Source organism: Misgurnus anguillicaudatus, chromosome 21 (genome assembly GCF_027580225.2).
Source record: "Misgurnus anguillicaudatus chromosome 21, ASM2758022v2, whole genome shotgun sequence".
Lineage (NCBI taxonomy): Eukaryota > Metazoa > Chordata > Actinopteri > Cypriniformes > Cobitidae > Misgurnus > Misgurnus anguillicaudatus.
Genome location: NC_073357.2, coordinates 51,727,228 through 51,856,481, shown reverse-complemented (window position 1 = coordinate 51,856,481; position 129,254 = coordinate 51,727,228). Strand labels below are relative to the sequence as shown.

At 37.4% G+C, this 129,254-nt stretch overlaps 2 protein-coding genes across 2 annotated transcripts; one reads left to right on the top strand and one right to left on the bottom strand.

The window, feature by feature from the left end:
• Positions 1-25,354: 25,354 nt before the first annotated feature.
• On the bottom strand, positions 25,355-78,023 carry adgra3 (adhesion G protein-coupled receptor A3). The gene is made up of 19 exons (XM_073859355.1): positions 76,927-78,023; positions 66,803-66,874; positions 57,455-57,526; positions 54,268-54,339; positions 50,335-50,406; positions 49,732-49,892; positions 47,425-47,638; positions 46,838-47,002; positions 44,569-44,770; positions 44,183-44,332; positions 40,256-40,417; positions 38,585-38,778; positions 38,142-38,356; positions 37,498-37,706; positions 35,254-35,378; positions 34,932-35,055; positions 34,610-34,755; positions 31,275-31,370; positions 25,355-27,182 (listed from the first exon to the last, which is right to left on the bottom strand). The coding sequence occupies exons 1-19, from the start codon at positions 77,145-77,147 to the stop codon at positions 25,715-25,717; spliced, it is 4,140 nt and encodes a 1,379-aa protein (XP_073715456.1). The 5' UTR covers positions 77,148-78,023; the 3' UTR covers positions 25,355-25,714.
• A 1,405-nt stretch (positions 78,024-79,428) lies between these two features.
• Positions 79,429-84,963, top strand: gba3 (glucosidase, beta, acid 3). Its single transcript, XM_073859354.1, has 4 exons — positions 79,429-79,652; positions 81,562-81,786; positions 82,169-82,968; positions 84,814-84,963. Exons 1-4 carry the CDS (start codon positions 79,577-79,579, stop codon positions 84,946-84,948), a joined length of 1,236 nt encoding a protein of 411 aa, XP_073715455.1. The 5' UTR covers positions 79,429-79,576; the 3' UTR covers positions 84,949-84,963.
• The last annotated feature ends 44,291 nt before the right edge of the window (positions 84,964-129,254 follow it).

Genomic DNA, 129,254 nt, shown 5'->3' with positions numbered 1-129,254 from the left:
GGCTGGGAGGAGCAGCTTAAACCACCCTACTGAAAAAAACTATAAAACCATTACAGAAAATTCTAATGGTTTCCATTAAAACACCAATAGAAACCATTAGCTTTTACCATTAAAACTACACTGTAGTGTGTTTTGGGCCATTAGAACCAATAAAATTCCCAATAAAACCAATTGAATTTCTGTAATGGCGTCTATTGTTTTTTTTTAGCAGGGCAGCTACTTCCATCTTAAACCAGCTAAGACCAGCCAACCATCTTAGCCAATCTGGCCAAGCTACCAGCCTAGTCTAGCTGGTTTAAGATGGGGAGTCAGCTGGTCTTCCAGCTAATAAGTGTCCAAAAATCCTCTAAATCCCCCCTGCTACACTAGCTTAACCAGCTAAAACCAGCCAACCAGCTCGGTTTTTGCTGGTCTTTTCTCAAAAATTTGATGTGACATACAACTATAGTTTTTTTTTTCAGTTTGAGACTTGTTACTCAAAGCTGCCAGTGTTGACAATGTGCATGCTGCCACTTTTGAGCTTGATATCTTATTTCATGAAGAACGGAGCCGAATATAAAAAGACTGCTCAGGAATCAACAGATCGGAACTGACATTTTTTTCTCTGTGTTATCCATCAGCTTTGTTCCCGATGACGGACTTCATATTAGATCTGATATTATGTGACTATTCTGCGGATGATGAGCATCAAACTAGTTTTACATTACAAACTACATGTCACAAGATCAATAAGAAATAGCTTTTATTAAACATTGTGACACCACCATCACTTACAGGCTGATTTTTGTAATGATAATTAAGTACCACTGGCATTCAGCATCCAATATCAATTTACATAGATGCTGTTATCTAAAGTAGCTTACAGTACATTCATTTATCAGTTTTTAGCATTTTCTCTGGAAATCAAACCCACAACATTTGCATTCAATGCAATGCTCCAGTCCCAAGCTGTAATACAGAAATGCTGGTGAAATAAAAATTATACATGATAATAACGTGTAGGAGGAAGAAATACTCACCAGAGAAATTAGAGAAGTCATAAGCAAACTTTATGCCTTTCAGACCTGAGCTTCTAGAGAAAGATTTGCTTCCCTTTGTCACTCCATCCCACATTTCACTACTGTATAGTGGGTGAATATAGGGAGATTGTAGCCTGGAGACTAAGATAATGTGTGAGCTGTGAAGTGTGATGAGCTTATATAACTAGAAGTTCACTTTTGTGCCCATGAGAAGCAAAGCGTTAGGAGAATCTGTAAGCGACACTGAGACAAACGATACATGTTATGAATCGTTCTATTGTTAGCTGGAGATGACATCTTATTCATCCTTTAATGCATATCAATACATCCACGCAAAGATATTGGATATATAACAAGACTAAGCACACACGTGACATTAATATTGAACAGGGGACAATGCAATACTCAATATGGCTACAAGTCCCGCCTTCCAGTTAAAAGAACCAATCATCAAATATAGCTGCAAGCAGCAATGCCGGGGTCAAGCCGAAAAGGGCAAAAAAGGATGTAAAATTGAGATTGGATAAGCAGATTGAAGAACCTAGGTAAACCTAATAATTTTAGATGAAAAAACAAAAAAGTTATCAACAAAAATAATCTAAGTTCTTGTCTACTGCAATCGTCCTTCTGTCATTGACAATCATGGAACATTAGAGCACTGAAGGACATGTGAGTGGTGTTTGCAGTGGCAAAACATGGGTCACATCATGTTACAAGAAAGTTTAATTAGTCAAAAGAGACCATCCCCGTCTCTCTACGATGTTCTGATGCAGAGATATAGCTCTTGCAAAAATGGTTGATAAGGTATTCTCAATGGTTCCTAGGGAGTAAATTGGCAACCACCAGTGATTGTAGTCAAAGCCATGAAAAGAATAATCCATGATGACTCATGGTTTTAGATGTGTTGTTGCAGTAGTTTTAGGCAAAAATACCATATTCTATCTCAAAACCAGTAGGTGGCGCAATGAAAAAATTGTGCATGCAACATCAGGTCATGATTGTGTTACATCTAGCTAGTTTTATGACAATACACTTTAGTTTAGTTAAGAAACAGTTGTATGACCATAAGGCTGGCTTGTTATCAAAGGTTTGTTCAATTATGAGGCCATCTAGTGGTGAAAGCATACCATTTTTTTTGTGTAGCCTCAGAATGTGCTCATGCGTCAGCGTATCAAATCTGGTGAAAAAATATATTTTCGTTACGAAGTTACAACCATTTATGTGTAAAAAACACAAAATTTGAATGTAATTTTTCGTTTTTTGCAATTTTCGGCCATTTCTGATGAAAATTTTAATATAACGCCAATAGAACTTTTTGTTCAGAAGGTAAGGTTAGTTTCTTCCTATGGTGTTTTCGAGTCGATCAGAAAAACGCTCGCGGAGATATTCACGCGTGTTTTTTAAGCGCTATTTTACTGTGCAGGGTTAACCGTAAGGCGAATTCTGGCATGTTTGGTATCGTTGGACTCGGCAACTATTCAGAACTCTAAAGAAATAAGTCCCGTGAAAAAACGTCGATCGAAGCCAAAGTTATAGGCATGTAAAGCATAAGTCTGACCACTAGGTGGCGCTGCGACGAAACTCTGCATGCACCCTTAGTTCCTGACTGGCATCACAAGTACCAAGTGTCATGTCAATAGGCCTAAGTTTGACGAAAATACAGCCTAAAATCTGTTTTTTTGCGCTCTACATAAAATTCGTTAAGGCGGTTTACGAGAACGGATTGATGTATCGAAATTCTTTTAATAACTTTTTGCCATGAGTATCTCAAGATGATACATACCAATTTTCGTGGCAATCGGACAAAAGCTCTAGGACGAGTTCGAAAAAGTAGGTTTTTTTATTAATTCAAAATGGCGGGAAAATTTACATGACGGAAAATAACATCATAGGGTCCAATCGAATCGTCTTGAGCCAAGGAATCAGAGGAAACAAGAATTTCGTTTCTAGGACTTACGGATCAGAAGTTATAAACAAAAACATAAGTGCAACTTTGGACTGTTGGTGGCGCTAGCGGGTTAGACATGTGGGGACACATTGGAGTGTCCTTTATCAGTGTGCCAAATTTCATAACTTTCCTACGTACGGTTCTATGGGCTGCCATAGACCGCAATGGCGGAAGAAGAATAACTAATAATAAATATAGCTGCAAGCAGCGATACCGGGGTCAAGCCAAACATGGCAAAAAATGATTCATACGTGATGACTGTCATGATTTAAGATCTAAGTTTGCATTAGTTTTATGAAAAAATAGCCATTTTTTCGTATCTTGAGACCACTAGGTGGCGCTGTGCCGAAACAATAGATGGTGCCTCAGGTCATGACTGTGATGACACATACCAAATTTAGTGTAAATACGATAAACCGATACGGAGATATAGCCTTAAATGACTTGACCACTAGGGGGCACTGACCAAACAATAAATTGTAACTCAGGCCTTGATTGTGATGACACCCACCAAATTTGGTGTAAATACGATAAAGACATGCAGAGATATAGCTTCAAATCTCTTGACCACTAGGGGGCGCCAAAAAGTTTACAAGTCCTCCCAGAACATGTTGCTGATGAACCATACCAAGTTTCATAACAAAACCCAATTGCGTCCTGAAATACTTGAACTTAAAGAAAAAATTCAAAATGGCCGACACACAAAATGGCCGACCAAAAACCATTTGGTATCGTTTGACTCGGTATGCCTCAAGAAATCTAACAAGACCACTCTCATAATTTTACATTCAAGTTTGCAGTAGTAATAAGCAAAAATAGACATTTTTTATGTCTCGTGACCAGTAGGGGGCAGTGTGACGAAATGTTGCATGCACCCTCAGGTCATCACTGTTATGACATATACCAAGTCTCATATTAACACGCAAAAGTTTTGCAAAGATACAGGCTCAAACACATTTTGGCGTGCTCGCCCTCGCATTCTTTGATGCGTTATACGACAACGGATAAGTCTACCGAAAAGCTTTTGATAACTTTTTGTCTGGAGTGTCTCTAGATGATGCATACCAAAAATCAAGCCAATCACACGAGCGCTCTAGGAGGAGTTCGAAAAAGTAGGTGTTCAATTCAATTCAAAATGGCTGACAGGAAGTAGGTTTGACTCAGACATATTTGGTACAGTCGGACTCAGCATGAGCCAAGAAATCAATAGAGTGAAGTCTTATGTCATAGTGGCAATTTAATAAAATGATATAAAGATTTTAAACAATTTCTTTACATATCCTGACCACTAGGTGGCGCCGTCCTAAAGATTTATAGGTACGCTCAGAACATGTAACTGATGAACCATGCCAAATTTCGTAGCGATACGCCATTCTGTTTGTGAAATACTGAACTTAATGAGAAAATTCAAAATGGCCGACACCCAAAATGGTCGACCGAAAACCGTTTGGTATCGTTTGACTCGGCATGCCTCAAGGAATCTAACAAGACCACCTTCATGATTTTAGACTCAAGTTTGAAGTAGTTATAAGCAAAAATAGCAATTTTTCGAATTTCGTGACCACTAGGTGGCGCTGTGACGAAACGTTGCAGGCACCCTCAGGTCATGACTGTAATGACATATACCAAGTTTGGTGTCGATACAATAAAGTTTTGCGAAGATACGGCCTCACGTCCGTTTTGGCGTGCTCGCCGCCATATATGTTGTCAATTTATATGAGAACGCATTGGTCTATCAAAAAGCTTTTGATAACTTTTTGTCTGGGGTGTCTCTAGATGCTACATACCAAAGGACATGCAAATCGGACAAACGGTCTAGGAGGAGTTAGAAAAAGTAGGTTTTACAAAAAATTCAAAATGGCGGAAAGATGTGCATGACACAAATGACATCAATGTGTGCATTTGAATCATCATGAGCCAAGGATTCAGAGGAAACAAGAATTTAGTTTCTAGGACTCACGGGTCAGAAGTTATAAGCATGAACATAAGTGGATTTTTGGACTGTTGGTGGCGCTAGAGGGTTTGAGTCAGACACACCAATGTTGCTATAGTAACTTCTAAGTCCGTCCTCTACATGTGTGCCAAATTTCATAACTTTCCTATGTACGGTTCTATGGGCTGCCATTGACTTCAATGGCGGAAGAACAAGAAGAAGAATAATATATAATAATAATAATAATAAGAAAACTAACAATAACAATAGGTGTCTACGCCACTTCGTGGCTTGACCCCTAAAAAGAAAACTAACAAATACAATAGGGGTCTTCGCCCCTTCGGGGCTTGACCCCTAAATATAGCTGCAAGCAGCAATGCCGGGGTCAAGCCGAAAAGGGCACAAAAGGATGTAAAATTGAGATTGGATAAGCAGATTGAAGAACCTAGGTAAACCTAATAATTTTAGATGAAAAAACAAAAAAGTAATCAACAAAAAAAATTTAGGTTCTTGACTACTGCAATCGTCCTTCTGTTATTGACAATCATGGAACATTAGAGCACTGAAGGGCATGTGCGTGGTGTTTGCAGTTGCAAAACATGGGTCACATCATGTTACAACAAGTTTAATTAATCAAACGAGACCATCCCCGTGTCTCTACGATGTTCTGATGCAGAGATATAGCTTTTGCAAAAACGGTTGATAAGGTATTCTCAATGGTTGCTGGGGAGTGAATTGGCAAACACCAGTGATTATAGTCAAAGCCATGAAAGGAATAATCCATGATGACTCGTGGTTTTAGATGTGTTGTTGCAATAGTTTTAGGCAAAAATACCATATTCTATCTCAAAACCAGTAGGTCGCGCAATGACAAAATTGTGCATGCAACATCAGGTCATGATTGTTTTACATCTAGCTAGTTTTATGTCTATACACTTTAGTTTAGTGAAGAAACAGTTGTATGACCATAGGGCTGGCTTGTTATCAAAGGTTTTGTTCAATTATAAGGCCATCTAGTGGTGCAAGCATACAATTTTTTTTGTGTAGCCTCAGAATGTGCTCATGCATCAGCGTATCAAATCTGGTGAAAAAATCTCTTTTCGTTACGAAGTTACAACCATTTATGTGTAAAAAACACAAAATTTGAAGGTAATTTTTCGTTTTTTGCAATTTTCGGCCATTTCTGATGAAAATTTTAATATAACACCAATAGAACTTTTTGTTCAGAAGGTAAGGTTAGTTTCTTCCTATGGTGTTTTCGAGTCGATCGGAAAAACGTTCGCGGAGATATTCACGCGTGTTTTTTAAGCGCTATTTTGCTGCGCAGGGTTAATCGTAAGGCGAATTCTGGCATGTTTGGTATCGTTTGACTCGGCAACTATTCAGAACTCCAAAGAAGCAAGTCCCATGAAAATACGTCAATCGGAGCCAAAGTTATAGGTGTATAAAGCATTTCTCTGGCCACTAGGTGGCGCTGCAACGAAACTATGCATGCACCTTCGGTTCCTGACTGGCATCTCAAGTACCAAGTGTCGTGTCAATAGGCCTAAGTTTGACGAAGATACAGCCTAAAATCTGTTTTTTTGCGCTCTACGTAAAATTCGTTAAGGCGGTATACGACAACGGATTGGTGTATCGAAATTCTTTTGATAACTTTTTGCCTTAAGTGTCTCAAGATGATACATACCAATTTTCGTGGCAATTGGACAAAAGCTCTAGGACGAGTTCGAAAAAGTAGGTTTTACGAATAATTCAAAATGGCGGAAAATTTTCATGTCGAAAAAAGACGCCATAGGGTCCAATCGAATCGTCTTGAGCCAATGAATAAGAGAAAGCAATAATTTTGTTTCTAGGGCTTACGGATCAGAAGTTATAAGCAAAAACATAAGTGCAACTTTGGACTGTTGGTGGCGCTAGCGGGTTAGACATAGAGACTCCAAATTTGCTGTGGGGACACATTGGACTGTCCTCTATCAGTGTGCCAAATTTCATAACTTTCCTACGTACGGTTCTATGGGCTGCCATAGACCGCAATGGCGGAAGAAGAAGAAGAAGAATAAATATAGCTGCAAGCAGCAATGCCGGGGTCAAGCCGAAAAGGGCACAAAAGGATGTAAAATTGAGATTGGATAAGCAGTTTGAAGAACCTAGGTAAACCTAATAATTTTAGATGAAAAAACAAAAAAGTTATCAACAAAAATAATCTCAGTTCTTGTCTACTGCAATCGTCCTTCTGTTATTGACAATCATGGAACATTAGAGCACTGAAGGACATGTGAGTGGTGTTTGCAGTTGTAAAACATGGGTCACATCATATTACAACAAGTTTAATTAGTCAAAAGAGACCATCCCCGTGTCTCTACGATGTTCTGATGCAGAGATATAGCTCTTGCAAAAACGGTTGATAAGGTATTCTCAATGGTTGCTAGGGAGTGAATTGGCAACCACCAGTGATTATAGTCAAAGCCATAAAAGGAATAATCCATGATGACTCATGGTTTTAGATGTGTTGTTGCAGTAGTTTTAGGCAAAAATACCATATTCTATCTCAAAACCAGTAGGTGGCGCAATGACAAAATTGTGCATGCAACATCAGGTCATGATTGTGTTACATCTAGCTAGTTTTATGACTATACACTTTAGTTTAGTGAAGAAACAGTTGTATGACCATAGAGCTGGCTTGATATCAAAGGTTTTGTTCAATTATAAGGCCATCTAGTGGTGAAAGCAAACAATTTTTTTTGTGTAGCCTCAGACTGTGGTCGTACATCAGCGTATAAAATCTGGTGAAAAAATCTCTTTTCGTTACGAAGTTACAACCATTTATGTGTAAAAAACACAAAATTTGAAGTTAATTTTTCGTTTTTTGCCATTTTCGGCCATTTCTGATGAAAATTTTAATATAACGCCAATAGAACTTTTTGTTCAGTAGGTAAGGTTAGTTTCTTCCTATGGTGTTTTCGACTCGATCGGAATAACGCTCGCGGAGATATTCGCGCATGTTTTTTAAGTGCTGTTTTGCTGCACAGGGCTAACCGTAAGGCGAATTCTGGCATGTTTGGTATCGTTGGACTCGGCGACTATTCAGGACTTCAAGGAAACAAGTCCCGTAAAAATATGTCGATCGGAGCCAAAGTTATAGGTGTATAAAACATTTATCTGGCCACTAGGTGGCGCTGCAACGAAACTGTGCATGCACCCTCAGTTCCTGACTGGCATCACAAGTACCAAGTGTCGTGTCAATAGGCCTAAGTTTGACGAAGATACCGCCTAAAATCTGTTTTTTTGCGCTCTATGTAAAATTCGTTAAGGCGGTATACGACAAAGGATTGCTGTATCGACATTCTTTTGATAACTTTTTGCCATGAGTGTCTCAAGATGATACATACCCATTTTCGTGGCAATCGGACAAAAGCTCTAGGACGAGTTCGAAAAAGTAGGTTTTATGAATAATTCAAAATGGCGGAAATATTTTCATGATGGAAAATATTATCAATGGTCCAATCGAATTGTCTTGAGCCAAGGAATCAGAGGAAACAAGAATTTCACTTCTAGGACGTACGGGTCAGAAGTTATAAGCAAAAACGTAAGTGCAACTTTGGACTGTTGGTGGCGCTAGTGGGTTAGACATAGAGACTCCAAATTTGCTGTGGGGACACATTGGACTGTCCTCTATCAGTGTGCCAATTTTCATAACTTTCCTACGTACGGTTCTATGGGCTGCCATAGACCGCAATGGCGGAAGAAGAAGAAGAATAACTAATAATAATAATAAGAAAACTAACAAATACAATAGGGTTCTACGCCCCTTCGGGGCTTGACCCCTAACTAATAATAATAATAAGAATATAGCTGCAAGCAGCGATACCGGGGTCAAGCCAAACATGGCAAAAAATGATTCATACATGATGACTGTCATGATTTAAGATCTAAGTTTGCATTAGTTTTATGAAAAAATAGCAATTTTTTCGTATCTTGAGACCACTAGGTGGCGCTGTGCCGAAACAATAGATGGTGCTTCAGGTCATGACTGTGATGACACATACCAAATTTAGTGTAAATACGATAAAGCGATACAGAGATATAGCCTTAAAAACTTGACCACTAGGGGGCACTGACCAAACAATAAATTGTGACTCAGGTCTTGATTGTGATGACACCCACCAAATTTGGTGTATATACGATAAAGAGATGCAGAGATATAGCTTCAAATTTCTTGACCACTAGGGGGCGCCGAAAAGTTTACAAGCCCTCTCAGAACATGTTGCTGATGAACCATACCTAGTTTCATAACAATACGCAATTGCGTTTATGAAATACTTGAACTTAAAGAAAAAATTCAAAATGGCCGACACACAAAATGGCCGACCAAAAACCCTGTGGTATCGTTTGACTCGGCATGCCTCACGAAAACTAACAAGACCAGTCTCATAATTTTACATTCAAGTTTGGAGTAGTTATAAGCAAAAATAGACATTTTTATATCTCGTGACCAGTAGGGGGCAGTGTGACGAAATGGTGCATGTACCCTCAAGTCATCACTGTTATGACATATACCAAATCTCATATTAATACGGAAACGTTTTGCGAAGATACAGGCTCAAACACATTTTGGCGTGCTCGCCCTCGCATTCTTTGATGCGTTATACGACAACGGATAGGTCTACCGAAAAGCTTTTGATAACTTTTTGTCTAGAGTGTCTCTAGATGATGCATACCAAAAATCAAGCCAATCACACGAGCACTCTAGGAGGAGTTCGAAAAAGTAGGTGTTCAATATAATTCAAAATGGCCGACAGGAAGTAGGTTTGACTCAGACATATTTGGTACAGTCTGACTCAGCATGAGCCAAGGAATCAATAGAGTGAAGTCTCATGTCATAGTGGCAATTTAATCAAATGATATAAAGATTTGAAACAATTTCTTTACATGTCCTGACCACTAGGTGGCGCCGTTCTAAAGATTTATAGGTGCGCTCAGAACATGTCACTGATGAACCATGCCAAATTTTGTAGTGATAGGCCATTCTGTTTGTGAAATACTGAACTTAATGAGAAAATTCAAAATGGCCGACACCCAAAATGGCCGACCGAAAACAGTTTGGCATCGTTTGACTCGGCATGCCTCAAGGAATCTAACATGACCACCTTCATGATTTTAGACTCAAGTTTGAAGTAGTTATAAGCGAAAATAGGCATTTTTCGAATTTCGTGACCACTAGGTGGCGCTGTGACGAAACGTTGCAGACACCCTCAGGTCATGACTGTAATGACATGTACCAAGTTTCGTGTCGATACAATAAAGTTTTGCGAAGATACGGCCTTACGTCCATTTTGGCGTGCTCGCCGCATTGTATGTTGTCACTGTATACGAGAACGCATTGGTCTATCAAAAAGCTTTTGATAACTTTTTGTCTGGGGTGTCTCTAGATGCTATATACCAAAGGACATGCAAATCGGACGAACCCTCTAGGAGGAGTTCGAAAAAGTAGGTTTTACGGAAAATTCAAAATGGCGGAAAGATTTGCATGACACAAATGTCATCAATGTGTGCATTTGAATCATCATGAGCAAAGGATTCAGAGGAAACAAGAATTTAGTTTCTAGGACTCACGGGTCAGAAGTTATGAGCATGAACATAAGTGGATTTTTGGACTGTTGGTGGCGCTAGAGGGTTTGAGTCAGACACACCAATGTTGCTATAGTAACTTCTGAGACTGTCCTCTACATGTGTGCCAAATTTCATAACTTTCCTACGTACGGTTCTATGGGCTGCCATTGACTTCAATGGCGGAAGAGGAAACATAATAATAATAATAATAATAATAATAATAATAATAAGAAAACTAACAATAACAATAGGGTTCTACGCCCCTTCGGGGCTTGACCCCTAAAAACTAACAAATACAATAGGGTTCTACGCCCCTTCGGGGCTTGACCCCTAATAATTATTATAAATATAGCTGCAAGCAGCAATGCCGGGGTCAAGCCGAAAAGGGCACAGAAGGATGTAAAGTTGCGTTTGGATAAGCAGACTAAAGAAACTAGGGAAACCTTATGATTTCAGATGAAAAAAACGCAAAAGTAATCAACAAAAATAATCTATGTTCTTGTCTACTGCAATCGTCCTTCTGTTATTGACAATCATGGAACATTAGAGCACTGAAAGACATGTATGTGATGTTTGCAGTGGCAAAACATGGGTCACAACATGTTACAGCAAGTTAAATGAGTCAAAAGAGACCATCCCCATGTCTCTACGCTGTTCTGATGCAGAGAAAAAGCTGTTGCAAAAACAGTTGATAAGGTATTCTCATTGGTTGCTAGACAGTAAATTGACATCCACCAGTGATTATAATCCAAGCCATGAAATGAATAATCCATGATGATTTATGGTTTTAGATGTGTTTGTTGCAGTAGTTTTAGGCAAAAATTACAATTTTCTATCTCAAAACCACTAGGTGGCGCTGTGACAAAATTGTGCATGCAACTTCAGGTCATGATTACGTTACATTGAGCTAGTTTTATGTCTATACACTTTAGTTTAGTGAAGAAACAGTTGTATGACCATAGGGCTGGCTTGATATCACAGGTTTTGTTCAATTATAACGCCAACTAGTGGTGCAAGCAAGCAATTTTTTTTGTGTAGCCTCAGACTGTGGTCGTACATCAGCGTATCAAATCTGGTGAAAAAATCTCTTTTCGTTGCGAAGTTATAACCATTTATGTATAAAAAACACAAAATTTAAAGGTAATTTTTCGTTTTTTGCATTTTTCGGCCATTTCTGATTAAAATTTTAATATAACGCCAATAGAACTTTTTGTTCAGAAGGTAAGGTTAGTTTCTTCCTATGGTGTTTTTGAGTCGATCAGAATTACGCTCGCGGAGATATTCGCGCATGTTTTTTAAGCGCTATTTTGCTGCGCAGGGTTAACCGTAAGGCGAATTCTGGCAAGTTTGGTATCGTTGGACTCGGCAACTATTCAAAACTCCAAGGAAACAAGTCCCGTGACAATACATTGACCGCAGCCAAAGTTATAGGCGTGTAATACATTAATCTGACCACTAGGTGGCGCTGCGACGAAACTGTGCATGCACCCTCAGTTCCTGACTGGCATCACAAGTACCAAGTGTCATGTCAATAGGCCTAAGTTTGACGAAGATACAGCCTAAAATCAGTTTTTTTGCACTCTACGTAAAATTTGTTAAGGCGGTATACGACAACGGATTGATGTATTGAAATTCTTTTGATAACTTTTTGCCATGAGTGTCTCTAGATGCTACGTGCCGATTTTCGTGGCAATCGGACAAAAGCTCTAGGACAAGTTCGAAAAAGTAGGTTTTACGAATAATTCAAAATAGTGGAAAAATTTTCATGACAGAAAATGACGTCATAGGGTCCTTTCGAATCGCCTTGAGCCAAGGAATCAGAGGAAACAAAGATTGTGTTTCTAGGACATACGGACCAGAAGTTATAAGCAAAAACATAAGTGCAACTTTGGACTGTTGGTGGCGCTAGCGGGTTAGACATAGAGACTCCAAATTTGCTGGGGGGACACACTGGAGTGTCCTTTATCAGTGTGCCAAATTTCATAACTTTCCTACATACGGTTCTATGGGCTGCCATAGACCGCAATGGCGGAAGAAGAATAACTAATAATAATTGTAAAAAGAAAACTAACAAATACAATAGGGGTCTTCGCCCCTTCGGGGCTTGACCCCTAAAAAGAAAACTAACAAATACAATAGGGTTCTACGCCCCTTCGGGGCTTGACCCCTAATTAATAAAGACTGATGATTCTCTGGGGTAGGGGCTCCACAAACCATACAAAGGTGTGTGAGGTGCTTGACAACTTGTGCGCATGCTCAGTATCTAAAACGACCTCAAAAGGGTGTTTTTAGTGGAATTTCAGCGATCTGAAATTATGTTACAATTGATGCTTAAAGCAACACTAAAGAGTTTTTGCTCTTTGCTCCCCCTACAGATTGGAAGCGGAATTGTCCATTACCAATGTCGTAAATAATTTAGCCTACTGCAGCAAAGCTGGCTCTGATTGGATTGTAGGTCTGCTGTAAAGAAAGATTTTGTAGTTTTTACTCGAACTACAGGACCGCGACCCAACGGTTGGAAACTTCTTTAGTGCGGTTTTGGCCGATAGAGGGCTGCAAAGCGAATGTGAAAGTGCCGTTCACCCTTTCGAGGTGATGAACGACTGAAACTTTTTTGGAAACGTTATTTTAAGGTAAAAAAAAAAAACTCTTTGGTGTTGCTTTAATTGTTGGCCAAAAATACATTGTTGAATTGTGATTTTGGCACACAATTTTTTTCCATATCGCGCTGGCGCGTCACAGGATCGGAGATAGATAAGAAGCTGTGGTTAAAAAGTGCATATTTTTTATTTTTCTTGTCAAAAATGACAATCGTTTCATTAGATAAGACCCTTATGCCTCGTTACTCAATTGAAACTTCCATTTTAAACTGCATTAAAACTGTTACATGTTGGGGTCCATTAAAGTCCATTAAAATGAGAAAAATCTTGGAATGTTTTTCTCATAAAACATAATTTCTTATCGACTGAACAAAGTAAGACACCAACATTTTGGATGACATGGTGGTGAGTAAATTATCTGGATTTTTTTTTTTTTAAGAAAATTGACTAATTCTTTAAGAAGCTTTGCCTGCATAAGTTGTTATGAAGAGAGGTGTATCTGTCTCTGTATATGGACATATAGTGGACATATAGGTTCACTACCATCAATAATGGTCAAAAAATGTCTCTAGTTGTCACTGGTACCTCTTCAAAAAGCACACTTTTGCACCTTTAAGAGTTCATTTTAGTACCTTAGAGCTACATTTTGGTACCAATTAGAGCATGGTAGTACCTCATAAGTACATATATGTACCAAATGCATACATATCTGTACCTAAATTGTACATTTTAGGACTTTAAGATATTGACAGCATTGGACCATTTTTAGACAATATTTTTCTGACAGTATACCATAATGACAAACCTAATCTTAATATTTTTCAAACCTTTATTGTTACTGATTTAAAGGGGACATTTCACAAGACTTTTTTAAGATGTAAAATAAATCTTTCGTGTCCCCAGAGTATATATGTGAAGTTCTAGCTCAAAATACCATATAGACAGTTTCATCGGACGCACGTGATACACGTCTGGATCCGAACCTTACTTCCGGTTTCGTTTTTTTAATGGTCTGACTAATTGCTAAACTGATCTCTTGAACAAATGCCTTGTCGAAAATAAAATGTTTTGGTTTCCTAGGTAATCTATGTGTTGTTTTTTTGCTTGTTATATAAATAAACGTTTAAAGAACTTTGTTGTTATTTATTCTTAGCGGAGTTTACCGGAAGTTACGTGCGGACCGCGACAGCCGCTTGTTTATGTTGTTACCGCTGAAACGGTCTATAATTTATTATAGCATGTTAAAATGGCCACTTTGTAGGGCACTTTGTGTCAAAAATGTGAAGTTTTTGGGTGTGTCCTTTTAAATGCAAATGAGCTGATCTCTGCACTAAATGGCAGTGCCGTGGTTGGATAGTGCAGATTAAGGGGTGGTATTATCCCCTTCTGATACCACAATGAACCATTTTTTCACATGCTTGCAGAGAATGGTTTACCAAAACTAAGTTACTCGGTCGTTCTTATACACATTTTATAGGTTGATAGAAGCACTGGCACCCAATTATAGCACTTAAACATGAAAAAAGTCAGATTTTCATGATATGTCCCCTTTATGGAACCAAAAAATAATGAATCCATCAAATTATTCATTTATTTTACTTAATTACAAATCATATAACTAAAAATATAATTCAGTATGAAATATTATTTTTCATTCCTAGGATGAAGAAGCAAAAGTTATAAAGATTAGATACAAGCTGTAATATGGCAAACACAGGCACAGACAAATGGTCGCTCGCTATGAATCATTAAAACATCTTTTACATTTTACAGATATACAACTTTTAAGAAAAACAAGTAAAAATCCTTCAAATTGTGTGAGGGACAGATATGAAATGAATAATTAAGTATGATCCAGTGAAATATTATTTAGTTTTGGTGCGTGAATCTATCTTAATTACATCAGAAGTCTAGACTGAAGAAAGATCCAAAGTGTTTGTATTCCTCCATGTGTTAAATAAAATTATAAAAGATCTTGAACTTGATCTTGCGTATCACAGTGGAAGTTTAAATAAAGAATGAAGTGCACTCCAAAGAAGTTAAAGATAAAATTAGTATAAATTGAAAATATGAAAAAAATTGTTTTTCTAGTGGGCACTGGTGGTTTAATGCTTAGTAAAGCTACATCAAATTATCCACCATGTACCAGGTGTTGCTTACATTCTCATGCAAGAATATATAGGAGGCATATGAGATAAGCCACGGAGAGGCAACAATCACTTCAAGTATTAAAGAAAACAGAAGAGGTGCACCAGTCAGCTATAAAGAAACACTGAACTGTATAATGCCCCAGTGGTGTAGTCTACGTGATACGCAGGTATACGCCGTATACCCACTAGAAATTGTCAAGGATTTCCGTATACCCACTAAAAATAGCTTGAGGATGCGTAACAGCATGGTTTTCTGAAATTTCAAACTTTTAGTCATAATTCAGATGTAAAGCACTGACCAGTAGCATGCTACACTTGCTATTTTAGCGGGTTGAACTGCATATATATTAGGCTAGATGTATTTGGTGTGTTTGAATTCCTGCCGAACTGCGCGATCCGATTCGCGTATATAATCAAATTACCATAGCGGCGCGAAAGTGACTGGGGAGCAGACTGGTGTGGCACCAGAAGAACCCACAAGCGAGTGACAGCAAAGTACCGCGAGAGCGATTACATTTATCACATGGAGAAATCTGCTTTGAATCGCTCTCGCGGTACTTTGACATCACCAAAGGGTCTGCTTAGCGCCAAATGAAGTCGAACCTGCAGTGTAGCTGCTCACGCGACACTGTAAACAAACAATCCATGTGAAGTGAACGAGCTGCTGCAATATAAAATCCGGAGAGTTAACAACGCACATGTGAGTAAACAACATCAGTCCAGTTTATTAGTTTATCTGGAGGTAAGGCTCCAAATGCAATAAAATAAGCCCGTAATTATATCCTGATGGTTTTAGCTTTCAGCATGTTTGCTTGTGGTTCATAGTGTTAAACTTTCCTTCTCTGTGTTAATTTATATATCTACGTTCAAGATGTATATGATCTTAAACTTTTGTGAGGAAAATCATGTCTGCGTTGATGTTCAGTTCAGACTTGCAAATTAAAGATAATTTTCTTCACTTTGGTTTGGGTGTCTAATGTTAGGCTACATTATGGTCTTGTAATAATAATTAAGTAAAAGCCTATTTTCATTTTTAGACTCTGCTTGTATTATAAGCTTTTATTTCAATGACTATGGAAATTAGAGTTAATTCATGGTCATCTTAAATGTGTATTAATTAAAAACATTTACACCATTAAATTACACATGGTAATGTTATCAATAGTTGTCAGATAATAGCTATTGAAAGAGTGGATTTTTTTTTCTCCTTCAATGCATGTGTTAGCCACGGATTGAAGATTGTAAACAGTTTATTTAATTTTAATTAACAGTTGAGTAACTTTTGGCCCTGAGTTAGATGTTGATTAACACTAAACCAGTCTAAAAATCCATCCAGTTTCCCCAGCTGTAAACCCATTGACTGTTAAAGTCTTTTTTTCTTATAATAAACTGACATGTTGATAACACATTCAGTTTATGTGTTTATGAGTACACTTTCAGAATGCTCTCGATTACATGAAGATCCATACTGTATGCATTTGTAAGTGTGGTGGTGCTTATGGGGTGTCACTCTGGGACGAGTGAGCATAAGGGTGATAGGGAAAAATCACAGTATACTCACTACAAAAATCTAGACTACACCACTGTAATGCCCTTACCCAAAAGACCCATGTTAAATTCAAGATGAAATGTTAAAAGGTCAAAATACTCAATTAAGCCCTTAGATAACACCATACCAACTGTGAAAACCTTTTAATCCTAAAAGACACTCTTCATTGGTGTAAAACAAAAAAAGTAAATAATATTTAAAAAAATTACAATTAATCCAAACTTAAAAGTGTATATTTCATTGTATTTAATATTTATGTATACTATACTTCAAACTACTATTTTACATCAAGTCATGTATCGTTTTTGGGTGTGTCCTTTTAAATGAAAATGAGCTGATCTTTGCACTAAATGGCGGTTTTGTGGTTGGATAGTGCAGATTAAGGGAGGGTATTATCCCTTTCTGTCATCACAAGGGCAGTGTTGGGTAAGTTACTCAAAAAAAGTAATTAATTACTAGTTACTAATTACATCTTTAATCATGTAATTAGATTACTTTACAAATTACTCTTTCCAAAAAGTATTTAACTACTTATTAGTAATTACTTTCTAAATCCTATTTAGTACATGATACAGCTTGAAATGGCTCAAAAAATAATTTATAAAGTAGCCATCAATTATTCTGGTCCCACTTTAGGGTCCAATCATCTCTATTAACTAACTATTAACTACTTTTGCCTCAATATACTCCAAATACTGCTTATTAATACTAAAGAAGTTGTTAAGTATTGGTAGAAATTGGGAGGGTTAAGGACGTATAATAAGGTTTTTCAGAATCAGATATGTGCTAAGCATTAATAAACAGCCAGCATCTCATTAATATTAATGCTAATAATCAACCAGTTAATAGTGAGAATTTTAAACTTAAACCATGTTAAATCCACCTTTGCATTACAGTTAACATGTTAGTTTTAGAGTCCATACACAGTATTTAGTTACATCAGAAGTAACTGTAATTAGATTACAAGAAAAATAAGAGTAATCCCTTACTTTACTTTTTCAAGGGAAAAGAAATTTAATTACAGTAACTAATTACTTAGTAAATAGTTACACCCAACACGGCACAAGGGGGCCAGATTTCAATTACCTATTTTTCACATGCTTGCAGAGAATGGTTTACCAAAACTAAGTTACTGGGTTGATCTTGCAAAGCATGCTGGAAAGTGGAAATCCACATCAACCAATCGTGTTGATTTAACCCTTAAACTGAAGTAAATTTGCAGTGCCAAATCTTTCTTAGCCTAACTGGCAGATTGAATACCATAAAAGTCATCACAACCACCAGAAGTTTGTAATTATTTGCAGGGTTTGTTAAAAATGTTCAAGTTAGCAAAGTTCTTTGACCCATTTTATTTCAGTTTGTGGGACTCAAAGCGGTGAAATCGTTGAACACACATCACTCTTTTAAATTGAATAAACTTTTTTTTACTGGCTTGAGTACAGTTTTACAGTCATTTTAAATGAGTACATTGTACTGTTCGGGTTTGGCAGAGTGCATGGAGGTTTAAATCATATTCTCACAATCCCACTCCGACTGTCTGTCAAAGGCAAGAACCCAATATCAATAAATTACAAACTAAGCACTGCTTAATCCTTATGACATTATCCCAAAAATTATAATATGGCTGATAGGGTGAAACATCAACTCCTTACCGTACTTACTTATGCAAACAAAACAAAAAAACTCTGCCAAAACAGCCATCTGTGCAGTTCAAGACACAAACCCCACAAAACAAACTAGATCTCCAGTCAAATATTTGTTTTCCTGATGCAATCTTGTCTGCTGTTAAAGTTTATGGATGACACCAAACACATAACAAAAAACAAACTAAAACAAAACTTTAAATGTTGTGATGGGCACGATCAGTCTATTTCGATTGTGGCAGTGTTCACAAATAAAATTATATAGCACAATAGCTGTTGCACTGCATCATGTTACAGTCTGACATCTGCTGACTGATAGTAAACATGAGGAGTTGGGTTGCGATATATTACCATATACAACAACAGCCTACTTTATCCCACTATCAAATGCATCTACTAACTTCAAGCACTTTAAGACAAATGATCAGATATATAATGACCTCTCTGGATCAATTCCAGCATGTTGTATGTGTACTAAAGCAGATGGCACCTATTTCCCGGTCTGTTCACCTGTGATCTCATTCCCATTTCATAATGCTCAAGTAATATCCTTATGGGAGTCAAGACCTCCATAATAATGGTGTCAGGTTCCTGGAATCATTGTCCTTGACCTCTGGACCGCCTTCAGGCAGGTTATGGTGTTTTGGTTGAGGGCTTGTTTGTGAAAACATGGTATCATTAACCTCATCATTAATTCATTTCAAATCCATTTATTTTCCCATATCTAATGCATGATCCTGATTCAAGACCCGCCTCCATTTCATCTCATCCTGCTTCTCAGGTCTGCTCGGTTTAACAGAGCATTTGTCTAATTTTCATCATCCTAAGATCTTTAAGTGCATAATGTCACAGCAAATACATCTTTGTGCATAAAGACATATGTGATATTAGATTATACGTTTGCCTTTTGTGATGCTGTGCCTAATTAATCAAATGTAGGAAGGACATTAATTTTTCTTCCTAGACTTTAGCCAAACTGTTTTTACCAAGCACAGATGGTATAACTTTATGGAAGATATCAATCTTTTTCAGTGAATCAAGTCTTAAAGACACTGCCAGATGCTTGTTAAAAAGGCACATGGCAAAAATCAAAAAATGAAATGATTAATGCTATTCTTATCCACTATGATATGAAAAACGTTATTTCTAAAGTTTTTACAAATGAGGATGTCCCTAAAGGGAGGATTTTCCTGGATCAGGTTTTGCTCACTTTCCGAAATAGTTACGTACACACACACACACACACAGTTGTATTTTCTACCCCCTTTCCCTAACCCAACCCCCCCAAACATTTTGTTTTATAATCAATTTTAATCATGGAGACCGGCCAGCAGTCCCCACAATGTAGGTTAAGACTAAACTACCATTTTGGGGAAATTGGGACTCTGCCATATCAACGTACACATGCACAAAATGAGGTATAAACTTAAAAAAAAAAAAAAAAACTAAAAAAAGAAAGGCCTATATTTAGCTTTTTCAATAAATATGTAACTTTTTAAAAGGTGCTAATATGTACCATTTTGGTACAGATATGTACTCTTTAGATACCAGTATGTACCTCTAAACTAAAGTACCAATGTATGCATTTAAAGGATTAGTCCATTTTCTTAAAAGAAAAATCCAGATGGTTTGCTCACCACCGTGTCGTCCGGAATGTTGATGCCTTTTTTTGTTCAGTCGAGAGGAAATGTTTTTTGAGGAGGGCATTGCAGGATTTTTCTCGTTTTGATGGACTTTGGTGGAGCCCAACATTTAATACTTAACAGTTTTTTTCAACGGAGTTTCAAAGGTCTATGGGCGATCCCAGGCGAGGCATGGGGGTCTTGTCTAGTGAAACGATTGTCATTTTTGACAAGAAAAGTAAAAAATATGTACTTTAAACCACAACTTTTGTCTAGGTCCGGTCCAGCTCGACCTAACGTAAATGCGTGGTGACGTAGGGAGGTCACGTGTTACATATATAAAACGCACGTTTGCGGACCATTGTAACAATAAACTGACACAAAGACATTAAATAGTATCAGTTGACATACAACAACGTGGGAACGGTCCTCTTTGAAGACACTTGTAAACACTGGGGCGGAGTTTCGCGTTCGTCCTCTGTGACCTCTTGACGTCATGACGTATTGCGTGGGGTCAGCTGGCGCATCACGGCCGTTTCTAGACGAGAAGTTGTGCTTTAAAAGTGTATATTTGTTATTTTTCTTGTCAAAAATGACTATCGTTTCGCTAGATAAGACCCTTATGCCTCGTTTGGTATTGTTTATAATCCTTTGAAACTCAGTTGAAAAAAACTGTTAAGTGTTGAGTTAAGTATTAAATGTTGGGCTCTATTAAAGTCTATTAAAATGAGAAAAATCCTGCAATGTTTCTCTCAAAAAACACAATTTCCTCTCGACTGAACAAAGAAAGACACCAACACCCTGGATGACATGGTGGCGAGTAAATTATCTGGATTTTTCTTTTAAGAAAATGGACTAATCCTTTAAGGTACCATTATGCACCTTAAGGCCGGGATACACTGCACGATAATTGGCTGTCCCGGATGAAAGATTGCCATCGTGAAACTCCATCGGTGGTCCTATGTCGTACAGTGAGAGAGGTTCAAAGACGGCCGTTTTCTCGGTCTTGCGTCCAAAGATAGCCTACGATAGTTTTCTGGCAGTGTCAGAAATTCAGCATGATCACCGCACAGTGTGTTTGCTGCTACGACCTGCGCGCCGGTATTTGTTTACCACGAGCGCATGCTGGTGACGTTGCGCAACGTGTGACGCAGCCGCCGAAGCTTCGTGTAATCATCGTACAGTCTACATGCCTCTCGTACCCGAGTTTAAACGATACATGTCGCACAGTGTGATAAGGTAATGATCTTATAAGAGGACAAAAATCGTGCAGTGTATTCCGGGCTTTATAGGTACAAAACTGTACTTTTTGAAAAGGTACTGCCCCAGTGACTTCTTTTTTACCTTTGTGTACCTTTTTTTAAAGTGTAGATTTTAGCGCCCAAAACAAACACCAGCGACAATTAAAGGATGAAACACTGATGAATTTTAAAATAATGGCATATGGGACATGCAGTAGAAGAGAAATTCCTTTCAATAACCCTTAAAAAAAACGTAAAAAAGCACATTCGTTGATTCGTGACATTGCTATTACATCTATCAATAATAGTCATTTATGATAGTAAGTCCTCCATACATAATTCAAAGCCTTATTTCATTGTCACATTCAGGTTGGGCAGGCATACATCTCTGTCTATAGGAAATATGGGTTTAATCTATCATTAGTGGGGTGAAAATTAAGAACATCTTGTCTCCTGTTCTTTCGCTTTGTCCCTTCATGACCAGAAACAGCAGATGATTGTAATAGATAGGCTGTCTTTTGAAAATTTCCAAATGAATTATTTCAGCATGACCTTCATACAAAGGCTTTTCACATTAAATGGATGTTTCTGGTGGTGGTAAGGGACAAAATGCTGCTCTTTAGTGATGCCTGTGGATGTAGATTTCTGGGTCAAGACAGTGGCATGTAACCAAAAATCCATCTGGACACCAATTTAAAAGGGATTTAAAAGTGGCATCATTTATTTACCCATACGTTGTTCAAAACCTGTATGAAATTATTTATTCTGTTATACACAAAGAAAGATATTTTGATCAATGATGGTCGCGGTACCCATTAACTTCCAGAGTAGGAATAACAAATACTACTAAGTCAATAAGATACCACCAGCTGTGTGGCTACAATCATTTATCAAAATATCTCAGTTTGTGTTCGGCAAAATAAAGAAACTCAAATAGGTTTACAAAAGAGAATGAAATTGCCCGATCTCAATCTCACGACATTCAGATTCCGATGCCGGTCCTTTTGTTGCAAGTTCTGCAAGCCATAACAATGCAAACAATAATGTCACAGTGCACATGCACACTCACAGTGGAAGCAGTTCCCGACCTGTTATCCAACAGTTACATTAATTTTATTCCATACCTGGAAACGTGATACGTTTTACATAGACCGCACCATAGTATGGTAGTTGGAGAAACTAATTAGCTTGTCACGACCAGTGTTGGGGAAAGTTACTTTTAAAAATAATGCATTACAATATTAAGTTACTCCCAAAAAGTAACTAATTGCGTTACTTTCATGGAAAGTATTGCTTACGTTACTTTTTTGTTACTTTTTCTTACTTTTCTGAGGTTTGATCTCTTTCAGGCCTTGCAGGTGTTTTTTATGACTGAAAAGTTTTGCATTCAGAAATTGCATATAAATCAAAAAAATTTCGAGCTCTGGTCGGCCATCTCAGTTTCTGACTCAAACTGTTCCTACACAGGCGTGTACGCATAAAGTGCATAATGTGACTACGCTTAGAGCCTGTTTACACAAGAACGCTCAAGGGTGAAAACGTAAAAATATTTTATCAGATGTGCCTTTCGTTTACATGGTGACTGCATTTTTGAGGCTTAAAAACACAAAAAAGTGGAACCACCCTCCAGAGTGGAAATCTTAAAAACGATCTACCCTCGCGTTTCCATCTGAAGGGTAAAAACACAAAAGTCTGGTCTTGTCGCGTACGCGTCAAAGGCATGCGCCAGTTCCGAAAAAAACAACAACAAACATGTCTTTTTTTCCATATGTTGGACCTTTAAGTTGCCATAGCAGCTCTGATAAATATACAAGTCTTTCCAGCAGTTGTACAAAATATTCACAGCTAGTATTTCTGATCAGGGAAGGTGCATTAATTACCTCCATCAAATTGTTGATGTGCCAATTTGTCTGAGGCAAACCAGACAGCTTTGGACGAGACCTGGGAGAACAAGGAAGAGGGTTGTACGCAGGCGGGCAGGCTTGGTGTTTCTGTGTGTCAGTGCTTCACATTGCCACCTAGCTGCCTGGAGTGCATACTACATCGAATATCACACACTTTCGCGTCACCATATGCATGCAGATTTCCCCCCGAAATGCTTGTATAAATGCGAAATTAAAAGTAATAACGCAACTTGCATTACTTTTTAAAAAAAGTATGTGTGTATATTTAAAAAGTAATGTGTTACTTTACTCGTTACTTCAGAAAAGTAATATTATTACGTAATGCACGTTACTTGTAATGCGTTACCCCCGACACTGGTCACGACTCACGACTGTTTCCTTAAAACATAACTTTGTCGCAAATCCGTCATTTGAATGTTGGTTCAACAATATTGTTGTTGTAAATTACGTACTTTGCTTTTTTGTTGTTGTGTTTAAGTTCCCTGTTGTTTTAACAATGTCAGTGAGCCTGACCGAGTTTAAGAGCACTTTATTTGAGATCTTGAAAGAAGATCATGTAATTATAAATTATAAACTATAAACAAAAAATGATCGGAAATCTTGTGTGTTTAAGTGTTTAGGGATTACATGATATGGGAATATTTTTCTCATTTCTATGTAAAGCACTTTGAATGACCTCTGGGTACGAAATGATCTATACAAATAAACTTGCCTTGCCTAATATATGTATATTGACATACATATGTGTCTGCAAAAGGGGGTGTGTAATTGTGCACTTCAATTACAAACAAAATGCTTTCTTGCAAAATCAGCATATCAATTCAATCAAACAAAAAGAAGAAACAAAATGATATCTTCCGTAAAAAGAAATGTTGAAGCAAAACACTCTTCACACTATGATAACATGCCTTTCAACAAATTATGCACTATAAGCTTAAGTCCTACACAGCAGTTTTTTGAAATGCACCCCGCCCCCCTTGGGTACGGCACATCCCTTTGTGGCCCCCCAAAGAATATTTATAACATAAAACAATTCTAAAATGTAAAATTAAAAATAAACAAAACATTAAATTATACATTTTTGGTTATTATCCTTATTTTTTAAGGATTAATTACACAAAATGTATGATAAATAAATGTTTTTTATACCATGGGGCTGTTATTCTGATTGGCTGAGAAATGTTCCATGGGTGTTAATTATTTTTCAATAACCGCACACCTAACCTTTAAAATGTCTTAAAAATAAGCACCAGAGCAATATTTTTGGTAACCGTGGTTCAAGCGGAATAATTGACTCCGGTCCTTTGAAATATTCGAAAATAATGCACACCCGCGGTGTAACGGCACGACGCGAATAACCACCTTGGGTGTGCATTATTTTCTTATAATTCAACGGCCCACCATCAATTATTCCTTACTTGTAAAATGACGTAAAACTGGGGGCCTCCTGGCACAGTCTCGCAGGCACCCCAATTTGAGAAACTCTGCTATACAGGCCCTCGTACCATAGCAAGAAAATTACTTCTATAACTCGTGCAAAATCGCAAACTCGTTATTAAAGCGAAATTTTCTTCATTGCGTTGAAAACTATTGTGGCCAAATTTAACAGAGAGAAGCCCCGATGGACTTCATTAGCATCAACAAAATTTCGTTTTTTAAAGGACACAGACAGACTGAAAGTTGCATGTTGATCGACTATTCTTAGCTATGCGTGTTTGTGAATAAAGCATTATTTTATTTTTCCCCTCACACAAACGCCATCCTGTGCTGCCCGGTTTAAAACAGCTCGACAGACTCGTGGCAAGTTAGACAAGAAGAGGGGAGGAAAGGTGAGCCAGAACTGCGGCAATTATATTCCCGTCATTGCTAATGATGACAGGCGGCCCGACCTGAAAGTCAGCCATCAATCACAGCGTGGGTGAGCGCTCTGGAGACGGTGGCCCTGAATTTTTTGACACTGTCCATCGAACCAGTTCCACCAGAATGGGAAAAACACCGATAGATACCTCGACCTGCACCTCAATTAGAGTCTGAAGTCTCGATGTGCTCCCAATTATTTGAAACCGCAAAGCCTAGAGGAAGATCACGGATGAAGAGGGTTTGAACTCGCCTTTAAACTCAGATATGAGATGAAGTGGGCTGTAAAGGTTTTTTTTTTATTAGTTGACATCTGCAACTGAACACAATCTTTCTTTATATGTGAAAACACATCAGAAGACTAACTCAGTATATCTTTAAAGGGTGGCAGCACATCACACCTCTTCACAAAGTGTAAGAATGAAATACAAAATGGGCTTAAATGATACAAAAATAGATCATTTGTAGGTCAATCTACTACCGTGATTCACAGCCATGTGGAAAACAAGTATTTTTTCCAATTACGAGTATAAACAATTAAAAAGGCATAAAAACTATTTTTACAAACTGTACCGTTAGGATTAAAATAATAAAATTCACAGTTACATGGATAAAAGTCTGAAGTAGAGGAAATCTTGCTACACAGTAGTTTCATGTTTCCACAAGCCGGTTTTAATATTCGCAGAACTCTCCACGTTCAGAGGTGACAAATTCTGCACCCTCTCCGAGTCTTTGGCAGGTCCGCTTTGGCACGCCAAATTCAACCCATACGACTTTGGCTGGACCTCGAGTTCAACCGGGATGGGCTGTTTTGGACAGTCAACAGTTTGGCTGGTGACATCAGTCCCTGATCCCACCCCCGATCCCATTGCACCTCCATTACCTACGTGCCCAAAACCGTTACTCAGGCCGTTGCCCAAACTGTTTGTTAGGCCATTGCTCAAACAGATGCCTGCACCTTTTCTGGCCCCCTTATCGAGGTGCCGTGAACGACGGGGTAAACTGGTGCTGGCATCACTGCTGTCCTGTTGTAACTGGCTTTGCTGGCGCTCACGGTAAGCCAGGTACGCTGCACGTCGACTGTTGCGCGCATGTATGCTGTCGTGATGGTGCTGGCGCTTGTGTGGGACGCTCTGCACGCTACCCTCGACGCTGGTGGGGACGTCGTAAGAGTACTCGCGCAAAACGGTTAACCTGCTTGCGCGATGCGCCCTCGACCTGTTTTTGTGATGTCGCCCAGTGTGTCCATTAAGGCTGCCTCCTGTTGATGGGAGGTGGTTGTTGTTGTTGACTGAACTGGGCCGATATTGGACTTCAACAGGTGCGACGTGCATCTTTATCTCATTGTCCACTGAATGTTCAGTCAAGCTGTTGTCCAACAAGGCGGCCCCATTGGTAACCACAGGGGCCGCTCTGCACTGGGCGGCTTCTACTTGCAGATTGGTCAGTTTACAGCCCTGGGCGGAGTTGTGCAAACTTGGCGCGCTCTTATTGGTGCAGGAAGATTCCGCACTGCTGGCCGGACATTTGGCTCCCTCTACGTTTTCTCGGGGTGGCAATGTGGATCCGCTGGCATCCGGGAGAGGCATAAGTAAAGAGTCAACTTGTACAGCATAGTTACGTTGGCCCAAGCAACAAGCCCGTGACCAATGATGCCGCATGTCTTGTCGATTCACGCAGTGGTGAGCCACAAGAAATGCCCCAAGGGCCAGAGCTGCAGCTCCAAACAAGCAGGTAAATACCAGATCAGCTGGATGCTCCTGGGACACGGCAAAGGCTCCAAACACCCACAGCGACGCATAAAGCGCCAGTGATCCCGCGACGCCGAGGAGCTGGGCCGCAAACGTATGTTCGTTCTCCAGCGCCGACATCGGTACCTGCTGCGTGGCACCCAGAGATGAGGACTCCAGGTGGCTGGGGGTAACTTCAGTCACTTCGGCGACAGAAAGACGCTGCTGTTCTTCAGACAGCTCCTTGAGTTCGAAGCGCCGCTCGGGGTGTCGACGGAGCTGAATGAGGATGCTGAGGAAGTACATGCAGTCCACAAAAACGATAAAAGCTGCCGTTCCGTAAAAAGCAAGACTGGGCTCCCATGCCATCCAACAGCTGTGAACAAAAACAACAAAACATTATTCCTAAATACCAAAATACCTCAATTGTTTCAAGTTCACATTACACAACTGAAATTGAGATCCGCAATAATTCAATAAAGCAAGGGTTTGCAAAAACATTTCTAGGACTCAAGGGGTTTCATTCAGGGTTCCCACTCAAAGTCAAATGTTACATTTCTTTCAAATGATTTTCACTAACAAGTTAAATTTCCATGACCTATGTCTGGGATGCCGTAAGCCTGGATAATGTAGTGTACACCGTGAGTTTATAAAAATGTAGCTTAAAGGCGTTTAATGAATAAACAATGCCGATAAACAATGGTTTAAATTGTAGTGAGAGGAGGCTTGGACCAGGAAATGGTATTCCTTACATCCCAAGTTAACCAGAGGATTACATTTTGATAAATGGAATAACTGTATGTATTAAAGCAACAAACAAAAATCTTTGATATTCCATGATTTGGACAAAAAAATATAAAATCCCTGACTTTCAACCTTTTAAAATTCCATGATATTCAGAAATTCCATGACCCGTGGGAATTTGAATTTTTTGGATGGTACTGTTGATCTTTACCATTGATTTCAATCTTTGACATGACCTTACTTAGTCAATATTAAATAAATCAAGGTTATTTTTCACAGATTGTTCTTTACATAATGTAGGATACGGTGGCGGCCGGTGACTTATTTTTTCGAGGGGGCTTGATGCAAAGTTCGTCACAACTTGTATGTAGGCCGTCATGTGTGTGGTTCGTAATTTCAAAATATGTCTTCTGCGCGTAAAGTGATCCTATGTGCATTACGTGTCTTGTCAAAATAAGTGCCTGGTGCAAACGTGTCTAAAGGGTTTATTGTAAAAGAGATGCTCGCGTTTGCCAGATACTCCCATAATCTCGTGTGTAATCAGAGTTTACTCTTAAGAGAGTGTCTTGCGTTTATTTTGTGAATGTGTGCGTCTCTTTTATCATAAACGGTTTTGACACGTGTGCAGCAAGAACTTATTTTGACAAAACACGTGATGCACACAGAATCTCTCAAAGCGCAGAACACATATTCTAAAAAAAAGGAACCACACATGACTTTGAAAGCTGCAGGTGTTTTGACATTTTCTGCCATTTGGCTGAATGGCCGTATATGGCAGACAACTGGGCAGTGACAACTACAGCAGCGGCAGAGGAGGTCGTTTGACGCACACAGAGGTATTTTATGGGTTTTTAAAATATCGATAGTAGAGATCGAAATATCGATACACTATCAATATTTTTGCACAGCCCTAATGACACTCCAAACACTTATTTTGAATTAGCGCCCCTCGGATGAGCAGTCACGAGCTGCCACTGGTAGGATATCTTTATGTAGAAAACAGTACAAAAATCACAAATTTACCTGGATTTTTACAGACTTCACAATGTTAAACACAGTGGCGGCTTGTGACTGCTCTTCCAAGGGGCGCAGATTCAAAATAAGTGTTCGGAGTGTCGTGTGTGTTGCTTGCGTTTTCAAAATATGTGTTTGTTGCGTCATGTGAACCATGTGCATTACGTGTTTTGTTAAAAAAAGTGCCTGCTGCACACTCGTCAAAACCATTTATGATAAAGCGACGCTCAATTCACAAAATACACGCAAGACACTCCCTTAACAGTCAGGCGCGGATTAAGAGGACTTTGGGCCCTGGGGCTATAGCAACATCAAGGGCCCCCTTTCATCCGATTGTCAGCAATACATATTTGTTCATATTAATCAGTGTATTTAATTAATGTTTTTCTTTATCATGATTTATTATTATTATTATTTTTGCACAATAAAAAGTTCAGGCTATTTAACACAGTAACCCTCTACTGCACAGATTTTGGGAACATTTTATTGATAAAACATTTGTACCCCATGTAGTGCCTACCCAGTCTCACAAGGTTTCATGATATAGTCATGTAATTTTTTTTATTCTTTTTTGAAATTTGGAAGTACTTTACCATGAATAATTTTAGGGATAGTTCAATAACATCACCCTCATGTTGATAGCATGAGGGTTATTAACAGCCTACATTTACACTGCATTTACAATAACACAAATGCTATGATTGTTATTTTAGAAGAGTTTATTAAAAGCTGATATACGAGGTGATTTTGGCTAGATCAGTGATTTTCAAACTGGGGGCCGCGAGATGGTGCCAGGGGGGCCCCAGCTTTATGACATTTTATGAAATACATTAATTTATCATGAATTCTGTGTAATTAAACCTTAAAAAAAATAACGCTACTAACCAAAAGCAAAATTTTTTGTATAATTTTATGGTTTTTTTATTAAAATTTTGAGTTTTAGAACAGTTTTTTGTCACAAATTTTCTTTGGGGGGCCGCGAAGGAATGCACCGTACACAAGGGGGGCCGCACGCTAAAAAAGTTTGGGATACACTGGGCCAGATTACCTGTGTGCCTCACGCAGTGCAGAGCTTTACTGATGCTCTTCTCTTGTTGTGTTTATGAGCGCTTTTAAATTTAAATGCAAGTGATAGTTTAATTGTAGATTGCGTGTAGCGCAGACAATTCAGCGCAAATTCCAAAATATGAGAGAATACACTGTTACACAGAACGCGCGCATACCGCACCATAGAGGGAGAGAGCTCTCTCACAGCAGAGCGTGCGTGCACGAAAAAGGCGCCACATGAACGCTAGCAACAGTGAATGAAGCCGTTTTAAAAATTTAAATAAAAATGTAAATGGTAATCATGAAAAATCTATTTGTGGCAGCCAGTTTTGATTCTGTGGCGGCGCGCCACAAATAATGTATGGAAAAAACTGCTTTACCATCCACATAGTGCTTAACTCATTAACTTCAGCTGCCTGCTTACCTTTTTCGATGTATAACACGAGGGGGCCGATGCATGGGGGGGGGGGGGTTAAGCTTGTTTTTCCTATTTTTGTGAACCATTATCACTTTTTTCATCATTTTTGAACTCCAGCGAGCGATTCATAGGCCTACCAATGTTTTACATGAAAGCATAACGAAAAGAGGCGTTTCCCAACGTCATGGCGCAAATTGTAGAGTTAATTTGATTGAGCGGTAAATTATATCAGTCAGGCACATTCTCCAATAACTTCTTGTTATTTTATTATACACAAATCAACCAACTATGACTTGCCAATCTCATGTCCTCCAGCCAATCACAGCAAACGCGAGCGTCTCTGTTATCATAAACCTCTTAGACGCATCTGCAGCAGGCACTTATTTTGACAAAACACGTGACGCACACACGTCCACTCGACGCGCAGAACACATATTTCGAAATGACGAATGCAAAGTTATTGTGACGAACTTTGCAAAGAAGTCACCGGCCGCCACTGATTAAACACATTCAAATGGTTTACATTGTAAATAGTTAACATTATAAATAAATAAATCCAACTCAATTATCAAATACCAATCTTTATTGATCTAGAAAGTAAGAAGTACGTATCGATTATAATGTATCAAGGGCTTTATGTCACTTTGGACCGTCTTCTATTTTGAGATTAATTAAGCTCTGATGATCTCAAATGATTTGGATTTTTAAATTAAACCGTGTCGTTTCACAATCCAAACAGCTGCCACAAGCGAGAGAGAAAAATGGGAAGCTAACAGGCACAAGGTGGAGAGACTTCTACCCAAAATAGCACACCATAATTAGGTTAGCGCACAACTTCAGAGCACCTAAACTATTCTCCTCCATAAAGTATTATTCTGCACTTTGCAAAGCGTGGGCATTAGGCTCCATCGATAGCAACAGCAATTTCTCACGGCACAGAGACTATGAAATGACAGAAGTGTTCACTGGGGGATTCAGAAAGTGGCCTGAGGCAGATACAGGCTGTACGTTTCATGAGCCTCTTGACATGTGCAGTTTATAGAAATGCAGTTATGGGATCCTCAATATCAATACATTTCAGCTAATGTTACATAAATGTATTAAAAAGCCAAGGTATGATCAATCATACAAAATGTGTTATATTCATTTTAGAAAATAAAATACTATCAGCGCATCTTCAAAAAAAAAAAAAAAGACTTGGATATAATAGTTTGAGTTAATAATTTCTTAACTCTTAATACTTACTAAGGTGCACTGGGTTGGTTGCCATAGTTTTTAATGTTAGCAGCAGCTGTTATTCCACAGACAATAATTGGTATCCCACCACCGATTAAGTAAAATCTGTAAAAAAAAAAATCTGATTAGAGAAAACTTTACATTTAGATGACAAAAATATTTTCTTTTAAAGGAAAACTTTTATTATTAATAATCCATGATTAATAAACCGAGAAAAGTTGTTTTCTCTTTACTGACATCTAGTGAACAGAAGGTAAACCGAATTCAAAAGCATATGGTCTTGTCTTTAAAGCAAAGCAAGGATGAATCTCCCATCTGTCCAAAATAAATGTCTATTCATGTGTCCGTCACCACAAAATACTTTCTTGGAAATCTTAAAACCAGGACAAAGTAAAGCCAGCACAACTAGTGCAACCATATTGTATTACATTTGGTTTATAACCACTAATCCACAGCCCTGACACATTTGTGACCCTGGACCGCAAAAGGGGACATTTTTGGAAATTGATGATTAATATATCACCTGAAGAGGTGAATAAATAAGCTTTCAATATATGGTTTGTTAGTATAGGACAGATTTTTCCAAGATACAACTATATGAAAATCTGGAATCCAAGGCTACAAAAAAGTTTAAAGTTGTCTAAATGAAGTCCTTAGCAACACATATTACCGATAATAAATATTTTGTCATATATTTACAACAACAAGATGTTTACTTAATATCCTGATGATTTTTGCCATAAAAAGTCGATAATTTATTTTAGACCCATATAATGTATTGTTGGCTATCGCTACTTTATACCCGTGTGACTTATGATTGGTTCTGTGATCCAGGGTCCTTATTCTAGAGCTGACAAAATTAAGGTGTTAATAATGCATCAATGTAAATTCATTTTAACGACACTAATTCAGCGAGCAATTTCAGTTTGACCCTTGGCCTAGCCCGTTGTTGGATAAATTGAGACGCAGCCTTAGACAGTAAATGTGTACCGTCCTAAATGCTTAACTAATATAATGTGCGTCTGAGATTTTGGTTTTGGTTTTAAAACATGCAGTTCTTCAGCTTGCAGCTTGCTTGATGTTAAAATAGTCACTAAGAAAGATAAAGTTCGGAACCTGATTGATGTTTAAAGAGTTATTAAGAGCAATAAGACTCGAAAACGACCTAGTGCTGACTGACACAGCTGAAGCATGCACACAGTGTCTCAATGTCAAAAAAATAAAAAAAAATTTGTTTACATATTAAATGTGTGTGTAAAGTGTATAATAATTATGTATATAGCACAGGTGAATATATATATATATATATATATATATATATATATATATATATATATATATATATATATATATATATATATATATATATATATATATATATATATATAAATATATTCACAATTTATATTTATTTATTCAGACTTATAACTATATATTCAGATTTACATTTATATATTCGGACTTAGATTTATATATTCAGATTTACATTTATATATATTCAGACTTATATTTATATATTCAGATTTATATTTATGTATTCAAACTTATAACTATATATTCACAATTTGCATTTAAATATTCAGACTTATATTTATATATTCATGATTTACATTTATATATTCAAAGTTATAAGAAAAATTAAAATATGCACTTTTAAACCACAACTTCTTGTCTTCCTCCGGTCCTGAGACGCGACCTCACGTAATTGCATAATGACGTCAAAAGGTCACGTGTTACATATATGAAACGCACATTTGCGGACCATTTTAAACAATAAACTGACACAAACACATTAATTAGTATCATTCCACATACAACAACATTGGAACGATCCTCTTTCTCCACACTTGTAAACACTGGGGCGGAGTTTCGATACGTCATCCGTGACCTCTTGACGTGATGACGTATTACGTGAGGTCGCGCTGGCGCGTCACAGGACCAGAGGAAGACGAGAAGTTGTGGTTTAAAAATGAATTTTTTTTTCAAAAATAACAATTGTTTCGCTAGATAAGACCCTCATGGTGTTTGCTCCCTCGTCACTTCTTAAAAAAGTTGATGACTTCACACTGGATGTGGATGGCTGCTCAATCTCAGCATCTTCGCAAGTACGCAACCTGGGCGTCATTATGGACTCTACTCTCTCTTTTCAGCAACACATCAAAAACACTACCAAAATTGCCTTTTACCATCTAAGGAACATCTCAAGACTCCGACAGTATCTCTCCAACTCTGTCGCTGAGACCCTCATTCATTCTTTCATCACCTCACGACTTGATTATTGTAATGGCATCCTTTTAGGTCTACCTAGTGAGGCTACTGACAGACTCCAGTATGTACAGAACTCTGCAGCTAGGATGCTTACACACACAAAACTTGAACTTCATATTACTCCAATGCTGAAGAAGCTTCACTGGTTGCCAGTTAAGTCCCGGATCACGTATAAAATCCTTCTTCTGACGTACAAATCTCTTCATGGACTTGCACCTCAGTACCTCAGTGATCTACTACAACCATACAATCAAGCACGATCCCTGCGGTCCTCTGACAAGGACCTGCTCGCTGTCCCTAAGTCCAGGCTAAGGACGTTTGGAGATAGAGCTTTCTGTGTGGGTGCTCCATCACTCTGGAACAAGCTTCCTTATGCCATTCGCTCTGCCTCCTCTTTAACAACCTTCAAAAAGCAGCTAAAAACTCATCTCTTCACTGAGGCCTATGGCCTGTAGCCCCCCCCCCTTCTCCCCTCCCCATGTTTTTGTTAAGCGTCCTTGGGTTTTTGAAAGGCGCTATATAAATTAAAGTTATTATTATTATTATTATTATTATGCCTCGTCCTTTGAAACTGCAATTTTAAACTGCATTAAAACTGTTAAGTGTTGGGGTCCATTAAAATGAGAAAAATCCTGGAATGTTTTCCTCAAAAAACAATTTCTTTTCGACTAAACAAAGAAAGACATCAACATTTTGGATAACATAGTGGTGAGTAAATTATCTAGATTTTTTTTTAAGAAAATGGACCTTTAAGGTATGGATGCTGTGTGTTTGTTTTTGAACCTAAAAAAAAATATTTTTTTACTGGATTTTTCTCAAAAATAACTTTGCTGACTCTTTCACTAATAATATATATACATTTGCATAAAGCATCCATGTGTGTCCATTCCTGTGTTGATTAAAGTATAAAAAACTTAAAAAGTGTTAAATTACGGTTAATGCAGAACAGATAAAAATTTGCGATTAATCATGAATTAACTCATGACAACCATGCGATTAAACTAGAAAAAAATTAATAGATTGACACCCCTTATTCATATAATTCATAAACTTTGTCTTGAAAATATAATCGATACCTCAGCATCGGCCTTGGTGGAGGTGGGGGTTCGTCCAGCTCTTCGTAGTCTTTGGCTTTCCGGGTCACCTGCTTATAGATGTTGCGTGCGGTTACTCCGGACCACAAAGCCGTCGCCAGTGTGGAGTAATGGAGCAGTATCCCCACCTTTACAACATCACATACATCCAAGATTATAAAACATACTTTTTTTTTTTTACAAAAATAAGTAATGTATTTCAACAACCACAACATTCAACATCACCAAACCATAAATGTTTAATGCAAGTATGCCTCCCAAACCATACAAACAGTAAAAGGATGAAAAAGCAAGTGGCTCGTACCGCTTGACAAACACTTGCGTTGTACGTTTGGTTGATGCCGCCCACAAACACAACACATGTGAGGAGAACATGCAAGCAGAGGTTAACCAGCATGTGCCAACACTTCTCACTGATCCGCACCGACCTGCAAAAACATCAAAACACGAGCACCTATTTCATCAATACTGTCATTTCATCTGACATCATGACAAATTAGCTTTAACTAAAGTGTCTTGTAACTCCGACTGGCGTTTGTTGTAACAAATTGGCCTTCTCTTATATTTAATGAGACTCATTTATTATTCCCCTTGCTTGTATAAAGAGGCAACGTTTTAGCGCTTACTTGTGGTGGTAGATGTAACTGACAATGACAGACAACAGACAGACCACCAGTACGACAGCCGCGGCGTAGATAACTGGGTGAAGAGGTTTAAAGCTGTACGCGTCGTACCCGGTCCTGTTAAGATCCTGTAAGACACAAGTACCAGAAGATTACATCTTGAAATGGATTTTTTGCTGTTCTGGAAGCTACACAATGAGTGTTGAATGCAAATATCTAATTACAAACAGGTTTACTGTCAAAGGCTCATGGTTTATGTCAAACACGAAGGAAAATCAGAACAAAATTACACAGGAAATCAATCCACCGCTACAAAAAGCCCTGAAATCCAAAGTAATTACATGACAAGAGGTTGACAGGAACACTAGAATCCTTTAATAATTCTGCACATCCTTATTGTTACTTCTGGCTGTTAGCTTAGTAAAGCGACAGTATTTCTCCTTAGAAATACACATAGATAGCATCCTTACACAACTATTGTCTAACACCATTTGTGATGTGTTGCATCCAAAATCAACATGCTACACTGTACTCACACACACACGTATACATGTAAGTGTACAGATCAAGCCCTCATGTTGCTTTAAATCTCAGTCCCTCCAGAAAAACGAATCATGCGATCGCATAATCGCAATGCATAATCAGCCAAAGTCCGCATATTATGCGGGGGGCAGCATTTTTTCATCATTCTTTCGCCACATAAATTGCAGATTTTTGCGCGCAAAATATGCGAGGCTTGCATGATTTCATACTCCCTGCATTTTCGTAGCAAAAAGTCACATATATCTCAGCAAAAAGTTGAATATTTTTGCATTTCATTCACACAAGCGCAGCCACGTCCACTGTTGCTATGGGACTGTTATGAAGTAACGTAATTACGTGACGTGAACGTCATTGAAAGCTGCAAACCCCAAATGCAGTTTTTGCAAGTTCCCGCAATTTCAGCGCATAAAATTGCATAAATATCCTGCATATTCTATCGCATTTTTTACAAAAACGTGCCGCAAGATTAAGTATTTATGCCCACAACAATCACAAAAAAAAGGATTTTTCTGGAAGGACTGAAATCTGTACAATGCTTCATTTTCCATGCATAATGGTTGTCAATTCATTTAAAATAATTTTTAACTTGGTTAACTTGTTCATTTTGCTACCTTTTAACAAATGATAACCAGTTTTTGCAAAACAGTTTTTCTTTCCTTTTATCTTCTATGGCTATGCTCATAGCAGGACACATGCAACAAATCCCGGACACACTTCTATGTATTTTCCGTAATCTGTGTGTGAAAAGGGCTTATAACGGACTATTTAAAGGACTATAATGCCAAGTCTCCTTTCAATGTAACATACATTGAGGAGATACCTCTACTGCATCAGATACATCCCTGTGGTGAGCTATGGGGTGAGTGATGGGGACAAAACTGACCACGACCAAAATTGTGATGTTTTATTCAATACAACCATTAAAGTAGCTACATACAAATTAGCTCCTAAAACTAGTGAAGTACAGTAGTGAGAAAGTCTTAAAAAGGTACATGGGGCGAAAGCGTTAACGCTTGACGAAAGGCTTGCCTGAAGCATGATCAATGGCCAATGGGCCGCAACACATGCTCCGGTCTTCCATAAAAGTAATTGGCTGGCTCTGCCTAGATTATTTGCATAAGGCGATTTGATGGATGACGCACGCGTTGCCGCTTAAAAAATTAAGAACATAGACTGTAAAAAAAGATGGACGATGCAACGTCGCCTCCCTCCATTGTAATGAATTCAAGCCAAAAATGTCCGACCATGGTTACCGTCATGTTACGTAAAAACGTTAGTTTGGAGCCAAGGCATGCGGAATCATCTGTGGAGCCAGAGGCGGAGCCGCGGTATCAAACTTCTTGTATCACCTTCCACCTCTATAATGGGTTTATAGGTGCACAGGAACAATCCTTCCTAAAATACATTAAACTTTCGTTTACAAAGACGTGAAACTCACCGAGTGGTCAGGGGTGTTCACTGATATGCTCACACAAAAATCGCTGCAAAAGACCCAGCAAGGTCCTGATTGGTCCGCCGAAGTTCAGATTTTTCAACTCACGCGTTTCCCGCTGCAACGCTCAATTTGCGCGGAACGTGCCATTCACTCCGCAGGATGCCTAACTGCATCTTTGCATTGACGTAACATGTAAATCACTCGCGCTTGCCGCGTCTACCGCGTCTGGTGTGAACCCTGCATAATGATCTATGGTAGACTTCTCTCACCATCAGTAAAGCGTAGTTATTAAGTGAATCGCAGGACATTGTGGTGAAGTTGTCATCGTGATGGGTGATCCGACAGCTGTCGCTTTGCCAGCCTCCCTGTCCTCCCAGAAGACTGAAATTCCAGCAGGCGGGAACAGCATCGGATCCCTGCAGGAAGCGTCTCACAGTCACGTTCACTGGACTCTGCAGGTTCCTCAGTGGGATGCCCTCTGAAGAACAGGAAAACGTATGCTTCAATCAGTTCACAAATCACAAAGACAACAAATGTGTAGAGGAATACTTTGAATACCTGAGAGATTTCAAATTCAACTCATTTGAAATGTATAGAGAGTAAAAGAAGCAGGATTTGTTTATCTGTGGAACTTTAAGTTCGCACAAAAGGTTTTGGCTTTTTGCATTGTATAAGGAAGGAATAGTTCACCCGAATATAATAATTCTTGTGTCTAGTTGTAATATACTTGTTTTGTTTTGAACAAATGAGATCTCAAGTTACTGACTTACTGTGTGTTTCCATAAATATGTGATGTATCATTTGCTAAAAAAGCTAAACATTTCGAAGACATAAACCTGAGATTGGATTATAAAGTAAATTATGAGTAAATGAGTAAAATTATAATTTGTTTAATTTTAATCAGTGTTGTTACCAATCTTCGTGAGGATGACAGGGGTGACGACACTTCTCCTCTTGCTGCTGTCGCTCAGGAGGGTGGAGTTACCAGTGGGCGGGAACAGTTTGCCGTTGCGAAAAGCCAGTAGGTGGAGCTTATAAACGATCTCTTCAGCCTGACCCAAGTTTCCGAGCGATGAGAAGAGAGACGGAGGAAGCTGGAGTGACGCCTCCACTATGGTGTTTTTGAGATATGGAGATGCAATAACGTTACTGTCAAAACATGATGGATATATTCTCTCCTTCACAAGATTATGGCGTTATTGGAGTTCACCATTTGAGGAATTGCTCATCTCACGCTCTCTGACAAACCAACTACAAAACCATACGATGCTGCACGACTTGGAAATCACGGCACACGTTGACGCACAACAGGCAGCCCCTGAGGGGAACGGCTGATGTTCTTGACTTACTTTGAGAGCGAGAGCTGATAGGTTGCTGGTGACGTTGCATTTGAAGCTAAGTTGACGCTCTGGGTTAACGTCAGGGTCTCTTGGGTTAAAGTGGGCCATGACCGCACGGTCTGGCGAAAATTTCTGGAACAGCGTGCAGGTCATTCCATTAAAACTGCTGGCTTTAATGGCATGAGACTCCAAAGCAATGTTATGAGAGTTCTGTTGAAGCACAGAAGAAAAATTATGAATGGCTTTCATACGGATAAATAGATGGGCCTCCAAAAAAAAAATCTTATTTAAAGTGCTACAAAAGATTAAGTGTAAAAAATAACACATGTACACATATAATTATGCCCATTTTTACAAGATGTAATATAAGTCTCAGGTGTGCCTAGAAAGTGTCTGTCAGGGTTCTGCTCAAAATACCTCACATATAATTTGTTATATGTCCAAAATGGGAGCAATAAAGCACTGTTTTCATGTGTGTATCTTTAAATGTAAAGGAGATACAGTTTCTCACTCCCTTACCAAGAAACAGTGAGAACTTTTGGTTAAAAATGTATGTGATTCCTGTGAATACAGTCGGAGATAATAGTAAATTTAGCCGCACTAGCGCCACAACATGCTAAAAAACACAATTTTTGGGTAAAATCATCCAGTCAGTGGGCGGGGCTTTGTTTGTGTGATGTCACATTAACAAGAGAATAAAAACAGCATGTCAATTGAGACTGCTTTGGTATAAGGGGATCAAAAAAGAAATTGAGGGTGGATTTTTTTCATTGTAGGGTTGTTGTGTTCATACACTGCTGACACACATTTATGTCCAAACACCTTGTAAAGGTGCCCTTTAAGCCTCACTTACAAGGTTCATCGCAAGAGGCAAAACTGAAACTAGATAAGCTGTTTAAAGGAAAACACCAATGTTTTTCAACATTTTACCATGTTCTTAGCTCAACCCAGACGAACCAATACATACCCATCCTTATTCAATGCGTGAACTCAATCTCTGTACAGTGCGTTGTGAATGTGTTAGCATTTAGCCTAGCCCCACTCATTCCCCAGGATCCAAACAGGGATGAATTTAGAAGCCACCAAAAACTTCCACGTTTTTCCCATAAGAAAAGAGTAGTAAGTATGGTGGCGCAAAATAAAGAGTGGCGATTTTTTTATCGAATAAAAAAATTTTAACTATATTGAATGGCGTAAAAGCACTTAGTTTGCAGCACTTCGACCTCGGCGCCACGTTTTATTTTGTGCCACCATACCTGTGTAACCACTCATGTAACAGTCTCCAAATAAAGAAAACATGGAATTGTTTGGTGGTTTCTGGATTCATCCCTGTTTGGATCCTGGGGAATGAATGGGGCTGGGCTGAATGCTGGCACATTCACGATGTGCTGTGCAGGGATTAAGTGCATGCATTGAATAAGGATAGGAGTGTATTAATTCGTCTAAGTTGAGATAAGAACACAGCAAAACATTGAAAAACTGTGGTGTTTTCCTTTAAGATTCAGTTTTATCTAAAAATCGTTAGAAAAAATACCAAATGATGCTGGACCCTTACAAAGAACATTTCTAGCCATTTTAAAAACTTTTAAGCGTGGTAAGTGTCTAAATACTTTTTTGGGGTTGTTATATGTCCTCTTCATACAATCTTTACAAATCATTCATAATGTTTGACTTTGGTAATACTCACAGTTGAATAAGCCAGCGCTCCATTGCTAAGCCTGAGAACAGGAATTCTCTGTAGACACTCGACGATACGAGAACAAGCCCTGGCCTCTCTCTGAGCCATCCATAACACTCGCTCATCAGCCAGCATCAAATTACTGGAGATATCCACCATCACATCTCCCAGCTGAGGGAGAAAATGCGGTTAGAGACAATGCATGCACACCCACCCAAAGATCATTGTGAATCCTCGGGGCGTACATTAGATCCACAATCAGGCAATGCACACATGAGCAAACAAGCACAGGTACACAAAGGATATTTTTGTTAGACTCCTACACCAGATGGAAAACCTCATGACTTTATTTCACAACTGCACACATACGTGCATGGTCAAGAATCTAAACAGTCATATGGAATGGAAGAAAAATTTAGACTCGGAGATCATTGAGTTAAATGGGATTCATTGGATTCCCACACTGCAGGAACACAGTGCCTATGTTGTTTATAAAATAAAAGATAAGGATTCAGGATGTTTAAATAGACAGTTTCTTGTTACCGCTATCATATGTTAAACTAGTCTTAAATTCCAATATAACCAATGACTAGGCATGGGCCGGTATGAGATTCTGGAGGTATGATAACCTTAAGCAAAAATAACACAGTTTCACGGTGTTGCAACACTAAAAAAAATTTATTTTCCAATGTCTGCGTATACAAACCAACATTTTTCAACTGGACACAATACATTTTAATTTTAAAGGGGACATTTCACAAGACTTTTAAAAAATATTAAATAAACTTTTGATATCCCCAGAGTATGTATGTGAAGTTTTATCTCAAAATAACATATAGATAATTTATTATAACATGTTAAAATTGCCATTTTTGGGTGTGTCCTTTTAAATGCAAATCATCTGATCTCTGCACTAACTGGCAGTGCCATGGTTGGGTAGTGCAAATTGAGGGGTGGTATTATGCCCTTCTGACATCACAAGGGGTGCCAAATTTCACTGACCAATTTTTTTCACATGCTTGCAGAGAATGGTTCACAAAACTAATTTACTGGGTTGTTCTTTTTCACATTTTCTAAGCACTGGGGACCCAATTATACCACTTAAACATGAAAAAATTCAGATATCAAAATTTCATGATATGTCCCCTTTACACAAAATAATCAAATGTCAGGTAAAAATAAAGTCTTTAAATTATAATATTCTTTCAAAAAATATTTTGTAATATATATTAAATGTAAACATCAAATTAATTACATGACTTGATTTAATTCATTTTGTGTATACCTCATACCTTGGAAACGGTATCACAGAAAAATGTAGTGGTTTTGAAACCTTGACTCTTTAAAACCTCGGTATACAATGAAACCGGTAACCGAAACATGCCTACCAACGACAAGTTTCATTTTATAATTTCTTCTACCGAGGGTTATGAATACCATAACTTTAAATATTACACTTTTTTGTGATAAGTAGCCACCCATAGTAGCCCAGAAACTTTGCTAAAAATCAAACAGATCACCTCAGCAATGTCTTTGTAACCAACCTGACACCATAAAATTGTGATGTCCAGCTAAGCAAGGGTAGCAGCACGCATATTTTTCCAGAAAATGTCAAAAAGGTTTTTTTTGCAGCTTAAAGGTATAGCGGAGGATTTTCTTTATCCGGGTGGATCATCAAGGCTATTGGTCCTCCTAGTTGTCAATCAGGAGTGTTGTGCAATTGCATTTTTTTAAAAAGTGAAAAAGGCGTTTTTTTTCTTCTAAAATTCGATAAAATCCTCCGCTACACCTTTAAGTACAAAAAATTAATGTGTCCTGGTAATATATGAGATGCTGAATGATAACATTTTCCCCTCAACAACAGGAGTAAGGTGAAACCTGACACTGAAAAGTACACTCCACGTTCCCCTACGGACCCACATCCAAAGCCCTCCATTCTGATCCTATCTTCTTCTCTTTCTTTCCTAGTCTCCTTACAGATTAAACTGTAAAAGCCGCTTTGTTCATCATACAGAAAAAGAATCACAAAAAGGGAAAATAGTTTGTTTTGTGACTCGTCTGCTAACTATGACTGCAGCAGTGCTTGCGTAAGAGAAGCGGATCACAGATTTCCGTATGAGAAAGCTTTCATGTAAACCTATTTCTCACAGCCAAGATGAAGACTTTTATATACTGCTTCGACAATGCAAAAGCATTCAGCAACAAATAGTGACAGTTTTTGTGTCATTTTGAGTGATTATTTCTTTTAATGATCAACTGATTTGGTTCTGTAAATGGTTAATGACAATACTATTATCAAGAATGCATGGTGACCGATGGCTGGTATATAGAAAATACAATGTGCAATAAAATGTTGATATTAAATGAATGCATATTTTAACAGAATATTTTCACAAAATTTGCAAAGGCATGAAGTGCCCATTGAGAAGACCGTAAGAAAAAGTTGACACTATCCTGAATGATCACTTCTGTCAGCCGACCAATCCTGCACAGCTATGAAGTCCAGGGGTGTCAAACTCAATTTCATCCCAGGCCACATAAGCATTACGCTTGCTCTCAAAGGGCCGGTTGTATTTGTAAGACTACGAATGTATCAACTCTATTATTACACTGCATAATTACTTCTGCATTTGATTACTATTGGTTTTGTAAATAATTAATACCTAGCATTTAAAGTAGAAGCCCAGGACAAATAATGACAAAGTGTATTTAAGTGTGCAACTATTCTACAGGTTATCATCAAAATAAATGGGGTTATGATTTCTTTGTTATCCTTCATTGAGCAGGTAATAAAATGAGAGGCATTTTAAGATACCAATAAAGACATCCTCCACCACATTATATATTGGCCATGCATTTATCAGACCCAAACACCTGTCACTCTCACTGTCATCATTTCTTTCCCTCTTTGCAAAAAGCTATTTTTTTACCTGGCTTCGAGCGACTGATTGAGAGATGTCACATGAGTTCATTGTTTAACAGATCAGTACTTTCAATCGTTTTGCGAATCAGACATTAGCGCAGAGAGAGAGAGAGAGAGAGAGAGAGAGAGAGAGAGAGAGAGAGAGAGAGAGAGAGAGAGAGAGAGAGAGAGAGTGTGCTTAATTTGGAGAGTGCGAGCGTGTGGGGCTCTGCTCATTCTCTCTCCTGGAACTATCAACTTTATCATTATCAAAAAAGACTTTGGCGGGACAAAACCTCGTCTTGGCGGCCACTTAAAAAAAATCAATGCAGGAAATACCCTGCAAAAATAAAAACTTATAATAACAATAACATACTTTGTAAGCTCTCGCGGGCCACATTATAAACATTTTTTGTTAGCTCTCGCCACATAAAATGAGGGGGTGCGGGCCTTTACTTTGTCACCCCTGGTCTAGTATATATAGACCCTTTTACTGTTTGTACACAATGATGACGTGGCAACGTATGCGCGCGCATATTGGCAATGGAAGTACGGCAATAATCAGCAATGAAGCAACACAGACAGAGAAAGTAATTATAAAAAGTTAACTTTATCAACTTTTTCAACACAGCTACCAGATCCGTGTACTATAGTGGAGTGCGTAGAAGACATTAGCAGATGGCCAAATATAAAGTGGCCAGACACATATATACGTATATTAGTATATTATATTAGTGCAATCAAACGCAACAACCAGACATTTTGATGCTGGCAAACCGTTTTAATAAACTTTCTGAGTTGCTAACATGTTAGAACCGCTGGGGAACAACACCACTTCTGTTGCCAAAATGCGCGCGCAGGCTATTTGATCACGTGGCCTGTAAAAGGGTCTATATCGACTTTATTCTAGTATATGTAAAGGGAAATATATGTTGTAAACACACCTGCTAATACACCAGCACTGTAATGATTAGTTGTTAATACTAATACAGAAAACTTAAACAACATCAGATTTTCTCAGCATGATGACTTACTTCTTTGTATTTCTCAGCAAACTTGCCAATTTTTTCAATCATCTCTGCTACAAAGATCACATCCACCTTGTCTGTGAAGTTGGGCGCCTCTGCCGTGTAAGCCAACAGCTGCTGTGCTGTCTGAACGGCATTGGTGAGATTCAGAGGCATCTGGGCACAAGAAAAATCATGTATGTCACATTATATTTTAAACCGCTACCAACCTGTACCAAGTAACTGTATAATAAAATTAAATATTGAAGTAGTGGAAAAAAAATTATATATATATATATATATATAAATGTATTAATATTATAGTGAAATAAACTGGTTGTAAAATGATAAATGAGTAAGCACCATGTATTACAAAGAGTTTTGGCAGAAAACATCCTAAAGTGACTGTCTACCTGATTGATGATGTAAAGCACACGTGTGACATCTTTGGTATATTCACAGCGCGAGTAGTCCTCCTCTGCCCATTGGCCGCTCCGGTCACAGCGTCTCCAAGCTCGCCGCTCCTCCACCGAGCTGCCAGAATAGATGCCTGCACCAGTCGCTTGACGTTTACAGGGCAGGTACGCCGTGATCCCAGCTAGTGTACGGGGCCATCTACAAAATAACAATAATAAGTGGGTTAATGCAACTAATAATGTTGTTTTCACGACTGGTACGCACGCTACACTCCCACAGTTGCCTGTGAATCCCAGCAGGATGTTGGAGATGGTCAGAGCGCTGAGCCAAGACAAATCCAGTGCACTCAAATCCAATGTTTGTGTTTATTCAATTAGCAAAATTAAACTTTAATCTAAAGTTTTACAAATTACATGAATGCAAACAATAGAAGTACTTGTATGAGGCCATTTCTATTGGAAAATAGGAAACGGCAATAGGCTGTTGTGCAAATCACAGTGCTTTAAGTTTTCAGGTAAAAATCATATATTCATGTATAAATGTAAGTGCACAAGCCGGAATAAACACTGTAAGCCCTATTTCACTTTTTTAATTATAACAAAGCAGATCTATCACCACCAGAGGGCAGCGAAGAACTAAAAAATTTAAAGGAGGACAAAATTTTTTTTGATAATGATAATCTGTGGATTATATACATATATGTACTGTACATACTAGCACAAGTACGTACTATTCAGTCAATTAAATAATCCACAGATCTATGTATTTATACCGAGTTCAATACAACTTACCAACCATAGACACATAAAAACTAAGGAAAATGATACTTGGTGAGTGATCAGACTTTTAACACCTTTACTAGTGCCAGAGGCTTGGGAGTTACTACCTCTCTTAACAATATATCATCATATGTCAAATATAATAACCATTTAATTGCAATATTATATGTCAATATAGTATTAAAGGTAAAAAATAATGTTAGCTTTATTTTTATGACATAAGGGTATGAAGATATGCCCATCACAGGACTTATTTTGAGATTAAAAAAAACGCACTGTATTGAAAAGTCACCTGAAACAAATTAAGCCAACATTTTTGAATGGCCTAAAGCCAGAATAAATCAGATTTGAGCTTAAATATTTGATGAACATACAATACGTGGCAAGAGCATTCGGTCAATATGATAATTACATTTTTGACCGAGGTGGTGATAAGCGCAGGGTTCCTACACTTTAGTTAACTTCAAATTTAAAGACCTTTTAAGGACTTTCCAGGTCCAATACGCTTAAATTCAAAGACTAAATGTGTGACACATTTCAAGTGAGAGCAATGTTACATCGTGTAACCTTTTAAGATACATTGTTACAGTTCCCTTTCGCGGGAACTCACTTTGAGTCACTGTGGTGACACTTTGGGGACACCTCCAGGGGTAGGTGCGTCTGAATGTGTATATCAAATTCAACCAATGGTGAGACTTAACGACAAAGACAGGGTGACGCATGTCGCTATCTGAAATATTGCCAAAGACGGCGTTACAGGGATGCAAGAAGTATGGCAAGGAAGACGCAGCGTCTCGTTCCCTTCTCAGGGAACAACAGTTACATACTGTACGTAACCCAAGACGTTTTCACGTGTCAAACACAACTATGCAAAAAAGCATTTTGGTATGAATCAACATTTGCATAGATATAAGCATTTAAAGCAGACAGTTTAGCACGTTTGCTTAAAAAGTCTAGAATTTTTGTAAGGAATAATTGACGACGGGCCATTGAATAATAAGAAAATAATGCACACCAAGGTGGTAATGCACCGCAGGTGTGCATTATTTTTAAATAATTCAAAGGACCGGAGTCAATTATTCCTCATATACCACGGTTACCACAAACATTGCTCTAGTGCCTATTTTTAAGACATTTGACAAGTTAGGTGTGCGGTTTACAGAAAAATTATCAAAACCCATAGAACATTTCTCAGCCAATCAGAATGCAGCATTTAACAGACCCGTGGTATAAATTATATTACCCTACACTACACAGGGAATAATATGATTTTTTTTCCAGAAAACTTCTTGCATAAAATTTATTCAAGCACGTTCAATGACCTGTATCTATGTATGTATATTTTCAAAAACTTCCCAGGGCCTTGACCCCCCCCCCCCAGATTCACAAACTTTCAAGGATGTCAAGGACCCGTGGGAACCCTGTTAGCAGCTTTTGCATCTAAGCAACACTGAAATCCCTCCGATTATGCATTTATTAGACTCACCTATACTCCCCCTTGTTGTTTGACACCCGGTCCGGCAGGCAGTATTTGGCAGAACTCTCCAAAACCACAATGCGAACCCTCCTAGTGTTGTTTCCACGACTGGTTCGCACGCAACACTCCCAGTTGCCTGTGAATCCCAGCTGGATGTTGGAGATGGTCAGAGCGCTGTGCCAAGACAAAACCAGTGCACTCAAATCCAATGCTTGATTCAATTAGCAAAATTAAACTTTAAAGTTTTACAAATGACATGAATGCAAACAATAGAAGTAGCACTAGCATATCAAACGTATTCAAGCAACGCAGAGCAATATGTAAGTGCATAAAACGCTCAAGGCTTAGGATGTAGTATCTGTTTGATGAACAGATTTTTGCACTGTACATATATTTAAACTGTCACTTGGTCAAATTTCCCTCATTAAATTCTGGGAGTTTCCTGCACAATGTTGGTAGATCATCTGTCATTTCGTATTTCTGGCATATGCAACTCATGCTCCAAGGCAAACACCATTTAAAGTTAGTGATTTATGCATTTCTAGTGTGCAGAAACCGTATTGGATTTAATCCTCATCGCAGCTGGTTTCCATTACCTGGCGATCAGCGAGCAGTTCTGCACCATGCGTTTCTCTATGTAGATGCCCTGAGTGGCATCGGTTTCCACCATCTTCCCATCCTGATACCACAGAACCTGCATGTCTTCGTCCACGTAAGAGGCCATGCATTGAAACGGCAAGCTGTCGCCTTGGAAGACGATCTGGTGTTGGGACGGCGTCATTTGGAAGGAGGGAAGCTCAAGGGGAGCATCTGAACATGAAATGGATAAAACAGAAAGAAAATGTTTCATCAACTTCAGGTTCATGGAAAAAGACTGCGGTGAGCCACAGTCGATTGCTACGTGTTGAATTTTACAATTTACAAGTGATCTGAGAGCGCTTTCGCTGTTCTTGCACAGATTCTGGTTAGAAAGCAAGTCCAAGATCAACATAAATGTGAGGCCTCAACCAAGGCGGAGGAGCTTTTATTGCCTCTGAGTTTTTAGTGAATGCCAGAGCAAATGTATTGGTCTCAAAACAAGAAATCTCTAGGTTTTGGGACACTCGATTGGTGTTACTGTACTACAAAATTGATAAGGCTCTGCACCATGTTGTAAATCACGGATTTTAGACTTAGCTACACTTATCTGACTTCGTATTGCACGAGGTCACCAGAAGATGATGAAATAGACTGCTTATCTCAGTTATTCTAGGCAGTCTGTTGTTGGCATAAAGGAGCTGTAAGGGAGGTAACAGTATGTTGCATATATTTGCTGGCGTATGTAATGTCCTTAAAGTGACCTAAACTTACTGTATTAAGCCTGGAGTATAGCTTGTTTTTACGTGTATGCGAACATACGTGCACGGTTGAACGCACAGTCTGGTAACTCATTCCCCGCCAGCCTTTTTTTTTATAAGTTGCCCGCTAACATTTTTTGTGATTTTCACAAGTTTCACAAAATGCCTTCCAGGAAAATTTTCTTCTAAAAATCTATAAACATACAAATATATCAAATGAAAGAACAGACACTCTGCTTTCAAATAAATTATAAACCATTAAACAAAACCAGAAAAAAAGTTTTTATCCTATCTATATTTTTTTTCTGCTTATAAACTCTTAAATACGGGTATTTTTCTTTAAAAATATAAAAAAAAAAAAAGCTGAAATACTTGCATTTTTGTGAAGAAATTTGTTAAAGATCATATCATAATTAACATGAGATTCTTAAAAAACTGGTTAATAAATGATGATAATTTTGTGCAAGAGACAATCTGCTTTATTAAAAATATATGTAATATACCAATTGGGGAGGAGGTCATGGAGCTTTTGCTATGATTTTGCGGTCCTTACCAATCTGAAGTTTGGGAAGCTCTGATCGCAGTATTACAGATTAACATAAAACCTCATCAGGAACACTTTTTTATGCAAATGTTTTTTCTTAATTGATGAGTCATTTAAAACTGACGAAATAACTTGTCAATGGCGGGGAAAGAGCTAACATACAAGACAACTTTTTGGGGTCCTAAAAACGCAAACGTTTAAAGACATGTGAAGATTTCAACGTGCAAGTTTTTTATTAAAACGTCTATGATGTCTCTATGTAAATTTGTGATTCACTCTATAGGCATGCGTGAGTATAACCAAAGAAAATTTGGGACCTACTGGACAGTGTGTTGTGCTGCTAAAGATACTAGTTTATTAACGCTTCTCTTAACAAATTGTAATAGTCCTCTTAACAAAACCGTTTGATGCTTTCCAGGGCTCCAGACTAACTTTTTTCACTAGGAGCACAGTGGCCCCCAACTGAAAATTTTAGGGGCGCAACCAGAAAATTTAAGGGCACACGCCGTAAATCAACATGCTAACCAAATATTCACATTTCTACTTATTTCCACTGTATTACTAATATTGTATTACTGTTTCAAATTCAGTGTCAATCACAAAAAAGTCAAATTTACTGGTCGCACATGTGCGACTGGATGTAAAATTCAGTGGCACACTCTCAAATTTTGGTGGCAAAATGCCACCATTTGGTGGCAGTCTGGAGCCCTGCTTTCTCAATCTTGATTTTCATATTTATCTCTCTGTAGACAAACGCGTACGTGCACAAGCGTGTAGTGTTAATTTACAAAGAAAGCATTGCCGCGTGTACATGATTTTTTTTTCAAACACGCAAGAAGAAACAAAGTTGTCATAGCCTTAAACTCTTCTAAGTTTGGGCCAATGATCCAAACAAGAAAAATGGCTTATTAAACATATTAGATAGTATCTTGTCTTATGGTATAGATTATATCATTACCTCAGTACAAAATAGCAGACCATGATAAAAGCAAATGTGTATGTGCATGTCTGTGTATTCTTACCACAGGTGAGTGTTCCAGGTTTGATGGTGGTTATAAGTTGCCCCTGCAGGGAACGAGGGAATGAGCAGCGGGTTTCCTTCACTCCCACCCCCTTCTCTTTGATCCAGACCACCAACCATTGCAAGTTACAGTCACACAGGAGATAAGGGCTATCAAACTCCCTAAACACATGTATACATGGTATGTTACAGTATAATCGCAAAAACACCACCAACCACATCAAAGCCTAAAGATCATAAGAAAGTTCCTTCCTGTAAACAGATATGAGGGTCATTTGATAAATTACATTTACCTTTTCCAGGATCAACGTGTTTGAAGACATAACAATGATGCCATACATTTAAGTTATAAAGTGGGGAGACCAGGGCTAGCTGTCACACTTTTACACCTAGGGAGTACTTCCAGAAGGTTTGTTTTGAAAGCGAATTTAATGTTAAGACATAAAAGCTATCAAACAGTTATTGCCCACTAGCCCAGGTCTTACCCATGATGCATTGCTAACGCAAACTCTTGAGAGAACTGGAGCTTAGAATGTAATGGATATCTGATTGTGCTTTATGTGTTGCATTGGGCCATTTGAGTTTCGACTGCAATTCCACTTACAGTATTTTCAAAGACGTAAGGCTATCAAAGATCCCTTGTGAGAGCGAAGAAAACTTGTTCTCTGAAAGATTCCTGTAACAAAAAGGCAAATAATTCAGATGTACCATGTTAAATAGACACTTATTACAAGTTAACACATATTGAATACATGTATGTTATTTGCATTTGTGCATAGTTTGGATCCTATATATTAATAAAAAAAAAAAAAAAAATGCAGTTTAGCTAAATAATGAACACAGTTAATGCTTGCTGTACAGTGTGTTGAGCTTGACATTTCTAGAAAACGTTCTTGACTTGTATCTGGTGCAAAGTTATAATAAACGACAGCGCTAGTATATGCTTGGAGAACATACAGCATACCCAACACACATACGCAACAAACTTCACACACCACACAAAATAAAAAACAAACAGACTGCTTTTGTCAACCCTTATGAAAATGAAACAAGGTTTTATTATTACCCGTTTCATATCCCTATCGTGTTTATATACATAAATATATATGTATCTCTCTCAAGGGTTTTTCTCTGTATTATTTTCACTGTATACGTTACATTATTACTACGCTCGTTTGTACGGTTTATTATTAGCCTCTGTATTCTACTTCTTATATTATGTATCGATTATTCTGTGTTTTCCCCTACATCTATTAATGTAAAGCTGCTTTGAAAGAAATGAACATTTGTAAAAAGCGCTATATAAATAAAATTGAATTAAATTATAGTAAGTATAGTGTCCATGGTTTTTGGCAGATTGATTGTTATGGTTTTACTACAAACACCATTGTAAAGCAATACTCCAGCGAAATATCAATCTTAAGAGATAATTTATTCACCCTTAACTCTTTCCCCGCCATTGACGAGTTAACTTGTCAATTTAGAAAAAAAACCTTCCCAGCAAATGAGTTTTTCTGGCAATTCGTATTTCCGCTATTATCCATTAGGTGGCGATCTTACACAACTTATAAAACCCGAATGTATTCCCTTAGGGCAAACGGTTCAAACTCGTGTATGTTTTGAGGATCGCTCTGTATCTGATCTTTATAAAAAGTCCTTCACAAATATTTATTTATTTTTAAAGAAACCTACCCATATTTGAGAGGTGATAAAAAGAGAAAAAAAAAATAGGATGGAATGTTTTTTTTTGTTTGAAAGCAGAGGGTCTGTTCTTTCATTTGGTATATTGTATGTTTATATATTTAAAGAAGAACATTTTCTGGAAGGCATTAAACTTTTGTGAAAATCATAAAAAATGCTGACGCTGGCTAGCAACTTTTTAAAAAACACTGTCGGGGAAAGAGTTAAGTAATCCAAGATGCACATATCCATCATTATTCAGACGAACACATTTGGAGTTGTTTTAGTAAATGTGCTTGCTCTTCCAAGCTTTATAAAGGTAGAAAACAGTAATCAGGGAAGAACTTCTGATTTACAGAAGTAATCCACGCGACTCCAAGGGGTTAATAAAGGTCTTCTGTGGGTAATCGATGTGATTTTGTAAGAATAATATCCATATTTCAAACTTTATAAAACTAGCTTCCGGCTACGACACCATCTTGGACTTCACAAGTCACTGGACGGCGTATCCATGGCAACCAACGCTCACTAAGCTAAACACTCTCGTGAATCGCGTGAGTCCAAGAAGTCGTTGTTAACATTACTATGGCTTATAAAGTTTTAAATATGGATATATTTCTTCCAAATCCCATTGATTTCCAGCAGAAGACATTTATTAACCCCTTGGAGTCGTGTGGATTACTTCAGTGAAGGATGAATGCACTTTTTGGGGATTAAAGTTAGAAGTTGTTCCCTGATCTCTATTTTCTACAATTATATATAAAGCTTGGAAGAGCAAAAACATTTACTAAAATAACTCCAAATGTGTTTGTCTAAAACAGGGGTCTCCAACCTTTTTGTGAGCCAGGGCTATACCGCAATGGATACAACAATCTGAAGGACTACTTTTTTTTAATATAGTCTACTCAAAACTTTTTTGTTGTACGTGTTGATATGTTTTTCATTGTTTCAAATGTTAACATACATAAAAAGCCAAGCTAATATAAAACAATATGTAATAGATAAAATTAAGGCTATTAATAGAATGTGCTTTGGCGGGTAGCTCACAGACTCCATGCGGGCAACCATGTTGGAGACCACTGGTCTAAAAGATGATGGACTTGTGTATCTCGGATTGCTTGGGGGTAAGCAAATCACGGGGTAATTTTGATATTTGGCTGGAGTATCCCTTTAAACTATGGTTACTTTGGTGAGACCATAGTACATTTGTGGTAACTATGGTTTTACTACAAATCAAATAAAAACATGGTTAACAAAAAGTAATCATAGTTTAAACATGGTATTTGGTTTAAAACTGTGGTTATACAAATTGTAATCAATTTGCAAAAAACACAGTCACTACATTTCAACTGTAATAAAATCATGGTTAACGTTCCTAAGAGAAACCTCTGGTCCTACTTATTGAAGTGATATTTATTACCATATTTAACTAAAAGCCTCATGACAAATAGTTTATGTTTTTAATTTTCCTCTTTATACCCTTGACATCACTTCTGTTTGGGGTGAAATCTGCCCTAATTGTTGTCATAATTAAAATGACTGGATCGGTTATAATCTCCACCTTTAACTGGTGAAGTTGACACACACTAATATAATCTGCAGCTGTTTCTGAACCCATGGGAAGTCAATGATAACAGGCACATCTAACAACACCTGTGATGAGTTTTGCATTCTGTGAAGGGTTATTAGGTTAATGAAACTGAGTCAAACCCCACCAATGAAATTTTTGTCCTTTTTACCGCACTTTAAAGGTGCTCTAAGCGAATTCACGCATTTAAGACCATACATTTTTTTTTGTTACATAAAGCAAACATCTCCTCACTATCTGCTTGCTACCTTACCACTGATCAAACTGTAAAAAAATGCGAACTATTAACCTTATGTTAAGTATAAGTGAGGGATTGGACATAGACATGATTTTTTTTATCTTTTCCCATTTTTTCCTTTAAAAGTGCCATTGTGTGGATGGGTGGACTCATCTTCTTATATTGTCACTAATATGGGAAGTATGAAAGTATGGAAATTAGTATGGTCATTTGCTGGTAGGCTATGTGCCTTATTACAATGTTTTACGCTACATCCAACAACTTTAAAGCTGTGTGCTGTGTATATCTTGTGTCTGTTTGATTTATAAATATACAAAGAACAAGATTTTCTTTTTGTTGTTAATATGAACATCTGATGGGAGATGCCATCTCACTTTAAATTATTATTAATCCCTGACCGCATTAATGAATGCAGTTTATTAATACAAGTTAGTTATATTAATAAATTTATATATTGCATTTAATTTAATTAACCAGATTCACATTGCCAAAAACACTCCACTCATACGTTTTTATGCATAAATATGCACTATGTATTGTTTAATAGCCTCTCTAATTAATAAATCTGCATTAAGAAAACGAAATTTACCATTAAAGGCTGTTTTAATGTGTTTGGTATGTTGCTTACATTATTTTTATTTTTTTACTTTTTCAGTCTTTATGACAATGAGATTATATTCATTTCTTTGCATATTACTGTAACTGTTTAACTAGTTGATGTCTTCATGCAACAGTTATTACTGGAGTTCTGGAGACATTTTCACTGTAAAGTCATAACAGATGTTTTCTTCACCTGAACCGTTTGTATGTCTTGGAAATGAATCAATCGCTTCGCATACATCAGCAATCTCATTCTTACAGTTCAATATAAACCATGTACTGTGTTTAGTGTTATTAACTTGTCAAAGTCATTTGTACTCACATTTGCTTCTTGGCAAGAGTTAATTTAGGATCTCGGAAATACTTATTTTTTACTATGCTACACCATAAGAAAACCATCAATTCACAGCAGAAATAAAAACATGACTTACAGTTTAACAAGGTTTGAAAGACCTTTAAATACATCCAGATGCAGGCAGCCAATCAGGTTTTTAGACAGGTCTCTGTGAAATATGAAAGATAAGGCAACGTGTTATGTTTAACTTTAAACTCATTCACATACTGGTAATATCATATAGTCTGTTAACTTGGTTGGTTATGCTCATAACATGGCAAAATATGAAGAATTTAACAACACTGTTTTAGTGTTTAAAACCCAGCTAAAGTAAAGAACTTTGTGTGAAAAAATATAACCTTGATATGTTTATCATTGACATAAGGTCATGTCAAAGTTTGAAATCAATGTGAAATCAAATTCAAAAGCTCTTAATCTCATAATTTCACTGTCAAAAATGCTGTAGTAATGCAGCTGTTTGGCAGTAACTTACTGTAGATTTAAAATTGATGTTATTTACTGGCAACAGTTGTTCAAAAATAAACAAGTCTTTGGCTGCGTCCGAAACCACATACTTCCATACTATATAATAGGGGTGGAACGGTACATGTATTCGTTTCGAACCGAATCGGTACGGGGGTCACGGTTCGGTGCATGAATTTAAACGGAGAATACACGGTATGAAAATAAAAAAAACTTACGTGCAAAATAATTAATGTAATGCGGAACTACTGTTAGATCCGCGGGTTCTTTATGGACAGCTAATATGTTGCCCCGCTTTAGCTCTGAAGCTCTGATTGGCGCCGATGCAGCCAAGCTCCGCCTATGTATGCGATCTATCAGAGCCCGTCTACATTCTGGCACTCTGCAGTTTTTTGTCAGGTCGACGCCAGTCCAGTCAGTTATTGAGCAGCGATAGCGAGGATGGCAAGTGGTGTTCCACAAGAGTTAGACGCTCCGCCGGCCTCTTTAAGATCGCAAGTTTGGCAAAACTTCAGTTTTCCAGTCAGTTACAATAGTACAGGCGAGAGAGTGGTGGAAAAGACGAGAACTGTGCGTCGGCCGGTATGTTAGTGGAAATACATCTAATCGGGGCTCTCAAGTCTCACGCATTCACCTTGACACACACGCATTTCAGTCAGTTCACACGCGACACTTTGTATTTCTCATGCTGAGAAGTAGGAGATAAATTGTCCTGCTAATATACAATTAATGGACGAGGCGCAGTTCTGTCGAGTTCAGCTGCTTTTTTAAAGTGTGCTCAACCTTACGCAGCGCCATCAGCGTCAGAGTACCGCGAGAAATCTTGCGGAGGAGGCTGATTTCAAATCGCTCTCGCGTTACTCTGACGTCATCCACTTGTCGTTTCTTGCAGCACCTCGTGAAGTCGTACACACCTATTAATTCATCCTACAAGCCTATTTTTTTGTTCTTTAGTACATTAATATGAAATAAGGCCAAAATGTAATTTTAAAATGTATTTAGGTAACACTTGTAATACATTTGAACTCATTTGTATGAAAGATGAGTACAAGATTACTTAAAGTGGTATACATTTTTGAAATACGAGATAGTATGTTAAATGCATTTCAGTTCATATTCATGACATCTCAAAATAACACTGATAAGGACACCTATGTTTTTAAGATTAGCTTAAGTACTAAAAAAAATGCCTTCTTCATTTTTGTTTTGCTTTTCCCTCCATTGTACCGAAAGTGAATCGAACCGTGGCCCCTGAACCGAGATACGAACCGAACCGGGACTTCTGTGTACCGTTCCACCCCTACTATATAATATAGTAAGCGAAAAACACTAGGCGAGTAGTATGTCCGAATTCAAACACTACAGGTAGGCAAAAGTACCCGGATGACTTACTACTTCCGGCAAGATCCCGAAGTGTTCATTCGATTAACTGTTTACTATTCTGTGAGCCCCCAAAAGAGGGTATCCAATGAAAAAGAAAGAAAGAAATGCTTTTTATTCAAAAATGGCTCTATTTAAAAGCAATTACATCGTCATTCCAGTTAGCGACTAACTTGTTATGACGACGTATGAAATCCTTATCAAACTTTTTTGTGTTTTTGGTATTTTGGTTCCCAGAATACTTTGCATAAGACTGTTCTTTTAGTTTTATTATGTAAAGATAAAGACTTTTTAATGTTTAATGTTTATTTAACTTTGAAAAAAACTGCTGCCAGCAATAGTGTAATTTCTACAGAAATGTTTAACAGTGTAAATTATGAGCCTGGATTTTAGACATTGAAACATACTTTAAAATTGTTTTTTTTTTTTACAAATTTTGAGAACATAGTGTGTGTGACTTTGAACTCTAAAGTTAGACATACATTGTGAAAATGTCTGTGCCATAGAGTCTGGTGTGAAGCGTCCACAGTCTCATGTGACTCATGTTAGCATAGCTCTAACAGATACCCTATGAAATATTTCGTACTGTTTTTCACAAAGTACTGCCAAAAAAGCTCTTAAAGGAATCTTCTGTACAACTACTCATCTGTAGACTGTACTATTTGGCATGTTGTTAACAACCATAGAAAATCATTTTGATTCACCCTTTAGTTTGAAAGAAAATGGTAACTCGATACGAGGATACCAGAAAGCATCTTCATGCCAGCACTCTTTACATGGAAAATGTTCACTTATTCACTAAAATTCAAGTTCTATCTTAAACTGTATTGAATTTTAATTTCCTAATCGATTACTGATCGGCTATTTAAGCGTTTCATGTTAAAAAATCTCAATAGTCATTTAGATAATATTCAAAGAATGCATTTGCTAACTATCAATAACATTAAGTTTAGCATTGTCACAGTGACCCCAGAGGCAAAATGCTGGAAAAACACGAATTATAAAAAGTGAAATATTCATCTTGTGCATGCTTGGTAGGATGATAGACATTTTTTCCAATGGTGCTGCATACTTCTCTATTTCTCCAGCCAAAGAGCAGTTTATATTGGCAAGGATTGAATTGTACTAGACGACAGCGCTAGTATGTGCATATATAACCAAAAACTCACCACAAAAACAGAATGTACTTCAGACACTACACATTATAAAGAACAAACTCTCCACCCTCCTTTCTACTGGCATGTGTTAAAGTAGATAGCATCAGGCATGCCGTGCGGAGTACTGTCTGGAAATCGTCCATTTGGACTGCAGAACTTGTGCGCTTGCACACGAGGGAAAACTGCTTTTTATCTAAATCAGACAATTACAGCTACATCCTGGCAATGATGTTTGGTGGCACAGTGAGACTTAATGATACTTACAATCGTTTGAGGGCAAACAGTCCATAAAAAGCTCCTGGTTCGATATGTGTGATTATGTTGTTCTTGATGTCCCTGCGAAGAGAAAGATTTAGATGCTGAACATATAAAAACATAAAACGTTTATGGTTAATTCAAAGGCGCAATTCTGACATGAACTAAAAAGAAATCAACCCAACCCTATAATAACAGGTTATTCAAAACCCAGAAAACATGCCAGTGGGTTAACACAAAAACCTTCTGATGTTTTGACAAGCCAAAGCTAACAGCCATGAGCAAGCACAGTCTACTTTAAAAATCATTCGTATTTAGTTCAACGTAACATACGAATTGAGATCAAACACTCGTGAGCAATTCAACGGGCAAAACATGTCAATTTAGGTGATAAAATAATATCCTAATGTACTGCACTACTTTATATGTCAATTTAAAGAATTACTGTGAGTTAGTTAGCATGAACAGTGTATTATTTGGCTACGTTTACGTTTAGAGTTAGGGAACAATACACAAAACACAAAATAAATACATTTCAGAAAGCAACATAAGAAAAGGACTCCAATGTTTGAAAGTTCAAAGACTGTTGTCACAGATACCCGGAGCCCACACCTGCACTAGTCGGCTAGCCCTGTTCAAATAAGTAATCACAGAGTACCCGCGTCAAAGGCTGGCGAACCCTGTGAGCTTCTTTGATGTCATGCCATTTGTGGTTTGAGAGAGGAAAAGAGAAGCACAGAATACACAATATGGCAAGACAGCAAAGGTAGACCCGTTTGATACTAATGATTTTAGGACTTGTTTGGTAATCTCGCTACATCTTCTGTATTTAAAGAACCTGTATGTAGGTTTTTGAATGTAAATAAAAAAACGAATATATTTGTAGTTTTAAGACACATGCTAAGTTCACGTATCTGTTTCTCTAAAAAAAAAACGCTGTAGCCAGTTTTTCTCTTTTTGAAATGCGCATTTCGTGTCAAAATGTCTGTTTTGTATTTGGTCTATGTGATCCTGCCTACTGGCAATTTATCCAATAGTGTATTCTGATGGCTTGGTTGCCAGTTATCTTGGTTGCTTAAATGAGACCACAATGGCCCATAAATGCGGCCGCCATTGGACGCAACCTCAGAAATGAGTTCCACATGAGCGGGTTTTTAATTTGCAGACAACAAAAAACACTGCAAACGTAAAAACGAAAAGATAAATGTATGCTTTCCATTCTCAGTTCCGTCCTGTATGTGTCTGGCAACCCAAAAGAGGGGCGGGGGAAAAACGTCTCCAATATTTTGAATTTAGACTTCAGTACCAAGTTCAACCAGTAGTTGTCAATGTTACATACAGCTGCTTTAACAGCTATAGACGGTTTCAGCAGTAACAACACAAACAAGCGGCTTTCGTGGTCAACACGTAACTTCCGGTAAACTCCGCTAAGAATAAATAACAACAAAGTCCTTTTAAAAGTAGTTTATTTATATAACAAGCGAAATAAACAACACGTAGGAAACCAAAACCATTCGTTATTTTCGAGGAGGTATTTGTTCAAGAGTTCAGTTTCAGCCACTAGTCAGACCATTAAACAAACAGAAACCGGAAGTAAAGTTCAAACCAGACACTTATCGCGTCACTGCACGTGCGTCCGATGAAATGGTCTATCTATAAAATGTTAAAATAAAAACAGAATATATAAAGTTGTTTAACGTTAGGAATCACAACACAAAACACAGAATAAACACAATCAATCCCATGTTATTTTATAGGGATGCACCGAATATTCGGCCACCGAAAATTTGATTACCGAAACAATATGGCCGAAATGTTGTGATGGGGCAAACAGAAACCGTGACCTGCATGTGCTTGTCTGAAGCAACATGTCTGCGTTGTGGACGTATTTTAGTATCAATTTGTTCCCTAGCTCCCGAAGTCGTGAATCAGTATATCGTGTATGCAGGTTTGGGCACTGATAAGGACTTAATTTTTAAACAATACATTGTGAAAAACGCTGTCATTATTCTCTTACATATCTGTGCATAACATTTAAGGAATATAATTAAATTTTAAATATAAAAATATTTTCAATTTTAAATAAATATAATTAGAAAATCACTTTGTTACTTTCGTCCTGGGTTACTTTCGCACGTGTTCTTTCCTACACATGAGTGCGGTCAAGTTTGAATTTTATTTTATACTGTGCATTGTTGCAATGTGTTAAATAAATATTTGCATAATTTGTAATTGATTTATTCTTTAAAATTTTCATATTAATTTATGCAATTGCAATGCCTTGATTTTAAGTTAGTATACAGTCATTTGCCATAAATGCAATGGAAGTAATAATTGGCATAATTTCTTTCACTGTTTCGGTTTTCGGCCTTGATTTTCTCTTTTTCGGTTTCGGACAAGAATTTTCATTTCAGTGCATCCCAATTATTTTATGTTGTAAATTGTTTTATACGTTGAGTATTAAGTTCAATCTTTAATCTCTTCTTAATTTTTTTCTTGCTTTCATTTTAAATTTTTACTTTTTTTGGAATTTTTTTAATGTACTTTTTATTGTAATTTAATGTTTGTTGCCAATCTACCCTATGTTCTCGTGAGGTTGTAAAAACAAATAAGAATTTCACTGTACTAAAGCATGACTATAAAAATCGTAACGATAAAAATCTTTAAATTATGCATAAATCTGCTACACAACTTTTGACAGACAGTAAATGTAATAATTTAATAGTTTGGAAATATATTGTAATTGTAAAAAAACACCCTTTCAAAAGCTGTCAAAACGTTGGAGTTGGGTACAATTATGATAATTATAGTTATACCGTATTTCAAAACTTCAAAAAAAAAATTTATTACACCAAATTAGAGACATTCAATATAAACATTTAAAGACAAATATCTCAAATGTACCCATTTTTACTTAAAGGAATAGTCTATCCTTTTCCCATATTAAACTATTTTATTACCTTAACTAAGAAGAGTTGATACATACCTCTATCATCTTAGTGCGTGCACGTAAGCGCTGTGGCGCGCGGCGATAGCATTTAGCTTAGCCCCATTCATTCAATGGTACCAAACAGAGATAAGTGACCAAACACATCAAAGTTTTTCAACTCGCCTGAAAAATCCGCTCCCCTTCTCCCTCTCATAATGGGAGGGAGAGTGTTACTGCGCCGAGTCGAAGTACTCCCAAAAGTGCTATTCCGCCATACAATATAGTTACCCTTTTAAATCTGGCTAGAAAAGCGCTACGTTTTATTTTGTGCCACCATACTTGCTCGTATAACTACTCGTCTTAAATAGGAAAAACGTTGATGTGTTTGGTCACTTGTCTCTGTTAGGTACCATTGAATGAATGGGGCTAAGCTAAATGCTATCAAAGTGTCGCCGCGCGCCACTGCGCTTACGAGCATGCAATAAGATGATAGAGGGATGTATCAACTCTTCTTAGTTAAGGTAATAACTAGGGCTGTCAATAGATTAAAAAAATTAATCTAGATTAATCGCATGATTTCATGAGTTAACTGCGATTAATCGCAAATTAATCGCACATTTTTATCCATTCTAAATTTACCCTAATTTAACACTTTTCAGGTTTTTAATATTCTAATCATATATACATATATATATGCTTTATGCAAATGTATGTTAACAACAGCCTGTTTACATTTTAACAGAATCACCAGCCATTGTTTTGTATATGAATTTTCCTTTCAGAAGATTTTTCTTTCTCCATTTTTGTTTGCTGCTGCATCATTTGTGACCTGTGCAGGCAAGTTGAGTCGGAATTAGCAAATTTTTAAAAAATAGTTCTTCATATTTTGACATTCTCTATTAAAACATAGAACAATGCATGATTTGTTGAAATATAACAAAATATGACAGAACTACACGTGTTTGAAGTTGAAAGAGTCAAATTACCACAAACATTTCCACATCCATACATTATATTACCACATCAATACCTTAAAATCCCTGGTAAAACTAATAGATTTAGCACACACAAAGCAAAAACATCATCAATGTATGTTCAACTTTTTTTCCTTTTGTTTGATTGACATTGAGACAGACTGCTTAAAATCTAAGTGATCTAATATAATGTTACACATCAGATAGTTTTACCCAACAGTTAACCAAACATTTACTTAAAACATAACAGATTATAGAGCCTACCTGCGTGAATTCTTATCAAAACAGATATTTGTAAAACTGTAATTTTGTGTAGATGTCTATATATCCGGGTCGCGCACTCGCGCGTCTGTGTGCACGCGCTTCAGATATCAGTCAGTCAGCGTGAGGGGATCGCTTTTGAGTCTTGTCGCTCTTAATAACTCTTTAACAATAATCAGGTACCGAACTTTATCTCTCTTAATGACTCTTTTAACATCAAGCAAGTCCTGCAGTCTATTTTCTAAGTCATGCATAAAAGCGAAACCAAAATGAATTGAGCCGCATCTTTGTATTAGATTAAGCATGAGAGTTAGGAGGACGGTAACGTTACACCTCTCAGACGTATAAATAAAGATCATATCAGATGTCCAACGAGCATTTAGAGCATTGGATTTGGTAGACAATTTGCTTAATGTTCTTATTTCTATGAAAACCTTTTACTCATTTAGAGAGAGTCACATTTGTCTGCGTCTCTGTTCATCCAACTATGGGCTGGACCAAGGGTCAAACAGAAATTGCGCGTTGCGTTAATCTCCGTTAAAAAAATTAGTGGCGTTAATATGAATTTGCGTTAACGCGTTATTAACGCGTTAATTTTGACAGCCCTAGTAATAACATAGTTTAATATGGAAAAAGGATAGACTATTCCTGCAACTAAACATCAACCGAGAAAAAAAAATTGCAATAGTTTTAGACTTTTGTACTATTCATCAGAATACAGACAGATTTATTTTTGCCATGCAAATAAATAATTTTTGACTTGCTTTAAATAAGAGATAGAAAAGGTTTTCCATACTGTGAGAATACATTTTCTTCAAAACTACAGAGAGAAGCCCCTAAATGTTTTAGCACACAGTGGGCAGTTCTCTAAAGTGGAAAGGCAAACATGAATTCCAGGAGCTCTGCTCACAACCATGAACCATCATTACACAAGCGTTAAGGGGAGTGAGCCAAAAAAGGGGTAAAGCACGTTCATTTTTTAACCCATCTCAACACCTTCTCAGAATCCATGAAGACAGACCTTAAAAATGCATTTGACATTCTCAAAATGTAAGTGTAGTAAAATTTCAACCTAAACATCCTGGTTAAGGCGTGAAGCGCAACATTGTTGGCTTCACCGATTCTCCTGTCTTCAAGAGCGTATACACATGCAGTCAAAGGCACAACAAAGCACAGAATAATGCATGAAACAGACTGCTGATTCACACATTTGGTTTCAGCTCAATTCATTAGAATGACAAAAGCAGTGTAGTGCTCTGGGCCTAGCTGTGGAAACAAAGCCAGAGAAGGCACACAGGGAGATTCACTGCTAGGTAAAAGCGCCTTCAGCTAAAGACCCCAGTAACAGAAGAGCTGCCATGCTGTCAACGTTAAAGATGAATTCCTCAGGCTTTCAAAGCATGTAAAGATCAAAGATGTTTACACTTGTATGTGTTAGAAAGACAAGGGTTAAGCTTTTATCCTCTGAACTAAGGGGCCATTTATACTACAACCTTTTCAACCAAAATCAGGAACGTTTTTATGCTTTTGGCTGTTTGTTTACATGACAGCATTTTGGGATCTTGAAAAGGCTAACTTTTAAAGATAGCTTTCAAAGTGCAAGTTTATAAAAGCGGCCCCTTGTCATCTTTATGTATATTGTGGATCTGTGCAAACGCACCTTTTTTTGACATGAGTTTTCATTAAGGATGGGATGATTACCGGTTTCAAGGTTAACCACGATAAAATGTCCTGACAGATAGTATTATCTTTTAAAATTAAATTATCATTACAACCGTGTTTGATTACCGTGATGTTGCAAACTCGCGGTAAATCCTGTGCAGCCAGAATCAGTTTTACGCAGGCGTGCACATGCAACATAGTTTTTTGCACAAGGTGGCATTTGTATGTATATACAACAATTAGGGCTGCACGATTTGGGTAATTTTTCCCATTGCGGTTATTGATGCCATAATTGGCACGTATGGTTGGGTTGTGATTTTGGCGCTTTCTTTGTATTGCGAATAGTATGCCATACAGACCCGTTTGCCACTGAACCTGCATTAACGACGACAGTGGGGCTTTTGGCCTTAGTCAAACGGGTTGGCACGTATGGTCGGGTTGCGATTTTGGCGCTTTTATGTGTCTTGTGAATAGTTTGCCATACAGACCTGTTTGCCACTGAACCTGCATTAACGACGACAGTGGGGCCTCCAGCCTTAGTCAAACGGGTTGACACGTATGGTCAGGTTGCGATGTTGGCGTTTTCTCGTGATCTTGTAAATAGTATGCAATATTGACCCGTTTGCCACTGAACCTGCATTAACGACGACAGTGGGGTTACAGGCCTTAGTCAAACGGGTCGACAGGTTTCATTTTCTCTTAAAGATCGGAAGGTGACCCTTAGTTACCATATATACCGTCGCAGTGGGCCCCCAATTTGCAAAATCCTCAACTGTGGATAATATAATTATGCCGCAATAGTTAGTCTGTCTGAAACTAAGCTGATTAAACCACATCACTGTGTGACACTTGCATTACATGTGAACGGCCCCTACGCTAATATGATTTTGTTTTTCTCTCCCTGTCTCGTCCCTGGGTCCCATTGACCCTGAGGACAATGGGACAAACAGACCCAGTTCCGGTAGATGTAAAAATCGACACATCTCTGATCTACTGGTCGTCCCTCAATTTGATGCCCAGCTGATGCCTGACCAACGATCACCGGCAAAACCCGCTTAATCTCCGCTTACTCTCCGCTTAATCTCCTTATCCGCTTATATGTGTGTATATACATGTATATCTCCCAAGGGTTTTTCCCTCCTAGGACTTTTTATTTTTTATTTCCTCGGCTAAACAACCCGGGGTTTTTGTTTTTTCTCCTAGGGGGTTTTTTAACACGGGGAGGTAGCCTGCTTGGGCTTAACTTAGCTTCTTCTTCTAGACGTTACATAAGTAATACGCTCGCTCATAATGTCGAGTCATAGCCGCAGCAAATTTGACTGCTTATGCTATTTATTATTATGTTGTGCTATCTGTCGTTTTTCTGTGCTTTTACTGCTTCTATTAATGTAAAGCTGCTTTGAAACAATTAAGTATTGTGAAAAGCGCTATATAAATAAAATTGAATTGAATTGAATAATATTGCGATGTGCGATTGCGATTATACTAAATGGTGTCATGAGTCAACTTGATGGGTTTTAAGGAAAATCCACACACAGTTTAGCTAAAATGTGTATTTGTAAAACTAGAAATGTTTTCGTATTGCCACGTGATGTAGCAACTGCTCAGTGTCAGTAATCCTAAATCCAAAATACCGCCATACAATAGACAGAGTTTTTTTAAGCTACCAGATCACTGTCAACCTCCTCTGCATCCATCTTCGCTCTGGTATAAGTGACGACGCACACCACACACGTGCACTGCCTTTTTTGTTCGTTTTTCTTTCTTTTTTTAAACAGCAAGGAAAATCATCAAACTGTTATCAGAAAGTTTGTGTTAACAAGTCCACACATTTATTTATTTATTTAATATAATTGCAACATTTTGCTGTCATATAATCGCACAGGCTGACATCGCGATTGCGATGCGATTAATTGTGCAGCACTAACAACAATAATGTATTGTTTTCATGCACGGTAAACTTACTAGACAGATTTATTTTATTTTTTTACCACAGAAATAATTTCGGGGACATAAAATATTAAATTTTCAAAAATAAAACTTGTTCAAATGTTTTCAGTGTGTGTATCAGTTATTTTTTAACATTTCCATCTCATTTTAACAAAACCATGATAATATTGATAACCGTGATAACTACGGTCACTATAATCATGATATGAAATGTTCATACCGTCCCATCCCTAGTTTTCATGTGCACGTGAAATAAAAAAAACGCAATAGAAAAACTTTGTTTTTACTTCATCCCCGTTTGTGTAAATGTAGTCTAAATCATTTTCTTAAAAGAACATGTTCAGAACAACAGTCTTGATTATACAGTGAACTAAAATGAAAGTTTTGCACTCATTAGAAGTCGAGACCTGCTGTTCACCAAAATTTGTGGTTAGCCAATTCTTCTTTTGTCTGCATGTGCACACTGAAATCTACATATTTGTATGTGAAAGTGCAGACACAGAGAGCAACTGTAAATACAGCTCCTCAATGTACAGGGTCTAAATTTAGTGGTTGTAGCCGGGTGGGCTTAAACATCTGACCAGCACTGTGTTACATTGAGCGACACTGTATCCCCAGCGGAAGCGCAGGGCAGTAAGCCGATGCCAAGATAAGGCAATTGTTCGCTGCAGGCAACAGCTATAATTAACTTTCACTTGAACTGTCCCTCAGTATGAGGTCTCCAACAGCCTGATGGCCTTCACTCATACCACAAAAGAAAAATTACATCAATGTTTCCTTTCACTTTGGAAACACTGTGCTACAAGTTTTCTATGTTGCAGAAATAGAAGCAATAGGGCTGCAAGATATATAGAAATATCGAAACATGCACATTAGGGATGCACGATATATTGGTTGACATATCGTTATCGGCCGATAACTGCTTATTTTTAATATTATCGGTTATCGGTCTGATAGCAAAATTAGGCCGATAAATGAAAGCCGATAAATGATGGATTATTTTGGTTTGTTGAACCACTTCACTTGCTCATTGCTGGCCATGTGGAGCTTTGATTGGTGCTTTCTGTGACATAGCACGAAGATGACACGTTTTGCGGGCTTAAGAAGAGTATGGTAGTCTAGCGCAAAGACAAGATGTCCGCGGTCTGCGAGTTTTTCATTGTGAAAATAATATGAATATTTATCGGCTTATAGATATCGGTTATCGGCCCCCAAATTCAAAGAGTTATCGGCCAAAATTTTCATATCGGTGCATCCCTAATGCACATCTCAATATATTGCAGTGGTTTGCAATGACTTAAACGCTTCAAAAAGTTACAATTAATTAAAGTTGTAGCTTGATGTAGATAGATGGATGCTTTCTTTTCCCAGAAAGATGTGTGCTGTTTTTACATACATTTGAATGTAATTTAAGTTGATTTTACCAACTTAAAGCTTTATTGTTTTGCACACTGTATATATTATTATTTAGAAAGTTATCACATTTTTCTTCAATATCACATTTTTCTTCAATATCGTGCAGCCCTAAGAATCAAATACAATGGAACAAAATAGGAACAAAAAGGTACAATTTGAACTTACAATCTTTCCAGTGATGACAAACCGATGAAAGAGCCATTCAGAAGTTCCCTTATTTTGTTGTTGCTTAAAATCCTGTGAAAAACATAAGCATATATCAAAAATCAGGAAATCATTATGTATACAAAACCCTCTAATGTTCATGTTGTCAAGCATTTACAGCAGAAAAACAAGCATGCTTAATTATAACCCTGGGCTATTTGCTTGTTGGATTTGCTCATAAAGTAGCACAGACTTCTTTGCTCTTGTTGTATCAAACAACCATTTTCTTACAAAATGACTTGCAACACAATGAACAATTACATTACTGCCAGTGACATTACTAACACCAGCTGACAAGTCATGATACAAGTCTATAGGAGCGAAACATATTAGACAACAGTAGGCAGTCACAACAAGAAGTGCATTTTCTTTATAGACTGTGTTTGAGAAATTGGGAAAGCTACAAAGATTTGACAAATAGACAATTAACTAAATAATTCACTTACTTAATATACAGATCCTTTTTGATTACTGCTAACTAAGTCATATACATTAGTTCAGAAAAACACACTCTATGCAACCACCCAAGCTGACCACTAACTAGCTGAGCCATGGTCCCTTTAGGGAAGTCATGCCACTCAGCATTCATGCTTGCAACCCTTCCAGGGAGTTATTTCAGTCATGCAGACAACAATCCTATCTATTTGAATGGGAAACGCCAATATTGCTAAAATATCATGCTACACTTAAAATTAAACAACATATTTACGAACAACAATTAAACTTTATCAAAACATTTGTTTCTTAAGGCCGAAGTATAGTAATTTTTTTACGCATAGACGAGGGTCCGCATACAGTGCGTGTGACGCAATTTTCGTCATCAGAAAAATACGAGTACCATCTGATTTTTAAAACCTTGCGTACACAGTACGTGACGGTCTCGCTTCCACGTACAGGAGTATGTAGTATGTAGGCCCCAAGAGGTTTTGTAATTTGTTGCAATACGCAACAAATTACAAAACATCAGCGCACATGTACGAGTCAAATGAACTATGCTTTGCAAGACTGTGCGCATGGATAAAAACAGACTATAGACCAGGGTTCCCCAAATCTTACCCAGCAGAGCCTGAGCACTACAAAGTTTAGGTTCAGCCCTAATCAAACTTACCCACTTGTGATTTTCTAGTGATCATAAAGACCTTGATTAGCTTGCTCAGGTGTATTTGATCAGGGTTGAAGCTAAACTCTGCAGTGCTCGGGCAAAGATTTGGGGAACCCTGCTAGACGGTTTCATTAGACGCATGTGTGTTGTCGCCGTTATGCATCTGGTCGGAACTTTACTTCCAGTTTCTGTTTGTTTAATGGTCTGGCTAGTTGCTAAAATGAACTCTGGAACGAATACCTCATCAAAAATAACAAATGTTTTAGTTTCCTAAAGACGGGGAGACGCCGATCATGGATCACCACTATGTAAAAGGAGTTTTGGCAGCCAGTTTGTAGTTGACATTGTATACATTATAGTACACATTTCACACAGCAACGTTACCTCAATGTCATTTTTTATACACTTTAGCTATGAAATATCAACTAAGGTAATCTACTTTTTGTTTATTTAGCTTGTTAACAGAAATAACCTACTCTAAAAGGACTTTGTTGTTATTGATTCTTCTTAGCAAAGTTTACCGGAAGTTAATTGTGTTTCAAGAAAGCCGTTTGTTTAAGTTGTTATTGCTGAAACCATCTATACCCAGGGCTAAAACTGTGCTAAAAACACCTTTTTTAAGGTCTATTCAGCTACTGTGCATACACACAGGTTGGCTAACGACTTACAAAACATTCCCCCAGAGAATCAGCAGTCTTTATCAATTGATAATTGTCTCTTTTTACTAAAAGGCAGGACTTCTGGCACCAGAGCGGCCATATTGAGCATTGCACTTCCCCCATTTATAGTAATGGCAGTGGCAGTGCTCAATCTTGTTATATCTATAATCTTTGGCTGAGATGAACTCTGAGCAGAACTCTGCTGGCTCGGGCACGTACCCGAAAATCTGTTTTGATAAACTGGCACTAAACACAGTCTTTGCCATCTTACATCTGATATACAAGAGCGCAAACAGCTGTAACAAATCAATAAAAAAAAACATCACATTACTGAAATTGGCTTTTGTGCATTTTGCATTTTCAGGGTCAACTCACTGTGGCCTATTGTGAAACAAAAAACAATTATCTATAAAGTCAGATGATGTATAATTTCACTATTTTTGGAAATAGAGTTTATATTTTTATGTTTTTTTTGTTTTCCAAATCCAAAATAAAGGGTAATATCTTCTGCATGTCTCCTCCATTTTGTAAATCAGTGGTTAACAGTCATGTCCATTTCAGATGAAACACCACAACATTTGTGTTTGACTGTTGCAAGTACGGTTTCACCGGATGCGGTCGCTTGCGCTCACAACCCCTTATCCACAGGTCTCAGGCAGATTGTTATTACGGGCTGTTGAGGGGTGACTTTATTACAAGCTTGGCCTGCTGAGACAGCCTCCATTTTTCCTGGCTTTCCAAACACAAACAGTTCCTAAGCTTTCCTCACTTTAGCAGAATGTACATCTTCAAACTCCAGATGTGCTGAGCATTAAGAAAGAGGTATTTCAGGTCTGCCACAGCACTGAGAAGACACTTTTGCAAAACCTGAGTCAACACGAAATCAAATTCACCCCATTTTACTTTTTTAATAGGCATTCCTGGTCTTATTGTGCATTAATCCGCACATTATTCCAAAGAAAATAAAATGCTAATCTTTGTAATCTTTCAACAAAACGTAATGATTCGCCATAGAAACAACTTCCTTTTTCAGATTCATCCAAAACGTTCCAACAGTGTTTTTCAGATGAGGAGTAGACCTTCCAAACTGGACAAAAACTCTAACTAACAATTTACAATCCAATTAATTTCAAAAGGGATAATGGGTTGAAAATGGGTTGTGAATGTTGATGTTGTAAATACAGCTTGCTGCATGTTTGGTTGATTTTAGAACTGAAATGACACCAGCCCTGCCTAAAAAAAATTTGTACACAATTTTCAGATAAATACACATGTGGTAAAGATTATTATAAGGAAATCATATATTTAATGATTCTTAATATTATTCGTAATATTTATTAATACTCCCAATACAGAGTCTTAAAGGGATAGTATCCTCCAAAATGAAACTCATTTACTCACTCTGATGTTGTTAAAAACCTGTATACATTTCTTTGTTCTGATGAACACAAAGGAAGATATTTTAAGGAATGTTTGTAACCAAACCATTCGTTAGCCCCATTTACATACATAGTTGGAAAAAATAATACAATGGAAGTGAATGGGGCTCACGAATGGTTAGATTACGAACATTCCTCAAAATATCTTCCTCCGTGTTCATCAAAACAAAACAGAGAAATTTATACAGGTTTGTTACAACATTAGAGTGAGTAAATGATAACAGAAATTTCATTTTTGGGTGAGCTATCCCTTTAATGTGTAACAAAATATTTTGTTGAATTCACCCACTAGAGAACATCTGAATAAAGTGTAAGCATTACTATAAAACAACAACTTTAATCTTTACTTTTTCTTTTCTTAAAGGACAAGTTCAGTATTTTACACTTAAAGCCCTGTTTTCAGATTGTTTATGATGAAATAGAACGGTTTGACTGAAATTTCGACATATGCGGCTGCCCCGAGAATTTTCGGGTGTTTGTTGTTTTACCTCCCACCTCTACAATGCCTATATAGGTGCACCGGAACAATCCTTCCTAAAATGCATTAAACTTTCATTTACAAAGACGTGACACTCATCGAGTGGTCAGGGGTGTTCACTGATATGCACACACAAAAATCGCTGCAAAAGACGCATTCCAACAGGTTTTATCGTAGTTTTGTCCAACTCCATTGACGGTACGGTATTACTCAGTGCCGGGAACTTTGTTTGTATTCTTGCAATTGGCAAAGGCGGATTATCGCCACCAACTGGGCTGGAGTGTCTATTATTCAAGCTCTAAGCGGAAGAATATACGGTTGTGAGGCGTTTGAAAAAATAGGTCCACAAATTTACAACGAATGCTAAAACACCTGTTGGAAAGCATCTTTTGCAGCGATTTTTGTGTGAGCATATCAGTGAACACTCCTGACCACTCGGTGAGTTTCACGTCTTTGTAAACGAAAGTTTAATGCATTTTAGGAAGGATTGTTCCAGTGCACCTATACACCCATTGTAGAGGTGGGGGCTGATACAACAAACACCCGCAAATTCTCGGGCCAGCCACATATGTCGAAATTTCAGTCAAAACCGTTCTATTTCATCATAAACAATCTGAAAACAGGGCTTTTTAGTGTAAAATACCGAACTTGTCCTTTAACGCCATGCCAGCTATGGCTTTATTATTTATTTTTTATTATTATAAAAAATAAAAATAAGTAAAAAAAACTAAAAACTGTAAGACTGCATTTGGATTTACTTGGTTAGGTAAATACAACAGGCTCCTTACAGAAGTAGATGTAATATAATCCAGTATTTACAAATAGTGGATTTATTTTAAAGAGTTTTTTCCGGGTAGATAACATTTATATGAGAGTTTTAAGTGTCATAGATGCTCATTTAAACTGTAATATACTATATCTGATGTTTTTCCTCATATCACAGTCAATTGCAGGCGTGTTTCTTCACATTTTCGTTCTGGGCAACCTTCATTTTGACATTCAGAACTAAATTCCCTATGATGATATATGTCTGAGAACAATTGACATTTGTAGAGAAGAAACATTCACACAAACACTGCCTTGTGACTCTGAATAGTCAAGATAAGATAAGAATGACAGAAATTCATCAGCATAGTAAACTCCTAGCTGAATGTTTTTGCATCATCGTCTAAATATTTCTCATAATAACAACTGACACACATGACCTTCTACTAGGCCTGCAGAATTAATCGAAAAACTAACCGGGATTACAATTACGGGTGAAGCAGCACAATCGCCAAAAGCCTCAATTACAGCGGTCCATTTATACTCCATTAAGCAGTATGTTTGGGCACCAAATACTGTGGGGAATCAGAGATTTTAAAATTGATAACTTGATGTGTCCTTTAGCCATTCATTTTGGATATTTATTTACAACATACCCATTATTATTTGTTATTTACATTATAATATATTTAGTTTTGGATGTTTGGAATACCGTGCATCTGCTTCACAGAAAGTTATAAAACATTTAAAAACTTTTTTAAAATCTATTACTCGTCAATAATAATCGCAATTACAATATCACAACAAATATTCACCAATAAACCAACCTCAAGGCATTTTGTGGTATAGTCACAAAATATGGATTTATTTATTTGTGCTCATGTACACTACTTTCTATTGAGCACGAAGTGTGTCACTCAGCACGGATTTCAATACATTACCATTGTCCAGGAAAATCGAGTCCATGAACACGAATAACTAAATGAAAATTTCATGACTGCAGTACACCATGAAGTGCCTTGAGATTGGATGGTTAAACAGCTTCTACATGGTTTAGTCAACACTTAACTTATATTATTTTTAGAAGTCATCTACAAACAGAGCTAACAGATTTCTCATGTATTTGTACATTAGGTCTTCCGTAAATTTATCATTCAGTGAAGTAAAACTAATAACAGGTTTGACATGTATATCTTGTGGTCAGGTGATTTTTATGGGGGTGTGGACCACATTAAATAAATAGCCATTCCCTGATTGCATACCTGTGATAACCACTTTATCAGTGGACAGGACGTTACAGGAAAGTAAACAGTCAAATTAGCGTCTGGCACCCGTAGGTCTCCTAATGCTGGAGACAGATGGTGAAGATACAACCTTATCTTGAATGACCCAGTAACCAAACTACAAATAACACCACTATAAAGTGAAGATGGGTGGTTATATTGGATTTGATCTAAATTTTAAGTGTCTGTCCTTTAATATTAAATATAAAATTTTACTGATATAGGGGCGGTTTCCTGGACAGGGCTTATCCTAGTCCCAGACTTAAATGTATGTTTGAGCTGCCTTAATTTAAAAACATCTTGCACTGACATATCTTACATACATCAATGACATTGGTTTGTCCCAAGATGCATACCCCTGTGATGTTTTTGGTCAGGTATGTTTGTTAAAGCTACTTAAATGTAGCCCCTTAATATTATAATATTTGGAAATAAAAATGTATGTAAAAACAAAAAGGGAGATAAACGGCCAATACCAAATATTTAAGATGAAAGAACGCTATGTCTCAGTCTAATAAGACACATTAAGAATAAAAATACAATGGCAATCCCAATTCCCAATATATGCCTTCATAAAGAAAATAGAAGGTGCCAGCAAACAAATGTGATTAAGTGTACAACATTCACAAATACATTTGAGGCTAAATGTTTGTGAAGAATAATTTGTATTAATTTTTTTTTTGTTACAAATTTTGCATGTTTAAATATTTTAAAATGTGCTCCAAATATTCGTCATCAAACGATTTGGCCGAAAATAGCAAAAAAAAAACGTTTTTCTGTGTCTTCCGAAGAAGAAAAAAGACTAGATTTTACTGAATAATAACAAAATTGACGCAAACAAACAGAAACCACCTTAGAATGAAAGGCATGCATGCTTTAAAAATCCAGCAAACATTTTTGCATTTTAAAGTGTCTAACAAAAGATGCTTTTTTGCTATATTTTCGGCCAAATAGTTTCGGATGCCAAACAGTGCATCCCTAAAATTTTTATCTATTGTTTTCTATTTTCCTTCTAACCGTGGGTTCACCCCAGCTGCGTTTAAGGCGTCAGATTCGCGTCTACCGCATCTAGTTTGTCGCTTGAACATTTTGAGTTTACTCGCTTCATTCGCGCATGAAATTCTAGTCATCGAGACATGGACGCGGAAATTTGCGTCATGGGAGGGGGTTTTGCGTCTCCACTCGCTTCCTGTAATCACGTCACTACTAGAGCAAGCTCCTGATTGGTTAACGCGGCGCGTTTTTCCACCAAAATTAAAAAAATTTCCAACCTGCACGTTGCCGCGGCAACGCTCAATTCACGCCATTTGCGCGAACTAGACATGCGAATGAGGCGGAATTGCATCTACAGCACCGCACTAAACGCCTCATTCACGCCGCGACACCTCCTTTACATTAACATTGAAATCACTCGCGCTTGACGCCTCTACAGCAGCTGGTGTAAACGCAGCATAAGTCAGCTATAAAAGTTTCTTCATTACTTTTAACAAATTAGGAATTTCAATACCAAGTTGTCTTTCTACAGTTACCAGGTGTGCTTTGGGGAGAACAACTCTATCCAGGTGTAGCTTTCAACAGTTCCCTATGAGAAACACAAGCTCTACAACTGAGCTCACATAAAAAGACAGCTGCACACACACTATATACAGTACACACACACAATATCCTTTTACAACAGATACTAAGATACTAGATCTTTACCCAAGTATTTAACTTTCCTAAAGCATTTACAGGAAATAGCAGCAGTCATTAAACCATTCTAAAACAACTCCAATTCCAAGCATAATAGCAGCTCGAGTGTTTCGACGAGCAGAAAAGCCAAAATATTAAAGAAAGAAAACTAAAGTGCACCAGTGTTAACTTCCATCCTGCACAAGTCACTTTTATAGTTTTTATACTCAAAATGGGAGGCTGACGGATGAATTTTGAGATCCTACAAATCTGAAATGAGCAGTTCCTAAAACCCTGCAGGGAATGCATGCCATTTCTTTCATCAGTTTTTCTTAAACTATTGACAACTGTCTCACTTGCCAGTTAAAAGTTCACGAGGTTTACTACAGGGGAGCACTTCCTAAACATAAACCTGCCAACCCCACATGCATGTGTGGGGTAAAGGGATTCCCGTACCAGGCTCCAGAAGGTAATTGATTTTTAGGGTCAAAGAGGGTCTCCAGTAGGTCCAGTAGGAAGCAGCAATGGCACATTCATTCACCATCTGTCTACGGTCAAGCCCTTCACAGGAGAAACCAAAAAAACATCATCCAAAAAACAGGACTATAGTCAGCAGTCCATGAATACTCCAAACTTTGTGAACGTGCTACGCCCATGTGCCTCTTTCCTTACTGTAACTGAGACAAGTATATGTTTAGATTGCCCATTGTAATGTTAAGACTTCCTGTACAGACCAAATAACCTGACACTGCTGATTTTTAATTACCCTTCTGACTCACGTGGACCAACTTACAAACTTCAAAGGTTTACCACAATAGGACATTGAGAAACACAAGTAAACCATCACAATGACTGACCATATTCTCAATCCAAGTTCATGTTTAAGGTGTACATTACAGTCCGAAAGCGTTTTAAAACAGCAGCACTAAATCTATCAACGGTGTATGCTATCGCTGTTTATTTCCCCCAGGTCAAAGTCTCTGCTTCCACTCTTTCCTGTTTTCAGTGCGTACTCTGCACGTCCACATGAAGAAAGACGAAAGTAGCATTCAGGCATTTTGGACATGCATGACGTCCATCTCTGAAAGACACCATCACGTGGACAGCTTTTCATTTAGACCCTGATAATGCTGAACAAACAGCCACACACAGAGCACAAAGGGAAGCTAAGCCACTTTGAAAATTGAAGCCGTTTTGCTTGCAACGTTGATTATGAAATACTTGTATCATTACATTTACAGTATACACCTTTATGACCCCTGACATACAGTATGAATTAGGGATGCATAATAATTGTTCCCGATTAATAGCGGAATAAAACTTTTTGTTTACATCATATATGTGTGTGTGAACTGTGTATAATAACATGTGTACCTACATTTGTATATTTATGTATAATTATATATAATATATAAATATAAATACTTAATATATAAATATATATTTTTTATAAGAATTATACATGCATGTGTGCATTATTATTATACACAGTTCACACACATATATGATGTAAACAAACACTTTTATTCTGCTATAGATTAATTGCGATTAATCGTTATTAGGGCTGGGCGATTTTTTTTTTTTCGATTAATCATTTTTATTTATGTGGTCGATTCAAAATCGATTCTCAAAGGCCACGAATCTATTTTTTTTCATATTTCCGCAAACATTGAACCTAAGATTAACATTAATCTAATACTTCTCCACTCGACTGTTCTGACTTTTTTCAGCATACATTTTCGTCTTGCATCAAAATTGTATTGTATTTAACATAATTGTATGCATTTGAAAATTAGAGATGGGTTCTGTTTTAAAATTCCCAAGTGTACCTAAAATAAGGTTAATATACAGGTTTGTGGCTCTTAATTTCTTTTTATTTATTACCCTTGTAAACTTATGTTCACTGTTCTTTTTTTATAAATATAGTATTTGTATTAAATCTATTTGTATTAAATCTATATTCATTGAGTTGAATCGAGTATAAAAATCTATCCGAGACAAGCAGGCGGTGTCTTTATAAATCTGGTTTTACGGTGACAAACCCCTTTAACTCAAAAATTTACATTAACAGCGTTATTTTAAATGTCAAATATCCACCACAGGCGAGTGAAGTAGACTAGATACCTCATTGCATTAACAAACTATGGGTTCAGATATGCATTCATAAACATCAATTAACTACTCACACCCTTATTTAATATATACATTGGTATAAAGCCTTCTTTTTTTTTTTTTTTTTGCACATTTATAAGATAAAACAGTGTTATGGATGTCCCATTTCTCTGTTACGGATGTGACAATTCTGAAATCTGTGCTTACAAAACTGAAAAAATAATTTTATTTTTTTGTTAAACTTGACCCTGTATGGCTATTTGACATCTGAGATTTAATTATGGTTAAAACATTTAACTTAGTTAAAACTTTCTGTTAGAATGAATGAATAGATTTAATGCTTTTAAAGGAAACCTTAATGGCCCCTGTGGGTCTCTATAGGTTGAGTAAATATTGAATTGGGGGGAGTTTATCAGGCAGATGGGAACCAGTAGAACATCATTAAATATTACTGTAAAAGGCCCAAAAATGGTACAAAAGAGTATTTGTTAACTATTAAAATGTGTATTGTTTTTCAGTAGGTATAGTCTGGGCTGTAATGAAAGACATAAGCATGTTAAATGAGTGTTGACTTACAGTGAGACTGTCCTGTTAGGGAATGATTCAGGGGGTGGCACCTGATGGAGCTCCATATTACTGCAGACCACCTTCCTGTCCAGCGTGGCCCCGGACGGAGGGCTTTTCCCAGCGCTTCTGGAGCGCTCATCATATGATTTACATTCAGATGATCCCAAAGAGTTCACGCCTCCAAACAGCACGAAAGCCAAGAGCAGGACGCCAAGAGCGCCCACCGACATTACTCCTTTCTCTTAAAATTCACACGCGAGGGTGAATTCGATTTGCATATAAATATCCCAGAATTCCGTTCGGCGTCCTTATCAAAACACCACCTTTCGATATGCGTGCCAGTTATTATTAGCCATTAAACAGTCAGAGACTCGAGACGACAGTTTTAAGTCATAGTCAAAGTACTGACCTCGACAAGGCGTCGACAAAACGTTACCAAAGCGATTTATCGTCAAATCCACATTAAACAGTCCCACGGTCTTTGTTTTCCAAGAGCTCGCGCTCCATTCCGTCTCCAGCTTTTCAAGGCAAGTCGACTGCACGGCAAGTTTTCAGCGTTTCGCACGAATGAACCACTGATATAATGCCTCTCAAAGTCGTTACATTTTCTTTGTTGCCAGTGAGTGTGGAAATCTCGCCTCTCCATTTGAATAAGCTGCAGCCATCCCGAGAGATAACAGTCTCACAAACTTAAGCAAATTCGACTGTAAACTTTTCTCATTGCAGGTTTGACTCGGTACGACAGGCTCCGAAAGAAAACGTGACTCGCGACACGGTTAATTGCGGTAGTCTCTTGAACAAATCAGTGTTATAAAGTTATATCCGCAAGCCGAACAATAAAAGCAATTTGGAAAACTGAAGGCGTAAAGTTGCGCTCTACTTTAAGATTGTTCCATATGCGCTTCAATGCAGTCACCAATCGGGACGGAAAGGACACTCTTCCAGAGATACAGGCTGATAGTGTACTCCGAAGGAAAAAGTGGATCCTGGAAGTCAGTGAGAGGGTAAAACCGTGGATATATTCAGTCCATAGAGAAGTGTAGCATGTTCTATGAGCCCGAGGCTTCAGGTTCCATTTCCTCCCGTGACGTCATCCCTGGTTTGGTATCCAATGCGTGCTGCTGCTCCGCATTACCTTTGGGAGAATTGAAATGTGTCATTTATAAAATGTGAATTAAACTCTTCGCTTCGAGGCATATTTTCCTTTTTCCAACAGTAACCACGCTGTTGAACCTATTGGTAACTTTTTATTTACAAGAATAAAAATATCTTAACATTTCGCCTAAATTTTACATTTTTCTTGCTGGAATTTCCCACGCTGTATATTCATAAAAAGTAAAAGAATAACACATTTGTTATGAATTATGATATTATTTTTCTGTTGATAATGATATACTATTATTGTTCCTTTTTCCTTTTATTATTTATTATTGTGTTTACATTTAGTTTTTCTACATGCTCTTTGTATCTTTATGCAGTGCTGCTCTCTACTTTGCAATAAAAGAGCATCTGCTGCAGGGAATTCCAGTTAACTGTGGTTCAGCTTTCCTGAATGTATTATTAAATCTTCTGAAATCAACATTTCAGCTAAAAATAGTAAATAGTTAAGAAAATAATAAATTAGTAAAGTTCTAATGAGGGTTAGTCATTAACAGAAAGGTATAACATAACATGTTAAGATGTGACCACAGTCTTGGGTTTGGCATGAAAACAATTTTCAAAAATATTGAAAATATTTTCCAATTATTTGAAATGAAATGTTTTTTTAATAATATTTCAACATTTTCTAATTTCCAATTACAGGCATTTAGTTACTATATAATCCCTAAAAGTACTTTTTGCAAATACATTTTACAAATACATGACAATTTAGTCACAATTCAATAAACTTTTTTGGCTAAAATAGAAATAAAAAGCTGTATACAGAAACTGACCAATTTCTGCAGTTTCTGCATTAAAGTTTTTTTTAAGGTTCTGCAACACAATACTGAAGGATCATTGAGCCATTGTTCCCATTTGTTTTTGTGGCCCTCACAAAAGGGACTCTTCACACGGCACTACAAACAAGTTAAGACTGGTTGGGAGTAGTAAAAAAGCTGTAGTCTGGCTCCCTTCATAGAAAAATACATTGTGTGTTGTGACAGAAAGTCGAGTGTAGATGTTTTTGTTTTGTATTGTAGCATCAGTCTTCCTCATACAGATTAAAGTCAAAGGTCTTTCAACCTTGGGCTATTTGGTTTTCATTCATGTTTTCTATTTTTTTAGTTTCAGTATCTTAGAGATTTCTTGTATGACATTGATTTGCCTAAAACCACATGTTTACATATCCTTATAAAAACAACACCCAATTCGTCACCAATAAACATGAACCTTCATCACCAAAAAATTCTAATTTCCCACCAGTCTCTCAACACCCTTCGTAAATCATTCCCAAAACATTTTAGTTTAGCAACAACGCATCGTGGAGGTTGCGTAATGACATCACGCGCAGTGCGTGATGACGTACACGTCGCACTACATAAAGCGGAACTTTTCGAAAGCCAAAGTGCATGCAGAAGAAGAGATAGTGAAATAGGAGAATATTATTAAGTGCTTAATAATTCAGTTTAACAGTGCGTTAACATTGTGAAGCTGTCATTAAATAATCATTCTTTTAAATATGTCGGCTCTAGATGTTAACGCATTTCCAAGCGACTTTGCATGGGGAGCTGCGACATCTGCTTATCAAATTGAAGGTAAAATGTATGCTCGTGATCAAAGGTATGGTTTACTGTAGTAGTAGATAACTAAAGTGAACTGTGAGATAACTAAAACATCGCGGTTGTCATGTTTAGCACTAACGTGGAAGGAATAAGAATCAAAATAGCCAATCTCACAATACAATACTTTAGTATATACTTTGGTATTTACTATAGTTTACTGTTTTAAATTGTATGCTGTAGTATCATTAATGTTATATACTAAAGTATTCCGTAGGGTTAACTATAGTAAATTGAAAAACTAGTAAATCTTGAACCTAATATTATGGTGAGATTTAAAACACTGTAGTATCTTTAAATTTTACTACAGTTTGCTACAGTAAAATATTAAAGTAAACTTAACTAGCCAAAAGTTCCCTGGTATTTCAACTTATTAATCAATTTAGAAATAATATCTTGATGTGTTCATTCAGTTTAAAATAAATTATTATGTTGGCTCGAGAAAACCAACATACTGTTGTTTCTCTTCAACTTTTTATTATTCTGGTAGTAAAATTATCAATTGTAACTCCTCTTAAGGGGTGTGCACACCAAACGCGTCTGAAAATGGCAGGGGGACGCCGACTGTAGGCGCTTGCCAGCTTTTTTCAGAGGAGCGCTTTTGTTGCTATGATACTTCTGCTTTGTTTATCAGTCGTTGAACAATGCTCCGGTTGGTTGTTGTGATATTTGTCCCGCCCCTCCTCCACTGTGATTGGACGGCCGAGTGAGAAGTGACATTGATGAGCTGAGCTTTTCACCCAAAGTTGAATATTTTTCAACTCTCGGTGCTCAGCGTGGACAAAACGCTCCAGATACTTGTGTTTTTAAAAAGCTCAGCGGAAACAATTAAAATACATATGCCGGCCGCCGCTGTAAACGATTTGGTGTGCACAACGTTACCTTAGAGCTTTGAAGCTACAGCTACCAACTTTGCACAAATCTGAAAAACTGGTCTGAATTTAGTTGCTTTATGTTTTCGAAGGGATCGGACTTACTAAGGGATCGGTTCTCCTAAACCGGACGAAACCAAATAATTCCATAGACTTACATTAATAGAATGTTCAGGTTGAATGTTTGTTTTAAATTTCAGCTGTCAACTCTTACGCTACATACACACCAAATCAGGTTACTCGCTCTAGATTACTTGCGGAATTTAACTTTGTGTCAGGCAAATTTTTTGCTTGAGTTAAATACTTTTAACTTGGGCGAAAGCGCGTTTGAGGTGAATAACGCGTGTTTTCGCGGCAAACGCACCGGCCATATTGCGTCACTCGCATTGCCCTGCGCATGGACATGTCTGGTCACGTCTTTGCATTGACTTTGTATATAATCTACTTGCGCAAATCGTTGAACTTGCGTTTGGTGTCTATGCCCCATTACACACACACACATACAGTACATTCAAAAAGCCTCTCTCTTTTTCTTTCACAAACAAACATGCACAAACCCTAGACGTGCACGAATATGACAAAAATCATACTTGCAAAGTTGCAATTATTCACTTTGATATTGTAATTGTGATTTATAATTGCAGATTAGTTTTATAACTTTATGTAAAGCAGCTGCAATTCTAAACATCCAAAACTAAATAATATAATGTAAATCACAAATAATTATGTGAGTTATGGTGTTAGTAAAAAATCCAAAATGAATGCCTAAAGGACATGTCAAGTTATGAATTGTAAAATTTCTGATTGACCACTGTATTTGGTGCCCAAACATACTGGCGCACACAACACAACACATACAAACACATAATAGGTTTTTATACATTATTGGGGACTTTAAGGTTAGATGCTGTGATTCTATGCATTGTTACATAATCAGAAAGCAGTATACAAATTATAGAAGTGTTTAAGAAATTTCCAAAAACTCAATTTAGTTTTTTTAAACGATCTTACAGGGGCCTGGAATATGGATGGTAAAGGGCCAAGCACATGGGACACATTCTGTCATGCTAAAGGAAAGGTGTTTGAAGACCAGACTGGAGATGTAGCCTGCAACAGCTATCAACTTTGGGAAGAGGACCTAAAATGTATCCAGCAGCTTGGCCTCACACATTATCGTCTGTCTATATCCTGGGCACGGATCCTTCCTGACGGCACCACAAATCATGTCAATCTGAAAGGTGCTCCTTATGAAACTGCACAGTGTGTGGGGTCCAGAAAGTCAAATACCAAAGCCAAAGTCTCATGGGTTTACATTTGTGCAAACAATTGATGATTCTGTAAAAGCTACTTTGAAATGTTAACTTTTATGAGTCGCAAACTTTGTTAAATGATTATAGAAGTCTTTAAGTAAAACCGGTAAAGGTTTTTTTTCATCTTTAAAAAAAAAAAGTTTGCAACAATGCTTTACACAAAATATAGACGTATTGGAAGATATATAAAAAAAATAAAATGCATAATATAAAAGTCTGAGTAAAATATTTAGAACACTCTTCTGACATTTGTTAAAACAGTTTATAGTTACTTTCCTATGTATTTGACCTTAATTTCTTTCAATTTTAGGTGTGGACTACTACAACAAAGTGATTGATAATTTGATCGCTAGTGATGTTACCCCTATGGTCACGTTGTGCCACTTCGACTTACCTCAAGCCTTAGAGGACTGTGGAGGATGGCAATCAACAGAGATTGCAGACATCTTCGAAAGTTACGCCAGGTTTTGCTTTAAGAATTTTGGAGACAGAGTTAAACTTTGGATCACAATAAACGAGCCCTATGTTTATGCCAAACTAGGCCATGAAGATGGCATCCTTGCTCCTGGGATCAAGGAGCCAGGAATATCAGCCTACTTGGTGGGTCATAACATGCTGCGGGCCCACGCCAAGTCCTGGCATAGTTATAATTCAGATTTTAGACATTTACAAGGAGGGCAAGTATCTATCGCCCTTAATAGCGACTGGGCAGAACCATTGGATCCTGGCTGTCCTAAGGATGTCGCAGCCACAGAGCGATACTTGGCCTTCTCTTTGGGTTGGTTTGCGTGCCCTGTGTTTGGCACGGGAGATTACCCAGAATCCATGAAGTCTAGGATTGAGGCTAGGAGTTTGGAATTGGGATACAACCAGGGCCCACGACTCCCTCGGTTCTCTAAAGACGAGCCGTCGCCGCTGGGCACAGCTGATTTCTTTGCACTGAACTACTATACGTCTCGAAAAGTAAAAAATCTGAATGGTGCTCGTGAGCTCAGTTTTACTGGTGACCAAGGGGCAGAAGGTGTTATTGATCCCTCTTGGCCCATAAGTGGGATCTTCTGGCTGGCTGTTGTCCCTGACGGATTGCGGAAGTTGTTAAAATATATAAAGGTACTTCAAAGGTCAATGGATTGACATACAGTTTGAGATTATTTTTCAGGTTTACAGAGAGTGATTGCCAAAATGTGCTCCCGTGTATAGCTCAGTGACACCAAAGATCATGGGTTCGAACCCAGGGAAGACAAACATTTTTTATACAGTGGGGCAAAAAAGTATTTAGTCAACCACCAATTGTGCAAGTTCTCCCACTTAAAAAGATGAGAGGGGCCTGTAATTTTCATCATAGGTACACTTCAACTATGAGAGACAAAATGAGGAAAAAAATCCAGAAAATCACATTGTCTGATTTTTTTAAGAATTTATTTGCAATTTATGGTGGAAAATAAGTATTTGGTCAGTAACAAAAAAAACAAGATTTCTGGCTATCAAAAACCTGTAACTTTTTCTTTAAGAGCATCCTCTGTCCTCCACTTGTTACCTGTATTAATGGCACCTGTTTGAACTTGTTAAAAGACACCTGTCCACAACCTCAAACAGTCAGACTCCAAACTCAACTATGGCCAAGACCAAAGAGCTGTCAAAGGACACCAGAAACAAAAAAATTGTAGATCTGCACCAGGCTGGGAAGACTGAATCTGCAATAGGTAAGCAGCTTGGTGTGAAGAATTCAATTGTGAGAGCAATTATTAGAAAATGTAAGACATACAAGAACACTGATAATCTCCCTCGATCTGGGGCTCCACGCAAGATCTCATCCCATAGGGTAAAAATTATCACCAGAATGGTGAGCAAAAATCCCAGAACCACATGGGGGGACCTAGTGAATGACCTGCAGAGAGCTGGGACCAAAGTAACAAAGGCTACCATCAGTAACACACTATGCAGCCAGGGACTCAATTCCTGCAGTGCCAGATGTGTCCACCTGCTTAAGCCAGTACATGTCCGGACCCGTCTGAAGTTTGCTAGAGAGCATTTGGATGATCCAGAAGAAGAGTGGGAGAATGTCATATGGTCAGATGAAACCAAAACATAACTTTTTGGTAGAAACTCAACTTCTTGTGTTTGGAGGAGAAAGATGCTGAGTTGCATCCAAAGAACTCCATACCTACTGTGAAGCATGGGGGTGGAAACCTCATGCTTTGGGGCTGTTTTTCTGCAAGGGGACCAGGACGACTGATCCGAGTTAAGGAAAGAATGAATGGGTCCATGTATCGTGAGATTTTGACTCAAAACCTTTCGTCAGCAAGGGCATTGAAGATGAAACGTGGCTGGGTCTTTCAGTATGGCAGTGATCCCAAACATACCGCCCGGGCAAAGAAGGAGTGGTTTCGTAAGAATAATTTCAAGGTCCTGGAGTGGCCTAGCCAGTCTCCAGATCTCAACCCCATAGAAAATCTTTGGAGGGAGTTGAAAATCTGAGTTGCCCAGCGACAGCCCTAAAACATCACTGCTCTAGAGGAGATCTGCATGGAGGAATGGGCCAAACTACCAGCAACAGTGTGTAAAAACCTTGTGGAGACTTACAGAAAACGTTTGATCTCTGTCATTGCCAACAAAGGGTATATAACAAAGTATTGACATAAACTTTTGTTATTGACCAAATACTTATCTCCACCATAATTTACAAACAAATTCTCAAAAAAATCAGACAATGTGATTCTCTGGATCCTTCTCTCATTTTGTCTCTCATAGTTGACGTGTACCTTTGACAAAAATTACAGGCCTCTCTCATCTTTTTAAGTGTGAGAACTTGAACAATTGGTAGCTGACTAAATACTTTTTTGCCCCACTGTACCTTGTAATGTGCTGGAAGTCGCTTTGGATAAAAGCGTCTGCAAAGTGCATACAATATAAAATGTAAATTAATCAAACAATTTATATTTGCTTTTTTTACAGGACACTTATACCAGTCTGCCCATCTATATCACAGAAAATGGCTTTTCGCAGAGTGGGCCGGTTCAAAAAGAAGATGATGACCGGTGTACTTTTTATTACGACACACTGCAGGAAGTAGGCAAAGCTATTGTATGATTATGCAACACCGCAGAAGGTCTAATACATTTTTGTTGGGTTATTATTAATATTAAGTTAAACATTAACAGTTTTCCTGCAACTTCACTGGTAGCATTATGTGTATCTTGCAGCCTTGAGACGCTAGCTAATGGCATTATATGTATAGATGTACATGTAATACTGAAAAAACTGAACTGAGCTCTATGCTGAGGATGATCTGAATCATGTGTCTGTTTTCCAGCTATCAGTTTAGATGGAGTGAACGTAAAGGGATATTTTGCGTGGTCTCTACTGGACAACTTTGAGTGGGCAGAAGGCTTTCGTCTGCGCTTTGGTCTGTTTCATGTGGATTTCTCCACACCTGAGCTAAAGCGCACATTTTACCGCTCTGGAAGGGAGTATGCTGCTGTGATATCCAAACATCACTCCCAGACCAAATCAAAGTTAGTTTAGTACAAATTTAGAAACTAAATCAATGAAACAATGGTGAAAAAATGCAATGGTTTTAATGTAAAAAGTCTAATTATTGTATTCTTAACTGTGGTGATGATGATAATCAAAGAACACTATGAAGAAATGTACATCATCACAGAAGCACAAAGCAAAAACAAAATGTGTTGGTCTGTACTGCCTCTATGTGGTCAAAATTTGGTATTGCCGGAGTATCATGTTGTGGTGGTTTATTGCCTTGTGCATTGTTTACAAATGTATAACATGACTCCTACAGTGTCTGTAGTCTTTGCACGGACCTATTTATAATTGCAAAATGAGAATGTGCATGATAAAATAATGTAATCTTACACCAACCAATGTAATGGTCATGCAGAATTATGCTTTAGGTAGATTGCGCGTGTAATTACTATCGGAAATGAGGTTATGCTAAACCTAATCGCCGCCACAAAGTGCCATGTGAGGAATGACTGAAGACCACTTAATCTCTTTATTGCAACATTTAGGTTATAGCTGGCCTCCATAAATTCATAAAGTGAAATATGAGATCACAAATCTTCAAAAAGAAACACTTTAGCCATTCTTCATGGGCCTCAAAATATCATATATGGCATTCTGGTAGCAATATTGAAACAGAGCTTGAGATGAAACATCACTCAGTTGGAGGTAGGCATGGGCCAGTAACCGGTTTCAAGGTATACCGAGGTTTTAAACTGTCAAGGTTTCAAAACCACTAAAAAGTTCTGTGATATTGTTTTCAAGGTATGAGCTGTGTTTATTCCAAATTCATTAAATCATTAAGTCATGTGATTGATTTGATGTTTACATTTAATATACATTACGAAAATATTATATATTTTTTGAAAGCATATTATAATTTAAAGGCTTTATTTTTACCTGGCATTTGAAAATAACACATTTTAGTGTTGCAATGGCAATACCGCAACGCCGTGAAACCGTGGTATTTTGGCTAAAGGTTATCATACCGCCAGAATCTTATACCGGCCCATGCCTAGTTGGAGGAGCATTGAGTAGTGTAATGATCATGGATATACTGTAAAGTGTACTTCGAATGCACTGTAAGTTACTTTGGATAAAAGCGTTTGCCCAATGTATAAATGTAAATGTAATCTTAGATTTTTATAAGATATGTAAGTGATTTAATGTGTGATGTATTACCCGCGTAGGAAGTCTAAACATAAAGTTTGAAAATAAATGATATTACAAGTTAAAAATCATAAAAAATAAATCACACAAAAAAATTATATCATACACAAAGTTGCTACTGAGTCATTTGTCTAATTTATTGTAACATTCCATTATTTTCAATGACGGACAATTGTACAGATGACAAATTAATAGAGGCACATTTTTTATATGACCCAACTTAACTTGTTACATTTTGACAGAGCTTATGAAATATTCAGCAGCAAGGGAACTCATTAGCCTAATATAAATTAACTGAATAATTTAGTTGCTACTTAACTATTTCCAAATGAGTTCTATTCAAAACTCTGGACTTCATCCTAGAACAGCTTCCTGCAGTTCTCGTTGTCTGGGAAAGTAAGTGACGATTGATAGGATCCACTACTGGAAGAAGCCCAGCAGGGTATTTAAAGACGGTCCTAAAGTTAGAAACACACATATTCTTGGAGATAAAGACAGTCTTAAGATATGAACCACAGTAGTAAACAAATTACTCAGTTTTAAAGTGTTTCACCAAGATAAATGATAGATTAGGATTTCAGAGGTTAAATTCGGTCATAAGTAGCATGGTTCTACCCTATCTCACGGCAAGTCATGTTACAGTCACAAAATATTTGATTCATTTATTTGTGTTATTGACTCGATTTTCCGCTGTTTTCGTGCCACCGCACAAATTTCTATAAATAGTTTTTCGTGTCTGTGGCAAGACTTTCTTTATCGCGTCATTTTATATATTTTTTCACATTGCTTTCTCATATTTTTAAATCATTGTCGCTTGGGGTCGGGGTTAGATTCGGGGTTTGCATTAGGATGTAATTTTATGCATTAGTTTCTACATGTTTTAATTTCGATTATTATTTTATGCCAAAATTCATTAGGATATAAAGTAAAGATCATGTTCCATAAAGATACACTTTGAAAGATACTTTGCTGCCTTAAAATTTTTTGTTAAATCAACTCAGATTTACAAGTCATGTCGACAGAGATGAGTTGTCACAACTTATAAAATATAGTTGAGAAAAGTCAACTTAATTTTATAAGTTGTAACAACTCACCTGTAGTTATAATAACTCATCTCTAGTCAAGATAAATAATAATAAGTTGAAATGACTTGTAAATCTGAGTTGATTCGACAAGGGATTTTAAGGCAGCAAAGTATTTTGTACAGTGTAGTAAATTTCCTACCGTATATTAAAAATATTTTTGGTGAGTGGATGCAGTTGCTAAGGACTTTATTTGGACAACTTTAAAAGTGATTTTCTCAATATTTAGATTGTTTTGCACCCATAGATTCCACAATTTCAAATAGTTGTATCTCGGCCAAATATGTTGCTATTGTCTTGAAAGCTTATTTATTCAACTTTCAAATAATGTATTAATGTCAATCTCAAAAAATTTAGCTTTATGTAGTCCAGGGTCACATATCACTTATATCAAAGTCTCATCATATTATATCACCAGATAGATGTATTATTATCTAAGGCAAGTGAATTCTGATGTGTATCAGAAGTCGTCAATATTATTAAAGTCTAATGAAAAGATGGAGCACCACAGACCTCTACTAAAAACTTTCAAGAAGAAACAGTGTAGCAAATTATTATATGCCAATACTTAAATAATGTCTGATGTCACCAAAACTTTAAGTTCTTGATGTCTGGATGTTTTCATTTAAACAATAATCATACTATATTGAGTGTTGAATGATTCAAGTTATTTTTTAAATAATTCAGTTCTGTTTGTGCAGTCATAAATGATTTTTGCAACAATGTATCTGTCCATCATGTATCTTTTAGCAAACCTTATCAAATGTGCACAGTTGGTGGATTAACCTTGTTAATATGGTTATGAACTCAACAGTTTCAATACAAATTAACTAAAGACATTTCTGTTGATAAATATAAAATTATAAAAACATTAAACAAACATTTCATATCACATATTCTGACATGTTTATTTCTGCCTCTGTGGACCAAGTTCACATTTATTATAAAAATTAACCAAAAAACTGGGTTACTTGTTGTTGTTTGAAAATAAGTTTTTTCCTTTTACTAGTCTTTGTCTTTACACACTTAACTTTATGAAGACCCTACTAAAATAATAAAAATGCAAAATTATGGTAAAGAAATTATTTATTACATTTGATGACTCTCCCCTTACATTTGATTTTGTCTATTTAACTATAAGTTTTATGTATATTATTACAATTTAACATGCTACAGCAGTGTGGGTTGGTAGCATACAGATGTAGGTTTAATACATACAATTGTGGCTTTCCAATACAAACAGCCTCTGAAAAACTAAAGGAAATGTAAGTGTTACAAATGTCCCCATTCTCCCCTATTTATTATTAGATACTCTATATAAAGAAATTGATATGTCTTACATAGAAGCAAACATTTCAAATCAATGGTCAGTAAGCATTCGCAAAAATTGTTTTGTTTTTATAGCTGTTGTTATGGCACTATTGGTACTATAATGGTACCATTGGTATGGCAGCGATATATATACTTAATGGCGCCTGTGACCGTTTGGATTTTATTTGCCCTTTAACTTTGATGCAGTTAACAGCCTTAACCTACGGCTAAAACCTTTCAGATTGTCATGTGAATTACGGTAGCATTCAGAGGTAAATTGAGGGCTAGCACTCTTCACAGAAGGATATGTTCAAGAAAAAATACAAGATAAAACTGTAGACACCAAAGAAAGTAACTTGTCTTATACTGCCGTGACGTTCAATCAACTGACTGCGCCCGATTTGGGTTGAAGTGAATGGGAACCCTAATGGCACAATTACAAGGGATTTGCCATTTCTGCTGGCAAGACGACTGTACTTTCAACAGCCGGTTCAGTGTGGCATGTACATTTTCACTTCCATTTAGTCCTGAATAATAGGCACTCACTGAGAACTGTCATCAACTAAGTGGCTGAAAGAGGTTTCCCTGCTGCCCAAATAATGATAGGATTATATTCTCAATTGATACGGCAGGGCCTTTGTTTGTATAGGATCTTTTTTTAAACACTAAACCCCCCATCAGCTTTAAACTAAAAGGCTGCAAAGATTACTGGGCGAAGCAATAGTTTTCCGAGAACAATCCCCAAACATCGGAATTCATTCATTCTGAAGTGGGAACAAGATTACTATTGGCCGTATACCAGAATGATTGTCCTCGTTTTTTTTTTTTGATAATTCCGAACAGCCAAATTCTCATATTCACCCTCCTATGGAGTAAAACAAATACTTTACAGCCTAAATGATTATTGTTATAAAACATCCCATTACTGTCGATGTCACATAGGCCTACATGAACGGACCACTATTCCCTGCAACTCTATTGGCATGCAGGTCTGTACAGGTAAGCGACAGTCATTCATACGGCTGACACATGGAGCTATCAGCTCAGACAGTGACTGATGGCAGTAAGTGGGACACTGGGACTGATGCCATGCCGGAAGAGGTTGTCCTACGGCCCCCCTCCGTGGCAGATAAGAGATGGATACTATGCTGGTTTGGGAACTCTGTGGTAGATGGAAGACTGTGTGGCTAAACCTTAAAAATAGATATTGGGTAGAGTGTGAATTACAGCCTTTCTTCTTCAAATGTGATGGATTGGTGGACGGGATGGTGATGGAGCCGTTGAGAACGCCAGCTGCTGCTGTTTGGTACTTTGGCAAGGACAACATGTGGCGCCTGTCTGACAGAACGTCTGATGAATGGAGCCCATGAGTCAATGAGTTCTTGTAAAATATATTACTTATCTCTTATACCTTTAACATGAATAAGTGTGTTTTGTCTCTTTAGCCTCATAATCACACAATATTTGCTTTGTAGTTTGTGATTTAGTTTCTTATGTCTAAAACATAGTTGTGATCTTGAACCATTTTCAAGAGGGGCTATTTCTGTTTCAATTTCCCTTCAAAATGCAGTCACTTGACTTTCAAATAGTGTCATTACATGTTTCTGTTTTCCAACATCCCACACGTTTTTTTTGTTCCCATATGGCAAAAATGTTTTTTTCCTGTCCAAAATATTTTTAAATATATGTTTATTTTTTATAGAAAGTAATGCTTACTTAAATATATAATTTTAAAATATATTTAGTTTCAACCTTCAGATATCGACATAAATTTCAAAATGTAGTCAACATTTGAACTGGATCGAAAAAGTTAATCAAAGTTGTCCTAAGACAAGAACGAATATTGGGTATTGGTATTAAGACAGGTTTTATGAAAGGTTTTGATCCACTTCAAATGTTGACTAGTACACTGTAAGCCCATACAGGTTGATTGAACCTAAAAAATTTATGGAAACTCGTTGCCCTAAAAAAGTTGATTTTGCCTGGTTGAAATAACAATTAATTTTAAGTTTAATGAACTTAATGTTTTAATTTCTTCCAATGCACTCTTAACCCAGATTAGATGACATTACTAGAAATGTGTGAGGAAACCCGTTGCATATAACTTTAGTTTTTATCACTTTATATTACTTTTGGTGTTATAAATGGTATTATAACAAAAATTAATGACTGACTTTAAGTCAATCGTTGAATGAACGTGATTCTCCACAGAAACACACAAAAAATGTGTTTTTGACATACATTGTAAGTACAGTGGAGAGAAATACAACAAAATGTTTTGAACAGGGATCATGTACGGAAACACTGATCACCTGAACGGTGACTTCACAAAATTATCATTTACAACAAAACAACATCAATAATATAAGAGATTGAACCTATATGACATTTTATTAACAAATATTTGAATAGAGAAAGTTCTTATCAGTTTTTAATTTGTGAAAAAGCAAAAAATAATCTAAATAGTCAGGTGCAAAGGATTATGGGTATTCCTCACAACATGAACTAATAATTTTAAGTTCATTTTACTTGAATGTTTTAGTTTAATAGATTTTGTAAGGTTAACAGTTAAATCAACTAAACTTTTTAAGCTTTGGCTTCAAAACAGAAAATATTAATGATTTTTCCTTGATTGTTTGAGTAAAGACAATTTCTGGGTTAACAGTGTATATATCAGGGGCAAGCAAATACATTTTTTAATTTTACAACCTATGTGGGAAAAAAGTATCCTTGGTCAAAATATATATAAAAAAACACATACAAAATATATTTTAAAGGTGCAGTGTGTAATTTTTTAAAAGGATCTCTTGAAAGAAATGCAAAATAATATACAAAACTATATTATCAGGGGTGTTTAAAGACCTTTTAATAATGAACCATTATGGTTTTTATTACCTTAAAATGAGATGTTTTTATCTACATACACAGAGGGTCCTCTTACATGGAAGTCGCCATTTTGTGCCGCCATGTTTCTACAGAAGCCATTAACGGACAAACTTTTTTGTCTCCATCAATTACATGTTTTTCCAGTGGTGGCTACCGTAGCTTCTCTATGAGTTTCAAAACGAGGGGTGAGCAGTGGACTGAGGCGTTGGTTGCAATTTGCAATTTCACCACTGGATGCCGCTAAAATGTACACAGTGCACCTTTAATTACAGAAGTTCATTTTAAAAAGTATTTTTATTAAGTTGAAAATATATTTAATATTAACCCAGGTTTGTAACATAAGCAAAGTTTTTCTTTCAATGCCACGTGAACAGATTGAAATATATAGGGGCCTAAATATATTTTTAAATGCTTTAAAATATACTTATTTTTAAAATATATTTTAAAATATAAAAATGGCCAAAAAATATACAGATGAAAAATATATTTTTGCAAACAAATTCCAAAATATATTTCAGCAAATATATTTGTGTATTTGAAATATATTTAAAATTATATTTGAACAAAGATTTTTTTTTACCTTATGGGCAAACCATGATTTGATGTTGCAACTAGCAGGCGTTACTAGCCCAGTCTCACGAAATGTTGTGATATAGTCAAGTAAATTTTTGATGCTTTTTTCGTGATATTGTCACAAATCTTCGCGTTTTTTCGTGATTGTATCACGAATTTCTGTTTACGTGTCATTGTCACGTACTGGTTAATCAACTGTTTTGTCCTATTTTCTTACAATTGTCGCTTCGGTTATAGGGTTAGATTTACATAAAATGAAATCCTTACCCAAACCCAACTCTAACCCTAACGCCAGGCGACAAAGGTTTATAAATCAGAAAATATAAAAAAATAAATCCGAAAAAATTGTATAAACCTTAAAGTGACATCCTAATGCAAACACCAAATCTAACCCTAAACCGAAGCGACAATGGTTTGAAAAGCCCAGTCTCATGAAATTTCGTGATATAGTCACATAACTTTTTGATTCTTTTTTTCGTGATATTGTCACAAATTTTCTTGTTTTTTTGTGATCGTATCACGAATTTCTGTTAACGTGTCATTGTCACGTATTGGTTACTCAACTGCTTTTTCCTATTTTCAAACCATTGTTGCTTTGGATTAGGGTTAGATTTGGTGTTTGCGTTAGGATGTCACTTTAAGTATTGGTTTATACAATTTTTCTGATTTATTTGTTTATATTTTCTGATTTTATGTGACAATGACACATAAACAGAAATTTGTGATACGAAAAAACGGAAATTCGTGACAATATCACAAAAAAATAATCAAAAAGTTACTTGACTATATCACGAAATTTCGTGAGCCTAGGTAGCAGCAGCTAGAGCTTTTTTTGCTCTGAAAGATGCTGTAAATATTTAAATGGGCCTTAACATGACATGCAATCTGCAGCTTTTTTGGGTTAAAAATGAAAGTACATAAACATACGTGTCTAAACCTGTCTCCTTACCGTAAACAGATCCTTAATGGTAAGCTTATAATTATTAATATGATGCACTGTCAGATTAGATTTTGTGGAAAATGTCTGCTGTTTATCAATGCAGTCCACAGCTCATCCCTCCCTTTCGAAACGCATAGTGAAGCTAAAGTAGTCGCCACAGGACAAACACATCATTGTCTGAGACAACATAGTGACCAAATGCTCTCTATAGAGCAGTTTGTCAGTTTAGCCGTCGCGAAATGAGGACTTCCATAAGGTGACCCACGGCGTATAAAACAGCTCATTCTAAGGTAAAAAACAACACAGTTCATTATGTAAGGTCTTTATGCACCACTGAAAATATTAAATATATTATATTGAATTTCTGTCAAGAGATCCTTCTAAAAGTTACACAATGCACCTTTAAAGATTTAATTGTGGGCTTTTGGAAACCTATGTGGAAGACGTGTATATAAAGCATTAACATTATGAGATATGCATTTCAGTGTTTAAGGTCTACCATGTGCAAAATCAACATGATGTATTGAATTATCTTGCTACAGTATACTGTATACTACTGTACTCTGTTGAGTCACCTCTATAGGGGAGATAAAGTGAGAAAATACCCCAGAGACGATGTGTAATCAACATTCTGTCCTCGTCCTTCACATCCTCTTTTGCCTATGGCTGGCGGCTACCACTTTATAATCCAGAAACGCTTACCTGCCAGCCAAGGGTATAATCACGTGACACGTCCTTCACACTGACCATGTAAATCTTCATATTTACTGTATACATAAATAAACTACATACTGTATGTCCCACTAACTGACTCAGCATCGGACATGTCCGAAGTTTTGTTAAAAACAAAAAACAGCAAGTTTTGGTTGCTTGTCGATTGTGAATGAGTATGTTACAGTCAGGTTTGAGGAGTGGAAAGGACATTAACTAGACTGTGTTTCTGCTTACAAAACGGAAGCACTGGAAGCCCACTATACCTTTACGCCAACCATGCATCTTTCAACCAATCACACGAGGGTGAGGATCTCCAGAATCACTGCATAGACTCCTATAATGGTCTCCTTTAATAAACTGGTCGGGAGGATTCACCGATGCACTGAAGGATGTGATAATCAATTTATTTTATTGAAACAAATGAAAGCTCACCTCCAGAGCAAATATTTTGAACCCTCTGTGTTATCCTAATTAACTTCCAAGTTAAAGTCCAAGTCTTTCACCATGCACGGTCATTCCTTTTAATATAATGAAAGACCCACACTTACAGGTATGCTTTGAAATGATCCATGCCATTTTTAACATATAAAATTTGTGCAACGGGGGAAACATACAGTTGGGACGCTTTAAGGACAGTGATTGCAAATCAGGGGCAACCCCATTATGTTTTATGTGCATCTAAAAAGCATCATGGATTTCCTATGTCACAAGATGGGAGGAGTTGTAAGCATGTCAGTGCATTAGGTTAGTGTTGTGCTATCCTAAAACAAAAGTGCTTAAAGGGACATTTTTTTGAAAATATGCTAATTTTCCAGCTCCCCTAGTTAAAGGAACAGTATGTAGGATTGTGGCCAAAACTGGTACTGCAATCACAAAACTTGTGGCTAAAACTGGTACTGCAATCACACAATTGGTGGCCAATACACAACATGACAACATAAACATCAGTTGAGAGCTGCAACTCCACTTTTTAAATGACAATATCTTTGCCGGACCACTGTTGTCAGTGATATAAGTATTAGAAATGAAAATTATTTCTTAATGTCTAGTGACAAGTCAGGGCCATTTTATGATTAATTGATATAAATTTCTTACATACTGTTCCTTTACTATTTGATTTTTACCTTTTTGGAATCCATTCAGCTGATCTCCGGGTCTGGATTTTTAGCAAAGCTTAGCATAATTAGTTCAATCTGATTAGCCCATTGGCGTTGCGCCCACAAAATAACCAAAGATTTTCGATATTTTTCTTATTTAAAACTTAACTCTTCTGTAGATACATTGTGTACTAAGACCGACAGAAAATCAAAAGTTGCGATTTTCTAGGCAGATATGGCTAGGAACTATACTCTCATTCTGGCGTAACAATCAAGGACTTTGTTGCCGTAACATGGGTGCAGGAGGTGCATTGATGTTACGTAGTGCCCGAAGATAGTCCCCTATTGAAAGATATAAGGGGACTATTTTCGGCTGCTGAGTAATATCATTTATTATACAACAGTTCTTTCTGGTTCTCAAATCTGATTGGCTAAGAGCTATGCGATATTGTGCTGATAACGGCACTGTAACCGCTTTACCTTTCGTATCATTCCGCCACCTAGTGAATGGAGGTCCTAAACAGGCTCATCTCTGAATGGAAAAACACAGACGCCCTGTTTTTAAACACTCTCCGTGTGTCTCATTAGTTTACTAGCTCATAAATCAGTCTGTGAATCCCCAATCGGAAGTTATTATTCCGTCAAAGATCAGCGCTCTTGGATGTTACGTTAAAGTTAATGGGAGTAATGTCTTGTCACATCGTGTGGACGATTAACACTTGGAAAAAGAAATATAAACCCTCAATTTTGTCTGGAGCTATATCTCTTATCAGAACGCGAAAACACCGTGGAACTGCAGGTAAGCACCGCAGCTTTTAAATGTGGACATGGATCATTTACTTTATTGTGACGTGACTATTAAAACATGTTATGAGATATCGCCACTGATATATTTATAAGCAGCGTGCAAAAACATCTCTCTGACACTTATAAAAAACCGTTTTATATAGTACTGACAAGAACAAAGTTTAATAATAATAATCGAGTGCTCGTATCGCGTTAAAAATAAATGAGAAAGCAATAGTAACATTATACAAGTATAGTTTTATTCACTTTTACCTCGCGCCAAAACAATAACAACACAAAAGACACTAAATATGAATAAAAAAACAAGTAATAGTTTGATCATGACACCAAATACTGCTGATTTGATCTCATTTTGACGATCATAAACAAACAAGGCCAACATGAGAGCCAGGGAATCCCTGTCAGAGATGTAGCCCAGAGAGGGCGGTGGTCAGCGGGGCGAGTGAACACTGACGTCCGCTCATGCTTTGCTTCTCATTCGTACCGAATCTCACTAAGCAAACGTTCAAACAGGCGCTATCTTTACTAATCGACTGTAGATTTAAATATAATACATATACATTCTCGACTGAACTAATCTTAAAACTAAGAAACCAAGAAACGGTAATATAAAGTAACGGCTTTTCCGTCCATTGAGTTGTTATGAGATTCAAAGCAGCCGAAAGTGTTACCTGTCATTCTGGCAGCCCTCAAATCCGTGGCGGAAGAAGTAGTTCTCAAACAAAGAGGCTTTTAAAATAACTCCGTTGGTGTTTTCTAGTTTTCGTTTTTCAAACGTGTGCCGTCGAACTGTTGTATAAAAGCAATATCGCTCTCGGAGTCGTGTGATATAGCCTGCGGCCTCGTGCCTCTGGCCTAATCACAGCCGTGATGATATAGAGCTATATCACACTCCTACTCGACCGATATTGCTTAAATGGATTATGCTAAACTATGTTGTATCGCCAGACCCGGAGATCAGCTTAATGGATTCCAAAACGGTAAGGGGCGGGACACACCAAAACTTTTTATGCACCTGAAAAAACGCCTGGAGAACGCCGAATGCCAGCTGTTTTTTGATACTTGAGCTGTGAGCCGGTTGGTTGTTGTGATACTTGTCCAGGCCCTCCTCCACTGTGATTGGACGGCTGGGTGAGAATTGATGAGCGGAGCTTTTCACCCAAAGTTGAATCTCTTTCAACTCTCGACGCTCAGCGGCGAGCGTGGAAAAACCGCCGAGCGCCGGCTCTCAGCGCAGAAAAAAACGCAGAGCGCCTGCTTTCAGCGCAGAAAAAACCCGCTAGCTGCTGGCTTATTTGAAAAACGCAGAGCTTCCATTGGAAACAATTGAAAACATGCGCTGGCCGTGGGTGTAAAAATTTAGTGTGCACGCCTCTTAAGAATCAAATGTTTAACTCTAGGGGAGCTAGAAAATGAGTATATTTTCAAAAAAAGTGGTTCTTCACAGAAATGCCATAAACAACAACTTTTTGTTCCTCAAAGAACTAAAAATGTTTCTTTTATAGCAGGTCAGGTTAAAGGGATAGTTTACCCCAAAATGAAAATGTTGTGATTATGTACTCTCCATCATGCTGTTCTAAACCTGTGTGACTTTTTTATTTGGCTAAAGACAAAAGATAATATTTTGTTAAGTGATGGTAAGCACACAGTTTACAGTACCCATTGACTACTATAGTATTTGTTTATCCTACAATGGAAGTCAATACAATCAAATGTGCTATTACCATCATTAATCAAAATAGCTTATTTTGTGTTCAACAAAAGAAAGAAACTCATACAGGTTTAGAAAAACATTAGGGTAAGTAAATGATGACAGAATTTTCATTTTAAGTTATACTATCCCTTTTATATTAATGTTAGGCCTGAATACATAATTGGTTCTTTCAATGTATTTATTGGTACTTTGGACTATAAAAACATTTTTAGGATTCTTACATTAAAAGTGTCCTGACATTTCCAGGCACAATGTTTAAGTTTCTGAGAGTGACCTTAATGTCACGTTTTTTTAAACCTAACATTTTTTCAGGTTACAGTTTATCAAATTGTATCGGCGTGGCAGCTGATCTTACATCTGGTTTAGACTTCATGAATATCTGTTATCGCATCTCACCTGTGTTAAATTGGCATTAATTTAGAAAAAAGGACACAGCTTGGAGGGTACACAGGGTCGTTCCGCCCTGCAGACGCAGCCTGTCGAAAAATAAACAGCGGACAGCATTGATTGTCTCCCTATTACCACTGTGCCATTTTGCATAAGCAGCACAACGCGCTGATGGAAACAAGTGTGACTTCAGGTGTGAAGCAGACATCCAGAAAATGAGTTCCTCTCTCTCTCTCTCTCTCTGTCTCGTAGCACATAAAGGCAGCTATCTTGTGAAAATGTCAGCCGTGTCAAGGAGCCAAGAGCAGCCAGCGTGACCAAAGGCGGCCGCCAAGTACTCTAGACTGGCTGACCTTGTGTCCACGGATGCACTCTCTAACATTTGCGTCAATGGACCAATGAATGTTTTTGGCCATTCTTTAAAACAGGGTGTTCATAGCAAGAAAGATATATTATGCATACCAGAATGTGTTGTTTTAATTGCTCTACACAAAGGTCGCTCCACTCTTTCGAGTATTCATGAGTATGTGCACCCGCGCGCACACCTGCAACTCTTAACTGATTGACATTGCCTGTCTCTCATAGGTTCTCTTCGCCAAAACAACCTTCATTTCCATTTTCTCCCTCACGTACTGCTCCCTCAACCCCTTCCCTCCTTAGAAAACTGATTACAAATGGTCAATTTGAAAATGGAGTCCAAAGTCCCAAGGCTACTCACTTGTCAAACTGAAAAAGGCACAAGGACGAGCGGGAGGCTGCGTTGCCGCCCGCCCGGAAATGGCAGGGCGAGAGAACGCATAACAAATTCCCCCGTGCAACACGGCGAAAGAAGAGAGTGTGGGGGACTTGGATCTTCAACATCTCGCCGTTAGCATTTATATCACAAAGCAGCGATGGATCATTCCAGTCAGATGGTGTTAGCACTATGGAGAAAAGCCATGGGCTGTCACAAAGTGCGGGCCTTTCATATTTTACCAGAGAACAGCACCACTCTCGCTCTGTCTCACTCAAAGCTAATGCTCGCCTTTGAGGACAATATCTTCAAAATCTCTCTCTCTCTTTCCTCCTGGTGAGAGGCTATTTTTGAATACGTCGCTGGCCTGCTCGCTATCCGCTTGAGGAATCAAAGTTGGTTTATCCTGCAGTACTAGATCTGGTGCTGTTCATTTTTCTGTCAACAACAATTTAAAAAGTCTTTATTTAAGCTTGGTTTATAAGTGCTGATCTGTATTCTTAAAAGCAGAGGGCTACTGCGATTCGCCTGTACTGCATTTATTAGATTGCGAGTGATTTGAATCTGACACCGGGCCCCGGTACTGCCAACGGTTCAAGATGACACTCTTTATGAAGCGTACGATTCCAAGCAGCCTCGCAAGTCATTTCTGAGGTTATTTCTGTTCGTTTCTATTATAATTAGAAAGTAAAGCTTCTGAAATTGTTTGGACTCACGACACTCATGATTCACAGAAGAGCATTGCTAATAAGATGGGATGTATATTTTTAACAAACTGTTCCTTCTTTTCAAAGAAGCTTATCTAGCAAGTACATAAAGGGCTGACTCAGACAACAGAAGGGAGCAAATTATAATTTTGAAAGTAAATAGACTTGGCAGAAAAACTCATGAAAAGTGACAGAAAAAGTATGGAAATTAGATCACGGTAAATTACTGTAAAATCAAAAGAAAACTTTTAATATGTCCACTCTATACCTGGTAAATAAACAACAAATTCACTGTGACATTAAAAAAGTACAAAACTGTACCTTTTCTGTCACTGAGGTGGTATAAGGTTCTGTATAATATGGAGGACCACAAGGGTCATGCAAATTTATTAAAGAATTTCGGTCATGCAAATTTAATAAAGAATTTCAATATTAAAAACTATTTGGACAATAAAAAAGGCATTAATACATTTGTATAAAAATTCATTCATTAATCTATAAATAAATAAATAAATAGACAAAGTTCCAAAAAATTTATTATTCAACATTAAAAAAGTGAGATTATAAAATAATTTAGAAATGAAATATTAATCCATTAATAAATAGTTCAAATTAATATAACAAATTACAAAAACAACATGAAATGCTCAATATGTCATCATTTTAAATTGCAATTATAAATTCTTAATTAAATAATGGAATTTCAAAATATATTTTAAAAAGCAATTTAAAAAGTGAAATAAATAATTGGATTTATAAATGAACTACAGAAACAGAATTAAATTAGGCATTTTAAAGGGCCTTTCTGTTTAACATTTTTGTTTTCATTTTCCTCGCTGGTTCTATTATCCTTTTCGCTATTTGATTTGCTTTTTATTTTATCCTTCCTATTTACCTTTTTTTGACTCTCTGGGTCCTTGCAAATGGTCAAATGAGCATACTTTTTGTGGGTACATTATTGTTAAATGTTTTGTACCCCTAATATTTAACTGGTCCAAAATTGGTTCTTAAAAGTCAGTCCTTCCAGAAAAACGCGGAGTTTTTTTGTGATTGTTGCGGGCAAAAATCCTCGATTTTGCGGCACCTTTTCTTACAAAATGCGATGGAATATGCGGGATATTTATTCAATTTATGCAATGGAATTGCGGGAATTTGCGAAAATTGCGGAACTTGCAAAAACTGCGGAAACTTGCAAAAGCTGCAATGATGTTCACGTCACATAATCACGTCACTTCATAACGTTCCCATGGCAACAGAGGACACGGCTGCGCTTGTGTGAAGTAAATGCAACATTTTTTAACTTTCTGCTAATATATATGTGACTTTTTGCTACGAAAATGCGGGAATCATAAAATCAAGCAAGCCCAGCATATTTTGTGTGTGGAAATCTGTAATTAATGCGGCGAAAGTGCGTCATATTTGGAAAAAATGCGGCCCCGCATAAATATGCGGACTTTGGCTGATTATGCAATAAATCGTGTGATCGCACAATCGCGTTTTTCTGGAGGGACTGAAAAGTACACAATAGGTCCTTAGGGTATAATATTGTACCCCAAAAGGTTGGGGTTGTTGTAAACAAAACAGAAATGACCCTTTGAGGGTACCCCAGTACAGTTTTGTACCGTTTTTCTGATAGCGTTGAGTAAGTTGACTCCCCAGCTATCATTTTACACTGTCAGATAAAAAAGTCAAAAAATGGTCCCTAGCTGTCACTGGGGATTATCCTTAAAAATGTACACCTTTGCACCTAAAGACTTCATATTAGTGATTTATAGGTACATATTGGTACCAAATGTACCACCTAAGTGGTACATATTATAACTTGGGACCATTTATTGACCATTATTCTGACAGTGTAGAGAAATTTGATCACACAAACTCAGTATAAATTGTAAATGATGATACGACTGTGGAAAATATAGGCCCTTGGCATTATGAAAGAAACTTAGCACCACAACGTAAACCCTGCTAAGAAACTCGGATCATGTAATGGTCCAGTTAATCCCCTGATTCGTTCAGAAGCTAAATTTGTCAAGGCTATTAAAAGTTGAGTGAAGAGGAAGACTGCATGTGTCGTTGAGAAGATCAAGGGCAGCTTGTGTTCTCGCGACAGACATTGACACAACAGCATCACTTCAATGTCTCAAGAATAATAAAAACATCTTACGGCAAATGTTAAATACAACCCTGATTCAACCCAGAGATTAGGGGCTTAACAAAAAAAGAAGATAAAATGAAAAATATGAATATGAAGGCCTATAACTAAAGTTAAATATAATCTTTACAAAATGGTTTGGGCTCAGACAGCAGCACAGAGAGAACGCTGAGTATAATAACTCTAAAAATACATCATCCAACACAACACATGTGAGCCGTACTCATCAAACAAACTGAATTAATGGTGTTAAGTTTTTAAAATATGACAAATTATTTAAGAATCATAGCAGAATGAAGGATTGCCTTAATTTTTATTCTGTATGTCCAATCTGTTGTTGTGTCAGTGGTTGTTAATCAGTTATTGTTCTTTAATATGGAAATTAATTCACTGTCAAAATAAATGGTCAATAGATGGGCCCAAGCAATCACTGGTGAGCTGTCACAATGATTAAATAATCTTCTCATCGCAATTGTTTGACCTCATCGCAATGATTTGAGATCACCGCAATGAATGCACATTTCTATAAAAACACAAGGGGGCGCTGCAGCGCCAGAATAAACGAGACCATATTAGATGGTGCTCCTTAACTGACCATTCAATACAGTGGTAAAAACAGCATTTAAAGAAATGCTGCAAAACTTTGATAAGCAGTATGAACTGCCATGTAAAACATACATTTCCAAAACAGCAATTCCAAATTTAGGGAAGTCAAGGATGCTATTCTTAAGGATCTGTAAAGAATAGATATTTCTGCAGCCACTACAGATGTGGTCCAATACTAATATGACCTTAGTAGGATTGGCTGGATTGGCTGTTCCGGTATAGTCAGTTTATATTGATTGCATTTTTATTTTCAGTTATTTTTAAAACACTTTATTGTGTTTATTTTTTATGAAGAATTTTTAGTTTTTGAATGATATATTTATTAAATTACTTATTTAATAAATATATCATTCATATTTATTAAATTACTTTTAAATGAGTTTTGTGTATTAATATTTACTGCCAAAATATTTAATTAAATAATCACAACAATGTCTAAAAATAATTTAATGAACAAACAAAAAATGTATAAGAATTAAATGTCAAAGCAATAAAACAGACAATTAATTGTCATAATCGCCAAGTCCTAAAACAGGCAGTTAATCTTCATAACCGCCACAATAGTCAATTAACCGTCAGACAAATGTCATAATCGTGACAGCCCTAGTCACTGGGGCAGTACCCTTTAAAAATGTCCTACTATGGACCATTTAAAGAGTAACTAAACCCTAAACCAACATTTTTTAGTTAATGATCTGTAAGAATGATGCTTTATAGTGCTGTTCATTGATTTTAGTAAGTTTTTTGACATTTGGATATAAAGTCATATACTACAATATATATACTACAATATGTGGTGTAAAAACGTCTGAGTGGTGCCCTCTTCAGGTTGAATGGTGGCTACTGCAGTTGAATTTTCCTATTGGATGTTGAGTCCAAAAAATAACTTGTGACGTAAACAGGTTCAAGCTCTCCACGCTCTTGTTACGATCTCACCACACACTTGGTATGAGCTTAGTTCGTCCCCTCTATCTCCGTTGGGATCTGCCCACTTTTCTTGCATTTTTCAAATATTGCCAGTGGGTGGAGTCAGGCTCTGACCAGGGGTTTAGTTACGCTTTAAGTACAGATATGCATAGATTTTGTCCTTTTGAGGTACTAATACTACTAATATGAACTCTTCAGATGCAAATGTGTACTTTTTTCGAGTGATAGCTATAGGGACCATTTCTTTACCATTTTTTTTGACAGTGTATTTTTGCTGGGTAAATATCATATTCACATATAAAACAAATGTAAGCCTATTTATCTATATCTATGTGAGTTTGTACAATTATTTCAGAGCTTCAACTATTAAAAAAGTTTAAGTGTTTGTCACAGACCAGAAATGTAGCTTTTACACTGGTGACATGTATACATCAATCAGTACAGACATTTAAAGGTGAATTGTGTAACTTTTTAGAAAGATCTTTTGACAGAAATGGAATATAATATATACAACTATATTATCACTTGTGTATAAAATTGTTACATAATGAACTGTATTGTTTTAATCACTTTAGAATGAGTCGCTTTTACCTACATATATAAAAGCATGAAGTCCCATTTCACGGCTCCATGTGTCAGTAGCCCTATTGACAAACTACTCTACAAAGTGCATTTCGTCACTAAGTTGTTTCAGTCGATGTCATATTTGTCCTGTGGCGGCTACCGTAGCTTCTTTATGCGTTTCGAAAGGGAGGGGTGAGATGTGGAGTAAGCCGTTGGTTGGAATTCACAATCTTACTGCTTAAGCGGCCATTCACATATTGCGTCTTTTGCATGCTCAAGTTCGTTATTTCAAATGTAGGTGCGCAATAAGCACTCATAATGGAAGGTACGCGACACACTGTTTTTTTACAGGTGCGTAAAAGTAAACTTTTCAGAATGCCGCAAGCGCACCACAGGTCATGTGACAAGAACCTAGATGTTTAGACACTAAAAGTGTCTAAAAGTGGAAGATCCTTTTCCTACTTAGCCCCTCAGCTCTGGAATGATTTACCAACCGATGTCCGAGAATCAGACACATTCGATAATTTTAAATCTAGAGTTAAAACTTTTCTCTTCAACAAAGCATTTGCATAATTTGTCTAGTAAAGGTACTTAACTCGCAATAGTTATTTTTACAAAACAAAGCACTCACGGTCATAACACAGACCAACCAAATAAATAAATAAAAACCTTATCTGCATGAACACTTCAAAATGAATTGCATTAAATAGTTTGCCACCATTTGCCACTGAACCTGCATTAACGACGACAGTGGGGCCTCTGGCCTTAGTCAAACGGGTTGGCACATATGGTCGGGTTGCAATTTTGGTGTTTTTCGTGTGTCTTGTGAATAGTATGCCATACAGACCCGTTTGCCACTGAACCTGCATTAACGACGACAGTGGGGCCTCCAGCCTTAGTCAAACGGGTTGACACGTATGGTCAGGTAGCGATGTTGGCGTTTTCTCGTGGTCTTGTAAATAGTATGCAATATAGACCCGTGTCGACAGGTTTCATTTTCTCTTAAAGATCGGAAGGTGACCCTTAGTTATCATATATACCTTCGCATTGGGCACCCAATTTGCAAAATCCTCAACTGTGGATAACATAATTATGCCGCAATAGTTAGTCTGTCTGGAACTAAGCTGATTTAAACCACATCACTGTGTGACACTTCATTACATGTGAACGGCCCCTACGCTAATATGATTTTGTTTTTCTCTCCCTGTCGACCCCGAGGACAATGAGACAAACAGACCCAGTTCTGATATACTGGCCGTCCTTCAACGTGACGCCCATCTGATGATCACCGGCAGAACCCGCTTAATCTCTGCTTAATCTCCGCTTAATCTCCGCTTAATCTCCGCTTAATCTCCTTATCCGTTTATATGACTTTTTTATTTCCTCAGCTAAAAGCCCGGGTTTTTTTTCACCTAGGGGGTTTTTTAACCCAGGGAGGCAGCCTTCTTGGGCTTAACTTAGCTTCCTCTTCTAGACGTTACATTAGTAATACGCTCGCTTATAATGTTGAGTCATAGCCGCAGCAAATTTAACTGCTTATGCAATCGTGTATTATGTTGTGCTATCTGTCGCTTTTCTGTGCTTTTCACTGTTTCTATTAATGTAAAGCTGCTTCGAAACAATTAACTATTGTGAAAAGCGCTATATATATAAAATGTAATTGAATTGAATGTTTTAGGCGCGACATGTGAACAGCTGCTAAAAATACACAGTGTACCTTTAAAATGAACAAAACACATTACAAGCACAACTTTGAAATAAATAACAAATAGATAAATATATTTTTATTTTTAGTTATTATTTTGTTTGTTTGTTTATGTGTTTATCTTTGTGGTTGTGTTTTACATTGTTATGCCCTTGCGTCATGTACAATATGTGAAAAAGTACAGACTGCACATCTTGTCCATCAGCTAGCAGCAAACACAACACAAAAGACTACAAGTCAAAGCGTCAGCTTGTGCTTTATGTGAATTCCTAGATTCTTGACACTCCAGTGACTTGTGCATGGTTCTTATATAGCTCTAGTTCATCATAGCCCAATTCTTCACAATAAATTTCTAAAGATTCAGCTTCACATCTTCTCAGCTTTAAAAGTAGCCAATGCCATTGCTTAGTCTAACATATATAGCTGTATTGCATCAGCTATATATGGTTGAAATGACAATAAAGCTTCTTGAACCTTGATTTTACACAGTAAAGTTAGCTCAGTGTTTATACGCGTTCAATATTAGTAATTAACTTGTCATTTATTTAACTTTTTATCAGAAATAAACTACTGTAAAATGATTCTGTTTTTATTGATTATATGAATAATTAAGTTTACCAGAAGTTAAGTCCACAAAGGCCGTCTGTTTATGCACTGTAAAAAATTTAAAAACGTATCTTTAACAGTTCATGTCTTGTTTTTCTTTAGACGTCCTCTAGAATTGATAAAAATTAGCCACCTCATAAAATAGTAACAGATTGCAATGAGTTTGTGTTCATTTAAAAGTGCACTCTAAAATATGCTGGTTTATTTTCAACCCAACATTGGGTCAAAATTTTAACCCGTGCAAAAAAAATTATATTTCACCCAACAATTGATTAAAACAACCAAGCATTTTGGGTTGAAACAACGCAGCATAGGTTAAATTACAACCCAACTGGTTGTCTCTTTTTGATCCTCTGAAAATAACCCAGCATATTTTAAAGTCTGATGTGATACAATGCTTATTAAAAAAAAAATGTAATAGGCAAACTGCATTTTAATCTTTTTCCACATTTCTGGAAAGAACATACTGTTGTGTTTGGCATATTTGAATATTACATTGTGGTGTTTCTAAAAATGGATGTGACCGTTGAGAAATTTTCAATGCATTTCCCAAGCCCCATTAGAGGTGGCATAATTAGTCTAGTGACACACATCCACCTTATCTGTTTGGGACCTAATTTATTTAATTTCATGTGAATTTGATCTTATAGTACAGTATCAATTAACCATGAAAGTGATTGTATGCTGAGTTCTTTCGAACCTGCTTAACAAAAAGACTTGTGTGATGAATTATGTAAGTATGAGCATGTTGTTTCTTAACATATAGTTCAGTGAAGTTTTGCTATAAATAATAATTAAAGGTGCAGTATGTAATTTTTTGAAGGATCTTTTCACAGAAATGCAAAATAATATACAAAACTCTATAATCAGGGGTGTATAAAGACCTTTCATAATGAACCGTTATGTGTTTTTTTTTACCTTAGAATGAAACGTTTTTATCTACATACACCGAGGGTCCCCTTTCATGGAAGTCGGCATTTTGGGCCGCCGTGTTTCTACAGAAGCCCTTAACGGACAAACTTGTTTTACTAAGTTGTCTCCGACGATAACATGTTTGTCCGGTGGTGGCTACAGTAGCTTCTCTATGTTTCTCAAAAGCGAGGGGTGAGCAGTGGACTGAGCCGTTCGTTGCAATTTACAACCTCACCACTCGATGCCGCTAAAATTTACACACTGCACCTTTAATATAAATAGTTTTGTTTATTCTTAACGCCATTCCAGCATCTATGGCTATAGATGCTTTCATCGGACGCACACACAACGTCCGCACGTTTGCATAAAAACACATTGATACTGTATACCTTTGCTAAAGCGGTAAAACTCATCAATCCACCAATTCGTCTCTTGACTTTCAGCATTGCTGTATACTGCATTGATTGTCCAGTCACTTAACACAGGTCACTAACCCCACGCATGAACCACTTAACCTTTGTGACCTCTGAAAAGTGAACCATAAGTAACTAACCTTATTCACATACTAACACTTTTAGGCTGACCACAAGGACAAATGAATACAGACATAAATATAGAATACATTCTCTCTCTCCTCACTCCCCAAAGCCTGTAAGATTTATTACCTTTTAAATGAGCTGTCATTGAATTAAACAACAATGCTGAGAAATGTTAGTTGGCACCATTCACCTGAACCGCTTGTTGTTAAAAATAGGCAGTGATAATTGTAACCACCCCGTTGTCCTCTGCCCGCTAAATCTAAAGGCACAGAGGGTCTCGCATGTGCCCGTGTGTGTGTGCTCATTGGTCGTTTCTGACACATCTTTGGCACGGGTTCTTGCAAAATAGACGAGGATGGACACTTTGTTTACGAAGAACACAGTGCACTTTTTATAAAGGCGGATGCTAAATGTGTTGTTTGTACTTTTAAAGTTATCTAAAGTCAGTGAGTTGGTGAATATTGAAAATGAGATGGAGGTTAAGGTTTCAAATCAAATCAATATGAAACAAGTGTGCAACTTGTTTCGCTTCTGTAGCCTACCATGATGTAAAACAAGATTTTAAAAGAATAAAAAATTATTTGATGCATTTAGCAATTGAATTGGATCTGGAAGAATAGGCATTTTGTTAAAGGTTTGCATGGAAATACTTGCGAATACGGTTCACCTCCTCAACCTCGATCTGTTAATGTTAATGTGTCTTGGTGATGTGTCATGCAAAGAGAAGTTTTTCTCAGAAATGGCGTTTTGATAAAGATTATATATATAAACATTCTTGAAATAACATCAACGCATGCATCATGCACAAGACCAGGAATGTGCATTAAGAAAGTAAATTGTGTCAATATCGATTTAATGTTGTTGACTATAAAAGTTTCAAACCGCACTGGTTCCTTTTTTGGTCAAACCACTAAGGTTACATATATTTTTAACCAGAGGTGTACGGTGAAGAAGGTATTGATCTGACATCAATGCTTCAACATACAGCTCCAAAATCAATACAATATATCATTTTCACTTTGATAATGGAAAAGTAGGTCTTCTCTTTTAGAGTCCATACTGCAATGTTATCTGATAAATTCTCTGTTTCATTTTAATGACTGATGTATTTGGTCTATGTTAGTTTAAAATAAAATGTACTAATGTAACACACATATTTTGCCCAATGTTAATGGATTTTTGTTCGAAAGAGTATAACTGAGGGTTTAAATGCATAAATGATAAGATACAATTCTCGACAGTGAGGCATTTACCAAAACTCCATGCCTTAATGTCAGATCAAATTTCCAGGGTTTTCTCTGAGAATTTCAGCTGTAGCAGCGCTAAATTTCTCCGCTGTATAATTAATCCACGTCGGCTAAAATAGCTGATGTATAAGGTGCCTTTGATGATGCAATGGTTCAATGGCCCCCACATCGTCCCTCCATCCTGTACACTGTTTGGCTCTGAAAGTGAAATATGTAAGCCTCAAGGAAGCCATTTCATCATTGGTTCTTATGTCTCTAAAGCACACTGAAGAATAACAATGTCTCCACAATTCTCTTAGACTGAAATGTGGCACCTTGCATTAGGTTGAAAGGATTTTATATGCAAAATAATCTGACTTTATTGACCATGGTCAGGGAGAAATGCTATTCTGAGTTAAGGGAATAAGTTTATCAATTAATCAGGATATTTATTATTTGAAGGGATTGGTATTTACACCAATGGGTATATATTCATGCACATGCACGTATGGATATCTTTATAATTTCCCAACTGCCTGACTGATGCAGTCGTGCTAAGCAATGCTGCTTTTTTGAGAATTGAGGTATATTGACTGTGCAGATGAATCATTTACAGGAAAAGAGGTTCAGATTCAGTCAATTCAACACAGAGCTGTACATTATGACAAGTGCACCAGATGCTGGGAAATAAATGCAAACATAAGATGGAAGTGTGTCGGACTTCAATTTTTCAGGAGTTGAATATTTTTCTATGCAGGTATTGACTGCACGATTTAACAAAAAAATCCATAAAAATGCCATTTGCTCACTCGCTCTCGCTCTCTCTATGTATAGACCCACTTGCACACTGCCGCATATAGGCTCAGATCACATCTCTACTGTATATGGCCCACATATTTCGAGAAAACAAAAGGTATACATATAAAAAGGAAATCATAAATTATTCGTATTAAAATGAATTTAAGAATGTTTTAGTAGGCTATTTGGTCCTATAAGTCCTTCTGCTTTACAAGTTTGTGTAAAACCTGATGATCAATGTATTTAAATAGCTTCTTTTGCGATTCATTGGAAACAAGGACATCTGAACTTTAGAGTTAACATGGTTAATGACATAGATTAACACATTTAATGATCTAGATTCCAGCCGAGAAAATCTCAGCAATTTTATGTCATAAAGCTTAACTTTTTTTTTAACTTTCTATGATCTTGAATCCCAGATTTACATAAATCACTTTTTCCTGTACACAGATAAAAAATAATGTAAATTTAAAGGCGGAGTCCACGATGTTTGAAAAACGGTTTGGAAAAGGAGACGGGCCGACTACCAAAACACACTTATAGCCAATCAGCAGTAAGGAGCGTGTCTACTAGAGGCGTGAGGCGTGGGGTAGAGGCGTGTTTGTTTAGGTGATTTCAAATATCAACATTGGCTTTCAAACATCATGGACTCCGCCTTTAACTATATTCGATGTTTATTTAAAAAGTGCAGTAAATCTGTTTTCCTCTAGAGGGTGTGTTTCTATTGACTACTGACGACCTGTTAAAGACTAAACAACAAAAGATTAGCAAAGTGGACAAGATTGAATTATTAATTCACAAAGTTCGAAGGAACTTCCGGTGAGTGATTTTGTTGTGCTCAATCGTAATTAATCAGATAGGGCGAAAGATTGAAGACTTATATAAAAATATTGAGGTTTATACGTGATTAGAGCCATTGTAAAACCAGTCGAAATAAAGCTAAAAATCATGTGCTAATTAATTTAATCTTCGATAGTGGAGCTCAAAAGTTAACACTGTCATTGTGAAGAAAATATCTGTGGAAAAAAGTATGAAATAATCACTTTTAAAAATGTATTTGTAATTTATTCAGCCATTGAATACAGTATTTGTGTTTGCATTTTACGTTTCTGTGCAGTCAGCTTCAGTACATGATAAATCTATACTCAAATATTTATATAATTTATCCAATAATTTATGATTTATGTTATGAAACAACCATAACAGCTTTGTATTGTGTAGGCTTTTCTGCATAACATAATCCAGATCAATATATGTATGATTTTCAAAAACTCCAAAGCTCAAAATTTATCACATGACTAGACAGACTATCACATTCCCATTTACAAAGATACCAGGATTGTAAAAATCCGTTGAGGATTGAGAAAGATATGATATTTTTAATATTAGAAATCAGAGGATAAAGTTATATATGGATTTCTATCGAATGTGGGTGACCGAAATGCTGCTTATTCACATGTTTTTGCTAATAACGTTCTCATTTTATCAGATATTTGCATGAAATTTTAACAGAAGCTAGAATTTTGTTAGTAATTAAATTATAAACATTTACTGTTTTAGTTGGAATGGGCATGAAACTTTAGTTAGAATGGGCATCGGACCCATGGTAACCATGTTTTTAGAACGATGCCTGCAGTGGACGTTCTGACATGACGCTCACTGTAGTCTATTACCATAAACGTAATATTCAAATTTCCACAATTTATTTATATACAATCTCCTCCATAGATTTAGATTAGCCTACCATGTTTCAGTATCAAGATAAAAGATGGTCCACCTATACCTTTCATTAGTGTCCACAGTTTAGTGGAAGCATACCGACCGGTTGAAAGTGACACAAATATTCAAACAGTTGCTGTGAACTATAAACACCTCCCGGTTAAAAGTTTTAAATATCAAACGCTTTCGGTGGTCGGACTTAACTTATTTATTGTCGTATTTAATAATACTATACTTCAACCTTGTGGCGAGAAGTGGATATTGCATGACACATACAATGTAACAGTCTCATCCAGGCAGAAACAGAATTTATGCCTCAGAAATTCGACGCGCGCCCGCGATGTCAGCATTGCTAATATATATATTTTAGGGCTGTCAATAGATTAAAAAAATTAATCTAGATTAATCGCATGATTTCATGAGTTAACTGCGATTAATCGCAAATTAATCGCACATTTTTATCCATTCTAAATTTACCCTAATTTAACACTTTTCAGGTTTTTAATATTCTAATCATATATACATATATAGATGCTTTATGCAAATGTATGTTAACAACAGCCTGTTTACATTTTAACAGAATCACCAGCCATTGTTTTGTATATGAATTTTCCTTTCAGAAGATTTTTCTTTCTCCATTTTTTGTTTGCTGCTGCATCATTTGTGACCTGTGCTGGCAAGTTGAGTCGGAATTAGCAAATTTTTAAAAAATAGTTGTTCATATTTTGACATTCTCTATTAAAACATAGAACAATGCATGATTTGTTGAAATATAACAAAATATGACAGAACTACACGTGTTTGAAGTTGAAAGAGTCAAATTACCACAAAAATTTCCACATCCATACATTATATTACCACATCAATACCTTAAAATCACTGGTAAAACTAATAGATTTAGCACACACAATGCAAAAACATCATCAATGTATGTTCAACTTTTTTTCCTTTTGTTTGATTGACATTGAGACAGACTGCTTAAAATCTAAGTGATCTAATATAATGTTACACATCAGATAGTTTTACCCAACAGTTAACCAAACATTTACTTAAAACATAACAGATTATAGAGCCTACCTGTGTGAATTCTTATCAAAACAGATATTTAAAACTGTAATTTTGTGTAGATGTCTATATATCCGGGTCGCGCACTCGCGCGTCTGTGTGCACGCGCTTCAGATATCAGTCAGTCAGCGTGAGGGGATCGCTTTTGAGTCTTGTCGCTCTTAATAACTCTTTAACATTAATCAGGTACCGAACTTTATCTCTCTTAATGACTCTTTTAACATCAAGCAAGTCCTGCAGTCTATTTTCTAAGTCATGCATAAAAGCGAAACCAAAATGAATTGAGACGCATCTTTGTATTAGATTAAGCATTAGGAGGACTGTAACGTTACACCTCTCAGACGTATAAATAAAGATCATATCAGATGTCCAACGAGCATTTAGAGCATTGGATTTGGTAGACGATTTGCTTAATGTTCTTATTTCTATGAAAACCTTTTACTCATTAAGAGAGAGTCACATTTGTCTGTGTCTCTGTTCATTCAACTATGGGCTGGACCAAGGGTCAAACAGAAATTGCGTGTTGCGTTAATCTCCGTTAATAAAATTAGTGGCGTTAAAATGAATTTGCGTTAACGCGTTATTAACGCGTTAATTTTGACAGCCCTAATATATTTATATATATATTTAATTTACTATTGTCTGTTGGTATTTTAAGATATAAGTCATTCCAACGCATTCATTTTCTGCCCCAAATCATTTTAATGAACTTGAGCACATTAATATACTATACCAGTTATTTAACACTTTAAGAGCAAAAATATATAGTGGAACTTTCTAAATGTTTTGTGATACTATGGGGGCGTGTATGCCAAAGCATTTAAACGTAGCTGAAAACGGCAGGCGAATGCCAACTGGGGCTCATGCCAGCATTTTTTCAGCTGAGCACTTTAGTTGCTATAAAACTTGGGTTTTGTTTATCAATCATTGTATGATGCGGCGGTTAGTTGTTGTATTTGTCCCGCTCGTCCTCCACTGTGATTGGACGGCTGAATGAAAAGTGACATTGATGAGCTGAGCGTTTCATCCAAATTTGAACATTTTTTAACTCGGGGTGCTTCCATTAGAAACAACTGAAAAAATATGCCGGCTGCAGGAAAATACACCTTGGTGTACACGCCCCCTAATTCTCCCAATCACAAGTGATGGAATCTGAATCTCTTACTTGGAAAATGCTGTGAAAGAAAAAGCATTAGAGAAAAATGAAATAACATCGGATTTGGAGTCAGACTAAGGGCTGCTGGGTAATAGCATCGTGAAACTTCTAAAGCCCATTTGGGTTTTCAGCCGATAATGTGTTCCATTGGCGGCTCCTCAAAGGATGAGGGATTTTCAGACTCCTAACCCAGCACTCATTTACAACTTATTAAACTCATTACTGACCCAATTGTACATATTTAACATTTGTGGGTCCATTTCCACTTCATGACAGAGAGATGAGGCTGAAACTAGGGAGCTTTACAATACCTATAAAAAACTGCTGAAGCATGCAGATAAGCCCTAAATGGCAGCGATTTATCAAGTGATCATGCCAATTAAGTAGTGAACTTGAACAGGTCGATTCTGCGATGCTCTGGCATTACTCCATCTTTCTTTATCTCAAGCTTTTCGATGATCTTTGTGCCTTCCTCAGTCTGTGGTAGATGAAACTTAGAACGATGCATTACTTGTACTCATTGATAACAAAGATCCATTCGATGACAGCAGGATACTGGGTTTCTTTAAAAATAACTGTGTGTGGGTAAACCAATTGATGATAAGCTGAAATCTGATAGTGGAATAATTCATGGCGTGATGTGAGGAACTGTGTGAGTTTTACTAACTCCAAGGCTTGAAGCCACATGAGCGGTTTACACAGACAATTAGATCATTGTTTATATTTGTTGTCTAATTTTAAAAGCCGATCCAAATGAACAGATTTGTGTGTTTTAACAAGAGTACAAATATTGAACCTTGTGTTGAAATCAGTTGGAACAGAACGCACTGTGTCCTCACTGTCTTTGGACAGCTTTAAAACATGAGACGAGACTCGAAACAGATTGGTAGCCTTAGGTATGTGAAGGCAGTCCCATTCCCCCTGAGAGATGGATTAAGAGAGAGAGAAAATGAATTATTGTACTTTAAATAGCCTTTTGGCTTTCTTTGTGCCGTCCTATTTCATTTTCCAAATGATGGCTGGACTTGAATGATATTCAGTTCATCCCTCCCTCCTTCTATCAGCCGTACACATTTCAGCTTTATTATGAGTTCACTTTAAGTTCATTTCTCACCATACTACAGTCAAGAAAAGATTTTAACGTGTGTGTTTTGGAATGGCTAACTTCCATCTGTGATATTTTGTTTAAGTTTCAGTAGCTGCATTTCCATTAAAGATTTGCACCAGCTTTAATGTTTGCAAAATGACAGAATTTACATTAAAGAGCACATCTGGTCAGATTCACGATTATACATTTCCTTTGGTGTGCATTAGTACATGTTAGAGGTCTACGCGGGTCCAAAAATTCCTACCCGAACCTGAAGAGACCTGTAAATGTGCTACACTTGAACCGACCCGGACCCGTCTGTTATTTAAAAAGCTGGACCCAGAACTGACCCGGACCCGTCTATTATTTAAAAGCTGGACCCGAACCAGTTCGGTAAGACACAGACCCGACCGGCAAATATTCTAAAACTGAATGTTATAAGGTCAATAAACAAGTAGTGAACATTAAAGTTTTTTGTCTTACCCTTAGAAGTTAGCCTTCTCCTTCCTTGTACCCAGTGTTGTTTTCATCAAATGATGTTTTATTAACGTAGTTCGGGAAGATCACGTCAAATAAACCATTTGAGTACTCCCAGTTGTCTATAATCAGTAATCAACAAATACTCTAGTACCACCAGCTGTCACACAATCAGTAATCACCATATCTACCCAATCAGCACAAAGGCAAGCCATATATAAGTCACAGTTTAACTCTCCAAAGATCCTCTGCAGTCTTCAGAATCCCTCCACCAGCCCGTCTCCTCTCACTCACCAGGTTATTTCCTAAACCGGGGGGGATACTCTGTGTTCGGGCCCATTTCCGAGCTCAGAGCCCTCTCCCCGGACAGCACGCCAAATACGTTTACTAATTTAATCTAACCAACTTATTTGTAAGTGTGAACTCGTGAACGATGACAATAACGAAATGATTTTGTTGACGCACATTTTTTTATGACGATAACGCAACGATGACTAGCTAAAAATGGCTCTAAGGTGACTAAAACATGACGAGACGCTTTCGAGTTTTCGTTGACGAGACGGAACGAAAATGATTATAAGTCTGACGTTCACAATGCATGTCATTTCTGCCTATTTTACGTGAAATCTGTCTGTTTTTAGCTAAAAACTATCAGCAATGCTGCCGCTTCCTATCCTTGTTTTGGGTACGCCCACCACCCGGTTGCCGCCATGCCGCGCACCAGATTTTACACAACAACACACCTGTGATTTGTGGTCAATTTATGATATTATTACAAAAATCTGAGAAGTCAGTGCAAAACGCGCAGTATGGCAGAATAAGTCCCGCCTTCTAAATAAAAGAGCCAATTGTCAAAGGTCATTGCGTCTCACTGCAGAAGCTCCTGACTGGTGGCCAGAGAAACATTACAAGAGTGTATGCGCGTTAGCTGCCAGGTTGGAGCAACCAAATATAAACTTTTTAACGCAGTTTGAGCGTCATAGAAAAAATGTATGGGACGGTTCATCTAAGATTTTGTTGTTGTTTTTGAAATATTTTATTTAAATGTATGTGTGTGTTCTCCTAACCTGATCGACTCAGGTATTACCCACTATGTTAAACAGACCCGGGACCCGAAGTAATAGATTGAAACCTGACCCAGACCCGGCTGATCATTTAAAATATAGACCCGAACCCATATGGGTCCTCGGGTCTCGGGTCTTCCGTGTAGACCTCTAGTACATGTTAACGAAATGCAAAAAGTACATACCCCAAAGTAAACGATGATGCGAGTTATTAGGCTCTATCTTACACCCGGCGCAATGCAGCGCAATGCGCGACGCAAGTGTCTTTCGCTAGTTTCCACCCTAATTTTCACGTTTAGCGCCGCGTTGTTTAAATAGCAAATGCATTTGCGCCCCCTTTGCGCCCATGGGCGTTCTGGTCTGAAAAACGAGGTGTGTTCAGGCGCATTGTTGGCGCGTTGCTATTTTGAGGCAACTAAAATAGACTACGCCATTGACCAACAAAAACCTGGTCTAAAGTCTAAAGTCAATGGCGCAATATGTTTTATGTTATTTAAAGAGCGCATTAGTAATATGCGCCTATAAACGGGAGGACAACGCGGGTTTGCTTATCACAAAGTACATAAATGCGCAGCAACACAAAAATGCTTTTAAATATGAAAGATTAAAGGATTGAATTTAAGAGATTATTATTGAGTATATTTATTTATAAATGAGGACTGATTATGAGACGTTAGAAGGCGCAAAGAGCTGCTTTACCTGCAGCCTGATAAGTAAATAAATGCTTTGCTTTAAACAAATGCGTCTGTTTTTAAATGTTTTTTTTTTAATGCTACCTCACGGATTTATTGTATATGATGTACCTGTGGATATGGCGAGATGAGAAATATTTGTAAGTAATGCTTAAAAAAACTCTTTGCTAAAAAAACCGCTGTCCAAAGTGCTGAAACGTGAGGAGAGCCGTTTGTAATTTCTTTATCTCCTGTTTGTTACAAATAAAGTATTTTTAGAGTACAAACCTTATCTTACATACTTGTAAATTATTTTTTGATGATATTGGATAGCCATACATTTAAAGCAATTACAAGCCTGTTTTTTACTTTCATGACTAAAAGAAAACGGGTTTTAAAGGTTTTAATAAAAAAATAACAATTTCAATATAAGGGAAAAACAACACAATTATTTAACATTAATCTTAAACTGCGGATCTTTTTCTTCTGCTTAGTTTTTCAGTTTACAAAGTCCGTCATCTAAATAGGGATTAGACATAGCGCCAGCGCAACTTGCTTTTAAAGGGAATGAGAGCTGTGACTCTCATTGGTTTACTGCACGTTACGCCCAAAATACTCCCATTACAATAGGACCTACCCTTTTCGACCATGCGCTCGGCGCAAAAACGATTTTTCCCGTCGTTAAATTAGCAAAAGTGGATTCGGACACGCCCATTTAGACGTTGCGCTGTGCGCTTTAGACAATGCGCTTAGATCGTTAAAATAGGGCCCATTGTCTCCAACGTAAAGCTCTTTTCTTGGACTACAACAAACACACGGATTGTAGGCAACAGTTTACTTCCTGGGATTGGTGATGTAGACAAGACCGACATTATCATAAATTCTCCTGATTGGACTCGCAGCCTGGAAGTTAACTCCTGTTAGAATTGCATTGTGAGCTAATCTTTCAAACATGATAAGGAGCGTCACATTTACGGCTGACGTCAGAGGTATTCGGACCAATCACAATGTACAGATTAGCTGGCCAATCAGGGACACAGAGCTTTTCAAAACCGTGCGTTTCAGGAAGACAGTGAAATCTGAAAATGTTTTTTTTTTACCATAAACCATGCAAACGCATTTTATTATACAAAATACACAAAATAACGTTGTTTTTTAGCAATGAAATAGGTGCTCTCTAAGCAACGTTATGCGACTAAAATTTTATTTTGTGGTCTCGTGATAAGTCATTCCAAAACCATTGTTTTTTGTACTAAACCATTGTTTTTGTACTGTACGGGTGTACTATACTTTATACGGCAGCGCACAGACCGACATCCGGATGACATCAAAATACAGCAAGAGCGACTCGAAAGCATACAAAGCAGTCCAATCCCGAATCGATCTCACTGCATTTTTATGACATGCTCTTGATTGTTCTTGTGACCATACCTGCAAACTAGTCGCTTTTCGGCGAAAATCGCCGTTTTGAATTGAAAAAGGTCATCCACGTGAATCATGTAGATCCGAAGAGTTTTTGTTTTTTTCGGGGTGGGGGGTCTCAACTTCACATAAATGGGAGTTTCAAAAGCCTACTGCGGTCTGCTTCACAAAAACAATATACAATGTGTCACCTTTTTCAGCCCTTCTGAGTTTGCAGGTATGTGTGACGTCACACAAAATCGACCACACCTCTTCTGTCTTATCATCCAATCAAACCATATTTAAAGAACGATCATGTGACTTTTCAGGTGACATGTAAATGCAATATTCCTAAAACCACCCCACCTGAGCGTAAAAACATTTTTGCGATATATATGGGAGTTTATGCAAAATTGCTGGGTTTCCATTGGGCACATTTTTCACTCGCTATTTCAGTTTACGCAATTTGAAGGCTATGGTATGGCATGCCTACATTTATATGAATAAAATGTACTGACATATTGCATTATGCAGAAAGGCATATCCTATAGGTTTAAATATCCTTTTCTGTCTAAAGTGTAAACCAAATCACATAAGCTACTTGTAATGGTAATAAAATACAATAAATTAAAATGATTGTATTGCATGGCTCTAGTCTACTGACTTATTAAGGCACACAAACACTTAGAGCTCAAGCATAATCCTGAAATGATGTTTGACAGTATGATTTCTAGAAGATCTGTATTGGTACTGTCAGAAGAATTAAATAGCTCAGCCCTGAGTAAGATTTGTTTAGAGAACACCAGTACAAGAGCAGTAAATATTATGCCGGTCAATACAATCTAATATATAGCATAGTCAGATAGAAAGCAAATGGAAGTGAGTGATGGCTTAATGATATACTATACTATTACTCTATGTGGAAATGTAGCCCATCAGTCTGGAAAAAACAAATATAGGTGTTTTAATGACATCTAGTACATTGGTTTCATTAAGATAAAGCATGGGTTTGCGGGCTGAGTTTTTTTTTGGGCTGAGATCTGTCTTCATGATGAGAGCAGGGTTTTATTTTGTTTGATGATCTGTTGCCATTTTTAGGTTTTGTGGGTAGAACTTTTACAGCCATGCATGAGAAACACATAAAGGAGGTTTTAAATGGCTGATGCACTTAAAATAATATATTATTCTCCCGTCTGAAAGCTACATCATTGATCAATGTCAGTGGCTAATTTTGAAATAGTATGACAATTTTGCTATGTGGTTTCCATTTGTTCTAGTTCAAAAAATGTTACATAGTACATACTCTCCAAAAAATTATGGGGTATTTTCAATCCAGCTTTGTGTCAAAAATGGGATGAACACAACCTGTTGCATTGTAATTAAACCTATGCTGGGTTGTTGGGTCAAATATAAACATTTTCTGGGTTAATTTAACCCAGCATCTGGGTTTGTCCATTTTTAAACCAACCATGGGTTAAAAAAAACCCAGTATTGTAGCTCTATTAGGGCTTTGAGATATCTCGAAACCATCGAAATTATGCAAATGTGTTTACTGCAATACATGTACAGTATGTTACCCTGGACCACAAAACCAGTGGCAACAATGCATTGTACCCAAATTATCGATTTTTTTAATGGCAAAAATCATTAGGATATAAAAAAAGGTCATGTTCTATAAAGATATTTTGTAAATTTTATACCGTGAATATATAAAAAATTATTTATCACTAATATGTGTTGCTTAGGACTTCATCTGGACAACTTTAAAATCAATTTTCTCAATAAATCTTGGATTTTTTTGCACCCTCAGATTCCTCATTTTCAAATAGTTGTATCTCGACCAAATATTGTACCATTTCTAACATACCATGCATCATTGGAAAGCTTATTTATTCAGCAAATTAAATAAATGGCCCTTATGACTGGTTTTGTGGTCCAGGATCACATATTGCAATGGTTTACAATAACTGAATGATTTAAATACTTCAAAAAGTTATGTATAGTCAAAGTTTTATGTCGATGCAGATAGCAGAGAGACTGGTGAGACAGAAATAGTGATGCTTTCTTTGTGCTCCTGTAGCCTACTGATGTGGCAAAAGGTCATGGGTTTGAAAACAGAGATAACACATATAGTGCATTACAAAGTATACATTTTTGCCAGTCACTTTGTATAAAAGCGTCTGCCAAATGCATAAATGTTCATGTTTCTTTTCCCAGTAAGAACTTGAAACATGTATGTTGTTATATAAATTTTATTTTTTAAATGTATTATGTACTATTATTTAAATCAATTTTAGAAACATAATGCATTTTTGTATCGCAGCAGCCAGGAAGTCAGTGCATATGCAATTTGCCTAAATATTGTGCAACCCAACCACAATGTTGTAAACATTTTTTAAATCATTAAAAAAAATACAAAGGGTCTAGGAAAAGAAGGTAATTGTTTTTTGATATTTAATGAAATATGTTATTAGGAGTTATGCTGCCTAAATGTGGCAGAAATAAGATACAGGCACTATACATTAATCCACATTGTATGGAGGCAGGAAGATGCTCACAGATAGAGTGAGTTTATCAAGCTTTGCTTTCACACCTTTAACCGGACCTGAGCCGGGGGATTAGCACCTGAGCAGATCCCACATATGAAAGCAGTTTGGGGGGTTTGGGCTTTGGTCAGGGGTTGACATCTCTCATGCCTCTGGCTGGCTGAAAACACTGCAGAGAGGGGGGAAGGGAGATAAAGATGAATGACCAGCAGGACACTACTTCTCCATCATCATTTTACCATGTGTTTGTGTGTGTGTGCGTGTGTTAGATAGAGTAATGCATGAGATTTTTTATTGGGAGTCTTAATAATAACACAAGAAAATGAACATGAGCCCTTACGTTTTTGTTTGAACCGTCAACGCAGTCAAACACCTGCTATTTTTAAAATGTATGGTGTTATAAAATTCAGCCTGTTTTTCTTTAGTTTTATACTTTTAGTATTGAATTATCATAACTACTGATATGTGACATGTCCATATCAGTAAATATTAACTCTTTCCCCGCCATTGACGAGTTAATTTGTCAATTAAGAAAAAAAACGCTTCCCAGCCAGTGACGAGTTTTTCCGGCAATCTGTAATACCGCTATTATCCACCATGTGGCAACTTATAAAACATGGAAGTATCGCCCTAGGGAAAACAGCTGTATGTCCGTGTACGTTTTGAGGATCGCTCTGAATCTGATCTCTATCAAAAGTCCTTCACAAAAATGCAATTATCTCAGCTTTTTGCTCAAACTTGTTTTTTTTTTCTGAAGAGACCTACCCATATCTGAGAGGTGATAAAAAGAGAACCAATGAAGGTAGGATGAAATGTTTTTGTTTAAAAGCAGAGGGTATGTTTATATATTTAAAGAAAAAGATTTTCTGGAATGCATTAAACTTTTGTCAAAATCATAAAAATGCTGGCGTTAGCTGCCAACTTTAAAAAAAATGCTGGCGGGGAAAGAGTTAAAATGGTCATATGATGTGATGTCATGTTTTCCTTTGTCTCTGGAGTGTTAAAAACTGTCTGATCCATAAAGTCACAAAGATATTATTTCTAAAAGTGAAGACTTGTCCTAAAACTCCTCATTCAAATACGCCCCACATATCTACCCTCTTGCTTGTGTGTTTGGTGTTGTTTGTCTTATTGAAACACCCATTTTAGGGCCATTTCCTCTTCTGCAAAGGGCAACATAATCTCTTTAAGTATTTTGATGTATTCAAACTGATCCGTGTTCCCGATAAATAGGCCCAACATGGTAGTATGAAAAACATTCCAACACCATGATTTTTGCATCACCATGCTTAACAGTCTTTACAGTATACTGTGGCATAAAATTCAGTTGCCTGAGGTTCTGTCGATAACCACTAAACCCAAAATGAAAAAATGTACTCTCATCAGGCCACAAAATGTTACGCCATGTTTCTTTGGGCCAGTTGATGTGTTGATCCTTTTTTTTTAACAATGATGCTGTACGGGGGCTTCTTGCACACAGCTTAGATTCAATCAGATATCTTCTGACTATCACATGTTTTTACAGATCATTTGTGCTTTGGGTTTTGGTTGCAATTTTAAAGAATTTGAGATCATTTTAGCTGAGCATCCTAAACTTTGTTGCATTTCTTTATACATTTCCCCTCTTTAATAACCTTTTTAATCAAATTATGTTGAGCAATGATGGAACGGTCCATTTTAATTCAGCAACAGACATATTTTATAACAATGGGTAAAACATTTACTTCCCTTTTTTCTTAATAAAGGACAAAAAGGAGCTGTTTTTTCACAGAATGAACTAATTTTCTAACTCATTTTCTAATTTCTAATTATAAAAACGGCTATTATTTTGATCACACCACTTTCAATAAATGAGTCTATTACTCAGAACAAGTAGTGAGGATATCATTACCAATGGCTTTATTGTTTTTTTTTACTACAACTACATCTGTAAATAATTTCCAATGCAGAAATATTACTACTAATAACAGTGGTTTTTAAGATTACTGATGTTATACGGCTATTATTTTGAACATGGCTGTATATGTCGATTTTGGTCAAAATTTAGGTTTCATTACAAGTGAGTATCATCTAGCGATCCCAATGCTCTAAATAGTCATTAAACATCTTAAATGATCTTTATTTGTACGTTTTCTGAGAAATGTATCGTTCTAAATATTTAATCTAATACAAAGATGCGTGTCCATCTACATGCGTGTCTGACATTTTGGTTTCAGTTTAAAACATGCAGGACTTAGAAAATAGAGTGCAGGGCTTGCTTTTTGTTAAATTTGTTATTAAGAGAGATAAAGTTCGGGACCAGATTGATGTTAAAAGGGTTATTAAGAGATTAAGAGAGAAAACAATCTTCCTAGCGCAGATTCGCCTGCACACAGATGCGCAAGTGCGCGACCCTAATATATACACACACAGACACAATTACAATTTTAAAAATATCTATTTTGACAAGAATTCACTCTGATCTGTTATATCTTAAGTGAATGTTTGGTTAACTGTTGGGAAAAAATATCTGATGTGTAGCATTATATTATCCTTGCATTACAGCAGATCTTAAAGCTCTCTGTCTCAATGTCAATCAAACAATAAAATAAAGAAAAAGCTGAACTTATATTTTTCCTATAGATATTGTTTTTGACTTTTGTGATTGTAAGGTGGGGATGCTGTAATTTTAGTTTTGAAACCTCAAAAATTCTCAAAACTTAAGAATTAGCTTTTTCTATCAACTTCATCAGGCCATTTGTCAGATTCCAACAAGTCATACATCGTTTTAAAGTTCTATTAATAGAGAATGTCAAAATTAGGGCGGTTAAAAGATTAACCGCAATTAATCGCATACAAAATAAAAGTTTGTGTTTGCATAGTATATTTGTGTGTATTGTGTGTAATTATTACGTATATATAAATACACATATACATGCAGTGGCGGCCGGTGACTTGTTTTTTTGGGGGCGCTTGATGCGAAGTTCGTCACAACATGTATGTAGCCCGCCATGTGTGTGGTTCCTTTTTTCAAAATATGTGCGCTTTGAGAGATCGTGTGTGCATCACGTGTCCTGCCAAAATAAGTGCCTGCTGCAGATGCATCTTAAGGGTTTATAATAAAAGACACACTCGCATTTGCCAGATATTCGCATAATCTCATGCGTAATCAAAGTTTAATGTCAAGGAAGTGTCTTGCTTCTCTTTTATCATAAACTTTTTTTGACTGGTTTTGACGCATTTGCAGCAGGCACTTATTTTGACAAAACACGTGATGCACACAGGATCTCTCGACACGCAGAACACATATTTTAAATTAGCGCCCCTCGGATGAGGAGTCACGAGCCGCCACTGCATACATGTATACATTAAAATAAAAAATGTTATTTATGTATATTTTTTAAAATGTATATACAATATAAAATATATCAAAATCTAAATAAAAATATATATACATGTAAATGTTTTTTAAATATGTACATATTATGTAAAAACAAACTTTTATTTTGTATACGATTAATCAGCCCTAGTCAAAATATAATTAACTAAGAAAAAAAAACTCATTTTGCCAGCACAAAAAAATGACTTTTTTCAGGGTCACATATGATGACTGAATGCATGCATACAAAACCTAATTGGTAAAATTACTTAAATATGAGTATTTCTATGAGTATCTAAATGTATATTTTTTTGGCAAATTGGAAACACAAGTTTATTTACAAGTTATGTGTACAAGATACATTGTGACTTGCTGACTGTCTGTTTGCTTTCCTTTAAATCATTGCTTTTTTTAGCATTTGCATAGGCTATATCAAACAGGGATTTAAACATTTGTTTTATTATGACATTTTTAAACACAAAATTACACGTGCAATAAGGTGTGCAATTCATCTCTCTGTTTATTTGCAGTTTTGCATATATATTGATGATGCATAAAATAGAAAACTCATATTAACAGACGAACAGGTTTTATTAGTTTGTCACTTTTTATTGCAACTTTGCAACACTTAACGTGAAAATGTGAGTGACTGTATACACACCGCACCTGTTGAAAATGACTTTACTAAGCGCCATCTTGTGTTTCTACTGCTGTTCTGTAAGCACCTGTCGATAACTAATCCTGACCTTTCCCATCCGCAACATTGAAAATAAGAATAAAATAAAATAAATGGATAATGCTATCAAGGGGGGTGCAGAGATGGTGGAGGAAATGGTGTTACAAATGGATTTAGAAGTGGAAAAGAGAATATATAATATACACATGGTGGGCCATCTTGGTCCAACCTTTTCACCCCTGGGCAAGCATCCTCCACACACTCATTCCCTCTGTCGCCAGACCAAATAGCCTAATCCCTGTTTCTGGGATGAGAGAGGAATGTAATGATAGCTAATGCACACAGACACACATCCATGCTTTAGTGACTATGGAGGCTGAATACTTATGAAGTCTTATAGTAGCCGACTCGGGTGCAGTCTGGTATAGGTGTCGTATGCAGAACTTGATGAATATCTATCTACCTGTGTTTTAAATCCACTCGCATGTTCAGTGACTGTCTGTCTGACTTCTCGCTCACGTGGAGCCTTCTGTCGTTTGGCTGCGAGCCAGTCGTACCTGTTAGAGCTGGAAATTACCTTCTTGCCCGCTCCACCAGCATCTCCATGCATCAAGAACACTCTGCATACATTTGGGTAACATTACGCCACAACCTGTGGTGAAGATTGAATATTGTATAGACGGCTATGAAAACCGAACCTCAAGATTGTCAACCGGCCTCCTTTAGGGATGCATATGTTTCTTTTGGATGTAATAACCATAATCTTGCAGCGAGCGTCCTCGGCACTCTTTCAAACTGATTTAAGAGTCATTTTGAGAATTTGTATGCAGTGTTTGGGTTGTAAAAAAAAATGTAACGTAAACTAATCAGAGCTTTTATATTTGGGATAAGGAATTCATTAAGGAGGTCCTTTACATGATATATAAGAGATGCTGATAGTCGTAAGGAGGCACAAATATCTTAGTGTAATAATGTCTTGCATGGCCATTTTTTTCTGGATAATATTTTCTGGCAATTTTTTTTCCTGAACTCGTAAGGTTTATTAAAGGGAGTAGTTCATTTCAAATGAAAATGGTGTCACTGTTCGCTTTGAATCTATTTGATATTGCGTTACATATTGTGTTAATTTCTACCTTAAAAGTTGAAATTATTCAACATTATAATATTCTGGATGTGGGCCAGATGTACAGATTCTAGCTTAAATTTTCAATTCAAATTCATTTACAGTATTCTGCAAAAGTCTTACTGTGGGTTTACACCAGATGCGAGTGTCACACCTAGGGGCTGGCTATGGTTTGGCTAAAGCCACGCCCCTTTTCAACTTCCACCTCGAGGAGGTCCCCAAAGCCAACCCAATGACCAGACAACAACGAGGATAAGTAAGTATAAAAACAATCTTTATTTATTTAAATATTTAAAAGAAACTTGGGGGAAATGGGGAAAGGGCAGTTAAAATTAGGGTCTCGGGCTCTGCCCTCCAGGTGGGCTGCGGCCAAGGCAATAACAGAGAGAGGGGGAGGGGGCGTGGAAATCAGGCTCCTGCCTGGTCCCTTCTATCCGTGGCGCCCTCCTTTTCCTTCCTGGAGGCAGAATAAAAGCAAAATGAGTGTTGACGTTGTTTTCCTGTCTGCGTACCTTTTCTCTCCTCACGGGGACTTCCCACACGTGCTTTTACTGTTCCCTGTCGTGTCGTTCACTCTTCCTTTTTCTTGCTCCACAGACAACGGCTGGGACACAAAGGCACAGTTAGTTCGACTTGGTTTGCTCTCACCTCTTCGCTGGTTACAGCTCACAGTAAGTACAGGCTTCACACAGTTTGTTCTCTTGGTGCTCACTCTCTTTCTCTTTCTCCACAGGCAACGGCTGGGACACAAAGGCACAGTTAGTTTGACTTGGTTTACTCTCACCTCTTCGCTGATTACAGCTCACAGTAAGTACAGGCTTCACACAGTTTGTTCTCTTGGTGCTCACTCTCTTTCTCTTTCTCCACAGGCAACGGCTGGGACACAAAGGCACAGTTAGTTCGACTTGGTTTACTCTCACCTCTTCGCTTGTTACAGCTCATGGTAAGTACAGGTTTTCCCACAGTTCGTTCTCTCGGTGCTCACTCTCTTTCTCTTTCTCCACAGGCAACGGCTGGGACACAAAGGCACAGTTAGTTCGACTTGGTTTACTCTCACCTCTTCGCTGGTTACAGCTCACGGTAAGTACAGGTTTTCACACAGTTCGTTCTCTCGGTGCTCACTCTCTTTCTCTTTCTCCACAGGCAACGGCTGGGACACAAAGGCACAGTTAGTTCGACTTGGTTTACTCTCACCTCTTCGCTGGTTACAGCTCACGGTAAGTACAGGTTTTCACACAGTTTGTTCTCTCGGTGCTCACTCTCTTTCTCTTTCTCCACAGGCAACGGCGTTCGTTCCTCTCCTGGGATCCTCCTTGCGTTCCGTTTCGGTGCGGTACGTTCTCCGTCCCTGTAATCAACAAACTTGAAAAGGGGTCCAATGTAATATAACCAGGTGGCGGACTTACGACAATTGGTTTCTCTCAAATAGGTCAGATAGACAAGCAGTTTTCCATGTAGCGTCGGGGACAGACCCTCACGACGAGCTCGATGGTCACAGAGGGGTGGATACATCGCACCGTCACCCCAGGCCGAGCGCTGCCCTTCTCTTGTTACCGTTAGGCGATTGTACACCAAGCAGGGGCGCCCCTTTGTAGAGACCACGGGACGGGCGGAGTTCCTACACCTCACTCTCTGCAACAGTAAGTATTACGTAGATGAAAGCATCAACAGTAGCGACCTTTAGTCGTACTCACACGTACACCAATCGTCCAGCTCTTCACCGCCGTTCTTCAGAGGCACCCCAAACGTCCTGACGGGAGATCGTTCCGTGGCACCGCTCCGTTACTTAGGCCAGAAGCGTGTTCACAACATATATTAGGATATTCTTCACTAAGACCTCTTCATCCTCCCTTGACAAAGTGTACAAAGGCGGGGGTTTGTCTGACAAGATACACAGCAATACACAGCGGTACACAGCAGTACACAGCACCACGTCAAAAGTGTAAGTTTCCACAGCACAAAGACTCACCCACCACGCTCAAGTGTACACAAAGGACGCCCGTCTCCTTCTACTTCGCCCAGGTCCGATTGGTGGTGGATAATACGGCCTAGCTGATGGTCTCGTCGCTGTGACTCGCTTCCGTCGAATATTCCCTCGGCTCACCCACCACGCTATCTTAGGGGTAGGGCCGCCCTCCTTCTCCTGGAGGTATCCACTAGAAAGACAGGTTAGTATACAAAACGTCTTCACAGAATATTATTACTCACGAGTACTGTGCACTATTTGTCCCACTGTCCTTCGCTCTGGTCCACACAACAGGCGACGCCAACCCTGCAAAACAGGGCGTCTCTTCCAGTATTTCCACAATTCACTTGCAGGTTTGTACATAAACTCCGTTCTTCTCCTCTTGTTGTGTCTTTGTTTACAACGTTGTCCGTTCGTTTTCGACCTTTAAGGTTCACAATGTCCCTCCAACTGTACCGCTTCAGCCTGGGAAAGAGAGCCGGACCGCCACCAGCAGCGAATCAGATGAGTACAACGCAGCACTTCAACACAACATCAACAACCAGCCCCTAACTGTGATTTAAGCTGTTCTTTTATACTGGCCTGCTCAGCGTGTCCTCCAATCATCACCGCTCCTGTTAACTAGGCACAGCTGTATCCAATTCGCCGATTTTCCCTCCCGCGGCGCTACCGGAAGTTCCGGTGTTCTTCCTTTCTGGCCCGGGTGGAAACACTTCCGGGCGGAACCAAACTTCCTTAACTTTGGTTCCGCCCCTAAAAGTTCGTCACCTTGTGACACGAGTTCAACGATTTGCGCGAGTAGATTACATACAAAGTCAATGCAAAGACGCCATCAGACGCGTCCTGGCGTGGGGCGATGCGAATGACGTGATATGGGCGGCGCGTTTGCCGTGAAAACAAGCGCTATTCGCCTCATACGCGTCTTCGCCCAAGTTGAAAATATTCAACTCGAGCGAAAAATTCGCATGACACGAAGTTAAATCTCGCAAGTAATCTAGTGCGAGCAACGCGATGCGATTGCATGCTTTGCGTTTGGTGTAAACCCACAGTTACTGTGGGTGTACACCAGATGCGAGTTCAACGATTTGTGCAAGTAGATACAAAGTCAATGCAAAGACGCAATCAGACGCGTCCTCGCGTGGGGCGATGCGATTGACGCGATATGGGCGGCGCGTTTGCGGTGAAAACACGCGCTCTTCGCCTAAAACGCGTTTTCGCCCAAGTTTAAAATATTCAACTCGAGCGAAAACTTTGCATGACACGAAGTTTAATCCCGCAAGTAATCTAGAGCGAGTGATGCAATTGCACGCTTCGCGTTTGGTGTAAACCTACAGTAACTGTGGGTTTACACCAGATGGGAGTTCAACGATTTGCGCAAGTAGATTACATAAAAGTCAATGCAAAGACGC

Bases quoted from the DNA above. Each gene is read 5' to 3' on its own strand.
- adgra3 (XM_073859355.1), bottom strand. From the start codon at position 77,147: ATGTCGGTGGGCGCTCTTGGCGTCCTGCTCTTGGCTTTCGTGCTGTTT. The intron at 54,340-57,454 runs GTAAGTATCATT...CATATTTCACAG, and splicing joins CTGTTTGCCCTCAAACGATT to AGACCTGTCTAAAAACCTGA. The intron at 50,407-54,267 runs GTAAGTCATGTT...TTTTTGTTACAG, and splicing joins CTTTCAAACCTTGTTAAACT to GAATCTTTCAGAGAACAAGT.
- gba3 (XM_073859354.1), top strand. From the start codon at position 79,577: ATGTCGGCTCTAGATGTTAACGCATTTCCAAGCGACTTTGCATGGGGA. The intron at 79,653-81,561 runs GTAAAATGTATG...ACGATCTTACAG, and splicing joins ATCTGCTTATCAAATTGAAG to GGGCCTGGAATATGGATGGT. The intron at 81,787-82,168 runs GTGCTCCTTATG...TTTCAATTTTAG, and splicing joins AAATCATGTCAATCTGAAAG to GTGTGGACTACTACAACAAA.